We start from the raw sequence: 139,048 nt of genomic DNA on the forward strand, positions 1-139,048 counted from the left end.
ATCGTGGTAGTTCGCGAAAGATGGATTATTCATGTGCCGTGCATACGTGACTGTTGTGCAGAATCTCGTGAATGGTGAATGAATTTTCAATCGACAATACTGTTCGTTTAACAGGAAACGGAGTTGAGATAAACGAAGAACACCATTTTGCTCACTATGCTCTAATTTTTCTCTATTCTTTAGGAAGACAAATTAATTGGCGTGTCCGTATGTGATTCACCGATCTTTAAATTCACTCAAATGACAAAAGATTTATTTTTTGATGCCAAAGCTTTCAAACCTACTATAATATATAAGTAAATGAACAAAACGAATAAAGATCTTTGTGCAAATTCTCTAGAGAAAAGTTTCTCGCTATTATTATAATCCAGCAATGGATATATTTTATCCTCATACTTTGTTTCGTACTCATAAAAAACGACGGAAACATAAAAATCGTCGATACAGACGCAATATCCATAATGAAGCTATTATCCGCATTAAAGAGGCTACGATTTCACATTCTAAACAAGACCGTTCTACGTTGCCTACTAAAAATAAACCAATCAATTATCTCATACATATAGATCGCATCAAAACGTACTATAATTATTTTTAATGTAGGAAGCAACAAAAAGAATGTTCCCATTCAATTAATTTAGTGCAAGCAGGAAGCATACTGAGTTTCACAGCGAACCGCTTAATTGTAGCGTTCGCGCGAGCATACCTATACAATCAAATTTCCATGCGAACTACTCTTCCTAGAATAAATTACGCATCTCTTTTAAAGGTAACAATCGATAGGTCATTATTCTTGTAGCCATTCGTGCCCCCTGGCCGTGATATAATTCGATTCTCGATTGGTGACCCGTCAAAAAGTCGAACGAGAGAAATTACAAATCGAATTTCTTGCGCCATAAACTTGGGGGACACGATCGAAAAAGATCAGTTTCAGAGGCGAATAACGTTAATTAAATGACCTTTTGACCGATTAGATTTAATCGGGAGTCCCGTCGGAAACTGCTAACTACGCTCATTTTAAACGGAAATCGCCCTTTTTGCTGCGTCATTGATACACCGGATGCAGTAATCGTTTTTCTATCGGCGTAGCGTAATAAAATTCTTTGATGAAAGGTCCTTTCCCGAAACTGAAATGAAAGATCGATACGTAAGATATCGCCGAACTGATGATACGAAACGGAGAGATTTACGAAGAAAAGAACGTGAATCCGTGGAATGAAGTTCTTTTACCAAGATTTATCGTTTTTACTGTTCAGATTGGAAATTTATGCATCCTACGCTTGAAACATATTACTATGCATATTGCGTGCCAATTATATACAAAATTTGAAAGCTAAGTGGTTAAACCAATTATTTTCACCTCCTCTTAGCTTAGCGGCTATTATCATACATAATCGAAACCCCGTGGGGAGAGATGATGTATGACAAATTACTTGTCGCCGGATGCTCCAAATTTACATCCTCCAGGCAATACTATTAAAACACTAAGATGTGGATGATATATATGTTTGTTGGATAAGAAATATTTCTTCCGTCATTCCATATTATTTCATACTTCACTCCTTAAACAGATGGAAAAGAATACAAATGTGAGAAAGGGGAGAAAATTTAATATGAGAAAAATATCACCTTATATTTTCTAGTTATTTTTTCATATAGAATCACTTGTTCTCATATCGTGCTTTCAGTTTAGTAACATTATGCGGATCACACGTAGCACCTTTCTTTTCAATATCGTTAGCAATTAAGTTCTTCTTTTTCAGCTCTTATCGGATCGTGTATACATTAATCCACAAGGGGAAGATTTGGCAGAGGAGGAGGAAGAAGAACTGGGAGTAGAGGAAGAGGAGCAAGAGCGAGAAGAAAGGTTGGAACAAACTATGAACCTTGTTCCAGGGAATGTAAAGCTTCAAGATTTAGCGGACTCGCCGAGAAAGTACGAAGTGATTGGAACAATTTCGTCTCCAGAGGTAAACGACACTCGCAACCCCCTTTTAGCGCGATTAACGCTTGACTGCTTTCGCCCCATGCTGCGCCACCATTCACGGTTCCCAAAGACTGGGATTTTTCGGTAAATTTATTTTTCTACACCGTCGCGACAGTCGGGGAAAGTGTTTCTATCGACCCCTTATTCCGTGAAATCATTTCTCGCGGTGGGTACGAAACGATGTTAAACGACCAATTTCACGATATTCTTTTCGTTCGCTTTCTGCTCATACAAATTCAATGTTCCACTCCCTCGCCAAGTCTCTGGAAGACGCTTTTCTTATGACCCCCCCTCGGTTGGTTATTTGTCAAGTTTTCTTTCGAGTTTCCTTTCAACTCCATTCTAACACTTAAAAATGGTACAAGCAACCCTCCTGTATATTTCAATTCGTTTTTATTGCGTGAATTTCTTCCGTTTTGCCCCTTCAGCATTCTGCGCCAGAGGACGTGGTTATGATTATAAAAGACGCGAGGAACAGGGATGCGCTCCTGCAGGAGCTGATGAAGTGCGGCATCGTGATATACGATATCACTCAGGATCAGGGACAGGTCGAAGAGGCTCGATGGGCACTGAAATGTTAGTAGTCGCGAGAAGTGTCGGTTGAATTTCACGTATTAATCGTATCGAGCTCGCAAACGGCCAGCAGTGGCGCGGAAGCTCCGCCCAGATTGTAACGCGAGTCGTTATTCCGCGAGGAAATTTCAATTCGAATCTGATTTTAAATTCTGCAACGATCCTCTATTTGCCTGGATAATTATTCGTGTAACTACTGAAGGGAGAACCTTCTGTCAGGAGAGAATATATTACCTCATCCTGGAGATAAGCGAACGCTTAATACATGTAAGAGAGCAATGAAGGGAGATGAATACGTGAATTCTAATTGCTTCTAAAAACAAAGAGGAGATAAAAAGAGAACGTACGGACCTTAAAAGACCCCGCGTTAAAAGCCGTAGATATTCCACCGCGATGCGATTGCTTCGCATGACGGTCGTTTTATCCTTGAACCCGTTCCTGTTTCTCGTCACTATATCGGGGATGATGTTCGTTTTATTGAGTCTGGCGCGTGGATATGTATAGGTGCTATCATAATGCGTGGACATGATGATAATGGTAGACCCAGGACGCATAAAGTGTCATATCAATGTTATGGCGTTGAAAGGTCCGTTCTCAAAGGTCGAGCCTTCTCTGATATTGCCAAGGTAGAAGATCCAATGTTTAACAATGTTTAAGCTACAAGAGTTTCGAGTTACATAGTCTGGATTGTATGGAACTGATAAAGGTTTTTATATATATTTTTATGAAACTTAAGGCGAGTGTTCTTAATAGATTTCCTATAGATACTTCTTTTTCAATTCTTCCGACTGGTTTAAAAATAATAATTGAGGTATTAATAATAAAATATGATTTAATAATAAAATATTTAAAAATTTACGTATCAAGTAATAAGATATAATTTTCTACTGTAAAATTTCTTTAACATACCTATTTTCTTATTACTTAAAATCGATATAAATAATACACCTCAAGTACTCGCCCTTTTTACCATAACTTCGCCTCTAATATCCTGCTTACACACTTTAATAAACTTCCAAGACAAACAAAAAGTCATCAAAGTTCTCAATTTCTCATTTTATCCGCTTCTTTTAGACATCGTTCAGCAACTAGAAAAGATGGAGCAATTATCGCCAAAGGCTTTCAAACGTAACAACGAGATACGAAACTTCATCCTTATATCCACTTTGATGACTTGGGCCAATACGAAACCATTGAATCCGGATGAGCCGGACTTACCATTCACGGAAGAAGACTATAGGAAGAGGAAGCCTCATCCAAACTTCAAAGAGCACATTCAGTGTGAAAAGGAAGTTGTGATAGTAAAAAAGAAATCCAAACTTAAAGACAAGCTGAAAACATTAGTGATTTGTTGCGGAGTGACTTATGGCGACGAGCAGGGTCCTTTGCATCATTTATTCAAGATGGCTTGGCAGAACGCACCGTTTCTGCCGATCATTGGAAAAGGGAATAACAATATTCCATTACTGCATATTCGTGACCTATCCAAGTGAGCATAACGATTTGTATACATACGATTTCATGGAATGGTGTACGTTAATAGCTCGATAATTCTAATTCCAGTTAAGCTTTGAATGAAGTTCATGTTTACTAGGATTTAACAAATCGCAGGATTAACACGACACCGATATTATACATCGCTTCCGTATATAGACCTCCAATCTAATTATAATATTTCAGCCATTTTGCGCTTTTCTGCTATATTTCTTTTTAGAGAATATTAAAAAAAAAAAAAAAAAGAAAGGTATATTAAATGATACATTTTATGTTGGTATACAGTGTAGTGCTGGATGTTTTACAAAATTGGCCTCCATTACGGTATATCGTAGCTGCGGAACAGGAACCGACTTCACAGAGCACTATTGTTAAGGTATTGTGGCGAAATCTCTTTTGTCATGTGTACTCGATTTATATATTTCTCGCGCTCTGTCATCTGAACTTGCTTTCTACAAATCTTCGAAGTCCCTTGACGGTTCTCTTTTCGCCTACTTTGACATTATTTTACGCGATACTTCATTTTTCTCCTATCTCTTTTCTTGTAGGTTTGAAGTTTTCATGAGGGTTTCTCGTTTTGATACATTTTTATCATATGAACGATTACATCTTTGTTTCCTGTATAAATTCTAACTGGTTCAATGGTAGAAAATTAGAAGAGTAATTAATTAGTATTTTCAACAAATGTTCTCCGTTATCTCTTCCATTAATTTTTGATTATCGGAATTTATACTTTCGCGTTGTCCGGGAAAATTTCGATTCTTTTATCAAAATTTAAAAATAAGAAAAACGTAAGAAACAAAAAGAGGTTTGATAAATGTATGTTCAATAACCGACAGTCTGAGAAGTGTTCAAGTTTTTAGTTCGCAAGTTAATAGTCCATCACGTGATCGTATACGGTATAAAATGACGGATAGCTTGAGAGTTCAACGCGTCAACAGGTAACAGATGATCTCGGAATGGATATGTCTTGTTACAAATTAGTTCTACTTACAGTTTGAGTAGCGGCATCATTTCGAGCAATTGCAACAGAAAAGGTGTTGCGTGTTTTATGGCATGTTTGTAATGTTAGGAATAACTTGTAAATTAAAAAACTGAATAACTTCTTCAACTCCCTAACTCTCTTCCGACTTTCGTTTATTTCTTGGATCGATCCTCAATAAAAGAGGATAAAAGTCATTTTCAATTTTGTAGAAATTAAATGTTACACGTCTTTTGATCACCTTCCCGATAACAATAATAATGCGATGATTCAAAATTGTAAATCGTTCTTTCATCATGATATTCGGTATTTGCCTTATATTTCACCTAATAAAAGAGTAGAAAAAGCTCGAAGTACATTTTTACTGCAATGTATCATCGAGACATATATAAAACTGTTTCGTAGAAAATAAGCAGAGCACTAACTACCGGCAAGGTGAAAAAGATCGCGCAGGAGGAAGCTTTCTTACTGCCGGAAATCACGCAACGAACTTACGATCTGATGACGATGAATCTAATAGTCGACCCCGTATATATCACAGACAGGATATCTTGGCATCTTGATACACCGTTTTCCGATAGTATCAATGCCATTGTCAGAGAATATAAAGCAGCGCGAAATCTGAATCCCATAAAAATAATAGTTCTCGGTCCACCAGCTTCTGGAAAGTCGAAGATCGCGCGTTATCTCGCCGATCATTACGGGATTCATTACATTCATGTGAAATCATTGATCGCGGATACGATTGAAAATTTGGTTAGTACAGAGACGATTTATAAAAAAATATTACACTAATGTTGAAATTACTTTGGATGACATTCAAATTTTTCTTAGACTACTTTTAATTCTTGATTAATTTTAACTTAAAAATATCAAAAATTAAATATTCGACTTTATCGATTATAAGAAAATGATCTAACGTTCCAAACAGTCAAACGAGGTCGAGGAGGCCATGACTGCAGCACAGGACGAAGCGGAGCAGACGCTCGAAGACGCGGACGAGGAAGACGAGGACGTAGAAGAGGATAGAGCCACTAAAGTCGAAGAAATGCAGGAATTGTTGGACGAAATAGAGCGAAACATGCAAAGAACCAATGGTCGTCTCGACGAGCCCCTTTTGAACAAGTTAGTGAAATAACTAAAAAAATATTCGTTGCGAATTGTTTTGAGCGTTCTCAAACTTTCATAGACGTTTGTCATTATTTTGTGCAACAAACATATACGGATACAGGTTTGCTCGAACTTTGATGGTGTGATGTGGCCGCGAATGCAACTGATGTATGTACATCGTGTTATACGTATCGATCGTGCGCATTTGCCACCGCCTAGTGGCAAATAATACGCTAAACGAATTGGACGTTAAACCAAATACATATTCAGAAGGCCGCGTTCATTTAGTTAACTGCTTCGTCCGTCTCTTGTCGTGGTCTATGTGGCAACAATCGTTCGTCCACACGCAATTTGATTTATGGAGTTGAGATAATCGCGTCATAGATCGAACCACGAGCTTGCTTTAAAGGTTGCTTTTAATGATCGGTATTTCTGTGCAAGAAATTTAATTTCAAGAGGATCTTGTTTCTCGTAGACGAATATACAGCGTTCACCATATCATAAGTCAATGTTTTTCTATGTACGCGATGAATTTATGGGAAGAATACATATAATATTTTTAAAATTGGCAATAATTTTTTAATAAGACGATACGATCCCGAGTCTTTTACGTTACACATTGTCCAAGATCGCATGAAACAATCTCAACACTCTGTCTCATTTCGATGAGGCTAGGTATCAGTTTATATACAAGGACAATAAAAAAGTAAGAAATACTCGCTTATTATATTATTATTTCATATTTCAAAACAAAATAAAATTCTTAAAGGAGATACAACTAATCGAGATGTGTTCTAACTGTGTAATGTTATAAAAGGACAATGAAACATTTTCTTCTTTCACTTTCGTCATATTTTTACCATTTACGAGAAGAAACGTTGGATAATAATAACGTAAACATTCTGTACGTGATATCTGTGTTAACAGGATCACGCTATTGACCTATTCACCGTCCTCTTAAAGGCGTGTTTTCACCTGTATAACGCGCTCCATGGAGCAAGCGACGAAGGTACGCGACTTGTTTCGGGCCAATTTCACGTTCCTAGCGGAAAATGTGTGTTGCATGTTTCTTCGAAGGAATGTGTACTTGCATTGTGTAACACGTTATGTGCAATAATCTTTCAAACCATATGGTTTAAATTTTAGGTCAAAATTGTTAATAAACATTGCCACGTCTGCGTCAAATTGGATTAAACCGTGTTAGCATAATATATGATGGCAAGCACATTGTATATTATCGTGTTTCTATCGCAGTATAATAGAATGCAGTGATATCCAGACGAATTACGTATATTATGTACAGATTGGATCTTCCTGTTATACAATTTATAACAAGGATTATGAGACGGCATTTCTGTCCCCAAAATTCATGACTTTTCTTATTCTTCACTTTTGCTTGCATATAATAAAAAATATTATAATTCGTTACATTTTTATCTTTTTGATTGGAATAACAGAAGCTTCTCATTGTAAATTGACATTTGGACATTACTTTGATAATGTATTATTCGTTTAATAATTAACCTTTAATAGAAGCATAAATAGAACGTTACGCTTCCTGGAATTAGAGAATTCCTGAAATCAGCGATGCGTAGAATATCGCTCAAGGACAACGTTTGATGACGTCCCTTTCAAATGTAGGACATGATCGTAGACGTTTGCGTTATAATCGCATTTCTATGTGCAATGCACACCACGTTGTTTCTCTGAATGCATTCAAGCAAATACGATGGCATTTGTATGTGCTTTGTGGTGGTCCTTCAGCATTTGAATGTAACCTACTTCACTGAAAATGCCTCTTCTTTTACCACTTTACGATATCATGTTTTATGTAACATGATTTATGAGTCCATAGAACTTACTGCGTTAGAAAAAATATACGACCGTCTCGGATGCTAAACTGACAACTGCACTTCCTGTCAATCTCTCCACTTCATTTTCCTGTCTTTGCAATTAACATTCAATTTCTCGAGGAATAAATGATTCACTTTCGTAGGCTTGTTTATTGCAAGCGGATGCCATAAATAACTGAATATTTAAAAACAAATTTTTAAAGATATTTCTCTTTTAACAAATATTTATCTCTCTAAATTTATGGAATTGATCGGAGTGATTTTTGGGCAATCGTTATTGAAATTTTACTCCAGATACGGTAAAGATTGATCGATCCCTGGAGCACGCAGTATTTTATCGGAAATAATGTTCTAAAATGATTTAGGGCCGCTGTGTTATATCATTAAGTCTCGTGGAAATGCAATTTCCTAGCAAATTCAACGTCATCCTATTCACTCAACTTGCACTAGAACTGCTCCGTAGCCATCTCTAAGCAAACTGAACTTCTGAGATTAGGAAGCCCCCTAACCATTATCCTAGTACAGAAATAATATTATCGAACTGCGCTGACAGCGAATGTAATTGCTTCCCACGAGAAGTGTCGATAAGTGATTTCCCATAGCCAATAATAACATACAGTAAAAGAACATCCAGTACAACATCCTGCAACAATCTTCCGTTATGCCTGCGTTCTATATCACGCGGATGAAAACGGGTCTCAATAAACGGCTAGGCTCTACTGGGTGAGATGCAATAAGGTTCCGAAGGAGACCGTAATAATCGAAAGTAGAAAATATATTGTGTGAAATAAAAGGGTAAAAATAATAAAGAAAGAAACAGGGCCGTACGGATTAAGGAGAAGACGATGTTTATTAATTTCACGGAATCTTTGAGAATTCACGAATCATTTCGAGCTGTTTATTATATATGCGCATGTAACCGTAGGATAACCCAAAATGTTTCGCGAGCTGACGGTGTCACGCTGAAAGCGTTACGATACGATCGATGGCGGCGTAACGGGAATGGGATCCTGTCATGACTTTGTCAACATTTTCAACAAGAAAATTTTCCTCTTCTTCTGTCCATAAATTTAACTGATCTACAAATCAACGAACGTAGAAACGGTTGTCCAATCCTGGACTCGGCAAGGTTCGAGCAACACGCAAACAGTTGCAGGAACGATGCTAAAAAAGACAGACGTTTTTCATTGAGAAATCCTCTTCTTTTTTGTTGCTTTGTCTTACGGGTTTAACTAGTCTGGAAATCGAGCAACGATAGTCGCGTGTTTTTATGCTTGGCGTAGTTCGCTCGATGTATAGACAGTCGCAAAAGCGGCGTCAAAAAAGAGCGTAGTTGCTTTGAAACCGACTAAAGAACTTGAGCAGTTGAAGCGGGAACGACTGGGGGGAAAAAGATGGCTGTTCGTGATAAACGTTTGACCAGTGAATTAGATACTGACGCGAGAGCTTCCAGGAAGAGCTATTTGGGACAAAAAGGGGAGCTGTGCATGCTGGAAAACAGATTAAAAATTAAAAATAAAACGGGGACGGGTTCCGTACGCGAAAAGATTAGTCGTGTTTTATTTCCATTAAGTTGTAGGGGTCAAGTTCAAACGTTTGACTGTTCAATGTCGCATCTTCAAACGTCGAAAAGATAGAAATACTTTTTCATCTTATAATCCTATTACTCTTGTAGCTTGATCTTTTATGCCGTACTTATTTTGTTCCTTTCTTCTTTTTGTACCGTAGAGGCTTACTCCACATCGTCTGTAAGGATCAACGTCATCGACTGTGATGTATTTCTGATTTCATTTTTGTTTCCTATTTATTTATGTTTTTTTCGATGTTACGCAAGATTCCAATCTTGGCGAGAGAAAAACAAGAATATCAAAGATACTACATAATATATGTTTTTCAGAGAAAATACCTGGTAAGCTGCTTGTCATATCTGACGCAAAACAACCAAACAACAAAATAAATTAAAGTAAATCTTTCTCGATGAAATTTTCTTTAAAAGTAATCCCAACTAACAAGAATCACGTCTATCTCCTACAAACCACTGTACAATTTTTTTTAAAGGATAGTGATCCATGATTCCAAGTTAGTTTCGTGTGTACTACGAATCATCTATTTCTTTTTCGATTCACATCCACGATAATCGAGCCATGAACGATCTAAAGTTGCATTTCATTTACCGAACGACGTACTTTTTTTTAAGCTAAACGTACCTACTCATAGCAATTATTAAGAAGATTATATTATAATTGCAATCGGTTCCTTTTACGAACGTCGCATTCATCGATCGGCTCACGCAAAATTAACTGTTCCGTATTATTATCATGGAACTGCTGAATGAACCATTGAATCACGTTTAATTCTTTCGTAGATTATTCCTGAGGAAGTTACGCTCGAAGGAATGCTTGAACCAAGGCTACGTTATGGACGGCCATCCGAAGACGTTGGAACAAGCGAAAACATTGTTCGGCGGAGAAAGTTTAACTGAATTCGACGAAGAATTGGGAGAAGATGCCGAGACAGATACGATGCAGTCGATTATGCCTGAGTTGGTGGTGTCGTTGGAAGCCAGCGACGAGTTTCTGAAGGAAAGAATTATTCAACGACCCGAGAAAGAGATCCAGGGTACCCATTACACGGAGGAACATATGATGCGCCGTTTGAAGGAATACAGGTAATTGTATGCGAGTACATCGCCGAATCCGGTTCGAATTGCGTCGATAATGTATGACCACAGAACTAACAGGAGGTTAATTAAACACGAGTCCCGCGGCACAATTACCATGGTGGTTTCATAAAATTCTAAGAATTATATAGATGGAATCCAGTTAATAAAATCTTGACGGCGCAACGGCCAGATGCTTTGTAAGAATCTCGATGCTTCGTGAAATTATGTCGCGTTATTTCACCACAGTAAAGTTTTCCTGCTTATATCTGTGCTGTTTTATTTGTGTCAGATTAATTATAAGAGATTCAATATGTTGCCTGTTGTGATTGTTTAAAAGAAATTTGTTAGTATTGCCTGAGAAAAGAGAAATCTTTTTAAAAGATGGATTTCAGTGGAAAAGTAGCACATGTAGATTTTTGTCCAAAAACATAGTATAGGAAACGATATATTGAATCTGTATTTGTTCAAGTGAAAAATGGCATAAATGGTTTTTCATGAAAGAATAAAACATATTTTTGTTCCCTACTTTTTAATAGATCTGTTATTTTAACAAGAACGATGGTTGTGAAATTTTTTCAGAATAGGTTCAATAACAATTGGCAACGTTATTCGTACGGCGTCTACCAAAATACGTATTTCAAGTATTACGGCGCAGCGGAGGCAATAAAAAATATTATCGAATCAGGCGGTAACTGATGACACGGATTGTTATTAAATCAGAAAACTCGTTGCTATTCGACCAATGTTTATTACGCGAAATACCAAAATTATTACAATATCGCGTTGCAGTCCGTAATTTTCCATTTTCCCAGAGCTATCAAGACCGGATAAAGCTAAAAAAAATACTTCGTTTTCATCGCTTTTTTTCAGGAAGAGGAACACCGACGATAATACACCGTTGAATTTTTTCGATGAAATTGAAATTCATCCGCTCATCATCGACGTAGAGGACGATGTATGCCCCGATATGTTCCCCACGATTTATCAATGTCTCCAGAGAGTCGGCCCGCCGAGAAACTACGGTGAGATATGCCTTTGACATTGCCAAATTTGTCGTTTATCACTTGGTTGAGTAGACGGTTTTCCTTCGTCGTCAAGAAAAAGTATGTACATTAGGGGAACTTTTCTTACAGAATATCTACCAAGTTTTCGTAGAATTCTGACATTGGATATATTAATCTCATCGACGTTTATATGCACGAGCCGCTTATTAATTCCATTTACACAGATCACAGCAAACTGTAATTTGTGGAACTTGGAAAACAAGATCTGCATATTTTACATTTACAAATTTATGTACGTTAATTCGTTTTTTACTTCGATCGTTAAATTCCTTTCTTAAATATTCAATTCCATTTCCGTCGCGTTTCACGTAAATTTTTGACTTATTTTTCAGTAACACATTAGCATAATTTTCTGTTGCATCTTCTACTTCATTAGGATTAACCGCTGAGGAAACGAGGGATGCGCGAGAGCGCGCTGAGGCGGAAGCGCGTGCAACGGAAGCTGCTGTGAAACTACAACAAGAAAGAGAATTCTTAGAACACAAACGTCTACGCGAGGAGAAGATGGAGGAATGGGTTAGAATTTATTGTTTCGAATTGATGATGAAAATCGATTACTTAAATAGCAAGGAATTAAATCCCTCATTAATCATTCATTTTATACTCTATAGTATTATTTGTACCGAAACCTTGAATAATTAAAGTGCACTCACATTAAAGATTTCATTACGTTACGGTCTCGTCGTAACATGCTCTGTGTATTAAAAAAATAGGAAGAAAGGCAAATCGTAACAAATAACAAAATGTTTTTAAAAACGATTATTTTGAAGATCAGATCTAATATTATAATTATATTAGCTTGTATTAAGCGCACGCAAAAGGTTTAAGGCGTTTAAATTAAGAAAAAATGACACAGGGACATTTTTGTATGTCTGCAACTTTTCGAAAGCTGTCCAACGAAAGAGTAAAGAGTGTTTGACCTGAGGAAGTGATATCTGTCGCTATCAAATCTACGCTGCGTGCGGAAGAACTTCCTAAGTTAACCCTAAGTTAAGGATAATGATTGGACTCACATGCGATCGAACGACTTGTCGTCGCTCATCGTGCTCACTGTTGTTTTATGAAGTTATCGTCACCAATCGATCATGAAGTTGACATTTCACTTAGATCATTGCCAAGCCGATAATTGCACGGAAAGTCGGAAAATTATATCAGCTAAAAGTAATTATACATGGACGCTTGAGAAAAAAACTAAAGCTTTTGCATACACCTAATATATTTACGTCTTAAACGATAATTAACCTCGATTTATCGGTAGCGAAGAGATAAAGATCAATTTGGAAGTATCAGTAGAGCAAGTCTTTAGTAGATAGTCAGAAACTCAGAATCCAGTTGGCCAAGTTTCATCTGGCAACATATAACACACCTATTGAAATTTGCGGTCGATTAAAGTATCATGATTCATTTCGTTGGACGGCTTCTAGGAGGAAACAAACTCTGTTGATGAATATGCGAAGTGGTACTTTGACTTTCTTCGACGATTCCTATCTTACTCCTGTCATATCGAACGATTGTTCGACTAACTTTCATCGAATATTCATTATACGATATATCGATTTTATAAGCATCCAACCATAATAAATTTTTATCTCCTATCTTCCTAATCCTCCAATTAAACGTGTAACTTTTACCATTAGTTAAAATGGATATTTTATTTTATTTTATTTATTTTATTTATTCAAAGAGAATAGAGTAGTCGTTACAATACGTCACATATTTACACTAACAGAATAATCTTTAATCTGCGATATTAGCACAAGCTTTGCTGGACTATTCTGATGCAAATGAATTAATAAATGATTTGTCGTCAAAAGAAAAGCCATTCAAAACATTCATGTAACCAATTACATGCGACACGATTTTTCGAAACCTCCCAGCGCTTCCCTCTTTCGCTTTTGTTTCCCTATTTATAAAAGGTACATCCTTCCATTGTAGAGTTGGAAGGACACAGAGATCGTTGTGTTTCGCGAGAACAGAGGAACAATTCAATAATCTTGTATTAAAATGAATAAAAAAATGAAGAACTGGCTACAATAGATGAAATAGAATCGTGTTTATATCGATGCTTTGCCTCGTGTTGTTTTCTATTAAGCAGACGAGTTGTGGTATGTACGATATGAAATCTGATTCTAGTAGCGGTTCCTTTACAATGGTATCGTTTTAACGATCGAAATAAAGTTTTTCTTTAATTTTATTTGCTTTAAACGCCTTGGTAACAAGTTATCCCTTCTTTCATGAACGATATCTGTATTTTTTATTCATCAGCTGTTTACCCTCAAATACGTAATTTCCATTTCAGATTTAATATTGTGATAGCTAGAATGTTTATTTATAAATTCACTTGCTGTAGTTCAAACCGCGATTTCTTGCTTCACAACTGAGTCTCGGATAAAGCTATTTAAGTTTAAAATTATTATGTCACAAACTAAAGATAAATTTGAAGTCGTGTTGTAATGACAAACGAAGCGGCAGAGCCATACCCTGTTTATCTATAATTTTAAACTACCTTCTATAATATATTTTAACTTTTTTCATTATGCTCATTATGTGGTAAATATATATAGACATAATCCATGGAAATGATAAAAAATGGATTACTAATTATATACTTATTATTTCTTCTTACAAGTCGTGAGTTTTAATGATAATACACCCACATACGTATATAATATTAATGAGAATAGCAATAATGAATTTTACTTTGTCAATTTGCAGTTCCCATTTTGTCATGTATCGTATCGTATCGCGGTATTGTCGGTTGTAACCGATGGTTTTTGCTATCTTGTACGACGTATACAGATTCGCGGCATCTTTTGTGCAACAAATCAAAGGGCTTCTCGTAGGTATGTGTGTTAGTTTCAGTTTCGTGGATTTATGTTATCGTTCCGCGACTCATGAAACTTTCAGCATTCGCAAAGTTACTTTCGGCCGTGATAAAGTAGCTCGCGACAACGAATTTTGGAATCCGGTCGGAGGAACCGATAGATTCTATTTGTAATTCTAATTCGGTCTTTCTTCGTTTATGTTAAAATATGATAAATAACGTCTGTTGCGTAGAATGTGATCGAACATCTTTTTTTGTGTAGATTTTTGTATAAAATTATTCTTCATTGATGCTCGGTTAATTCGACGTCGTTGGATTTCGCGCTGACCTTTTCAGCCAAGGTTTGCCATTCCTTGGTCTGTTAAATGTTTCTCTTTCGTTTGTCATTAATAACGACACGTGATTTCATATGCGGACGAAAAGATATTATGCATGTAAAAAAAAAAAAGATTGCTTTTAAAGAGAAAAGTCGATAGCGAGATGGAATTTTCTTCGGATCATCAGTCGCGAAAATTGAGAAGTTGTTAGCAGCAACAAGAACAACGAGCAAACCTGTAATAACAGTTGGAATTCTGTCTAGAAATGGAACACGTAACCTTGTACTTTATCGTTGATATTTCCTAAAAATGTTCCATGTAAAAGAATAATAAAGAAAGAGGTTGTTCATTTCTGAGAACGATGTTCTTTCTAGTTTATTACTTTAATTACACGTTATACAATATAGTAAAGGTGATCCCCATCGCAATATCGGCACTATATTTCTTACCAGAGATGGGTGTTTAAAAATTGATATCTTCTATATTTTATCGGAATCCTTTTAGTGTCTATAATAAAATTAGCGAAATAGCACCATTACAAATCGTAAAAGATAATTTACGACCCTGTTATCGTAAAAAATAATTTTTCTTCGAATAATAAATTTTTCTGTCCATAGACGAATTTGATGGAGAAGTTGAAGGAAGAGCAAGAAGAAAGACTCTGTTTAGCTGGCTTGCCTCTACGCCACTATTTGATGAAGTACGTGTTTCCAACGTTGACGCAGGGACTCATCGAAGTTGCAAATTTACGTCCTGACGATCCTGTCGACTTTCTCGTGAGTCGAAACTTCTACCAATCGTCTTGTCACTTAAACGCGTGTTTGATGTTCTGTCGTAATTATCTGGGAAAGTTCTGTCCTTCCTGTACTCTCTTTTTGACGCAGCTCATTTTCCTCTCGGTGGTTTAAGCGATAAGAAATGAACGTTATTTGTCGAAAAAAACAGCATCGTGCTTGGTAGAACTTCAAACCGATTAATTTGAAAGCACAAATATTCAGCCGTGATGTTTAAAATTCGTGCAGTTTCAGTATGAAATTTTGTACATAATTTTAGAATACATATATTCATTAGATGTAAAATATTTATTGAGAGGAAGGATAAACTTTTTTACACACAATGTATTTTTCTTTTATTTATCAAGTTGCAAATTAATATAATTAAGCGGATTATTCGACAAATTTATTTCGGATTGTTTAACAAATTAAAGCTGTAAATTCAATTTTCTCGATACGAAAAATATGTACGTTGATTTCTATTGTGAAATTTTAGTAGAATGAAAGAAATGATATAAAAACGTACCTACAATGTATTCCATCAGTTCTTTCTCCGTTTGAATAACCTAACCAAACTTTTTCACCTCTTTTCAAGACCCCATTACGTATAAAAAATTCTCCACTCAATGTATTAATCAAAGGAGAGTGCTTTTTCACAAAGTACGTCCCCTGGTTTTCAATCAATTTCAAATATTTGTAAAAGTCACTATTCTCCCCTTATCACGTAGCTTTATTTTTTACAAATAATGAACCATCAAATAAAAGGTGATAAAAAATTAAATCTTGCATATGTAGACAAATGGCAGTCCAAACATATTATATTACATTTATTCGAACATTTCTATCATTTTTATAGTACGTCGACCAGTCGATAAAAAAATCAGAAATCGTTTATCACGATGTGTATTGAAGCAATTCCCGTTTCATCGGATTTATCGGGAATATTCAAAAATAATCATCGATCGTTGATAAGCACGAAATGAAACTAATCGTCAGGGGGGTTGGATTAAAACGGATATTTTTTAGGCAACCTATCGATCCGCGCTGGTAAACTGAGACGCTATTGCCTGTCCAGAAGGGGATATTGAATTTCAGCTGGTGGAATGGCCACTGATACCACATGGATGCCTCGCTTCAAAAACAGAATTCTCGTTGAATTTTGGTACTCCCTATCGTACTTCACACATATTGATCGATAAAGTTGCCGTTTGCTTTCATTTGATCGAAATTATCTTTCATACGATATACGTAGCTATCTTCTTTATTCCTCAATTCTGAATTTCCATAATGCACGACCAATAGTATTCTTTATCCAATATTTATCTCTCAAAAAATTTATTTCTAGTGTCAGGGTTTAAATTTAAATGTCTATGTATATAAATAAGCTTGTAAATTTTCTCTTTCTCTACAGACTAACAAATAATTAGCATGATCGATCAGATATTAATATCATTTAGTTTCCACGGTCAACAAATATCTTGCAACATCAGAAATTCATTAATTTGCTGTGAATTAACGTTCCTCTCTTTAATCTTCAGCAATATCTACTTCGCCAACCTCATTTAACATTTTCACACTAGAATGCCGCTGGAACAATAACTGGCTATCACATCTCTAACTTTGACGTATCGACATCAGCAGATCCGCCTCTCACGATCAGCCAACGATCCACGTCGAGACATCGGCGATGGGAACGAGAGCGTGACGAGGTTCGGATTAAACTAGCGGTCGACCACCCTACTATAACCCCTTTCGTCGTTAATTTTCGGTTCGAAGAACTTCGGAGCTACGACTCCGAGGTCGAAGTACGACACGCGTATCCATCAAATGTTTGCATTGAAAGACATCGTCCTATCGATCAGCTTTTTTCTTTTATATAAGGTGAATCGGGATACGTCGAGGGACGCGGTCAAAGGGAAAGGAAGAGTGAAATATCGACGAAGTAAATTCTTATTACCTTCACCGTTTTCCCGACGGGCTTCCAACGACTCGTGTCTCGCACTTTGGTTTGTGGTACGTCCTTCGACCGTCTCCTGTTTAAGGGGTTGCTCTGTGTATCGAGTCCTCGTTACGCGAACCGTTACACCCCTATACGTTCCGCGTTTTATGAGCACGTGCACTGAAACATGTCCTCGATTTCGTTGCCTGTTCGTTGCTGAGACACCAGCCTCGTTTCCAACCTTGGCGATCCTTGCCAAGGTTATTTAGTAATAACAGAATTAGGTCAGTTCTTCGTACAATTTTCGCGAAATACAATAACGTTTACGAAGCTCACGATTTAAAATTAAGCATGGACTGTCTAACATTTTGTATATATAGGGGCTTGTATTATTTACGATATTGGTTAATCTTGAAATCGAATTATTATTTTTCGTAAGTTTGTTGGGCAAAGGTGATAGGGAATTTTTATACTTTTGGTCATCATTATTTCGACGAACAGTGATAGTTGGAATTTTTGCATTTCTCAAAGGACAAAGGAAGAAAATTTAGAAACGAGGAAACATAGAATTGGCGAACGTCTTATTATTCACTTTGAAGAAAGTGAATATCCACGATTAATAGAACACAGCTCCCTTGCACAAGAATTCGTCAATTAATAATATTAGTGTATTGACAAGTTATAAATTTGAATCCATTTCATCGTATACTATCTGATATAACTATGTCCTGCCAATATTGAGTAACCAATATTGAGTTCCAACATCAGGTTCGATATTTTTTTTGAAAGCACAAGTGAGTTTCATTTCCAGCGAAACTTTTGCACTTCTGGACAGTAAAAGTCCATTGGCTTGGCTCTCTCGACCCGTCCCAGCTGTCTGTCGTTTTAGCGACAATGTTCACGCTATAGCAGATCGTCCGTTACATCATCAAACGTAAAAGCGTCAGTTGAATTGGCGAGAGAAGTTGCATGTAACGTGCGCGCGCGCGTGGTTCAATGTACTACGCTCTGCCGCGTGGAATTTTACGATATCGTCGCTCGGTAACGTGGTGAAAGTTTTCGCGGTCGTTACAACCGCATGAACGTAAATGTAATACGCCGGGCGACGAACGGTGCTTTCGCGTCCCAGGTGTTTATACCTGGTGAATAATCGACGCAATATTGCGGCGGGCGTTTATTATGATTTACCGGCAACGATGGCGAGCTTCGTTGTACGCGATTGCAAATAGTCGAACCGCTTAGTTGTGTAATTATTCGATGGATAAATGAAAACTGTGCAAAGTAAAAAGAGGAAAAGCACTTATTATACCTTTCCGTTTTACTGCTTTTCCATTTCAATTTCTATATGGCTTTAGGTTTTGTAAATTTCTTTTATTTCGTACTTGCGCTGGACAATGTACAACTTTGCTTCTTTGCGTTGTCAGATAAAAAGTTAAAAGGTTTTACTGAAAACGGAAGTCACGCGTGCTTGAAAGAGAATGTTGAAAGTGACGCCTCGTTAGAATTCGAAAGTGGATGCATTCGAATGTATTCCTTTTGAAATATTATATGTTTAGTTAAAATGTTCTTTCCCCATTAGCTAATTTCATTATTCCATTTCATGAAAATGCTGCTTCCACAGTTTTTTCGTTTCGGAACAATTTACTCGTTAGAAAATTGTCGATGTGTGAAGAAATGAAACTCTCTGGGTGCAAGATCAGGTATATAGGAAAAGTTTCATATTCTCCTCTCTGAAATTTTTAGTCTGATTATTTGTAACTTGACCTGATATTGCGTTATTCATTTCCTTTGCTCTTACTGATCGAGTCGAAAGAAGGATTTGGAACGCTTTAGATACCTCTCGCTGATCGTTGCCTATTATTTCCAGCAATATATTGTGCGATCTTATTGTCGATTATATTTTCCAGGTTTCCCCTTGGTTCATTTTCCAATGAAATATCACCAGTCTTAAGTTTCATGAACCAACCAACCAATGTCGAGCTACCTTCACATTTACAGAATCTTCTTCGAATGTTAAATTTATGTTTTCGGAAACTTCCGTGGCGTGATTCCCAAATTTAAATCTGTATAATAATATCATGCGAATATTTCGACTATTTATGACAGTTGATAATGACATTGTAATATTTTTATCGTACATTCCATTAGCTTTCGATTGATATATATCAGAATAAATTTCTTATTTCCTATTTAATGATAGCATAAAATTTGATGGGTGATACTGACTGTCCCGTTAAATTTAAGCTTGGAGAAACCGTCATTTCATATGCATTAACGTAATATGTATTTCGAGAAAAATGGGTAAGGTAAGAAGATCTAAAGAATGCATTTTTTTTTAAACTTTTATGCGAACATTTCTTTTGACGGAGTTAGCTAATATTTAAGCAGCGCGATGTTAGCATTAACGATTCCGGTAAGTTGGAATTAATTTGAGTACCAGTAAAAGCGGTGTAATATGGAATTAAAAATGTGAAAATGTAATTTGAAAATTTAACATAACGATATATTATTTATCAAGATTCATTTATAAAACGTTAAAGTAGAACAGGAGGAAATGTAAATTCTATATGTTCTAATTTTTAATTTAAGACGAGGGAGGTTCATGCAAAATTATACAATTATTAAAAATGTCATTTTTAAGGATCAAACAATATGTTATAATGATATTAATAATAATAATTTAATACTTTACAATATGGAATAACTAACCCAATATTTTGTAAATTAATCGGTCAAAAAATGTTACCACGATTAACAGGTAATATGTAACATTTTGACAACAATACACCGTGTCGCCAATTTCTAATACAAGGCGCAATCTTGTCTGAAACGCACAATAAACGACATACTTGCGAACTGACTTTACTCTACAATACGTGTCATCCTTTGTTACATCGTATGCAGGGTAACGTATAATACAAGTTGTGTCTATCTTACAAAAAGGAAAAAAAATTCGTTGATCAGATTACAGCCGAGACAAACAATAAGCCGGGACTCGACCCATATTTTTCACAGATGACTGATTTGACCAATTAATCCGTCTAGTTTGTCGACAAACTTTTCTTTTCAAAACTCACCATAAAAGCAGCTAATGCGTTCCTCTGCTCTCTGACAAATGCGGCGATTTTCAATCTCGAATTCCGTGTGAAATTGGTGTATTAGAAACGATATTAAAAGGTGTTTCAATGCGTTGCTGCAACTATTAGGGATTATTTATCACTGTTTAATTCTCACAATTTACAATGGTTCTATAGCGGAGTTTCTTACTTACCTATAGATTAATTTTCTTAATTGGTCTAACGGTGAGTTTACAAACCGATCTCGAAATGTTCACTGCAATGCAGCGATTTGTATTGTAGTTAAACTAGGAATAGTTTCGATATTGAAATTTAGGTGAAGAATTTCGTGGTTTGACTTTCTAAGACTGATAAGTAACTCGTGTATTACTTTATAGTATATCATCTTATATTCTTGAAATTTCAAACATTATCGTTATCTCTCGTTCGAATACAAATGAAATTACAGATTTTGAAATAAAATAAGTGGAAAATGGAAACAGTGAAATTCCATTTGTACGAAATATCAAGACGTCCTAATACTTGTGGCAGCAAATGAATTAACCATTAAAATCACATCTAATTAATATAAAATTCAGATTACGTATATCCTCAAGAGAGCTCCTTTGAATCATCCCAATACTTCGTCGCGAAGTTTCCAACTAGTTGAACGACATATTACGACAAGTTAAATAAATATCAGAGAAATTCCAAAGCAGCGGTAGGTATCACTACCAAGAGACAACAGCCGTATTTCGTAATAACGAGATAGTATGCACGACACTACGTCGTTGTTGCTTGGTGAGCTTTAATAAACAAACTTCTGTCATTCACCATAACCCAGACTCGAATTTACTCCCTGTAACGGGGATGGAAATTAATGACGAGCTGTGCACTGATTGCCTGGATGACACGCGACGTAAATTCAAATTACAAAACTAGACGTAACAATACAACGTGACAACCATTGAATCTCTGAATATCAATCTTCTTCTACGATCTTCTTCGAGATTGTATTAATGCGGGAACTGAACTACTTAAAAAGTATCGGCCACCCTTTCCTCGATAAAATATTACGTAAAGGTTCATCAATGTTTGTTCCGGTTCAACTGAATGTTATATCCGTCTACTTAGGTACACGCGTATGCTTTCGTTCATAAATATGCCGCACGACCGTTGACATTATACAGAACGCGATAATTGTAATTATTTTATAAGACAATCATGACGAGTTGCTAAAATATTGCGTTCATTCAAAATAACGATCATGGACATACTGCAAACATCTTCAAGAAAAGGTAAGTTTAATGTAGAAGAAGTGAGCTTGTACGAATTGCAGAAAGATTACGGATTAATAAATACTTACATATTTGCCTCCACAATTCTCTCATCTAAAAATTTCATAGGGAGAATTTGAAGTGAACTAGGAAACTTCGAAAAAATTTACGTAAAACAGTCTTCTATAAATTGTATTGTATTTAGTAGTTATGAACGGGGATGTTTGTACGTTAATGTTACGTTAATTGAATTAACTTATTTGGTTGCACCGAAATCATTTGATCGTTGTAACTGCTTCATATACTAGAACAACAGGTCGAGACTGAAACGTATCTGTGCTTTCATACGCAATCAGGCTTCCGAGGTTGGCAGACATTATAATTCGCTTGCTCGTTCAATTACGCGTACCAACGAGATTGGAGTTCGAATGAAGAGATATACTCTTTTAATGAGGAAATTGATTTATAGAACCTAGCAACGAGTCATTTGATTCTCCCGTTTGATGGTAATAGCTTCTTCGGTAAAATTTTATTGAATATCAGAGTTCGAGATACAGACTACTTTAGCAGAGAAGGAAGCGTTCCAAGTATACCATTACTCGGGACTTCGGTTAATTTATGGTAATAGCTGATAGCAGTATCACCTTATTGCGTGATCAATATATTACGAATGTAAGTTGCTCACGGTTTGTAGTTCAATAGTTAAGCAGTAATTCGTGAATCTTAATACTGAAAGCGAGGAATTTATACTTAACAATTTAGAGAAAAATGAATTATTTTTTTATTATAATATTCTCTGTCATACGCAATAAAGAATAAAATTATTATATTTTTGTCATCTATGACATTTCAATTAAATTGTATCCTGACAAGGATAAGTAAGTGTTGAGAATACGTTTCAGCGTTACACGCGCAATAATAAACTTTACGAAGTAACCTTGACTGAGCTTTAACTGTGAATCATTTTAGCGGAACATTTCCTACGTCCCTTTTAACAACCTTTAAACGTCGCCTTCGGCGAATTTCTTCTTTGAATTATCTCGACGTATTTCTGAGGAACGCAAAAAATATCTCGAAAGTAAGTCTAGCATAAAACGGTTAGGTACTAAATGAAAACTTAGAAGAAATCGCTGATGCATCTCTTTTTTATTTACGCAGTTACTTCTAAATTAGAGTTTAAAAGAATGAGGGGCTAAATTAATCTAACCGTAACCACTTTCGAAAGTTGTTTAAAAGAAGTTAACTCTTTAGGCAGACGGTTTGCAAATTTCTATGAATAAACTGCGAACACCATTTGTCGAGCATATCGATTCTTCTCTGTTCAAACAACTCTCCTATTCCCTTGCAACCTTGAATTGTTCAAAGGTCTTGACATACTGATTTATCTAATTCCCTTTCTTTTTCAATATGTTCGTGAAATATAAAAGTGCAACGACATAATCTTATCTTTGTAACTAAAAGAAGCAAAACAATGAATTTTTGATATAATCTTGAGAGCCTAAATAAAAAATATAGCAGGTTCTAAATAAAAATTGAGCAGAAAATACCACTGTATTTTTCCTTATCTCTTGTCTTCCATTAATTATTTAGTGCAGCACTTATCTCAATACGTGAATGTTCATTCATAAATAAAAATGGGCTATCTCGTATAATTTTTCGTGTAATGCGAACATAACATCGACTCGAGGAATGGACAGAACATTTCAAAGGATAGCTGTTTCCCTTTTCTTCTTTTAAGGAGAAAATTTTGTTGGTAAAATAAATGTGTACTTGCAATTTTTTAAGTTGAGCTATTTTTCTAAAAATCTAGACGATACATTTTCTTATGAAGATTGAATAAATTCTGTTTATAAGTGGTAACAACACAGATAGCAAAGCTGTGAAAGAATAAAGGCAAATGATTTAATAAATGGATGCCCATTAAATATAAAAGTAATTTTTCTCGAAAGTAATTAACGGAAATAAATGACCGAGTCGCTTAAACTCGGTTTAAATTTCATTAGATACACAAATACGCGTTACTTTGCAACCTGAACACGCGAGCCAGCCTCTCAACGATTAACAGATACTTGATTTAAAGAGTGCATCTACATTTCATATCTCAATTTTAAATCACATCACTGCGAATTATAATAGAAGGAACTATATTGTAACTCTTCTTATACCGATTTATAGAAAATCAGCATAATTTTGCTAAATAAAAATTATATCCCACAAATTTGAACGTTTATCGCCATAAAAGAACTGCTAACCGATAAAGTAGAAGATAAAAACAATCTGCCTGAGGATAAAAACAATAATCTCTCGGAATTTCAACGACCGTATCAATTTCATCGAGTCTATTCTCAGCGGAACAAATTCGAATAACTTTCGCGCTTTGCCACTGAAAGTATCGACGGTCACTTGTGCGATTCTCTATTTCCGGAACTGAGGTCGTACTTTTTATTCCTCCTTTCCCTTTTTATTCGCCTCGATCCCGACGCGGAAACGTCGAGAAACAGGAAATGTGTTGACGAGCGTCGGAAGTTGTTCGTTGAAAAATGAACACAATGTAACAAGGCCGTGGTAAGAGTGGGAGAAACGGGTCAGGGAGTTAGAAAACGGGAGGCGACCCATTTTTTAAAAGGGCCGCGTGCACGTATCATGTCAATGCATCAATGCTTCCGGAAAGAATATCGAAAGATATTCCATTATTCCGACTGCATGCGTGTTATTTTCGTTGCACGTCTCCATTTATTTCGCTAGATATAAAATGAGATACCAAGGATCGTGTTATTTATGAGGCGTTTCTGCTAGTTCTAGGGAATACATATTTACATGGTTTTATCGTGAATAGAATAGTAGAGGAAGATTTCGTGGATAAAGAAAGTCAAGCAGGATAGTATCTGTAAATTTCTGTAGTATTTTCTTCGAGGAGCTTGGGGTACCATCATCTATTTGCGGTCTTTTATTGGGCTTAATAGTCTGTAATACTTATTGCTGTTTATTTATTATTATTACTTTCAGTAATAGAAGCGATCGACACCAAGTCTTCACTACTGGCATATTAACTTTTATCGTCTCAGTTATAGTATTAAGCATCGTTGTCACGGAATCATCACAGTAAACAGTAGTTAATCATCTTCACAGACAATTCGATCCTTCATTCTACATCGAAATAATATAGTTGTTGGTCTATACGATTTCATCCACTTTCTAATCCTTTCCTAATTCAACTCTCTTTCAGGCTGAATATTTATTCAAAGAAAATCCAGAGGGGAAAATGTTCGAGCCAGAATACACAAAGGCGATGGCCTCGGTTCTGGAAATGATCGACAAGTACGGTAACTTCGTTCTTCCCGAAGAAGGAGTCAGCGACAAAATGTTTGAATTTTTAAAACGGGAGCGCAGCAAGTCGGAAGAAGTGATGGATAGTAGCGATATAGACGTGTGCACGAGTCGGAAGACCTGTATCACACCTTGTTTCACGTATGAAGACACGGACACGTACGAGGGAGAAGGAGGAATCGAACGGACAGTATCCGAGCAAATCTATGACAAGGAAGATTGACGGAGTTCGAGCGAGCCGGACAGTTCTTCCCGAAGGATCTGGACGTTAGGTCGAATCGCATGGCAATTTATTAATCTACACGTGGTACGACAATGACAATATTTGACCGCCATCGTCACCTGAAGTTCCTGTAATCTATTGAATTCTGCATACTAATACCCTACGTCTCTCTTGAATCTGTTTAAGAAGACATTTACGTAGTGTGATGGCTGGAATGTGGATATTTATGCATTCATAGGAAATTTAAATATTTAAAAATGTATAGGATACACGTGAATATACAGAATATTTAAAGCAAAGAATTTCACCACGTTCAGACGATGAAAGAAATATTTATTTTGGTTTTATTCTTATAGCTGTCTTTCTAAAGATATAAATTTGCATACATATCTGCAGTTTAGCGATACTTTGATTCGGAATATTTGTTTACGACGTATGCTAATTGCTATAAGTGAGAACAAGAATGAGTTTTATGTTGTGATCGTGTCGTGACTCAAAGTACACTTTGACATAAGTATAGAAATTGTCGATGGAGCAGATATGTAATATTTTATCAACACTCAAATTTATGTATAGCAATATAAATAAACATATTTTCCCAAGTCTGTTATATTGATTTCATTCTGACAGCAACAGATACATTTTATTAGTTTAATATTGGTATCATAAGAAAGAATTTATGAAAATGTGACTATCTCTTTTAAATCTTTTTGGCGAGCAACAGATGTCTGTTTAACAATATTGTTCAACCGATAGAAGAAACGGTGGGCTGAGTTACATCCTCCATAGATCAGGCAATTGGTTCCAATATATTTAAAAATAAAAAGTACTCTAATATTCCTCTTTCATAAATATAAGGATATTCTTGGAAAATGCAATTACTTTTATAGACTTGAATAATCCTTTTTTGGACATTACAGGTATAGTATATTGGAATAAAGCGGACATTTTGCGGGATATTTAATCCAACAAGATTATTTAAAAGATAAAGTGCCCATTTCTTAACGCGAGAGACGTAAAAGAAACGAAACAAAGTAAATTACTTAGAGCTATGTATGACTACCGTAATGGTAAAAACAATTTAACATAATATGTTCATTCCGTTCAAATTAAATGAACCCACATACTTTGCGAAGAGTGAAAAGATTTTTAAATCACTTGTTATATACCGATTGTCTACATAATTAATTATATTACACTCACGTACGACATATTTTCACGGTAAAAGTATAAAGATTCCTTTGAGCCATTTCACATATTCAACATGTAAGATTTTTTCGTTCTAATTACCTTCATATACCTAATTCTAACAGAAAAGCTTTTATATTTCAAAAGATATAAACAATACATTATTTCCAAATTCTTTGTATGCCTTTATATAAAAGCTTTTGCTAAAAGAAATATCTCCAAAAAATTGTATATTTACTGTCGAAATATTCTACGTTGTAAATGCATTAGAACTACATATTCCGAATTATCCTATCTTTCCAAACTGAAACACAGTAACCAAGATTCAGCATCCTTATGAAAAGAAAACAATCTAACTATACAAATGCTATTTAAATATTATTAATTTATTTCCCAGTAGCATCGTATGTTGCACAGCGCACGAAGTAGAATGTACCGTTCGAGTCAGACGTAGCCTGTTGAACATCTGTCACCAGAAGGATGAAGCGACAGGAACCGTTCATATATAACCACAATTTACATTTAAATTTAACAAACAGGGACAGTTCACGAGAAAATGTAAAAGTATTTGAGAAAGAATAAGTTATGCAGAAACGTAGAAATACAGAAATAAAGATATGAAATGTAAAAATATTCGAAAGTTGTACGTGTTCGTTAGAACCAAACGGACGAACCGTTGAATCGAATTTCTTTGACACTATAGAGAATAGGAAACGCGTATGTTTCGAGTTCATCAGTCAAATGTTGCAGACCTTGACCGACCCGTGGTCGCAGATCGGAGACAGAAAAATCTACCGCGAGAATAATTCGTCTGTCGCAAATTGCACGTCAAAGAGCCAATTTGACTCTTCCTCTGTGTATGCCGCTGAACGTAACAGAAAACCAATTATCGTAGAATCTTTTGCAGGATAAAAGCATTATATTATAGCCGTAGGATACAGGAAGAGCAGCAGCATATTGCTGCATAGAGGAAAAGTCAAAAAGTGCTCGTCGACTGTAGCCAATAGCGTTGTTTAGATTCATTTCGGATTCGATGAATGCGGTCCCAATGCGATTATTCGTTCGGAGCACAATTAACGTTAATCTGGTTCGAAAAGAAGATACATATAAAGTGGTTACATCGAAATGCAATAAAGGAACGAATGAAAAGTTGTCGCAATGAATCGCGAAAGCGTACGTTTGAATTATACATTTATTTTATTGTACGCGTTCGTTGATCAAATGTATTTTTACGCGAGACTCGTTATGTTGAGTGGAAAATCTTGTTGTATTAATAAAGAAGGAAAAAGTGAACAGGAATAAATGAAACAGAAAAAAATGAAAAGGAGCAAAGTAGAGAGACGATGAAACGGGAAAACACAGAAATTTCCGCAAATGCAGTAGTTAAGCGGATCAAAAATCCCTGATAATGGAGTGCGTTGATTATCAGTTGGATGACACATTAATATTTCCCTGTGAGAACGCGCCCGTGAGCTTAAAATTCGTATCTAGAAGACTGTGAGCTCTATATCGAGCCGTAAGCGGTCTCACGGGGCCAAGGACGATGCACATTGTTCCGTGTCTTTAATATGACGTAGGTTTGCTCCTTTCGCCGTGAGCGCTGGTAGTATCGCGGTTTACCTTTTTCGTGTTTCCTTTCAAAACAACTGGTAAATTATTTCACAACGTAACGGCCGAACAACGAATAGAAATACGCTTGTACTCCAACTTTCCATTTCTTTTGTTGGTGTTGTAATATACGCGTTTGGAAATGTTCCGTTAACGAACATCTATAAATATCGCGTGTATACTACGAATAATCGAGTAATTCAATAAATTACTGAATTTACGTTGTCGCTTTTATCATTCTGCTATTTTTGCAGCGTTCACCGCGCTGTTGTTTTTTCTTCCTACCTTTCCTAACTTTTTATCGGACGGTTAAGAGAAATTATTACTTTTAAACTTGACAACGAACCATTATCGATTCCCCGTAAACATAAATAGAATCAATGCGTGCCAAGATAGGAATGAACACAACGCCTACACGATCGTCCCGTATCGGCTGAAAATATGTAATGATAATAAATCACGATAGGCGAACGTTCCAAACAACGCAAAAACTTCTCATAGGCAAACGAAGTTTAACTGAACTACGGGTATATCGATGTGGCGGGAGTCTGAGCAAGTACGTAGGAGGATGTCGCACAAATTAGTTTGACGTCAAACTTTGACTAACATTCCTTAAACCGAAGCCCTATATCTCGAATTAACAAGAACATAAAAATAAAACAAGAAAATATCGATACAATCGGCTTTAACAAAATACTCGTTCCTCATTTTCACGAAGTAGTTGTAAGAATTTTCAATTACGTGCTCGAACGATCGGGAATTGAATGCTGGGAACTCTATAGTACTGTGCTTCAACAGGTAAACGTTCCAGCGACTCAGTTAGTTCCTCGGACAGCTCGGTTTGATCGGCTTTCAAATCAGAAATATCGATCGGCGATGATGATTAAAAACAAAGGAGCATCCTTTCATACAAGGAGCACTTCTTCATACAGGAGCATCCTTCGTTCGAACGTTATCGACGTCGAATAATAGGACGATGGGTCTATTTAACGCGAAGCCGCAAAGCGCTAATTGACCCTAAATCTTTGATTTCCCAGGGGAATAGAAAGCGTGCGAAGGGTTCGTAGGATCGAGAGGAATGCTGAATAATTTCGCAGGAACAAAGTCGTTCCGACGCGACAATGCCTCGTACGCCGCGAGCTACGTATATAGACGAAGCGCAGTCAGTATATCTGTATCTTCAAACACCTGTTAGCAGCTCGTGTGGGCGGCTCGCCACATCGCCTTTAAATTCTCGCCACGATTAAGCACGAAAAGCCGCTTCCTCTCGTCGTCTGTTCACGATCCAACCGAATCGTAATGTCCCGTTACGGTTTAACGTACGCATGCCGGACACGCGTTTTCCTTTCTGTCTCCAACGCGTCGTTTACACTTCACCAACCGTATATAATAGTACCACTTACGATACGAACATGAAATCGTACTATACGTAGACACACTCGCCGAAAATAGAAGAAATAAAAATTAAAATATTAATGAAATAAAATATAAAAACTTACCGGCGTGGCCTTGCACGGAATAATTCGCTTCCTCGCTAGGAACGATAGTTTCCTCGAGGACGCTCTCAGAAGCGGTCTTAACGACGCCCATATCCGGTCCTATTTCTTTGACTTTGCTGTGACGGTGCGTACAGTCAGCGTGGTACACACTCTAAGTGGATGCGACGAAGTGAGGTTGTTCGACGACGATTAACTCGGCTTGATCGTGCCGCGTTGTCTGCCGCTGCCGGAATGCGCGGCGCCGTTTCGTTAACTTATTGCGTCTGCGTCCGCGCCTGCGTCCTCCGCCTCTCCCTTGAGCCCTCTATCCTGCTCCTCTTCCCTCCTTGACCCTCACACCGGTATATCCTACCCCTCTATTCTTCCTACCTCTCCGCATCCTTGTTCCTTGGCCAGCAACACGTCACGGGACGGGGAGCAAGGCAATCCCTAGGCCAGGGTGAACACGCAGCCAAGAACGGAGGAGCGGGAAAGGGAAGAGAACGGTACGTATACGGTGGTGATGGTATACTAGCGGCGGTTTGTCGGTGGTGGTACGTTAGTGATAGTGTGCTGGACTAGGCTGCCGTGGCTTGACGCGTCCGATAGCTACGGTAGGGGGTTGCTTTGGCCGCTTCTGCCGCCGTCAACACGCTCTCGCGCGAGATCTCGCGGCAGCGGCAGGGTCGGGCGGGGTGCGCCAGTGCCATGGCACACAGGGGCAATGTCGACCAACTGGGTCTCGGTGAAGGTCTCGGCTAGCACAGCTACTCGTGTTCGATAATGCATCCTTCTACCTTGCCGTTTTTCCTCTTTCGATCTGCGTTTCAACGTTCCTTCTCGTTCTTTCTCGATCCCTCCTCTCTTTCTATGATTTCACCGTCGACGGATCGTTGTTTGCGCCTCTTGCTCCGCAGCAACGTTGGCACTTCTATGCCTTAAGACGCCACATTTTATGTTTTATATATTATCATTACCGAGCAAGTCCATCCTATGGTCCCCAGAGGGCTGAAATTACAATATCTCTCTATCTATCTATAATTAATATATATGCAGAAAGTATCTACAGATTATCGAGAGTATGCGTGGAAAATGTCTTTACCTGCGTAATCCTGCTCCAAAACATTTCATGCTTCCCTTACGAGTAGGACTATCGGATCCAACATGTTTGCAGCACGTGCACGTCCTTGAAAACGTGCGCGGCTATAGATAGACGCACGGGTGCATGAACCACGCGCACTCTCTAATCTAATTGCTGCGTTTTATTCGCACGATCCCAATCTTCGCCTCGCACGAAATTACCCTATATTGTACCTTTAAGCCCTATATCGACGTTCATCGACAAACTATCTTCCCTTCTAGCACGTGTTGCGTGATTGCGAATCAAGCTTTATATAACGTAGTTCCTATTGGAAGTAGATAGATCAACGTAAGCCTGTGTTCCCTAAGAATTTACGAGCCTCCTAATCCTCGCAGCGATTAATGGAATCCCAACAGGAGCTTCCAGCATTTTCCTCGGTGCTCCATAAAGAATAACCATGAAGAATTTATAAGCATCATCAAGTAGTCTACCAAGGATCGTGTAAATAGCAGTCCAAGGATAAAAAGGCGGATAGATTTATTAATCGAGACATTTCTCACGAGACCCACCCCTTCCCCTTCTTTTTTTCTCTAAAGCCCTCGATATCCTGCGTCGATCCCGACATTTCATCCTCATTATCTACGCTATCTCATTGAATTTCGTCCCTGCCATATGGACGTCACGTGGCGCGAGGTCATGTGCTCCCTCGTTTAATCCTGCCGCGAGACTTGTTGCACGCAACCAACCCAGCCAGCTGAGCAAACGAGCGAAGAAGTCAGGCGAGCAAACGTAAACTTAGCCTTTTCATGGGGGAAAAAACCTCTATCTCACTTATTTCGCGTCCAATCCCTCTAATTGATGTCTAATCGACGTCGGCACGTGGGCTTGATATCCAATACGGATGCAAGGATTTCAAGGACCTCTTCGATCGCGGTTCATCCAAGGTCAACGCGTTCCTTTGCCTAGGCCTGGTTGGCTGCTTTTATTTGTCACGAACACGGGAGAGAGAGAGAGAGAGACAGACAGACAGACGGAAAGAGAGAGAGAAAATGCCCCTCTGATTTTCGACACCGCCACCACCATCGCTACCCCTTCGCTCCACTTTCTCTGTTCCACAGCTTTCCCTAACATTGTCCTCCATCCCCTAGCATCACCGTTTGCCGTTCTCTGGCTGCCACCGGTTACCATCGATCGAGCGATCCCGCTGTAGCGCCCGGATTTGTGCGTGGTTTGCATCGCTCTACCCGTGTGTGTTTCTGTGTGTATATGTTGCCGTACACATACCATGAGACGCGTGCATCGGCGCAACTGGTGTAGTAACGATCGATTTGAGTTCATTGTATGCCGTGGCGTTGCATCCGCGACTTTTTCCCCTGGGTTGTCTGGGACAACGCGAATATACATATATGTGCACGCGCTTCTGCGTCTTCAGGCACGTGTCCTAGGGCCCGTTGCGCAGCCTGGAAAACGTCGTGCCGTGACAAAAGTCAAGGTGACGACGCTAATGCAAAATTCGTGGCAGGGTTAGACTATTTCGCTGAATTTTGAATTTCGGGATAATTATTATCCCGAGGACTACGTACGTTCTCGAACCATTTTGGAGGTTAAATTATGATAATCAATGGCTAGACGCCTGCCCTTGTTTCAAATTTAGTCACTCTTAAATATGCAGTTAAGTCTCATCGATACTTGAGTCTGGCTTCGCGATATGTTTCTTGGTGCTGGTTTTTGTTCTTTGAGTAAGAGGATTGTGTATTCTAATTATGTACTTGGCTGCCTAGATAATGCTGAGATTATGGTAGTTAGATATTTTAGAATGTGAAAATTGGAATGAGACGTTTTTTTACTTTCGAAATTCAGAAATGAACGATCTTCTTCAGAAATTGCTCCTCTCTTTTCTGATATCTAATGAAATTCACCGAACCGTATTTTCTTTACTAATGGACTTAGGTATTAAAACAGAAGCCTTTTAAAGTTCTGTATCATTGCTTTTTCCTTTTAAACATCAAATATGAGTTGTATTTAAAGATTTCATATTTGCACACTGTTTCATATCTTCAAATACAATACCGCTTGATAACCGCGCGTTTATGCTAAGACATATAGTAGAATATTGCCCTGCCAGTAAACGACAAAGGATTGAACTGCATAGAAACAGCTTTAAAAATTCAAAAGACTGTGCAGGAATGCAATAACTGCTTTTTCGATATAAGTTTATATCAACAATATGTTTGTCTTAGTATTATATCCTTTTGAAAGCGAACGCTTTCACTTAACTCATTTAAAGGGCTTAAATGCCAAATAAATAAGGAAAAAACGCGCAAAGTTCTTGACAGCTTGTAGCACGTAATTGGCCGAAAGATATGAAATTCATTTTCGCAGTTTGATTATTAAAATCCCGTGTTTTCATAAAATAGTAGAAATTTACATTCACTCTTGGCTTATCGCTATATCTAAACTGGGTACAAGCGAATAAACCGCTAGAAATTAATGCGTTCATTATTACAGAATATGCGAAATGTTGAGGGTGTGTATGTATGTAAAGATCGTGCGGAATCGCTATTTTCTGTTCTACGATAAATTACAAAATAGCTGATGAACAATTACCTTGGACTAAATAATATTCCCAAGAAAATTTTAGTGTCACGCTATGCAATCGTTTACCCAGAATGGCGAGTGCATTCGTACTGTCCAATCTAGGGGGTTACGACATTCTTGTCACTTAATAGACGGTTTCAGGGAAATGCTGTAAATGTCGTGGTAAATTGTCGATAATAGGGTGTCATGGAAATAGATGAAAGTTTTTAATAGAATCAGGGAAAGGCCAGCACTCGCCTAATAGTTCTAGCTTGTCACGTGGATGAGAGTGACTAAAATTGTTTAATGGTCAGGAATATCAATCGATATCTACAACATGAACATGAATTGAAAGCAAATTACTGTTACGTCAGATTTTAAAGCCATCCTCGTCAAGTCGAACATTAATATTAATTTTGTAACGATGTATAAAGTGTTACTAAAATAATGATACGCTTAATTCGACAAAGAATTATACTATGTTAACGAGTATATTGAAAATGTTAAGTAATATTTCGCCATATGAAACTTGATTCGAAAGTTTACCTAGCTTATATTTAGATATAATTCGTTATATTGCTATACTACTATTGTTTCTCGGGCGAAAGAATGAATATCACGTTCCTAAACCTATTTATTCAAAACTTCGGTGATACCGTGTTCACCATGACGAAAATTTCTTTCTTTCAACTCAATAATAAATCTGTATTATCGTTCATTAGATTGGATAGTAAAAAGTGACTAGCAGAAGAACAGAAATCTTCTGCTCAAAAATTATCTTGTATTAAAATAAAAATGACTGAAAACGATTCTCATCTTTCAGCTAATCTATCCCAATCAATCGCGCCACGCTTTAATGATCGATATACATATTATATTTGACAAAATTCCGTCAGCTATTCATTCAAATATGAAATTTCTCGCGAATAAATATTTCTCTTTATTTTCTATTTTTTTCGCCGTAATATCGTCATTCAGTGAGTTATACCACTGGTTCGGTAATATTATATAGAATTATGGAATTTTGACCGTTCGATGATCCATTTTCGATGCCAAGAGTGGCTGTCGCGGACAGAGATATTGCACGTTTTAAAAATATAATTGTCGTTTATTTTTACGCCTCTGTCACGGATATACACCGGTCGGTCTGGATTAAAAGTTCATAGGGTGTTGTTCGCTCGATGCATGCAACGCTGTACGTGACGTTCTATTGACAACGAGAATGTGTGCCAACATAACGAAGCCAGCCTTTAATCTGGCACTGTTAATACACAGAATTTAAATAGAACAGTTGATCCGTCACTAACGAACTTGCACAACTGACACCACTTCCAATGGATCATGTTCGATCATCGAACGACGATTTTTGTTCTCCAAATGCGTTTGTTTATACTTTATGGGGCCAGTCGTATGTAAGTGTACACCGCTTAACTCTGAAGAGCATACGGTGAAAGTACATCTTACATTTTCATTTCCATTTTAAATTCAACCATCCGTTTATGGCAAAATAATTATAGGAGAAATTCTAAAACAGTTTTAGAATCTTGCAAAGAAATATTTCGTTTTTTCTCAGACGTTTGGAAAAGTAAAAGGAGATCCCGATGTTTTAGGAAATAAAGTGTCTACAAATGTTTGAAGGTTACAGGCAGGTTTTATGGCGGTTTCCAGCAGACATGTACAAGATTGAGGATTTTCTAGGTCGAATGAAGAGCTTTAGTGGAATTTAAAAGAGAATTTAGAAGGATGGTTTGACAAGGGTTGAATATATCCAACGCTAATAAATTTATATTATACTGGTGCATATTATTAAATTTAAATCACGTTTCATTTCCGTTCACAGTTCAAAGGCGATTTACGTAATTTCTATTATAAAATATTCTTTTATTTTTACGCGTAAATGTGATGAACGTCTACCGCGAAGCTTGAGGTTTATGTTACGTTTATTTTTGTTATTACAATATCAACAAGGGCGAATCAATATTCTATGAACGCGTGTACCAGACAGCAGGGTAAACAAATGCTCAATTAACATAGATTTTGAAACAAACTCTGTCGAAGTAAATCGCAATTGTTTCGATATTGCGACTGACTAGCCAGTTTCCATGCGGAATACGTCGCGCGCGAATAAAAGGGATCAGAGACAATTTGTTATTTTCCACGTTGCTCTTCTCTGTGATAACAAAGGCTGTACATACAAGACAATAATGCGATAAACACAAATCTGGCTTCTGGATGATTTTTGATACGAAACCGTTTCAGTTAGCGGATTTAATAAACCCGCAGTTATTGCGAGATCAGAATAGAGGATTGCAATTTACTCCAAAGGGTTCGTAGATTTTATGTTAATCAAGCGTTTGTTTCACTTCCTGCCGCTAAATACTCCTGCATGTTCGTGCATCACGTGAAACGCTTCAAAGCGTTTAACGAATACCGGTTCTAGATCGTTTTGAAACTAAACCAAATTTCGCTAATGTAAGACGGATAAGTACTTCTTGTGTATTTTCCATAACAATAGTTTTAATAGGTTCCAAGTTAAATTTCGAATAAATTATAATAATCCCTAAACGTATTAAAATGTTGAAATTAAAACGAACGAAGCACGATATATAATTTAATAAATCATTCTTTTAAAGTGACTTACTCTATTCAATTTTTTCGAGGCACATGAAGAAGTATATTAGCGTTTACAAATAAAATGAAACGGAACGATATGAAATATTTGTCGTATCGGTACGATCGATCGTTAAATTAGGCAAATCGAATTTCGTTACTATAGAAATACACGGTTCATTGGGAGGGCTCGTGTATTGCAGTCCGATACTTAGCACTCTGTCGTAAATCACTATTGTCGCAACAGTAATAGTAGTTAATTGTTGCCCATGCATAGTAAATGCACTTTTTGGCCCGCACAGAACGCTGGATATCGACGTGACTTGTTGCGTATGCAATCAATAGCGCCTCCATCGCGGTGACACGCGACCGCGTTAAACGTTAAAACGATTACCAGTTTCTGCCACGATGATTAAACCTTCGTTATCATGTACAATAATAGAAAAATAATCGTATGAAAATATTCATTAGCGTTTTATTCAACCGTTTTATCTCTTTTGCGATTGGAAATGTAAATGTGATACACGTAAGATTGTGCGTCCGCCTAATGTAGACCTATTCTACTAGCAAAACTAGGAGGCTTACCACAGTATAGGGTAGTAGCTCTGGTGATTACAAAAGTGGCATAAATTTGTTATCTTTTGCTTGGAGGTAACCGCGTTTGTGCAACTTTGTATTTATGCATGAAAAATGCTTTTCCGATGTCATTTGCGGCTGAACTTTCGAGTACTTCTTAAAAATAATTTTACGTTATATCGTAATGTTGATACAAGATTCTTTTCATCTTTTTGTGTATTAAAAAAGCATTAAAAAAACTGGCTTTCAATGTCGTTATGTATTGTAGTTCGTAATTTCAAGTATTTTCTTAAATATCTAAATAAATACGTATTACTAGTTTCTGAAAATTGGGACCTTCAATCTTAAAATATAGAACCTATCAATCTAAGCTTTCTGCATGAAGAGAAACATTAATAACCTGGAATAAAATATAATCTGGAAAAATGGACCTCGCCAAACACGATTGGCCATTCGTAAAAATACGGACTGATCCTCGGATTTTCCAATATATCTCGTAGAATGTTTGTCGGGACGAGCCAAACAAACCCTTCTCCGGCATTTCGTCGTATAAATACGTGAAAATATCCATTGGAAGAAGACTCGACTCCCACGCTACGCGTATCCCGCGTGTACACGATAAGCTTCACACGCGTGAGAGAATCGTGAATATCTAACACGCCATTATGTCGCGGGTTCCGCAATTAGAAGCGGCAAGTCAACGAACAGGAAGTACGTCTTTCCTGGATGTTAGCGGCGACAGTCCTTCATAGAACGTTCTGTGTCCTATATTTTTTTTTTTTTTTCAGGACGCTCTGACAAAACCTACTTTATGCCTCGCGATTCAGTCTTCGCAATTAAATGCGGCCGAGTATGAAACCATTGTTCCGTTGTTGTATCATACTTTTTATTTTTTCTCCTTTTTTTTCCTGTAGGGATAACCTTCGAAACCTTCTTTTCTTTGAGAAACGAGACTGGATAATCGTGAACCAGTTCTCTCGCAGGCTGTTGCTCTAAAAAATACTCGGTCATCGGAGATCACTCGAAAACAAAGCGATTTACTTCAGAAACAAGGTCATAAAAACGTTTTGTACATCAATTTTCTTCGATGGTTTATTTATGGAAATATTCTCCTTGGAACTTGTTTTTTTACTGTGTCGTTTTTAATGTTCGATTTTCATTTAACAGCCGGCGTAAATATTTTTTAGACGAAGGACAGCGCGGTCGTGCATTAACAGGTGCTTTTACAGAAATTCTAGAAAGTACGCTGACCAAGATGTTAGTATTTCAAGAAATTCTCAAATACTGAAGTTATCTTTGACTGTTTGCATTGCCACTTTGTCGGGATCTCATTAGAGAAACTAATAAAAATTTCTTATACCTGTTTAAAGTTGCTCAACTTCCTTAATTAGTTTTAGATCTTGATAAAGAACAAGTTTTAATCATCGCTAATTGTATGAGTAACTGTATCTATCAAATATAAAGATATGCAAGTTACGTTTTTCCTGAATGCAGGTATAATTAAAATGATATGGTGCATAAAATGATAATATAAGATGGCGAGAACAGACGTTTAATTAAACTGAAATTTTCTATCTGATATTGTTTTTCCCTTAATAACCAAGTAAGATACGAGATCAATTAATGCATTACACACGTACTTAATCTACTTACTGTACGATACTTAATCTACGATATTCAATATACTTTAATTTTGCTTCTCTGTTTCTCAAATATCGAAACAAATATTAAATGCGATATTAAAAGCATATATTAAAGGACAAATTATACTTAAAAGGTATTAGTTTTCCGGAACAAATTTTGATCAGAAATCGATACTTGGGATATAAATATTTCAGAAATCAATAGAAACAAATACTTGTATTTTACAATTTATTATCATATAAAATTATCACATGACATTGAAAATACATTCTATCTTTAGTGTATTAAAACAGTGGTACAAAATTAAACCAGGTAGCCGATGCTGCGTGAACAGAATATCAATGGAAATGGAAGCTGTATCGATTCAGTAACTGCGACACTGACTTGTGGGTGACACAAAGTTTACCTCGACACCGCGGATTAAGCGAGTTTGTAACACACTGAACTTAGGGCGACCAGTTTAAGGGGTAGCTCGTTAAAGGAAGCTCCAACGTGAATTCCGGTGCTACAGAATCAGTCCCGCAGTTATCGTTTCCGTCGTTAATTACGTTGACCGGCTTTAATGCGCCCCTTTTTCTTTAAAATACCTTGTCTGTACGTTACGAAGTAATCCGTATTTATAGTTTCAGCGCTTGTCAATAAATTGCATATGAGTAATTATACAAGATGATTTATCTAATTTGATAACTTCGTGGCATGAATTGTTCATGCCTGAATGAAGAAATTCCTGGTACGAAGTTTATGCAATTTTCAAAGGAAAATATTTGCAATTAAACGTCTAACATTGTTTATATAATTATTGTACCATATTTTCAATGTTACATTTTAATTTCAAATTACGCGAACCATCCTGTATATTATTTCGAATTTGCATCGATTCACTTAATTTAATTTTGATATTAAACATACAAATTATTGTATTTATGTTTTTAGCCGAGATCCATTAATTGAAATTGGAAATTGGAAATACGGTAGCTACAGTGTTAAAGGAATTCGCGAATTTATTATCGAGGGAATTCAGGATTCGTGGAAAAGTCATCTCGTAATAAGTCATTGAATCTCGAGGAGCGTACAAGAAAGATTCGAATCTCGATCTGTAACGAATTATACATGGATCGTCTAGTATTAATTGCGTAGCTTCTTTGCGTGATAATCAGATCATGTATGAAACGAAAGTGTGCTAATTATTCTGCGTGACTCCTGTGTTCCTATTACCGTTATACAAATAATCGAAGAAACCGATCAACGTGAATGTCTCTGATTTTTCATGGAATTTAAATTTGTTTCGATGGAAAATAAACACCTGATATGTTCCAGAAATGAGTAGTTCAAATTGTTAGATACATATGAAAATGCATTTATAGTGATGGAGCGTCGGTCCTTAGCTGAATGCTAACCTAACACTATACTCAATGTGTTAATGGCGAGACGTACAAATTTGAGAGAGTATGTACTCGTTTATTACGAGTATTATTTCATTTTATTATTCAGTATTATTTCAAATTGCGCTTGTGAACAGAGCTTAAATATGCTTGAAACAGCTGGAATTTGAAATGGGGGAGGAAGTGGTCAAGGATATTTGATGGTGTAACATGGGCGCCGTTTAACATAAAATATCAGTTTTAGACGAGACGGAGAGAAGTAAATGATAATTCCAAGGTATTGGAAAATAAATATTTCGTAGAGAAATATGTTGAATAAAAATATACAACTCGAGTCGCAAAATTCGCAGGGGAAGGGAAAGAAACGGGACTGCAATAAAATACGAAGAGACAAATACACGAGTTGCATGTTACAAAACATTAGATAAGCTTTATTAGTCGATATTTTACAGTTCACGTGCACGGTCTCGCGATCAGCGTCTGCGAATCGTGCTCGGTGTTCAAGATCGAGCGTGCCGCCGCCGTTTTATCTCGAATTTCCATGAGTGCTTCCCATAAATCATATCTAATGCCACGAAGCTCTTCGTGTGAATGGAACGGAAGTGAATGAAAAAATTCAAGTCGAGACAGCGCTTGCACGGCGATCGTTTGATATGCGACTGATCGTACAATAGATCTGTTCGTTGTTCGCGACACGACAGCAAGAACTTCTTCATAACGTGTTTAACATGCAATATACTTCTTGTAGCACCTTAGTCTTAGATAGGGGGACGTGTAACGCTAGCGATTCGATGCCAGTATCGGGGATACGATGTCGTTTCGAGCACGTGCTCGCCGTTTTCTTCTTCCGTTTTGATGCCTCAGCAATGGGGACAGCGAATCAGACCGTTCACATCGCATTTCGCGCACTTCAGGGCGACGAATTCCGCGGTGAAGTCGTTGCGATGAACAGACCTCTTGCTGCCATTGCAAACCGGGCACAGCTGCCACTGGTAACCGCCGCAGAATAGGCACACTGTGCACGCGTCTTCGCTCTGAAATAAAAGTCAACGGTGTACAGATGAGTAACCATTTCTTTTCCTTTCCTACCTCTTTCTTCTGTGGATAGTGGTATAAATGAACTTTTGCATTTGGGAAGCCTTTGATTGAAGTTATGACTGGGTATATGAGATGAAATGTTTGTATGTTTAATTACACGATGCGTTAATGGCGGCTAAAAACGAAGAAGCTGGTTGAAGGAAATATAATACATATAGTAAATTTTACGATAGCATTTCCTCGTCTGTTAGTATTCCAATATAGTACTCATCTTCTCATATCCTATTATACTATTCTTGTTTAATCGTTGTTAGAGGGAAAGAGCTATTCTAGACTCGTAATAACGATGTCTAAACAATTAGAAAGAAGTCAATAGCCCTATTGAAAAATATAATCGTCGTGAATAGTCTGAGTATTTCCGGTAGTAAAACAATGGTAGACTAACAATAGCTGTGTAATTATGGGAGGAAAGTATTTTGAATGTAACCATATTACAGTAGCTGGAAATTATCTTTCATAAACACCCAGATCACACCTCCTATGAGGGGATTTGATGATTAATTGCATCACGCCGTTCGGATTGAAACGTGTGTCTGAATGAATTCTAAATGCAGAGCGTGTACGTGAGACAAGTTCAAGAATGTGTTTAAAGCGAAGAAAGAATTTTAATGAAGCTTTGATCTAAGTAGAAAACTCGCACAGTGGAAAAATACTCGGCAGATTTAGAATTAGAATTAAAAAGTGGAGAGTTGCGCAATCAAGCATATTTTAACATTAATATCTTCGTATCAAATATATATCTGGCTTAATGTCCAGAATTATCGATCGTGTTTCTGATTTGATCATCCGTAGCAATTCCATTCACATTATATATACATTTCATCTACGTAATGCGCTGAACCTAATGCTCGAATAATTGCTGGACTCTATCATTCAACGATTATAAAAGAAGCGTGACGATTCTTATTTCTGCATTAGTTTTCAGCGCACGCGGTGTGTTCGGCGATGTTGCCCAACATCGCTTTCACTTTTACTCATTTTCAATTGCATTCTTCGCAAAAACGACGAATATACATCAACCTGAGAGTGGACGATGTGAGAAACGAAATTGTTTGTTTAACTTCCTTGACTTCAACGCTCTCGATTTCGAAACACGTCGGAATTTCAATGTTTTTACTTTAATCCTCTTTGTCGTGTGTTTGACACGCGCTTTGATGACGAATTAAAATGTTCCTACCTTTTCACGATATTATATAATGTATCACAATTGAATAATTAGACATATAATATATTAAAAGATGGAAGGGAAGTCAGTGTCCAACTTCTGCGGCTATACTTTTCGAATTCAATAAAATGTCGTCTAACAATGGGTAGGACTTCGGTACAATATCGATGTAACACGGTAGCGTTGTAGATGACAAGACGTGGTTGATATTCAACGTGTTAATGAAATAAATCTTATATACACGTTACACGTATAAGCTACATGTTTATCGTACGAAGGAAGATTAGAATAACGATGATACATTATGCAAGTATTGCGTAAAGAGACAGGGGGAAAAAGGTACATCGTGGGCGTCGTTTAATTACGCGTCTTTCTGACACACCACATGAGTCGGTAATTAACTTTCATTCAAAGAAATATATACGATATTATTGTTTTTCTCACAACTCACTCTCTTAATTTCTCGGGGGCAATCCGCTATGTTTTCTTGAAATTGTAATTGTTATATAAAGTTTATTCAATCATTGGTGACTTGATTTAACATCAACGTGATAACGATCGTATTTCTAATTAGACGAAGTTATATATATTATCCAACATTTTAAATCTTTTCTTTAGAAGACTAATAATTTCATCTCAATAATCTATTAATATAGAATATATCATTAATATTAACACTTAACTAACATTTTGAAACGTATAGATTTTTATACGCAATTTTTAGATTAATTACTTGATTTATGCGTTAACATGATCGCACACAGAATTACGTAAAGCGCATCCTTCATCCACCATTTCTTCCAATTAAACCAGCCCCTTATTCCATCCAGTTACATAATAGCTACTCACCTCTTCAATCTCATTCTTATTGCAAGATAATCAGAAACACATTTACCTTACGCGAAACGTAGACACTAATCGTGTCTCGATTTTTATACTAAAGTGTATTTTATTATCTGCGGAAAACTTCTTTCAGTGCAGACATATAGCCTTACGAACAACAAGCAACCGCAAACTACCGCAAACGTTTGAGAATGTTTGAAGTCACGACAGTAAATCAGAGAAAATTCGCTGTTACATTTCTATGGATCGACGAACGTACGCGAAAATACGTTTTAATTTGGTTTCGACGCAAACTTTTGCAAATAATTACAAGCATTTGCCAACCTTCGATAGGGTTTTATGGATACTGAACGATATAATCGAATGTAACGATCAAGTAGCAATTCTTAAATACGTCAAGGTATTAATTTTCGAAGAATTCGTTGAAAAATTTATAGACCTTGCACGGAGTGGCAAAATGTCCTTGTGCTGGCATGACTCCAAAGGACGACCACAAGATTTAAGGGCCAACAGCACGGAAAGAATATCAGGAAAGTGATAGTGGCAGCGACAGTGTAAACGACCTTTATTCGCTGCAAGGTAAACTTCAATTGCACGACATCGAAATTTATGATCGCGATGGAAAAGGAAGGTGGAGGCAGATATCGCCGGATAAAAGTGAAAGGATTGTACAACCTTGTATTCGCGACGGATTACGCGCGCGCACGATCGTCCGCCAACACGCAGTTATGTGTATAATGCCTGGCACAGCTGTTCCATTCTACTACACGGCATAAATATTCCACAGACGTGGAACATAGTTACGTAGCGAATTCTCGGAACCGTCACGGAATTCCTAAAGGGTCAAATAATTCTCCGGCGTGAGGAACATTGGCAGAATTCTCTGTAATTCTTCCTTAGAATTACACGGTGACAAAAGATCGTGGTAAAATCCGCGTGTTCAGCATTCGATACGCCGAGGGAACTGAATTCTTTGGCGAATTGAATCGAATTGTAAGAATATCAAATTCGCGATACGTATTTAGTTTGATAATAGAGGAATTACGTGGAGGAATAATATGATGTCATTAGATGCTGATACGATTTATTATTATTAACTGTGATATTGGAATTTGTAATTCTGTTACAATATTGGATCCGAACGAAGTTACGAAGTTGCGAACTGCACACTACATTAGCCGTATACCTTACGTATGAGAGATGATCAATTACTTTCCACCAATCTTTAGAAAATCTTTTTCTCAACTACATTGTTTTGTCACAATTTTCTCAGTTTTATTAAAAGCAGATTTTTTTTAAGTAAAAGCTGAGTTTAAATTATAAAAATAGTTTTAACACCAAGGTCAATCGACCAGCTATTTTTATAAAACTAATTATAACATTGAAATTTTCTTTGCGCAAAAGTTTATAATAAGATAAACAAGAAATCTTTAATCAACATTATTTTAGGCTAGCAGCAACTTTCATATATTTATAGTAACGTATATAAAAGAATCAATCACGTGGCGAGATGCTCTTTAAGTCCTTGCAAATCGATACTGATTTTACAAAAATTGATCACTGCCCGTCAAACATTTTAAAGGGAAGGAAATACGTAACCACCGATAGTTGTCAATTAATTACTCAAATAGCCACCGATAAAAAGTATCTGTTGCAAGTGTTGAAATGAAAATGCTGATTTATAAAATGGAACTTTTAATTACCTGGTAAGGCTTAAGCATTTCTCTCAGCTCTCCAGACTCGTTGAGTCTCTCTACGGTGTCGAATCCCTGTAAGAAGAAGAAACTTTTAGTGACACGAATATCGTCCACGACTTCGTATTAATGAAACTTAATAAACAAAGCTAACAAGAACACGCAGAATTTCTGGGCATTTCCTCTTTGTTTTTCGTAGGATTCTGTTTCACTCGCAAAGGGCGCGGTCGGACAAGTCGATTTTAATTACAAATATGCGATAATCGCTGACGATTTACAAAGCGTTTCATTGCACAGAGACGCTGGAAGGTCGCGTAAGCTTATATACGAAGAGATGCGTATTAAAATATTTATGACCAAGTAAAAGCCGCTATAATCGCTTTGGTTTTGCTGTCAAGCGTTTTCTCCATTTTCACGGTATTTTATCACCGATCGTTTAGCGGTACCGTGTTATCACACACACGTGACAACAGCTGTTGGTAACGAACATTTTATGAAACTTCGCTGTTTAAACAGTTACGTACTCCGATGATTTTTAATAGTGCCTGTTTATCCATTACCTCGCATGTCTTTTATTACTTTCCAGTGTTTCTTTTATTTTTATGGAACAGGATAGCGGTTTGGTTTCCAGTGAAAGGAATTGGCAAATAAAGTATAGGTGATCTGTAAAAACGTGTCTCAATTTTTAACTCGGTCCGTGGAAATGTTTCGACATTAAAACGTGAGACACAAACCGGTATTAAATGGAAACTACTGTTGAAGCTTTTCACTACGACTCGCTATTGATAACAGTTTTGCTCAAATTTGGAATTGTAAAGTGACTAGTCATTTTAGCAATTCAAATTCCATATATTCGTGTAAATATTCGTAAATATTCGTATTGTCATCTCACGCTAATAGATAAAACCGCGTCTCTTACCATTACCAAATCTCCTCAACCGAACAATGAATCAATTTCCATCAATAATACATACAATTAATTCATTCGTTCAAATCCTAAACCCAACCCACTCCTTTTTCAAATCCCAAACCTGGAACGTGCTTCAAGGGAACATCCAACGATATTATTCTACTTTCGATATCCACGCACGTCTGTCGTAACCTATTACGAAAAAACGAACGATCGATGCCTTTCACCAATTCCAATTCGTCACCCATGTTGCGACAAGGCGAATTCACAAAAACAGTCTCAAACGAAGAATCATGCAAACGATACGAATGCCATATTGGCCATCTATTTCGTAGATTTTTCGAAGCTAGTAGTGGATCCGTACACTATCACGTGGCGCGGTCGATGAGGAATGCGGTTGGAACGCGGTGTGTTTCGTTTACACACGCTCGCCAGAGACCACAGGGGACCGCGGTGCCTTATACACAATCCACTTCACCTTTCGTTCTCTCTTTCGCGTTTTTTCTCTGTTCTTCTCTCTTTCTCTCTCGATAGACCTTGGATCGAGCGGTTTGACATTTCGCGTTTATCCGCTCGACGATTATCGCGAGTGACCAAAGCGACGATGCAACCGCGCTTCAATCGACAAGATCTCTGATATCCAGCGCCGCGACGCGACTAGACACTCGGTGAAATTGGGCAATTGCGATGGCGTTGATGGGAGATACGCTCCCTCGATACGTGTTCAGAAAACCAAATGATATTATATATTCGCTGTTTGTTCCGAAGAGCTGGAATTGATTGCGAACGCGACAGAATTCGGCTGAAATTGTGAAATCGAAGCTTTCGTGTTTTGTGTGTTGATGTCTTGTGATTGATAGATTCTTGGTGGAGAAATATATTGTTTGGTGTGTTCGAGAAGAATAGTTGCTTAGTGATTTTTTAGTAGGTTATTAAAAATTAGATTGAACTATTTTCATCTCATAATATTATATCATTCTTTTATTTTAAAAATATCTCAACCTTTTTCCTTTATATTTTTCTAGCGTATATAATATTCCTTTGACATATTTCCAATCACGTAACAGCAGAAAACGGAAAAGGATCACAAGAATAAGAAATATAGGAATTAAATTTGAAAGTTGATAAAAGAGTGCGAGAAAGCGAAGGGAAAACATTAAGAATTGTTTCTAAGGAAAGCTATTCGCATTAATGGAAAGCCTTAACGATGATTACGTTTAATAACTTCTTTCTATTTCTAACTATAGCACGGTGAAATGATACAAAATGTGAAATAAGTAGCAAAATGTCACAGTGTTGAAAAGGTGAGGGTCAACTTAGCTGTTATTAAACCCGAAGTAATTTCGTTTTATGATTCCTAAACTGCATTCCATTTTCGCTTTCACTTTCTTCGCTTTCTTAAGAAATAACTGAAAAAATGCTACTTATGTGGATATTGTAAATAGATGAGCAGAAGAGCATTTATAATATATGAGTTATTAATAACATATAAACTAGAAATCTTAATATGTATTTACATCCAAAAAATTATTTATAACTTCATGTTACCCTACACTGTATACATATATTTATATTACGCACATATTAAAATTAATTTAGAATATGGGAAAAACCACATGATTCTCAGCGGTGATGGCAAACAATAATGAGAAGAGACTCGTGAGAAGGTGTCCTTAAATCTTTATTAAAACGAGCAGTCTTATAAACAAAAAGATATTTCGTAATATATTTATATGCACTTCCCTATCAGAAAAATCTTTCACATTAATAAAACTGTTAACTTCCGGAAACACGTAATTATATCATTAAACCTTTTTCCTTCCTCTCTCAATCGCTTAACGTTTACTACTCAAACATGGTTTGTACAAGGAGTTTGTACTTCGAACTTCGGGAATTTCATCGCTAGAAACGCTCGAAAGTGAGATATACAACTCGAAAGTGGATTTTTAGCGGTAACGAGAAGAGAATGTCTTGAAGAGCGAAAAAAATCCGCCATTTTTACAACAATGCCGCGAATCTATTATCGTAAAATATTTGCTGCGAATGCATACATACCTCGCGTCGATCTGGGAAATCTCTAACGCTCAATTTTCCCAGAAATTGCGTAATTTTTCGGCCGCAGATCGTTGTTCGTTCACGAGCGATCGGAATTTCTCCAGCCTCCCAATGATGCAATTTATTAGTCGGCGTGTTGCGACGTAATTGCGCGCCGCGCTACTATCGAAGCGTGCGTCTAATTGCACGGCATGTAATTGCACGTTTGTTTGTTCCATTTCGACTGGCATTAAGCGCTACGAGAACTTGTTTCACGACACCAGCACAAAATGTGCTTTTGTTTTATCAGTTTAAGTAAGAGGAAATTGGTGAAGTTAGGAAACAAGGTCACGATGTTTCGTTATCATAATTTCTACTTCTACTCCTTAATTTTCGCCAACTAGGTTGTACTTGACGGTCAGTGCGTTTAACACAGACGTGATTCCTAATATCTCTGTCTTCCTGGAAGTTTTTTCATCCTATCTTAAACGATAATTTTTTAAGCAATAATAAATATACTTGTTATTATTAGTAGGTAAGCGAGAGACTGTAGGTTACATAATTTTACTGCATGGACAGATTTTACATCTAATAATGTTGTGATAAGTAGGACAATCGGTTGGCTCGAAATTTGCAAAATTCATTTGTAGTTGTTGCTCGGTCCAAGTTAATTACCGAGATGTACGTGTGATTCGAAAGTGTACTAAAACTTCTACGAATCAGATACGATGATCGTAATGGGATGACTCAACTATATATTAAAGAATATTTCTTAATAACGTTATGGTAATCATACTGTAACCTGAGATAATAATGGTTTTTGTTTAGAGTTATTTAAATCGATTTTATCTTAAGTCCAACACAGCATGTGAATGTAAAATTCAATTCCTTTGTCTTCCTTGACAAGGTTTATTCTATCCATGAGATACTGAACGATGAATACTTATTATTTTTGCAAAAATGACGATCCTTCAGATTCCAGTATTACATGATTGACGTTATAAGGCGTCTACTTACATGTATCCATACAGAAATCTTCAAGAATATCTCTGTACATTGGTATAGCACTTTTTAGTTTTAATCCCCTACATATAGAAGTACAACCTCACAAGAAACATAAAAATGTCATATATAGTAGAAGACCTTTAATTAAAGCTCCAAATTTTTCCTCCCTAGCTTCTTATTTGATACTCAGTGAACCAAAACTTTAAACGTTCCTCTCTCAGATCATAAAATCCGAATAAATTCAAAGAACTAGATTCCCTTTCACCGATCCTACCTTTTTTTATGATTGTTTCTCAATTTAGTAAAGGATGCCGGTGCGACGGGCAGATTTGATTTTGAAGTCGAAAAACAATATCAGAAGCATCATTTTCTGCACGAACAATCAAAGCGTAAATAGAGGCAGAACCTGACACCATACGAAACTTTCTTCGTGCATTCGACTGGTAAAACGAGTAAAAGTATCGCCGTAAACGTAGCAGAAAAGCAGTGTGCAACGCGTGTAATAACCGAGAGTCGCGAGAAACACGATCATCATAAACGCACTGCAAGAAAAATAACGAACACAAAATCATCTGTTCCGCTGGACGCAACACCGAAACCGAAAACCTACTCCCGTGATATTCGCGTCATTCAGAAATTCCATTACGGTTTTATTTTTGTTTTCACACGTCAACGCTGAATCGCGAAACTACACCGTGTGCTTCCACTGGGAAATAACGATCTTTAAGCCCTATAAGTGAAAATTGCATTTTTATCTTCAACCTTTGTTTTTAGCTATTTGAACAGGCTACGGTCCCTTCCTTGCAATTTATTGGAGGAAGTAAACACAGAGGTGAAACAAAGTTCCATTAAATATTTCTAATGAGGTAGAATGTTTGAAATTATATGAAAATACATAAGGAATATAAAAAATTGTAGATGAATATTGTGAAAAGATTTAGTAGTTATAACGTAATTGGATTGTTATGTAATATAGAATTATTTCGTATATTTGTATATGTCATTGGTAAATTTTTAGTTTCAATTTCTTTGGAATATTGCAATACAGCAGTTGCCACGAAATATTCTCGAAGTTTCGATGAATCGCGAAAACCATGGAACACAACGCGCTACTGCGGAACAATTTCTGACGCAGCAAGAAAGAAACCACTAATGTGGAACCGTTGCAAATCGGCGCGGCGCGATTGTAAAGCAATGTCCGCATAACTAATTCAAAACTTCTTGAAATCTTATGATCGATGAACGACCGTTCAAACGTGTGCAGATGCGGCGTACAAAGGACTTTCTCGTGTATCAATTGCGTAACAGTGCGTCGCGTCGACCGCAGATTTCCGGTTTGCAAGCCTATTCAAAGCGACGGCGCTCGTCTGTCATCTTTGACATTTTCAGTTGGTTTCTCCTGGTCGCGTCCTCTCAGCTTTCTCAAACGTGCGGACACTAGTTGTGCAATACGACATCGGCCTTGCGAGAAATTCACGCGAAAACCAACGAGGCCAGAAATATATGCTGTTGCATATTATTATTATCGACCAATCGTCGACTTGATCGGCGAGAGATTACAAATTATTAGGTGATCAAAATTGATGATTAAATTTGACGATTCAAAAATTATTAGTACCGAAGGTACCGTAAATTTATTGGCTGATCGAATTTCGTATCGTGTAATGCATCGCGAAACCCAATGCAGACGGGGGATTCAATATCGCAATAATTTCGTAGCGGTAACGCTGTGCAATTCGGCGAATTTACACTTTTAATGATGCAACGCACACGGCCATGGGTTCCCGCTATTGAATGTACATTAAGGCTCAATGCACACTATCGATGCTATGTAATTTGCTAGATTTATATTTTTAACAGTGATGTATCGAGCTTTAGATTTCTAACGGCTTTGCACTAACAAAATGTTTTATATTTCTAATAACACTGCGTCGTTCTTCATATTTCCAATAACGCTACATTGAGCTTTATATCTATTCCCAACAGCAGAATCACACGCTCATAAACCTATCGAATCGCTCGACGTTACCACAGCGTTACCAGATTCCAGCGACATTGCGCTACTCATTTTCAGTAAAATGTGTCCTTAAGTAGAATGTGTCCATGCGATACAGACCAAATCTACTTGCTCGCGCGTCTCTCACGCGTCATCCATATAGCTGTGATTGGCGCGCCATACTGGTTCCAACTGCGCACATAGAAGCTCGTATCTTCTCTTAAACTTAATGCAAATGTATTCGCCGAGGACCAACTCTTGAGTGAGTAACGACACTTATGGGAGAAAGGGATATCGTGTGCTTGGAAAGAAACGATTACAGTTTCCCGTAGGCGAGAAAATCGATGACGACGAAGAGACCTGTTTGACGAGCGTCGAACACAGTTTGTCGGAACGTTCACCAACAGATGCTCACGTTTCATTATTCAACATCGTTCTCGTTGATAATTGTGGAATGTACACCCTAGTGCGAACAGGTGGAACACGTGCCGGCGAAGATTTCCCTCTAACGCTTGTTCAAGTTTTATGCTAAGAAATACACCGATATATTAGTTGCGCGTTCTAATAATGACCTCGATAAGCAGCGATAATTATCTACCACGATATTAACAGGAGTAATCAGTAAATTGATTTAACCTTGCTGCTGTGTTAGCATACGATCACTCGGCTAGAAACTATCTGCTTGTGTATAATTTGCAGAAATTAGGTTTGCGCGGAAAATTGTACAGAATTTTTAACATTTTCAGAAGATTCGTTTTTATCGAGAATGTGGACTTGAGATTTTATGGGTTTGTATTAGTAGAAGATATGTAAAATGGAAAGATAAGCTTTCGTAATCATTTGACATGCATCGTTACAAAATTTATTACCCACTTGAAATTGAAATTTCTTATTATATTATTATATTATATTATATTCAATAATATATTATTGGAATTTATTAGTTTAATCTACGATATATCATAAAATATTAGTGTAACAGCGAAAACAAACTTCACCGTATCTAATACGTTTAACCTAATCATTTTACATCGATCATTCGTGTTTTTATGAAAGATATTGGCAAAAAGTTACTAAGAAACTTCACTCTATTTTTTAATGACATTTGTAATGGTAGCAATAACATTTTTCATCACACAAAAATTTTCTATTTGCACGAGAGTACAAAAATTCGCTATCATTACAATATGAAAGTAAAACTAATCAACCAAGATCAAATCTCAAGTTTCAGATCTTCTTCTGTTTTTTAAACAATGTCCTCGTGAATAATCACGAATTAATAATTACTTGTTCCAGCAAGAAGAACTAATTTATATGTATACTATGAATCTACATACCCCGATGTGTTGTCCATCAATGAAAAGCTGCGGCAACTGTATCACCGTAGAGCCCAAACGATCTCTCAATTCGGTCTGCAACTCTGCGTCGCCAAACAGGTCCAACTCGTCGTATTTGACCATATGCGTCCTCAGAATTTGCTTCACCTTCTTGCAGTTGTAGAACGTTTTCCTCACGATACCGGAGGTCGTTGTGTACACCACCACTTTACCCAGTTCCTTCTTTATATACGCCTGTAAATAGACATAACGTCTCTTATTAAAAATCATGACGTCGTCAAACGTATATTTCGTGATCAATACCTTCCTATATCGTGTACGCGTTTAAACATTAGCTGCGACTTGTCGCGATTCGACCGTCGTCCTCGACATTTCGCTGTGATTATGATCTATTCCGCGCGTGGAAACTCTTATAGTTTAATATCGAGTTACAGTTGCACTCGGCACGTTCTGCTTTTGACTGAATCATATTGCCTCGAAGTACGGCGCATTACAATACGGTTTCGATGACTTTATGCTCCACGCAGGTATAGAAAATGACATATGAAATTACGATTAAAATCCTTCGTACGATGGAGACTGTTACGACCGTTCGCGGAGAGACGCGATCGCGAGGAAAGCGCGTCAGCGGGAGGCGTAAATTCTCGCTACGATTCAGAAAATCGACGCCGCGAATTAGTCGTTCCTCTGTGTCCGTTAAGATGACAACGGTGGTTAATTGAGATTAACACTGAATTAACAGAGTTAACAAAAAATGATATATTTGACAATATATATATAAACAACAGTATAATGAAGCGCCACAAATTATTTGAAAGATGATGCAATTAGTTTGAGATAATGATTCGACTCGACTTTACAATGTGTTTTGTATTTGATAGGTTAGACGATTTGTAATTCGTTGGAGACTTTTAGTGCATTTCGTTTGGATTCTCAATCGATACTGATTGCCCTTCGATGGGCCCTTTGTGTTCCATGGGAGACGATCCCCACCATGCTCGGGTCGCGCCACCAATCACGCCACTGATCACGCCATGATCACGTGTGTCACCTTATGAGTGTGTTTAAAATAACGAAACGTATCGACGTTCCTAGAACTCGCTCTGTTTGGTGTTGGCCACTACATTGTGTATGTTGGGCTACTTGAGACGGTTCGCTCGCGATACTGCGATGCCACGAACGACGGTTAGGAATAACGGCCTATGGAAAGCCACGTGGCGTAACAGAGACATAGATGATTTGTCTCTGCGATGAATTGGATGGGAGCATTCAGAGGTGGATTTTATTTTTTTGAATTTATCTCTTGTCTTTGTCCCGCAATTATTTCAACTTTGATTTCATCTAAGAAGTTTCTTTTCTTTTTTACTTTATTGTAGAACGAGAATATTAATTTGTGTTGCATTATGTTTGAATACCAGGAAGATATAGAATGAATCAGGACCTAGAGTTGCAACCAGTTTTATGTTGATAAAAATTACAGGATACTCTTTTCTTTTTCCTGAACAATTTTTATATTTCTTGGTTTCATGATTTTCTGCTGTTCGTTCGTGCAACGAAGATACAGATCAATTTCTAAAGATTCCTATGTTTAAAACAAGTAACAGGGCGGATCGAACATCAAGCGAAGAGATAAACGATAATGCAACGAAGTAACTAAACCTAATAACATGGCAGAGTTTATTCCTTACGGTTTCCTGCGCTAACCCTCACTTTAAACCAGCTTCGTTGTACGTATATGCCTGCTGCAACTTCTTGCATCGTAAATATCAAGTGTCACTCGGTGCAGTATATTTTTATAAATTTTCAAGCTAATTTAACGCTGCCTCGATTTATTTTTAATTTGTATAAATTGCCAAATTCATTTTCATAAATATACAAGCAAATAAATACGTGCGTAAATATGTAATTCACATTTCACGAAAACGTTCCAATGATGCCTACACGATGTATACACATGAGAGAAAACTTTTAACGACGAAACGCGCCTGTATTATAATTCAAATTTTCGCCCACGCACCGATTCACATCTCACATGCGTTTACCGATTACTAACGATCTTAAGGACGATCGCGGTTGCGTAGGTGGTCTATTGCACCGTAAAATTCATCTCATTAACCCGTAAACGCTAACAGTTTGCGCGTTCCGTTCTACAACCTTGTCGGCAATCGTGTAGCTACTCTATTTACATATACTGCATTCACAATACTTGATCGGGTGAAGGTAATAGACTTCACGTAGGTATACAGTGGGAAACGTGGGTGTTACGAGATAATGACACTCAACACGATATATGTATGTACAGAATCAGAAAGGGGATTGAAATATGTATGCGAACACGCGCGGACATAACTGGCATATTATGTAAGGGGAATAAAAGACCTTCTTTAACGAGCGGACAGGTGGCCGATTTATGGAAAATCCTGCAAAAATATAGGATTCTTAGAAATTGTTATATGTCAGATAATTTTGTTACGCTCTTTTAATGGTGAAAATAATGAGAATGGCATCAATATTATTTCTTGTAGACATAATAAAACCCGATGCTCTTTAAGAAAGTTTTTTCAAGAAACAGTGATAAAATTGAATCCTGTCTACGTTTTAGTTAATAGTTACGTTATCGGATTTTTCTTAGTTTTTGAAAAATGAAGATAAAAATGATATGGAAGGATAAATGTTTAGCGAAGTAAAAATGTAATGGTAAAAAAACTAACAAAATTCAATGACCATAAATAGCAAAGACTGGAGTATCAGTAGCTAATAAACGTATTTATTCGCAACGAAGATTAAAGACGTAGCAAGAACTCGCAAATGTTTTGATGAACGAACACGATAACCATTTATCAGCATCCATTTTTTATTCATATTTAAATCGAAACTGTCTTTCCAGTACCCAGGAATAAAAACTCGAATCATAGACATCAGTATCCAGATATGTGTAGTTAGAATTTATGCATTCCGCGATTCCAACATTATTTACGTACAAATAAAATCGAGATAAATAAAGAAACGAAAGATACTAAAATTACTCCTTTTTTAAAGTATTTCTTCAAATTTGTTACTGCCCGCACTTATTGAAAGGTTTGCCGAAACTTTCATTTCTATTATTTTTTCACGTTACTTTAACTCGCTAATGACGATGAACGAAAGAAGAGGTCGGCAACGTTTTGAGGAGAGAAAAACACGAGGCCCGTGATATTGTTAAATTACCTTTCACTCGGCAAAACGACGAGAAAATTGGTCGTGGCACGTAATGCGTATAATTCAACCGTATGTGTGATGTTATTTGCGATTCCAAAGTACACTTCGAGAAACAATTTCCAACGTCCTTCGAAGTTACATACAACATCAGAGCACAAGTGGAATCATGTTGAGCATCCTTGACGCGAAGTGTAAAACGTTTATGTACTAATCGTAATATTTTCTAATCATATAATATCGTAAACATCAGTATAACGACATTCTTATAATTTTATTAGGAAGTGACTGATTTTTATAAAATCGCATATAAAACAAATTTTAAATTTCAAATATTTCCTAAGCACGTTTGTACTGCTGAAATTCTTAACTCTGTTTTGATTATTTTTAGAAATATGGTAATAATACTGTATTATTATAAGAAAGAAAAGATTATATGTATCTGTATTCAACAATATTCCACCAACGTATAGGATATTCATTGGATGTTCTTGTTAAAAAATAATTAAGATAATGACGATTGACAAAATCATATTACTAAATTACCACAGATCACTCTATATCAATTTCCTTTCTATTATTTCAATTTTCCCTGAATCCATTTTCTAGGAAACTTCAGAAATCGATTTACCTAACAAACAAGTAATTGCAATACGAAACCGGTTGGCCGTACCATAATTCGTAATACAGTTACTATCCTGTTCCATTGCAAGATAAACCAATCCAAGAATTTGCCATGTAGATATTTTGAATATCGTCCCGTGAAAATATGTCAGTTTTACATAAAGCATAGCGGGACATCGAGATTGCAGTTACGTGCGCCAGTTTACACGCGTAGAACGATCAGGTAGTTTGCATTCGCGGACCATTTTTCGTGAAATTTTCGATTCGTTACTGAAAAATTGCTTCAAACGGATTCACGAATCCACTCGCGGGTCGCTCAAAGCAATCATTGTAGTCAGGAACTTTATTTCCTTTTGCTAGGGAAACAAATAGTTATTCATCCTGGTTTAAAAATATGGGGAAATATTGGGTTATAAAATTAGTTGCACTGGTTTAAAAAAAAATCCATCGTATTAATATAGTTTCCTCTAAACTGTATTAAATAGTAATATTATAATCGGAAGGCCACGAAGATGAAGCTGTCGTATTTTTCCATAAGTCTTTAATCAAAAACAAATATTGCTACTATTTCTACACAACAACAGATAAATAAAATAAAACATAATGCCGATATATCGAAATCCATGTAACGTTGAAGTGACATGGCGTTATGGAGAATTAATTATTAACAATCACGAGAATTTGTAATCGAATGCTATCACAACCTTCGGCCGTTTCATTGGAAAATAACGAAATAATTCAATCGGAATTCTCGCGATTTGCGCGGGTACACGTTCACCTGTGTGTACGTTCCTCATATTATCACCGGCTATTCCCAACACAAGCAAGTCGATCATGTCCGTGGAATATTATAGATCCTCGTGTAGCCACTTTCAACGGGATCGCTAATGAACACGCATTACGCATTCGTTGCTCGGTGTAAAACCGGATCCCTCGATCCAGGTGTATGATCAACACGATAAAAGGAAACTATAATTGCATAGGAATGCTCGGAGTACGATCCTGCCATCGAAGCTCGTTTTTTTTTTTCTACGATCACCGGCTATAACCCACGATTGCGCCACGACATTTGAATCGCGAGCCTCTCTAATTATATGATTTAGTGTCGACGAATCGTTAGGACGCGTTAAGACAGCAAATAACATTTGTATAATTCCAACGTGTGTGATGATGCACTGAAGCACTCATGATGTTCGGAGATTTATAACTTGGGCAATGCACGGTAAACAACGAAAGAAAGTTGAGAGGAAAGAGGCGGATTTATATTATGACATTATTAGTTTGTGTTGTGAAGAATTTAATAACGAAGGGAAAGCTTTAAGAATAAGAAAGTCTTCGTAATTGATTTTGTGGTATATCTAAAGGAGAAATAATTCGATTTTGAGAACAGGGAGGTCTTTGTGGTTGATTTATAGTATATGGCAAAAGGATTAACTATACTGTATGATAGTCAATGATGTTAGTAAAAAATGTCATCAGAAATATTCCAAACATATATTACATAATTGAGATGAAAATGTTAATTGAACCACGATAATTAGCAGGCAATATTTCAAGAGCGACAAGTTATTTAGTCAAATAATAAATACACGGCAGTATGAAGCAGCATGAATATTTTTAGTCGTAACGCAAACAGAAATCACGAAGAGCGTGTGATTATATGGGCGTGTTGTTTCTCGTCGATGTTTGTCTTTTTAATTGTTTACAATCGAGCGTTATATAAATGAAATAAATATACGGCTATGACGATTATAAAAATAAAAATGTACGGCTAATAAATTAACGGCTAAAAGTTTCGTGGTGAGAGAACCGACCAGAGTGAAAATTTGTTAGACAACTTGGTAGTCGAACAGGTTATCGATATCCACTTCCACCTGTTTGAAATTCGCGCGGGTTCGCTCGAAGAAAGCGGCTGAAACGTAGCCGTGTCCATGCTGAATATAGAATTATAAAAGACGTAGAATGGCAATCGCGGCAACCTTCGAGGCAACCTCTCTACTCTCCCACTATTAATGTCGATGAACCGCATCCACTGGAATGCGCGAAAATATCCGCAAAGATATCTTTGTCTTTTCTGTCCGATTTCCGACCGATTCATCAACTATCATTAATAGAAGTTCGTGTAGTTCTACAAAAACAGAACTCGAAGTTTATTTTTAAAGTAACATGGAAGAAATTTCAAAATCTAGACCGCAGGAAAATCTCAAACACGATTATGAATTATGGAATATGTAGCCATGGCGTATCGAGGTTTTTTGTCCAATGACATTGATAGGATACTGTAAGCTGATCGAATAAATTAATTTTCCAAGCTCCCTTCTGGTTTTTCTTTCGCGTGATTTACGATGAAATAACAAAAAAACGAGCCTCGTCTCGAGGCTAGTTGGTAAATTGAACGCGAGCTGCGTAATTTGGCCATTATTCTTCCGCCGTTCTTCTTTTTCTCTGAAGAGTGAAGTGGCCACGTGATTCTTGTACTCTTTATAGGGATTACATCTCTTTATACGAGTATAAGAATAATAGCGTAGGAGTGGTATTATGTATTTAACCTTCTATAACCGGATCTTTTTACGATTAATTACAGATACTTAGTTCGGCATGGGACAAACAGGAATTAATAACTGTTACAATTACTCTATTTGGTGGTAGTACAATGACACAATGCAACGATATAAGGTAATATATAAATAGAAAAAATAAGTTTTGAAAGGTATAGATACACGGTTATGTAACTTTGAAGTTACATTGTCTATTGAAGAGTTAAACCATCTATTTGTATCCTCATTTATCTGAATGCAGATCCTGTCTATTCATACAGTCGGAATCAAAAGTGTATCCGCAATTAAATATAAAGTTTGTGTCACGAGTTTTGCAATGAATCACCGAGACGAAGAAACTAACATATTTCAATAATATAAATATAATTCGACGAATGTTTAGAATAATTTGAATAATTTAGCATTCGGTATGGGTAAAGGACCGACAATTTTGTATTGTAAATGAAATATTGCACATTTTTTTGTACGTTCATAATTTTGTAAAATTTTCAAAAATATACCAAGTTTAGAATTATGTGCGGATTAAAATCCACATTTATACAATATAAATGCACTTTTGACTTCGAGTGTACACGCAAGTGTCTACGAAGAATTAAATGGATACGAATCTACCGCATCTTTGACTTCGCCGCGATAAATCGAACGAACGAATAAAAGCAGCTACGTCTTCTTGTTCTCGTGAGAATAATACGGCGGTCGTACAAAGCCAGTTTCTACCACGGAACGGAACGAAGATCGCAGGATCGGCAATTAATTATGCGGCGAACGATTGCCGATGCTTCAACGGCGGACAAATGACATCAGCGACGATTTCTCCTCAAGTGGGATATAAACGCTTATTCGCCGAGATCGAGCGGTAACGGGAATTTTCTATGAAGAAGCCACGACGATTGCGATTCGCGCACAGGTTTAATGGATCGAGCTTCGACTATCGCCATGCACAGCACGCGGTCTCGGCCGTTTTCATATTTTAGAAAGGGGAAAAAATACGCTTCGTAGATGGCGGGGAATCGACGTCGATCGTGGCTGAATGGTAACAATCGTACAATCGCATGGCCGACGTTCCCTCGCTTCAATTATGTATGACGACATCGTTTGGTCGACTTTAATTGAAAATCGAATGAAATTTATATCGGGTTTGTTTTGTGAAAAACGATGAATTGAAATTCTTCGATCATGTCAACCACGAGAATGTAATTTAAAAAGACCGGAGTGCAAAAATGCATCGATCTTTTAGGTTTATTTCTTTTACGGAATTTATTGGTCTAGAATTTTAATCTCGATTCTTGTAATACCATCTACCACAATAAATTAGAAAAGAGATGTTTATTCGAGTATCGCGTTAACCTCACACGCGTCAGGCAAATATTAGATTAATTATCTCACAAAAAGTGTAATTAATTTACATAACATCAAGTACAAAAGACATTCTAGTAAACAGAACAGCTAAAAGTACCGGTTTTCTCTGCTTCCAACTGGCGTTTCTTTTTTCCAGCTGACAGAACCGTGCGACACAGTCCGTTGGACGGAAACGCACATCAGGATCTCATAATTTAATGCGGTGCAGCCAGCGTGCATCGCGCTCGGGGAATACTGTCATTTCTCTAATAACAATTTAACGTTGCACGACTTTCGCCTGGCGTAAAGTGAAAAGTTCTTGTTCGCGAAAGAGCAACACCGTTGTTCCAAAAATGAGCGTGCACGAGCCGCGGAGCATTCGGGCTAGAACCTCGATCCATTAAACAATTTGAAAATGTTCCATGGAGCGCTCGTTGACAAACTGACAGCGTTCCTGGTATTTGGTGACAGGAATATTCTTTCGCAAAAGAGAAAGCATTACCGTTTCGCCAAACGACTGGTGATAGATAAAAATTCATTCGGATTAGTCAAATTAATTGAATCTAAATCGTTTGAATTTAAGTAGCATGAAATATTGAATTATATTTTTAAATCGAGAAATATATCAAAGAATCTGTATTTTATCTAAAATTTGCAACGATATTTTTAAGCGAATAACAGTTTCATATTGGAAAAGAAGTTTCGAGTTGCTTAAATTCAAGTCACTTAACTGTAGTAACCTGAACGAGGCTTCCCGAGAGAGGAGGAAAACAGTGTTTCAACTATAAAATGACAGGAGATTTTGTTAGTGCGAAACCACTGGAGGGAGAAATACGAGGAAATAAAGTGCAGAAACGCTGCTAAAAATTGGAAAATCGTGATAGCGACGACAGGGATTTCAGGTAAACCGAGTCCAAAACTTTTATTCTCGTCGTTGAACTAGTAGCGGATGGCCGAGAGCTTTCCCCATATAAGCACGAATGTTTTTATAGAGTGAACGCGAATTTTAGTACCTATCAGATATCTTATCGTTGAGATGGCTAATAAAATTTTGGTGACAAGAAATAAAAAAATAAGTGTAACTCGATAATTAATATCATATTCGATTCAGTAGAAGAGGAAAATCAAATTGATTCATAAGGTATTCAAGTATCTATTGAAATAATTTCGAATAAATGTCATATTTCTCTTTGACAAATAATTATCATCGTTAGCTCAATAACGAATTTGAAATTCAAAGGATTGAATTAATACGTAACATACTGAAACAGTAAATGCGTAGCGTAAATTTTCTCTTGAATTTTATAAAATCTACCAAACCACAGCGTATAAGATTTTTCGCAAATACAAATATCTGCGTAATATACATTTCACTCGTTTTAATGTCTAAATTTAATTTATAGAATATTGCTATACATTACAGGAAATTCTACATAAATAAGCGATTTCATTTAGATTAACAATATACGTTTATGTGCATAGATATTTATTAGAGTTGCTACAAATTAGTTGCGTGATAAACGTTACACCATGTGCGTTTAGCGCAATAGACGGCAATAATTAAAACTGAAACCAACAGGAAATATATTCTCTTATTTTCACCGATAAATTCACATTTCCGTTGCCCTGAATATTCGAAACGCGCGAGCGCTTAATCAATTATATCCCTCGATTCAACATTTCATTTCAATTATCATCCTTTTCATATTGATCGACTACTGTCAATACGTTGTGACGTTCGTATATATAATATCTACTAAATTCAAAAAATTCGATTAGCGATTATCGATAAATTTTACAATTAACCTAACTATATGTTCCAGTTTTACAGACCTTCTTTGTGAATTCACGGATAGAATACGAGTGCCGACTAATCGTGGGACCACGCTGAGAAAAAAATGGAACGGAATAGTTGAAAAGAAACTCGAATAACATCTCACCATTTGCCGGCTTAATTTCTTAGCTGCGACACACAGGGTTAGGCGTACGCTCAATGAAGATTAGTTTTTTCGCGTCTCCTGAGAAAGGACTTGTTCCCATCTTTACCCAGCGCCGTTAGAAAGTTTCCAGACGTCGCAATAACGTGCATTCCTTTACGATTCATAAAGTGTCGTTATTTCTATTCGCGGACGGGGAATTTTACATTTCGCGTGATCAGCGACGTCACTAACTCCACATCTATGTTCGCTTGTTGTCATCAAATGGATTTCAGAATTAAATTGAAATCTGCCAGGAATTACGTCATGTAATCCGATGGTTTTGGCAGTTTTGAAAAAAGAAAATATGAAGCTGAAAGGCTTAGCAGCTTATTTGTGAAGATACTTCAAATAAATATACGATGTATGATGTGGTTTAACGGTACGTTTGAGTTAGGCTATTTGAGATACGACGTAATATATGAACGTGCAAATGTCGTTTTTAATGATCGTTTGCTGATTTAAGAATGAAATGTAATTATAATTGTAATTGTTGTTTATAATTGTTGATTATTGTGATGTAATTAGTTATTTAATGATATATACAATTAATGCAAGGAATATATAGAACGCTTACTAGAATGAAACTTATAAATATGTGGATTGGAATTTTTATACATTTAAAGGAATTTCGAAAGTGCAAAACTGCATAGAATGCGCGTAATATGAAAAAATATATAAAACATTCAAAGCATAGTGCGTTTTACAATACTTGCAAGGTAAAGTCATTTTCTATCAAAGCTCTACGCCTTTAATTATATTCTCAAAAATATAAATTTGCATAAAAATCGGCAGTATCATATCTTACATCTTATGAAATGATATACTGTCCTCTTAAGTCATCTTTCGCTTAAATAAGGTCATTGCTGCCAGGTAGCATAAAAATAATTTATTCATATGTATATTAAACAACAAAGTCGAATCTGCATCGAAATTGAAAACATAACGGTTCATATTTCAAATGTATGTGAAATCGATGTCTGGTTCTTTAACCACGTTTTGACCAGACACGCCTATTAATTTGAATAATTAACAAATCAGTATACGTGTATACAGGAAACACAATATCTATATTGGTTTCAACCAATTCAGCAAATTCGTTGATTCGGAAAACTTCCGTTCTTATCGAAACAAAATTTTATGTTAAATGATACACAGTGCCGGAAGCTCCGGTTGATTTATAGTACCAGTACGTGAACTATACTCAAGCAAATACAAACCAATGATCAATGAATAACTGCAGACGATATTTACTACTTTATGAAATTAGCAAACAGAACATTGTAATTGAATTGTACTTCGTCCAGAAAAAGCAAATATCCAAATCGATAAATTATTCTAAATAAATTATCATGCGACTTAAAGCACAGTTCCATTGAACTTTGCAAGTGTCGCTCGATTAACGATTCCGTCGCTGCTACGACTCGATACCTATTTCACTTACATCGAATTAATATACATGAAGCCGATCTTTCCGAGGCGTTTCGCTTAACGAAGCCTGCCTTGTTTTGATAAATTTCCAACGACAGGCTTTCACTGCTCATTATTCTCGTCGTAGATGGCCACGCAGTCGCCGTGCTAATTCCCGAATCGGTCAGAAACATCGATTTCTCAGATCGTGCGCCTATTCGATGCTCGACCAGCGTAAAGTTCATTGACGTTGAACCGTGATTCCATACGCGAAAGCTAACGAACCGGTGTAATTAAAAACATTGCGTTTTCTGCTTCAAGTAATTGAAGAAAATCAGCCAAATATAACTCTCGTTGCGAATTATGTATTCGCATAATATTCTAGAAAGTGCTTGTACGATGTCCGTAAGCGTATTTGTTGGAGATACTACTTCGTCCTACGACTTTATTCTAAAAAAGGTGATGTAATTCAGACAGTTGAAGATAATAGGAGTAAGAATTGCGGCAGATTCTTGGAATTCGCAGCCAGAGTTGTTATTTCTCTTTTTATGAAGATATTACTTGGAAGTATTTTTATATTATTGAGAAAATTGATTGATGGGATCGAAGAGTCATAGAAATGTAATAAGAAAGTACGATAAATCGAAATATTAACATTTAATTTCAATAGGAAAAAATGAGAGATTGAATTAGAGATTTTAGATAGAGGAAGTATCATTGGCTGGTCTGTATGGAAAAAATCTTATGTCGATAATGAAAAGAGTATTTGATATTTCCAGTTAAACTGTATTGGAAGTTCTAGAATTAGCTTTCATAGAATTCATAAATATATATATAAAATAGAAAAATATATTATAACTAATTGGAAAGTGAATATCAAATGATAATAGTCGCAGAGCCAATAACAATACTTTGTTCATCTACTGTACGAGTAAAAGTAAATTAAAGTATTTTATGTAATTAAATACAGTAATCTGTTAATTGATACTTCAATGAAACCCACATTCATACCGCAATAGGAGAAAGTCAATTATATGAGTATTGCAATAAATTGCGAAAATCACGCCATAACGAAATATATTATAGAATTTCTATTTCTTCTTTGAATTTTTTCAAAAAGAAATCTATCGGCGAAAATAAAATTGAGCTAACATACATATCATATACCAGTAAATCACGGCCTCCCGTGATCGGCGTTAATTGGATGCGTTGTCATCGGAATGCCGAATTCCAAGAAGAAAGTACGCTTTCATGGATGCGGTTAATTATCCATGCTCGATCGGTGACAACGAATAGCGTGCCGCAGAAATGTCAACGACGAATGTCGCGAATGGAAAGTACCAACATAGTCTATTGTCGACGCACAACGCAGTACGGCGATATATTGTTTCTCACGAGCCTCACGAACTACGTCGCTTCTTCCATGCGAGCGTTCGCGAACATAGGTCGTTGTAGACAAAGGAGGTGAATTTTTATAGTACTACCAACTCGCCACATTTAAATACACTAATTATCATTTTGATAATTACGATTAAAATGATAATTACGGTAGGACGAAAATAAAAGTACAGGCTTTTTGGTTTTTCTAGTTTTCTAATAAAAGTTTTTTAAAGCAAAGCGTAAGAATAAGATATCAGACCGCGTCGTATTTAGCTCTAAAGTCTTATAAGGAAAGTGCACAAATTCTATATCGATCGACGTTCTTGCTTTAATGCATCATATGGAAAAAAATCAGGATATTCGGTTTCCTTCTTTCTATCCTAAATATGGTACCCAGACTTTTTCTTTCTTTCGTGAAATTTCCAGTCGCAATTGACCGAGCAACGACCACAGGCGGCTGCCTACCGCGGGAATTCTAATTAATCGTCGAACGGATTTGCATTCGCACTAAAGTCACGGTCTCGTGGGAAACGGCTGCGGTGCGCACTATAGTTCTTAGAAATGACGTAAGGATAATGATGTAGCGCGCTCGCGTCTGAAGAAGTGCATCGTTAGCCGCGCGTTAAAGGAACCGAGAAGTCGCGAGGCCTTTCTCAAAACATCGACCGATCCACTAGAAGGATTAACGACGTGGTTGATCTTGAGTAGGTTTTGTCGACAAACAGAAAGATTCTAGATAAGTTTCATCGAGGAGAGTTTCCTAGGTATCCATGATGATCGACAAAGACCCTTTCTGTGTGTGAAATATCTTGGGAATAAGCGATATTGAGAAACGTGTGACGCCATACGATGAATATGCAGATATTGATGACACAGAAGATACTATTGTTCGGTTTACTGCTTCTGAGAAATTTTAAGCAACTGAGAATGTCTTCGGTAGCAATAACAAATTTTCGACAGATGTATGAACGCCTCTCTATCGCTCAGGAATGATTCATTTTTCTCGAATAGGCGGCTTACACACACTGAATATTATATTCGTGTATCGTGTACCGTGTACATATATCGTGTGTCGTATACATGATGTCCTGTATGTCTAAACTTTACAGAATATTCATGTCTTACAAACTATCTGTCGACACAAACAAGCCATCCATACAGGTACACGTCTCTATACAATATCTCTAAGTAGGTCTCACACGCCTTAAGGGCAGATTGTAGATGAAACGACTTTTGAACATATATATACCGTACATATTATGTATACATAGTCTCTGCATAATTGCGGTCTTTCAACGATATTATAATTAATTTCGTCATAGATTAAATATGTGACTGAATTCGATTCATTAAGTGCCCTCACATTCATGGATTTTACGGTTTCCACATAACTGCTAATATATACGATCTTTTGTAATTAATAAAAAAACCTACAAGTAATCCGAGTGAAATACAACAACAATTAATAAAGAAACAATTCTTAAATATTTACAATGTAAAAATGATTTAAAGTAAACACTGGTCACTTCGATAATACCCAATTCATGTTTTCATCGTAACTGTAACGTCATAAATATTATTAATAGCTAACCTAGACTACAGGGCCATGAAAGGCTCGTTCGTAACGCAGCATCCAAGCAAGATATTATATTTAGAATTTCTTCTGTCTTAAACGTACAGTCAGATTTATAGCCGTTTACTTTTAAAAGCGAATACAGGCACGTGTGCGTATGCAACGGAGTGCCTGAAGGAAAAGCGTGCGCCTTGAAGACGGAATCTCGCGAGCCGCGAGTCGCGAGAGAGTGAAAAACGAGCGTCGACCATCTAGATACGGTCTAGAAATTTACTACTTTTTTTTCTCTTATTTCCCACTTCTCCATTGCAGTGTTTGAATATTATATATACACCATTTAACCTTCCATTATTTCACAATTCTTTCACGTATCCTTTATCACACGCAACGTGCACCACTCGCATCTGCTACTTTATTCCCTCGGTATGCAAACAGCTATAAACAGCTATAAAATCTGCTTTATCTTTTCTTCTGCTTTCGAACGATCGTTGTTCGAACGCTTCTATAACTCGCGTAAAACGAGCGCGACCCATATACCTCTGCTCGACGCGAGATTTATACGAACGTTCGCGGGAAGATTTCGCGCGACCTGAGCTCGTAGCCGTGGATAACTTACGAATTACAGGTTTACGAGCTCGGTACTCTTGTATTTCCTCGAGCAAGTCACTCAGTCGAGTTTACTCGCCTCTCGGATGATCGTCTCGGTGTTCCCGTTACGACTTTTCGAATCTCCGACGTTTCCGTTATAGATTTGATAAACCGGTTCCTCGTGACTCCAGCCAAATTCCCGAAATTTTGGGTTACCAGTGCGACGCACACACACGTTATGTAAAGTTCGTCATTGGTTAACGGTATATGGGAACGAATCGCGGCTTACTTTCACGTGGACCCCGTCTCTTATCGAAGATAAACGCTATCGAAGCTGATTTTATGCACGCTACATCATCTGGCATTCGCTGGATAGAAGCTAAAGAATCATGTACCGAATCACTGAGATCAATATCGCGTCAACAACGTTCAAATTGGACATAGATGAGCGATATGATATTGTTGCAATTTTGTCACCGATATGATATTCTCCAATAGCAAGGTATGCGCTATTGTGCACAGGAGTGCGTTGCGTCGTTAGAAATATGAAGAAATTGAAGAATCCCATGACGCTACGATTGTGAGATTTCAGCAACGTCACACGACACAGTTTTACTGAACTTAGATTATCCGAAAATTGTTAATACGGTATTGCTATATTATATATATAATATACCTATATTATAGACAAAAAGTTCTATAAGTCGATCTTTGGAGAACATTTCTCTATGCTATGTTACAACATTATAAATTTCCAAACCTTCATGAACATATACACCTTACAACATATATTCTCTAGTGATGATACATTTTAACGTTCAGAGATTTCTCTAACAGAATTTACCTTGTCCGCTCGTACCATCCCTCTCCTGAATTCTCCATTAAAAATCCATAAATAATACGTCGACGTTGGTCCTCGGTATGAGCGAACACCTTAACGCGACAGGTGATAATCGAAATCGCGATTACGCCTCCATCGCGCGTTCTTCCGCCTCTCTACATGGATCCCTGGGTTACCGTTACGCTCAGAGACTTCGAAACGAAGCGCTTTTTGCTTGGCGCGGTTATGGCGCTTGATGCACTGCTGGGTACTTTTACGCCAGCTGTTCTGCGAACGGTTCTGCCGCACCATCGCGAAGACAGCGAACGAGGTTTTCGAAGCGCACAGTTTGGATCTTGCAGACAAATGGATGGACGTTAGCGCACGTGATAGGTAAGAATGTGATCGATATCGATCGGTTCGAGGTGTGGTATCGATGAATGGTTTTGTTTTCGATCGAGAATGTGGTTTAAGACAGTTATTGTATTACCAAGCATTTCTAACTGATTGTTTTTCATAATCTTCTGTTTCTATTATATATTACCTTTCTAATTTAGTTTAGTTATATATAGTATCAAATGTATAAAACGTTTCTAATGTGTATAATAAATGCATCAGTGTGCAAGATCGTTAGTACATGACCCGAGTGGAAAGTTAGGCGAAAACGGCACGGAACGTGTTAAACTGATATTATTCTGACAGCTCGTTATATGATTTATTGGAACATGCGTAATGTATAATGCACTACATTTTGATGTGAATGTATGAGGGAAATTTCGAGAAGTCTATGTATCGAAATTTTTTAATAGCGATACCTGACTATATTGCGGATAGATAGTAACTTTAGCGCGAAAGAAACTATGCTCGTGGATTTTCTATCGGACATTTAAGGTTTGTAAACCTACCCATTTTCACTTATACAATTTCTAATCTAGTTTCTCAAATTTATCATGGTATATAATGTGTTTTAAAGTGACAAACACGTAGTGAATTAGTCCGTGGAGTTTACAATGGAACAAAGGCATCTTAATGAACCCACATTCGTTCCGGAGATATAAAGATTTCTTTTGCACGAAAAGATGTTTTTAACTATGCACATGTTATTCTAATGCGCTCCTGCGTTCAAAGATCTCTGGAAGTTTTCATCTTACCCGGTATTCATCAGCTCATTTAAGTTCTTCCATATCCACAGAGAGAAGTCTGAATAGGAATTCACGCCTCGTTCTACAAGAATACTCATTTTCAAATAATGCTATTGCTAGCAAGAACACGTTTAAAACGGTTTGATGTAAATGACCTTGCGACACGAATCGTTATACGTTCTTCAAGTTCGATATTTCTACAATCGCTACAAAAAGTATTAGAGTTTTAATATCATTTTTGTAATATCAAATTTTCATATTCGTACGAAAGTATTACTAAAAATTAATTCGTACGTAAATGCTATAATAAATGCCACGGTGTGCAAATACTCTTTATAATCATAATACTTCCAACTCTCATAAACTCTCCCATACTTTTCGCATTTTTATCCTTTCTTTTTACCATTTAACCGACTATCTAAATTTATACTCACAATTTTAAAATATCTTTCGCGGTCAGAACTTGCATTCGAATTTTCCAAGAAACTCTTCTATAAGTTCAACATGGCGCGACGATGTTCAACGATGGCAAACTTACGGAGGACTTCGATGACTCTCGATGTACTAGAAGGGACATCGAAACTCGGTGAACGAAACAAGAGGAAATAAGGAGACCGGAGAGAAGGTTGAACGGATCGAAGAGGAGGTTAAACCTGGTGGTCGCCGTTGCTGTCGCCATGGTGGCCTCTTTGACCCGCTTTCTCTTTTCCCACCCGATTTGTCTCGTGGACATGCCTGCCGCGTTTTCTTTAACCGGGAAATTCACGATGCCGGCCTCGCCACCTGCCGTGCCATGCTCGACCGTGCTAACGTCCTCCACCGGAGAAGCCGCGCAAGAACGAAAAACCGGAAGTCGAGAACCGGCCAGTCCAAGTGGGTCGAACAAGTGGGCACACGCTCGCGCGAATTCCGATTATCAGCTAGGCTTGCGCGAACGGTTCGTTCAACCTTTACGCATTACATCGCGCTGAGCACTTTCGAAAATCGCTCGACAAGTGGACGCGATCGATTCTGCAATATTGTGGCGTGATGGGTAAAGAGAAGGGGACATTCCGCGTACAAGAGTTCGATTGAAATTTAAGAATCGGATAAGTGTGTCGTTTAGGGATTGATAGTCGTGGTGAGTAAGTTATGTGATTCCTCTTGTGATCTAACGATCGATTGTTTCGTCAGGAACGTAGATATTCGAGAAGTTGGAGACAGAGGAATTATAGTACTTATGTTTCGAAAGTTGAAGAACTGAAATTGTTGGAATGTATTTCTTTGTTGTGACTACATGTATCATGTAATCATTCATTTTTAGTAGAAATCTGGGTTCTGAAAAATGTAGAGGTTCGATAAAGATCACTGTATCTAATTGAAGCTTTCGAATCTTAAAATTAATGTGTGAACGATAAAAAACGATGTTTTATTTTCACGATATGAATGACCCTGACAATTTTTTTAAAAAGAAGTAATTAGAAATCGTCTAACTATCGTCAGAAAACACGGTGTTTTGTAAGACACGAAGTTATCTTGAGAAATCTACCTTGGGTAAACTGTTTTGACCGTGACTTATTTGGAGAATATGTTTCTACTTGTGATTTCTTCTTCTTAAAAATATGTTTCGCTTAAACATAAATTAAATGTAAAGAATTAGAAATTTCAAATTTTCAGATAAATTTTACGATAAAATATTCACCAATTACACGATACTTTTTACTTCAATAAATTTTATCGTAATAGTATGAATCATGATGTCTCACAATTTATCTAATCCGTTATATATGGACGTTCTTACAAATGGCACTAATTTTTGTTTGGAAATATTTCCTGATTTTGATTTATTTTCCCATTACGCGTATAAATTACTTCAACGAATAATACATATTTAAAAACAACATTAAAAATGTAGCTGTCGAGAAGATTAATAATATTGTATGGAATATTTTCTAGTTCTGACCTACTTTTAACCTACAATCAACATAAAGAACTATCTATTCTATCTATATTCCAGGATAGACGTCATTTACATGTTATATCATTCACTTTAAACGCTAACGAGGTAGATCGCTTAAAATAGAACTTAATTATACATTACTCTTTAAAGTAAAGATTCGTTTCTTTCTCTCCAAAAAAAAAAAGAGATTTATTATCTCATGGTATAGGTAAAAGTAATCAGCAATCAATAATTCATGTATCATTTAAATGAAATCATAAGTTCCAAGACAGCCGAGATTAAATCGCATCTGAAATCCTCGCATCATCAATTTGATATCTCACGATATCTATTTGTGTAAAACAGCTGATATTGCTGAAGAATAATTCGAAAACAACCTAAAGGAATTGAAATTATGCCGGCTGTAGTTCAATTACGATTTTCATCGACCTGATTTCTTGAATTACCAATAGAGTCAATGCTGGCCGCGAAGATCATTTGAATGTTTATTTGCGTGCAGGCCAAATAAGCATCGCGAATAAATAGAACATGAAGCGTGACATGCCGCCTGACCATAAGTGTCGATTTCGAGCAGCACGAAGCCGGCGAACAGATCGGAAAGAAAGTCGGCGACGCTGAACGATGAAGTGGGACGTACTTCTGCCGCGTTTATCATCGATCATTTCACCTTCTTCGTCAGGAGGTCTTCAGGATCGGCGAAGTGGGTTGTCCGGCTCTTCTCATACTCGTGCGAATTAGTTTCACGAAAATTTATGTCGCGTGCATGAAACGTGTTGTCGATTAAAATCGACGCTCCGACGTGCGATGTTCAACGTGCATCTTTTGTACTCAATAACTTTCATCGTGGAAGAAACGTACATTGAAGAGAAAATCTCTTTATTTCTATGAAATCGTGATATTAAAAGAATTAAAAAAAATTTGCTATGGCGTGCACCCACATATAGTGTTCTATCCTATTTACCTTTCATAATTATGATTCTGTACTTTCCAATATCAGTCTATGAATTCATATAAGTTTTAATATTTACCATTTGCCAGCAAGTACACTTAATGATCTTATACTTCCTCAGTTATCATGGAAGAATTCAGTATTAATATTCCTTAAACGCTTGCTCGGCTTCTTTATCGGATCAGCTTTGTATCGGATTTTATCATTCTACTTATGGATTTTTCAATTTTCTGACATATTTATTATAACAGATAAGTAAATAAATGAAATATACACTCGATATACCGTTTTTACCGATTCAGCTCAACTACGTAAATCACTTGATCCGTTTTTGCAGGTTTTCTATAGATCGCGAAAATGATATCGCGCGGCTCGGCATTCTGTACACCGATCGAAACGCAAGATTTAATCGATAATTAATCGCGAAACGCGCACGCCGATTCAGGGGACTGTTGCAGCTTCTACTGTCAATTACGTTGCGTTACAAATTACGTTTAATTGGCGTGCGTTCACGATACAGTTCGATACGATCGAATAGGACATTTTTTCTTCCATCGACAGTAGCATTTCTGTCGCTAAAACGAGCTGACGCGTGTTCGCGTTTCGTGTACCGCAAATTGGAATTAATCTAATTAATTTAGTGGACGCATTCCGAAACTGAATTATTTGTTGGACAAAATTCTGAAGTTTTAATTGCTTCTCTAGTCCGGTTGTCCGGTTGAAAAATACGATACAGCCACGTGAGTGTTTCGAGATATTAGATTGCGTTTACGTTTCATCGTGTCCACCTGCTGCTACATATTTCTTGTTGAACCTTCGACGTGGAACGTGAACCATATCGGGTGACATAACTAAGCCAGAGTAACGTTAACTTGGATTGAAAAAACAGTGCAATTTATATTTTTGTGTAGAGTGCCAGTTGAAAAGCTGCTTAAATGGTATTGGCACATATATTTGGATTACACAGGATGTTAAAAGGAGAGAAACATAGGGATTAGGTGACATGTTTGCGTTTGGTAAGTAAAATATGGTATGTAAATTCCAGATATTTACTTTCGACTCGATTCGATGAAAAAACAAGGAAATCCGTAAGTTCGTAAGTTCCTGCCACTTCTCCGTAGTTTATCCATGTTTTAGACCAATTACTTGTGTAATATTAATATCAACTAAAATCCACGAACCGTATAAAAATATTTATTGCGCTAAATGCAACAGCGGCTTTTTATCCTTACGCAATAACCATGAAGCCAATTATTCAATTATCAACCATCTAACAACTGTAACTAAATTAACTGTAATTAAATAAATCATGAAAATAAGATGTTAGTATAAATGATAAGCACGATTAGTAAATCGTTTTGAAAGAGCGCAAACGACCTGAAAAAAGCAATTTCGCTGCAGCCTACTGGTCTTGAATAACCTCGACGACTTTCTAGACTCAATAAGATCGCGTGAAGCTCGCCATAAAGGCGAGAATTACGCGAGAATCATAATGAATGCAGCATCGACATTACGTGAACGATAATACACCGATAACGTTTGATACGAGGCAGCGAGGAATTGAAAAGAATCCCTTTTCATCAATGCATCTTGATGCACAACACCGCTTCGTATATACCAGGAAATTACAACAGCGCTTTCCGTTCGTTTGTGTTCTGTTATGTCAGCGGCGCTGTGCGATATCTAACGTTAGTTTCATATTGTTAACTATGCGGAAGTAGCCACGTGACTTCCTATTCTGCGTTTTCTCATCGCGCGTCGCGGCACTCCGAGCAACAAGCGGAATCTCCGTGTTCTTGAAATTCATTAAGATCGAGAATTGTATGAACAAATCAACAAGTATATAAGAATTGCATAGACAAGTCATCGAAGTTTGGGATTTCTTACTAGTAATTTCTTACATTTGTGTAATATATAAATTTGCATAAAAATTCAAACAAACGTATGTGTACACACTTTTTGGTTAGGCACAGTGTTCACAGATACAGATTTCCTATTAGTACGTGATGCATATATTACAACAGATTTAAGAAGCGTACTTGGAACTTTGTATTCGAGTTAGCTGCACGCGTCTAACGTAAAGCAAATGAACCTTCCGTTATAAAAGTAGGAGACAATATATACGGTACGTATGCAGCGAGATAAAATTGGTATTTTCTTGTACATTTTTTTTTCATCAAAGAAGGTAATAAATGTTTATACATATTCCCCAAGATCTCAATAAGGACATTTTCAATTTTGAAAATTTTAGATCTATTATTTTGCTCGCGAGGTATACACTTTTTTTTTATAAAGCAATCTTTGCCTCACCGTACATCACGCCTCGCTGTGATCTACTCTCTCTTACTCGTACCACTTCACTTATAAAAACTAGAGAAACAAGAAACAGGCTAATGAAATCCCTGCTTCAAATTATATCTAAACGTTGCAATCAAAGAAGACCAGACACACTAGACACATAAATCAAAGTGGAACATTCGATAATAGAGACATTTAACACCAAGACTTTGGTATTGTTAGGATCGCCAATTACTCACATAATTAATATACCGTCTACACGTGATTCATTCTTAATAGGATCATAACAGAGCAAATCAACCTGTATGGTTGGTTTTCAAGCTAACCGTGACATGTTTTCGTGTGCCAACTGATGAAATGAGTTGCATACCCGTCGATCTTATTTCTCTACAGCGAGAAAAACAGTACACAGTTACGACAGAGCCAGCCGCAGATTACCTCCCAACGAATGTTCTCTCTAATCTTTGCTTCACGAGAGATTCAGTCTCCGGACGGTCGTTATGTCAGAACATTGACCGTAACGCGGTGTTCCCTTTTTTTTTTCTCCTCTGCTTCTAATGAAACACGTTAAGAAACCAAGGAAAATTGTCACTAAGTAAATGACTCCCGTAAATGTACCTGTTGCAAAGAGGCTTTAAGAAACGCGTTGCGAAACGCGGCCATTACATTGCTTTACTGGCAAATATTGTACGAGGCGTTCTCTCTTGCATCAAAGGTTCAACCATTTCCACAATACGCGCCATGGTATATGTAAACTTCAGCGAATAATCAAATTAATTAAAGTTACGACGGTGGAATCAGTAATGTTGAATTTTAAACTTTTCCTTTATGGCTATACATATATGAGCATCTCGTTAAATTAAACGATCATTTTAAGGTTTCTAGATGTTTCTTTTTAGTTTAGAGCTGAACAAAAGTATCTATAAACTTGGATTATTACCATTATTATTGTTTTGTTACGTAAGATAGTGGTATAGTACGAAACTATTAAGAACAAAGCAAAAGTAGCACGCAAAAAGAAGGTTCCTATGATTTCTAACGTTTCCCGTAGAAGGACGATGAATGAACTAGGGAAAGTAGCACGGTGCAGTATACAGTAACGTTGATAATAATAATTAATAACGGAACGAAATGGAAAAATTAATTCTATTTCAATTCATGTTGCCAATTAAATCGCCACTGTTGTACATTTTACGTTTATTCAAAATAGGATAAAAGTTAAAATTAGTTCATCTGATGTTGTAAATAAACTCTCGCAGCGGAAAGAAAGTAGAACATCGAGTCTTGCATTGAATATTCCCAACCGACTTTATGTTCGATTGTTTCCATTCCGGTGGTATCGAACGATGTGGAATCGATTCGATAAATATCATACTTGTGCGTAATCCTTGTACGATCAGCAAGATCCGCGTATAATTTCCATGAAACCTGCGTGGTATAGAGAGATCGCAAAGCAGAGACATCGATTTCGAACAAACCATTTGAAACAAATTCAACGCGAAAATCAAGTCCCACATCGAAATCTTTCCGCAAATATGTATTGTTTGCAAAAGATATACGATATCGAATTTTTATAAAACGAAAGCCCGTGCTTGTTATTCGAAACATGAAACTCAGTCTTGCGTTTTACATTCTATAAACAGAGTAGAGTGTGAAGCGTTTGCACGATTTACTAACGTAGAAATTAAAATAAAAATTTCTCACTATATTACACAGAATTGTCAAAATCCGATTCCAAATAAACCCCTTCACGAGTGACCATACATAATACACTCGTTTTTATCGGATCAATACAAAGAATCCTCGATAACAGTTTTTCGACTCGCCCTGTGATCGAGCTACAAGCCACGAACGAGCCAGGCACGTTCACGTGAAACGCGTTGATGGAAGCAATATGCGAAATCCCTAGGGACAGCGAGCTGTAGTGAATGCATGATTACTCGGCAGCCTGTTGCAAGAAGAGGCGCGTGTAATTCGGTCTCTTCTCTGTAATTTCGCGAAATAGACCGCGCGGCCACACGCGCATCGATAAGGGCGCGCAGCACGCGGTCGCACATATCGACGTAGGCGCACGTGTACGGTAAAGCAGAAAACTCGATGCAAACGGAGAGGACACGTAACGAGGACACTGTCTAGGGTGGTTGTCGAAGAGGAAGAAAAAGATAGTGGCAAACAGTGGAGGAAGACCGGTTTTCAAATAGGGACAACTAGGGAGCGTGATCCCCTACGCGTTGTCGTAAGATCGTTTTATCGGATCTACCGTTATGTCGATTCGTTCTGCATCGACGCCGTGAACGATTCTCTTCTCTGTTCGACGCCGACGTCTTATGCACGATACTCGCATGGCAACACCGGAAACCTTGCAGTAGGACCACATGGGACGCCGTCTACGTCATCGATCGATGCCAGTCAACTGGTCGATCCAAACTGGTCAGCCAGAGAGAGGTGATCTAACTGTAAATCTAACGCTTTTCGCTCGACAACCCGTCGCTGGCCGGTAGCCGTCGTCGTCGTCGACGCGAATCAAGTGTATCACGCGAGTGGCGTAAATAGATAGCTACCGTGGCCGACAACGGCTCGAACTTGCCATTCGATACCGTTCGATTGGACCGTGTCGAAACGTTCGTGTCGAGCGATCGCGGTGTCAGCGACTGATTTGCATAACAAATCGACGCGACGTTTACGAGGACTGCTAGGCAATGCAGGTTATAGGGAGTCGATATTTAAAGCACGTCAACGGGTTACATACGGGACAATAAATGACATCGTTTCACGTTTCATTTTGATACCTTTGATGAGATTTTTACTCATGAACGCGTCGATGACAGCGAAAGCCAGCTATTCGCGCGCGAATGCGGTCACAGAAGTCATCGTTCTACGTGTCGCGGTATTTGGTGAAATCAAGACCAACGATTCGCAAATTTTTTCGGCATCCTGTCCCTCTGACCTTTGAACACTCCTTTCAGCTTTTACGGTCGAGAAGTATATCGAGTGATTTCACGAAGTCAAAAAGTAACCATCATTTCCTATCGGATCCTTTGAACTTTACCGGAAGCTATGTACTTTTATTTCTCGTACTTTGTGGAGAAACACGTTTTCTTTTTCGCGCTTGCTACGTGGATAACGTTCCGCAAACATCGCCGCCTCTGGCGCCGATAAACATCGCTTAATTTAAACTTTTCATTCGTTTCCCTGGGCACCTGTTTAACATTCCTTTTACTAACTAGGATCGGCCGTTAATTGGCACGCAACAGAAATTCCTTCGAGCTCTGAGGAACATACTGCACGTAATATATACTTAGATAGAATAGGAAATTTAATGGTACGAACCTGAGAGGATGGTTTTTGAAGGAATGTCGCGATTCCTGCGCGCACCCTATTTTTGACACCGCGGACAGTTCCCTTGGCACTGCGTATGGCTTCCTTCTCGAGGATCTTGTAACCAGCGAAACATTCATCGGTGTCCTTATCGCCTAACACCACTCCCCTGCTAGTGTCTTTATTGTTGCCCTTCAATTCGTTCACGTGAAACTTATAGAACCTGTCGTACTCGTACACGTACTTCTTCCCAGTCAGAGGATTGATGCTGGTGTCGATGTCGCCGGCAACCGACTCCTGCTCTAACCTCTCCTGTTCCTGCTTCCTTTCCTCGTAAGTGCATTCTTTCACCACTGGCGACGATAACCTGCCATTTTGTTCTATGTTCGGATCAGGGCTCCTGATCCTTGGAGTGGAAGAGGCTTTTGATAAAGAGGAAGTACCAGAAGGTGAAGGAGAGACGCTAGGAGAAGCTCTGGACGAGCAAGAATTCGAGTGGACTTCCGGAGTCGATGCAGTTGGCGTGGATTCTTCGTTCGTTCGTTCTTCCTGGCCGTTCGACAGGTCTAGTCTGTTTAGACTCACGATAGTGTCGTTCGCGTCTCTATATTTTTGACGATCCACTCCGTTCTTCAAACGATCATTCTCCGAGTGTTCTTGGAATTCTAAGGATGCTCGATCAGCCTCGACACCATTTCCATTGATACCACCATCGATTATTCTGTCGCTCAACTCGCCACCGTTTAAAGAATCGCAGCTGATGCTGCTCTCGTTGTCGTCACTGTCAACTTCTGCTCCACTGCTGGTCAGACTACCCGTACGATTGTGTTGATCACTCGCCAGGATAACCGTGCTGGCGTTCTTTTTCTTAGGAAGAGGCGGCGGTGTGCCATCCAGGTCGCTGCAGGTCCCGCTGTCCAAGGTGTCACTCGGTGAACACTGTCCACTGGACATCACCATCCCGTTCAACTGGCTGGGATACGAATTATAGTAAAAGCAAGAGCCCGAACGATTGTTCGGAGAGGACGTATTCAAAGGCTCCGATGTTTCACGATGAACCATCTCTTTCTCCGAGCTGTCGTCGTTCCAATTACGCTTATCCTTGTTGTTATTGTTGCGTTCGAAGGCGTTCGAGCCAACACTGATCCTCACACAGCCGTCACCGGCACCGACACTTCCACAACGCCGCTCGTTCACCAGATTCGTCGCACTCACGACCACACCACCGTCACGCTTGCTCGAACGTTCGCACGCGATCCCGTTCTCCTGCTCGGCTTCGTGGGTGATGTTCTCGTCCAGCGTCAATCTTACGGTCGATATCACCCTTCCGTTCTTATCACCATCCGGGTTGATCTTGATCTTCACCACATGAGCCGCCTGCTGCTGTTGATGGTATTGCTGTTGCCCGTGGTGCAGTTGTTGCTGGTTCTGCGTGCTCTGAACGGACTTCACGCTGCTCTGCTTACCGTAGCCGTTCGCGGCTTGCACTTCCGGGATTCTTCTCCTACAGGCTGCCGCGGAATCGACGTCAGGAGCGGCCAGTCCGACAAATACCGTTGCTCCGGCCCCTGTGCTCAAAGGAGCTGTGGGGGGACTGGAAACAGTCCGGATTGACACAGTCTGTCGGGCAACTTGACTCGCGTCCCGGGGCTGAGTCTTCGCCGGCAGTGTCGGTGGAACGGTCATCGTGGCGATCTCGTCCATATACACATTCGAAGGCACTGTCACTTCGTCGACGAGGTACACCTGGTCATCAACCGAACGATCCTTTGCTTTCTCTTCTCTCTGTTTTCGCTTGTTCCTCTCTTTCGCTCCCTTTCTTCGGGGAAAATTACTATTTTCTAATTTCTTTACAGAAATAGGAGTTTGTGTTAGGGTTCTTTTGTGATTAGGTTTCTTTAATGATGAGTGGTTTTTGATTGTTTGTAGGGAAGTGTCTGGAACGTGCAATAATTTGGTTCGAATTTTCAGTCGGTATTTTATGTACACGCGCAACAAGTTGTTGCCACGGATAGGTAATTGGAATTAGTAAAATGAAATAACTTTCATTGGACTTAATACGCGATGAATCTGTTTTATGAATGACGTTACGTTCAGTGTCACTGATCGGAATTTCACATCGGGCAACTCAACATATGGCGCGACATATTGCAAGCTCCGGTAGTACTGTAAACGAAATCTTTGAGAAGTCTCAATTTGTCTATTCTAAGCTCTATAGTAAAATCTTACTTTAACCTGAGTAGAATTTAATTCACCACGTTGTTTCACCAAATTGTTGCACAAAATGAGTCAGACATAACTCTCAACCGATACTCCTGGTCGTTAGTTGATCGAAAGTCGTGACAATCGATGACACTGCATTTCGTCCAAGATCGTTATCGCGTCGTTGTATGATCGATTGACCGCGACTACGACACTCGAGAGACTTCTTTAAATATAACTCTTTGCGCAAAATACAAAACAGCCGGGAACATTCGGCGCCACGGTGACGTCGCAGAAAATCTGTCTGCCTGGGAAGCAGTTTGAACAACGAAGACAGAGGAGAACAAGTCTAGTGGAACGAAAGCGTGGATCGTGAGGAGGCAAAGAAACAGAAAGAAAGAGAGAGAGAGAGAGAGAGACAGAGAGAGTAGTAGCCGCCACTTACTAACCGCATACGTTTATCAAGAGCAGCGCATGGTAGAATCCGACTCTGTTCGACGACGACACGACGACACGGTGACAACGGTCGACGACGGCGATCGTTCACGGTACGGGCCGTCAGTAACTGTACTGAGTGCCTCTGACACTTACTCATGCAGTTTCGTTCGCTAGGTGGGGACCAAGTTGGGCCTCGCGACGGGGCACGGCGAGACACCCGGAGTGGGAACATCGACTGGTTCTTCGGGGAGTGGGGAGAGGGCTTGGGCCAGACTTGAGCGTGTGCACGCATACACAAACCTACATACTAGCGCACATACATAAAGCAACGTAAAGAGGAGGTGAGAAAGAAGGATCGAGAACGAGTAAAGCGTAATAACCGAGGGAGATGACGAACGCGCCACATGAAGGGAGCCTCAAGCACAAGTGAATGAGCGAGCGAGTGAAAGACGAATATTCGAGTGTGTGGATAGATAAATAAGCAGGCAGGTGGGACGCGCGAGTGAACAAGCGAACGCGTTAGCGAACGATCGAGCGAGCGAGCGAAAGGACGAGCGTATGTGTCGATGAATAAGCGAGAAAGAGAGTTGTTCGGGTTAGGAGGGAGGAGAAGGGTCTTGGAAGTCGTCTGGCACGTAAGCACTTGCTCGAGAAGGACGTGGCGTCCTCTACCGAGCCAGGTAGAATCGACTATCCGGTTTTTCATTTAAATACCTGTTCTTTACCGTTCACCGGCTTTCTCGTGTATGTATGCTTGTGTTTATACGAGCTTCGTGTAAGAATGTGCGTGAATGTGCCTGATCGAATGAATACACCTGCCAAAATTTCGTCGATACCGTAGAATGTTCTCTAGAATGTAATGGTAAATCATTCAGTGAATCTATTTCGCGAAGGTTACGTCACGGAAGGATCGTATGAATGGAAAGTGACAATAAAAACGATGAGGATGGCGATCAGTAAATTCTCTCGTTGCACACGTGAAGATCTCGTAACGATATAATGTATCGAACATATTGGATAATTATTCGCTTCTTTTATTTCAGCTTCTGTTTCGGTTATATTGACCGTAAGCAAGCGGCCATGTAATTACTTTTGCACGAAAGCAGAACGACTGTAATTCTTTTAATAACTCGCGTTTCGTTGAGAGCAATGAATGGATCTGTCAGGATGGGTGGCGGCGGCGTTTTATCAACCAAATTGTCGGACTATGTGGAGACGATCGATTCTTTTTATCTGCGCTGTAACACGAGATCGATCTCTTATCGTGCCTGGGATATTTATCTGTGTAGCCACGATAACACCGTGGCATTAATAAGGATAATTACATTCATCCGATTATCGATGTTCACTCGTTAGTTTACGATATGAGTGATATCGTTGACATGGATTGTGATTCAGACATAATACAATTATGCAACACGATATCGTGGGAACACAATGTTTTCTAAAAAAAAAAGGGTGTTGAATTAAATAATGTTATCTTGTATGTATTCTAATATGTATTTATAGCTCGTAACAGCTAAATGTTACAAATCTTTATAATACTTACTGAATAACATAGAATCAAAAGTCAATTTCTTTCCTCAGTTCGCAAGAACTATTTGATGTGTCATCCTTCCATTGGAATGCAGCAATTCATGTGCGAATGGCAAATTATGAAACACTGTATGTAATATATTCAAATATTCTTGCCTTGTTCTACATTGTCTGTTATGTATGCGCTTTCCACTTACACTATAATTCAAGATAAATTAAGCTCGTTAATCGTTCTCGGAAGATACGAAAATACATTTCACACCGAGAACTCTGAAATTACTGATCAAATTCTGGCGAATACTATATGCCCTTAAAATCTCGGATATCTTATTCTCAATATACTGTAATACTTTTCTTCTTAATTAAATCCATGTCCTATAAAAATCAGAATAAATTTCAAGGATAATATGTTGAATTTTAACAGATAGAAATAATATCGTGGATAGATTCGCGGTACATTTCAGAAATATTTGCTTCGTCTGAAGCTTTGTTTCACTTTGTTCTCTTTTAGCACTTGAACAGGTGGCTGCTTGAGAGCTCTAAACTGCTGGCAACCACGTCGACAGTGTTCTCGAGTCGGGATGAAAAAGGAACAGGTTAATAAGGAGTTCGGTCTGCTACGGCGAAACAACCTGCTCGCGGAGCCAGAAGGCTCGGTTTAAAGTACAAACAGGAGGGAAAAAATTTAAATAAGAAAGATGGCGTGTACGTCTACGGATATAATTAATGCATAATCAGAAGATGCTATTTAACAAGATTCTCTTATTAGCTTCGTTAAATAACTAGTTACACATTAACGTATTCCAGGTTGCTCATCTTATTTCAGATTTCTTGCAAATCGTTCTTCCGTTACACGCGCATTTGCGTCAGATTTTTTATATTTGGATCTTTTTATAGGAAACTTGTTTTACAAACACATGTGTCTCTGTTACTTTTAGTTTACGTACTGCAGAAGTTTATTACGAAGAAGAATACCTGTACACGTTGTTGGATGTTTATGCATAGTGTTGGATAATTATTTATCGAAGTGGTTGCAAATTATTAATATTGCTTTATTGCGTTTAAGTGTATTTTCTATTATTTTAAGTTTATCACAAAACTTTCTCACAAACAGGAACGGTTATCTACATCGTTAAATGATCAGCCAACCGAACTGTTTGGCAATTGGTACTGTTGTTTTATTACGGTTAAGCTAATTTATTAGAACTTTTGAGCGCTTGGTACAGGCGACATGATCACCCATCATTTTCAACTTTATTGCAGTGCCATTTAGCGAGACCTACGAGTACCTTGTGGGAAGAGATTGTTAGGAGGTTCAACACATTTAATCTCATTTACGGAGACCTGCCTAGCATAATGAATGAGGATCCTGGTTATTAACATTTAATCTCATTTATTACGAATTTTGTTAGACTAAAGCATCGGTTTGTTTCCACGAAAGTTCGTTTACCCGAGTAAATTGATCGATATTTCCTACTCATCGAACAAACTTACGTGTTACATAACTGATATTTCGTACGCTTACTTATCTTTTAACTACTAAATTCTTATCTGGCCGGCTTTATGTGCACTTTATATTAAAATTTAGTACAACTTGTTATACACGTTCTGAATATGTTCCTGTTATAAAAATGATAAAATGTCGAAATGCTACACCTTTCACTACCCACATTTTATAGTAAATAATTTATTGCAATAAAATATTTTATCGTAGTCGAAAGGAAGATGAAGCAGCATTTAGCTTCACGATTAAGCATTTCATTGACCACCATTCAATACACATATTCTCTGACTTTCACAAACTAAATTTTGTATTAATAAAATTACGAAGTCAAAATTCTGCATATCTGATATTTTAGAAAGTGTTAAAACTTTCGCATGTAAGATCATTGATAAATGAATACGCGAACATTGAACAGTTAGAGTATGGTAATTTTTCACCAGAAAAATCAATCGAAGAGTGTCTATTAAAATAATGATTACTGTAAAAAAAGAAGGAGAGATGTCAGCATTTGTTAACAAATTTAATATCGCAACCCACACCTACCCTGACACCGTTATTATTATCTAGGTTAATTTCATACATTATTATGTTCTCGATCTCTCTTTCTCTCTTATTTAACTCCAATTCGTTCTCTCATATCCTTAGAGGGTATCATTCCACAATTTATCTGTCTCTCCACCCGTTTCACCCGATAAGTAATAGTTAACCTGAAAGCAAAGTAATGTCACGCTAATTCACCTCGCGTGCCTATAAGCGAACACGGATATTTTTATTCAAATAAGTAGAAATCGATCGGGGAACTGTCGCTTTTCGAGGAAGGAAGAGTATCTTCTTCGGATAGATACGGAATTCGAATATCGCAACTCTAAAAGGATACACACGTACATTCGAAATCACAGGCGATAGTAGAAGAGTACCGTGCTCCAAATATCCATATCACGGTTACATATCGACTGTCGATATTTAACCCTTAAAAGTTATCATGGGTGAAAGTTTACTGGAGCACAGTTAATTTCAATTAAAGAGTTGATAAAGTTAATCAAACGGAATTAAATGTTTATCCGATGCCAAATGAAGTGCAGGAAAATTATCGTTTGTAGTATTTCGGTAAATGTACCAAATAATTATGGTGGTACAATAAAATTCACACGCAATGTAATTTCATTCGTGATAGGTTCTAAGAATTAAAATTTCTGTTACACGAAAATTCAGCCGAATTTACTATTAACGCGTACAGTTTAACGTTTTTACAATGGCGTGGAAAATTTATGACAGCTGTACGTTCACCGGAATGACAGAAGAAAAAGGGAACGGCTGATTTGTGGTTTAGAAAATTCCCAGTACCGTAAATTTCAATGTCCTTTTTTCACTTAAATCACGATTTCGTGCGAATGCCGGCTATTGGTATCGATCGGTTAGTCCCATAGCGTCAGATGTTTCTTTTATTCTTTATTATTTGGCCTTATTTTCCACATACCTCACCCGGTAAACCAGTTGAGTCGCGTTCGCCTTTCTTTCCGCGCTATGAAACCTGTATTCTGCATACCACTTATCGCGGTATGCGATTGACTAAGCAACTTTATAAACAGTTAAAACAACATGCAACCAGCGTGTCTAGGAAAGCATAATACGCTCTAGAATTCTCCATTTTACTCTTTAATCTTATTTTATCTTACTCCTTGATCCCTGTCTGATTGTGAGTTTGCACGAAGGTCCGCAACGTGCGGATATCTTACGAACGTGGTTTAGTACGAAACGAATTTTACGTGTGAACTTTAATATGTATTTGCAAATTTAAGTTGGTTTCTGGGATAGAAATTAGAAATCTTCAAAATTGAGACAAACTACTTTCTGTCGTGTATAGTAGATATCCTATATGCTTAGTTTAATGTTATTGGTACCATTTTTGAAACCATTAAACAAAATTTCTCTACAAATAGTTTGCTTAACACAAGAAAGAAAGATTATCGTATTTAATAATTTAATTTTCTTTCTGGCTCGTATAATAGATAATGCTTGTTACGTACTTACCCTACCACTTGTACGAAGCAGCATTAATCAAGCTGAGTAAAACATATTGCCCAATAAATATCAAGTTTAGTTGTAGTTACGTGTTTACAAGTTATTATTAGAACGTAATAATCATAATGTAACCAGTTATTTTACAGAAATATCTTTATGATAATAAGTACGTACAGGCATTCTTAACTTCACAGAGTTGTACCATAATTATTATCACTTATCACATAAATAATGTAACGCAATTTACAAACCTTATTAAATGGACGTTGAAACATAAATATCGAGTTTAAACCGACTAAGTTCCGTGTACATACAGGACCGACTCGAATTTTCAATAACACGATAAATATAATAATTACGCACGTAATTTCGAACCGGGTTTACACACGCGTAACTAATAAACAACAAATCACAGAATTAATTAAATATATTGCGATCCATTGGTTTAATTGCAATTTATTTGAAAGTTGTAGAAAATCACGTTCTCCAGCGAACTACATGCAACGAAACCACCAACTTGAGAAATGTCAGTCGTCGAAAAGTATGAAATAGAATAAAATACCTGGTATACGCGTGCACATGATGTAAAAGATACAAAAGAACCAGGACAGTCGGTTAATTCTTAACAAGCGTGGCATATTACTTTCGCAAGATGAAGCGTTCTATTGAGATATTCTTTGTAGGAAAGAGGGAAAAATGATCGTTGGAATCTGTGCCGCATCGGCGACGATCGTGTTGTGCACGAGGTTTCGATGTATTGACCTTGCGACGTGCGTGGGACGTGTTGGGGAGTAGAACAGGTTCCGTTACACCTTCCACGTTCGAAGCATTCCATCGAAGCAAGAGGCTGTCTCTCTACTCGTTTCTCTTTTTTCTTTTTTTTTTTTCGTTTAAGGGTGAGGTCATTTTACGCTGGCGACCTCTGACGTGGCTCCTCGACGATCGGCCAACCTGTATGGCGTGAAACGGGAAAAGAAATTTCGCATACCATCGATGGACACGCTATCCAATATCGGTGACATTTATATTTGATTGCCTCTTACATTTACAAGTAGTAAACACTGGTCATTAAGTTGGCAAATGCACGTAGAGATTCGAGATCGCCGTATGGACGTTGATATATATTAACAAGGAAATATTTTTAGTACGATCTAAGCCTAGGAGGACTTCTGAATATAATAGGTTGTCCTATTGTGCTTGTAACTTGATAACTTGAGAATTGTTTTTGCGACGTGGTACTATTAACTTGATGAATATTCCATATACTAACGAAGTTGACAAATGCAAATAATAAATTTTCTAACCGAAGAATCAAGCATTACCTAACGAAGTGACATTCGCTGGTAGAAAACGTTCACCGTTTGATTTTATTGCTTTAGGAGGCATATCTCACGGAAATTTCCATCTTCTTCTCGCAATATTCGCTAAGGCGTACCATTACTTTTATCGTATGGTTTACACATGTATCGTGACGGTCTCTGCGGTCCGTCAACTGTAACTCGCGATTGGTACACGCGTCATAAAGGGATTTCTCTTCTGCAATTTCAAATCGATACATTGGCTAAACTCGATAATTCAAACTTACCTATTGAAAATGAAATTATCGAGGGACTTGATTAAGCGTTGAATCTAACGGAAGTCATCCTAGAATTAAATATCGTACCGTACAAAGAGATTTTCTACAGCTTGTGTTTTGTGTGATAGTCGAAGAACGCTCGTTTATAGAGTATTAGAACCGTAAAAATCGTATTTTTCTATATAATGCGCTAAATGAATTGAGAGCTCGAGCTGAGTAGTAAAAATATTGCTACAATGGCGGTCGCCACAGCGGTTGCAAATTTACGCGGGTAGCTCCCTTTCTCTGGACAGGAACCACACGTTCATGGGTTCCGACTTGCCCTTCATAGACACAGGCCCCCTGTACTCCAGCAAAAATTGGGGATCCTGATTCTCTGGCATGCACAGATATCTGCAATGATAATAAAATAGTTCGTCTTCAAAACAACATCAAAATATTCATCTTAAGTCTACATTTCTAAAGAAAGTATGTTGCGTATGACAGTTTTTAGAAACGTCATCTAATCAATTATATTGTCAAATTATAAACTCACTTGATATCAAAAATCTTTAATTACCAGAATTATGCTCAGGCATAATTACATACGCCCCCACATCGTCAAACAAGGTTGAAATCTTTATCCTACGAACCTACTCGTTGTCCCCTTCGTAGTTGGACAGGGGAAGCCCTTGAAATATACTTATTTAACGTCTAATCGAATTATCCCTCTCTCGTTTCCACGGTTGTTCCTTGTATCAGCCATTATTCAGAGGTGAACAATGGTGGTGATAGTTTGCTAGCACGTTTTAAATCGTTCTTGTTGACACGGGATCAGTGCGTGTCGTCCTTCAAGCTTTTCCATCGGGCATAGAAAAAAAAATGGAGGTACTGATCGACTGTTACTTCGACAAGCTGTTTGCTGAAATGGAACGCAGTTGCTTGGCCTCCCGATACAAACGTCGCGAGATGGTTGGCTATTTTTCAGATGTGATAAATAGCTGTTCGGCAGGTACATACTGAACATTCCTCGTTGTTTTCAAAGCGATCGAGACGAGTTAGAAAATCATTGGTCGTTTTAATAGGATTTCGACTGACGATTTACCGTAATGCCTAACGGGGGTTTAAAAAGAATCGATTCAAATCGGTCGCGGAGCGTGTCAACGCACTTCGATGAACGTTTCCGATTCACTGATCGCAAGATTCGTCCAGCAACCTGCTAGAAACTATATTGTGTGACCATGAAAGTGGCTCGATCGACGATACCGGAAAGAAAGTGGTCCTACGTAATGTTATATGCGGGAGAAACTTTTGCATCGTTCGTTTCCATATGATTTTACTTTCCTCGAAAAATTATGCAAACCGACCACCCGAAGCGACGCGAATGGAATTACTTATCCGTGAAAAGAGAGTTTCGCAAGTTGTGTTGTTCGATCATTCGCACGGTGAATTGGAAGAACCACGTATATCGGTTGGAGAAATACAGAGAATGAAATTTGGTTAATACAGAAATAGCAAGAATTATCTTTGATGAAAAGTACTATTAATTGTTGCGATATACTTATCTTAATTAGATATGAGTTTGAAGTATTTCAAGTATAGAAGAAGATTTTTAGAGGACTAAGTATATTTCTTGAAGTATTGATCGTACGTCGTCTTTATCTAGAGATTAATAGTTTAGAACATGTTCTAAAAAGATCTTACATTTCTAAGGAAGCGAAACATTGCGCAGTCATCGTGAAATATTGTGAAACAATAACATTACTATTAAGTTCCTGCTTTCACCCCGATAACCGTCATACGTAACCATCCTCGTAGCAATCGTTAATTAACAGAAACAATGAACATAAATATCTTTCGAACGACTCTCCGGTTACCGTTAGATTCTATCATATTATACACGAACCTAGCCTAAGTCCCACTAAGCACAGCCTCCTGTTGAATACAGAATTCCTTCCCGCAACAAAAATCACGGTTCTCGATCCTCGATAATCAATGAACTACAGTATCTCTGATTAAAATTCTAACAAAACTTTCCTCGCCAGAAGAGAATCTAATTATTCCTTAAACTTGCAGCAGAGAACCTAGATAAACAAGATGTCTGCGAGAGGATAGTAATGTCGGCCCTTCGCTATCACAACATCGCAATGATGGAAAACGGCTATGTGTGCCTTCTCGGCAAGTTCCACAACGTGCTCTATGTGGCAGCGAAACTGTGTTTCGACTGGAACCTGAACAACAACGAGATCGTCTCCAGACTACTCAATGACATATTCTACTGCGAGAAAACGTTCGAGCGTATTTTGGTGGGGGCCATATTCGGTACACGAGTGACTCACTTCCTGTCCGGTTGGAAAAGCGACTTCGAGGATCGCGAAGAGAATCTTCGAGCTCTAATGTATTTCTTGCATCACGCTACAGTCGGAAGACTCGAGTATCGTTGCGCGTCTTCGCTCGATAAACGACGATTCATTGACGTTCCTATGGAGTCTTATGGGCAGGCATTGCCCTTGAGAGTGGCCATTCAACACGGCTCTCCGGATATTCTTTTGATCATGCTCCGTTACGGGGCCTCGGTCGAGTCTGACAAATTGGCTCCCTCTCCGCTCGAGATGCTCCTGAACAAGCTGAGCGAGTACGACGCTCAACCCGGCCAAGATCAGATCGTGTTCCCAGAACAGTTGCTACTTTGCTTGAAACTCGTGCTGAGAACCGTGACGACTGCCTTCGTGAAGACGCCTGGACACATAGCCGAACAGAGCGGCATTTTCAGCGTTTCCATTTACGAACAGTACCCAACTCTGGTCGAGCAGAAGTTGGTGCCGCCGGAGAGAAGTGGCATGAGTCCGCCGGAACTGAGGCATCTTTGTCGTTGTCGCATCCGAGAGACTTTGTTCGAGAACTGGGCGTTGCCGCATGGGATTCAGAAGCTTCAGATCCCGGAGTCGCTGAGGAATTACTTGGACCTTCTCGGTGATTGAGGATACTGTGCAGAGGTGGTTACCTCTTATGGCTGAATGGGTCTAGAGACTTTAATCAATGGATTTCCGAAGCTTTGGAAAGAAGGTCTCGTATATCGAAAGATAAGCTTTTTGGGAATTGATCTGTTTCGTGTGAAAATGGATTTAGTAAGTTTCAGCGAACTCCTACGATCGGGGCCTTATAATATGCGTATAATGATCGTTTTTTTAACTTTAGCTTCTCTACTTACTCAAAGTGTATTTGAACCTTTCCGAATTATCTGTGTACATGCTGTATGTGTTGTGTGTGTTGCATAGATATAAGTTAGGACATTTTTAGCTGCGTATAAAGTGACCTTAAGATATTTGGAAATCCAAGTATTACGTGTATTCTATGCGATAATGTGTTTGTATGGAATAAAATAAATTCAAAAATTTATGAAATATAGTTTAAGATACCAAAGTTTAAATTTCATGTGTACAAATTACAGAATTCGTAATATTTTCCTTCGAGGATTTTTCTCTTTTCCTTCCATCTATAAAAATATAATATTTTTCGTCTATTCATATTCTCTGGTCACCTTGGAAAGAAAGATATAAGAAATAAACGCATTTACAGAACAAAATAGGTCACTCGATACACGATTGTGAGACTCGCAGTTAGACAGTTTCTATGAACGCGTCTGAAGTTGTTCGAGCAGGATGAAATCGAACTGGTACACGATTTAACAGAAGTGTGTTTCGAAGAGTTTGATTCGTAAAATGCATACGTTGCCTGTTCGCTAAAATGCTTTAAACCTGTTCGTAACTTTCGATGCAATTTCTTTCGAACGGTGCCTGGACCGTTGTATACCTATATCGAACTTCCTGATCGAACTGCCGTCATATAATAACAGGTTGACCGTATAAATTTCGATTCTGGTGGATCGACTTTTCCATTTTGTACGAGATATTTTACCTTAAACTCGCGATATGATAAAATACATACACAGCAGTGACACGGTGTTTCTCATTCAAACGATCAAACTCTATCAATATGGAAGAGAAAAGTGTGACAGATACATAACTTGCAAAATGCTTCCACTGAACATGATTAAAGGTTCAGAAAAACGGTGTTCTATGCATTTTTTATTTATTACTTTTTATTTCAGAGTAAACTTGGTTTGAGAAATAAAATTTAATAACTTATGAATTTTTCGAAACTGCCCGGTATTAACTACTTAACGATTATAGATATTCGATTATTGGAAAAGTTTGTAACGCTTCTTACAAACGATATTAAGATAGTTAAGATAAATACTTGGCTCAAGTGGAAGGAAATTATTTATTACGAACTTCTGCCGAATAATAAAATGCTGACTTTGAAAAAGTACTGTTCCAACTTGGACGTCTAATGCGGCAATTAAGGAGAAAAGTCTAGGATCAGCCGATAAAAAGCATGTCATTCTTCGGCGACACGATATTTGCCTTCGTGGATCGATGAAAAGTAGACAAAAAGACGTTGGACAACCAAAAATGTTCAATCTGATCTCTGCTTTGTTCATTGAATATCGCATAGTCGCACCATAATTTATTCTTGTTTTTTCTAAAACTTTCTTCAATGGCAATAAATGTGCTTGCAAAGATTATATCAAAGAAAATGCGATAAGTTTTTTGGAATAACAACGATAAAGAAATGTTTACCAAAGAATAGTGGAACACAACGAGTGAAATTCAGAACGTTAAATTCCAACTATTCCAAGTAAACGGATCGAAACAATTTCAATGTCGATCGAAGCAAGGTTTTCACTCAGATGTGATAGACAGAAGACAAGTCGTGGCGGGTTAAGGGAAAGTTAGGTTCAATAGGTCTACGATAATTATACACGATAATATCCTGAGGTTAATGACTGCTAAGAATAAGAGAAATTATATACCAACTACGATCACTCGAGACATCGTTCGTTTTCATAAAATGTTTTCCCCTTTTTGCGAAACGCTTGGCACGAAAGAAAACTCAATTTATAAATTCCGCACTTTGATGCAACCACAAATATGTACGCTATGTTGCGACTGAAAGTCGAGTTTGCCAGTGGATTACATTTTTCGTAAAACTCTTACCTATTGTTGGTATTGCGCCATCAGAGTTTACGATCATTATGAAATATTGCGACGAAGTCGGGCGCACTGTGTTAACCAAAATAGATTAAAGCGTTTTAACGAAGAACAAACTACGAATAAATTATCTCTGTGTAAATTTCGATACAAGAGTGAGAAAATTGTTGCTGTATAATTTATACAAATCGCTGTTTTCATGACGTTAACGCGTCCATCAAGTATGGTTAATGTCTCGGCGAACAACAGTGATATTGAAATTTAAAATACCCTGGAGATCAGTTGACAGACGTGTAACTGTTTCACTGGCGTTTTGCATTAAATTTTATCCCTCTGCGTCCAATGTATTTCCCACGGGGATGATAGCTCAACAATCCTCCTAGATTTTCCCGAATTCGTATAATTGAATTACCTCCTCCCTAAACAATTCGTTCGAGCATAATGTTGCTGGACACGGTTAACTGTCGTTTACCAATTATTCGAGTTCTGATAATTCGAGATAACGTAAGAGAGTATCGTACAAAAATTCCAAAGTTTTTACCGTAATAAATTCTATGAAGCTGTGATATAAGTATTTAACTAAAAGTGTTATAACGCACTGTATAATGTTTGAGTTGTTACCATAACGCGAACTGGAGCACCAGCAACAAAGTGATTAACTTCCAAAACAATTTTAGTATAATGTGCGAAGTTATTGTTTACGTATTTAATAAATGAACAAATTGGCGTCTCATGGTGGTGATATATTGTTAATAATAGACATAGTTCAAAAGGCACACAACAATTCACTGTTGTTCGTTTGAGGCAACATATTACTTTGAGCATTGATTAATATAAATAACAAGTTTAAACATTATCGTAATATTGCTTCGAGGGATTGTTTCAGGTCGATTCAATACATTTGAATATTTCCTACAAGATGCTATAGCAAACACTATATAGTTACTTTTATACAAAACAGAACAATGATCATACAAAATTCGAAAGAAGATGGCCATCATATCATATATAATAAGACGACTATAAAGAAATCTCTTTTGTAAAATCATTTGAATTCGATCTCAAACATTGTCTATACTATTGGAGATAAAAGAGATATTTTAATTATTCATTAGAACGGAAAACCTCATATAAATTTTCAATCAGATATGTTCCATATTCTGTGAAATTGTAAAACCTTTTAATCAAATTACGAATAACTGCAATTCTACTATTTCAAACGCATTACGATTGAAAATATTTCGTCATCGCTTTAATCTGTAAAGAGCAACTCTGAAACAAATAAAATTGCTAGTACTTTGCAAATTACTCTAACAAGCCTCTTAACTTTCCTTCCTTCTTTAATAAAAGGCCGAATTCCCAAGCGAAATCCCAACGGTAAAAGCTTCAAAAATAAACCGCTTACGATTCGAAAGGAAACATTCCGGTTGCGCGTTTCACGAATTCGGCCAAATTCAGCACCGACTTTTTCCAATGCCAGCAAGCCTCGAAAATAGCCTGTAATTACCATAAATCCGTAAATTTAATATGATTTCGTACCTGTACGCGTCCTCGGAGACGTTTATTTTGCCCGGTTCCCCGGTGGTCTCAGTTCGACTGGTGAGGTTCACCGTATTTCCAAACAGGCAGTAACGAGGCATACGGTGTCCAATTACCCCGGTCACAACCTCTCCGCTGTGAATGCCGATGGTGATTTTCTGCGAAACATTTCGCACGTTTATTAAACGGGTCTTCTTTATATACAACGATGTGAATTCGCATCACGTCGATAACGTAAACGTTACCGGCGGAAGCTTTCGCGTAGGAACAGGAAGAGCACATTCAGGAAGGAGAACAAGAGTCTTTCTACGGATAATCGAATGCAAGAGATCTCTCGCGTACCTGTCTCCGTACTGCGTTCCACGAAACGCAATTGAAAAGTCAAGTCGGGGAACGCTTAACTCGTTTAGAAGTATTTTCTGTTATTTCGTTGTTTTTCTGACAGGAATACATTACAGAAATACATTAGCCAAGTATTTAGAGACAAAGTGAATTCCGATTGATAAATCGGATATGATTCTGCGATGCGTTTACCGCGAGGAATTTAAATTGAAAAAATGGAAAGAATTATTTGAAAAATTGAAATATCAATTGTAGCGGCAATCGATCAAATTCCAAACATATTGCCTGTAAATGAATGAAAAAGTGTTCGAGCGAAGAAGTTACAATAGAATGTTCATAGATCGGATAAATTTTAAATTCGTTAACTAAGAATTGAAGAAACGGTATTTCATCTATCACAATTGTTTCCAAGTTCAAAGACTCGCGTTTAATAATATAATTTCGTCATCGAGAATTCTTCCCGTATTATTATACGAAACGATATTTACGAGCTATTGGAGAAAGAAAATTAATCATTGGACTTTCGAATTCAGAAATATTTCGGTGATATCGTTGATGGTAAAGTGGTAACAGAGAGATGATAAATGTTTCCCGGAGGATCGATGTTATCATTCGAAGAGGTCCTACCCGCAAACATAAAAATTGAAGGCCGCAAAACGAACGCATAAAAAAATATGGGGGCTTACCACAGGCTCGCCATCGATCTGCACTTCGTCCGCGGCTAGATCCATCATATCCAATGCGAGACGAGCGATGCACCGTGCATGGCAACGACATGGTTCCGGTAATCCGCTCACGGCCATGTATTTGTCACCAACAGTTTCGACCTAGTCCGACCAAAGTGGATCAGTGCTAACAAGCCTTCTCGTAAATTCAAATATATTCGTTGTCAGCTGTATAATGGTTATACGGGAATCCTCGTTTTAGCTTTCTAACGATGTTCTCGTCGAAAGTAAAATCCATAGCAATGTGTATTTTTTCCTTTCGAAAAGCAAAGAAGAAGATATATATTGATGGCCGTATTTTATCTTAGATGGACCTACAGATACTGATAATTATTTATAATTAATTAAAAGATGGATTAAAATTATGTGATAATAAATAAATTTAAGAAGTATTTAGAAAATATTGTTACGATGATCCGTAGTTAATAATCGTTCTTTTAACCGCGTTATGTTTCTTTAAATTTGTTGCTATAATTGTAAGTATAAACGTTGCAATATAGGAAACTATTTTGAAAGGGTATTCGTAGCTAGTTTTATAGAAGAAAGAAAAAAGGGAGATTATATCTAGTACTTATTCTACGTATAAAGCATCATCTGCATATTACAATGGACTTTATACAAGTTGCAAACCCGACTATGGCATTTCACATGAAAGGAAGTCCTAGGGGACAAAAAAGTTTCTCCTAGTCGGTATTATTATTTAAAATAGCTGGTATTGCTAACGGCTGTCGTTCATGTTTCCTACGGAGTCGCTCACAACCGTCCATTAATGCATTTTAAACGGCACGGGTTACGAGAAAACTTTCTTTCCAACGCGAAAGTGCCTTTCAAAAATATATGTTGCGACGCCATGAACGCTTTATGTTACACCATGCAAGCGGCGCACTTTCCATATTACTACCATTCGCGATCTAAGTTACGTTCCAAGTTCCATTCCGATGGAACTACAAACGTTCAATTTTTTTTTTCATTTGCATTTGAACCCTTTAATTATTCTTCAAGCGTATCACTCACTTTCGAATCTTCAAATTATACATTATCTTGCGTAATCGAATACACGTCCTGTTGCAATCTTTTCTGTTATTCCTTATAACACCTTCAATGTTTTTTTTTATCAGACTTAACATCTATTTTATTCGTTTGGTATTAAATATTAAAATATTCTATAATAAATATCCAAATATCTGGTAAATATTCTACAACAAATATCTCGATATTTAAATATCTAAATGAATTACCAATTGCGTGAATATTGGATAGAACATAAAGTCATTTCAAGCCTATTTTATCAAATACATCTTGCAATATAAAAATTTCTTAAATCGTTGAAAATACAAAGGAAAAGAAAAAAAAACACTAAAAAGTACTACTTTTACTTAGCCTCAGCACGGAATTATCCAGAAAACCTAGTTCGATTCGACACAGATTCTCAACGAAGTAAACGCTTACCTTGTACACATTTGGGTTCTTCTTCGGATCGGTGAGCACGTCGAACGCTGTGTACAGCTGATTGAGCATGTTGACGATTTTCATCGCACCACTGGAGTCCGTGTGAGCGGCGCAGTAAGCTCCGAAACCAACGATCCCGGAGAACAATAAGGTCACGCAGTCATACTTCTTCGCAGGAACCGGCCTCGAGTGCCTCAGTTCGTTCGCCACGGAAATGGGCAGCACAGAGTACAACAACCTACGGAACACGTACAACTTTTAATGCAGCTCCCTTCAACCACAACCCACCGTGCCACGAATTGCTAATTTCATTGGCATCTTTTAAATCGTGAAAATAGGAACTGTAAATCGAACAAGCCTCCGCATTTTCCTCCCTTTTCTATAATAAGATGGAAGTGATTTTTACGAAGTTTTGATTCCGATCTCGCTGTATGTCGAACGAGATTAAATTAGCTTAAAAATGCGAAAGTCAAAAGGAAATGTAAAGACTGTTATTTTATTTCATTGGAATTTTGATAAATTTTTCATGCTGAATTAATGTATTGGAAGCCATTGTCTGCGACAATATATGCTGGAATTAATGTTTCCGTATCTCTGGAATAAATTAGAGTAATATAATTTATTAGCTATGTGGAATCAACATTTTATATCTCGCGCTTAATAGTTGTTTATTAATATTAAATGGAAAGAATGTTACACATAAATTTATAAACTGCCAAAAATTGTTGAAATTTCTTTTTTATATCACCCGAAAGGCAATTTCTCTGACAGTTTTGAAAATTGTTATCCAATTACATAGCTAATTTATCCCGTCCCGATACAAAAGATTCTTTGTCCGATACGACCTAGCTTCATGTATGTAATGCATATGAGGGCAACAGGTGGAAAAATGTAGCTGTAATTCTCATAAAAAATAAATATTAATATCTTTTATGAAAGTATTTATAAAACTTTTTTAATATGTCCTTTCGGACTGGAACGCAAATATACTCAATATCGAACGTATTACTACAATGACGATGAAAATCCGCGTCATACCGAATATAATGTCTTCTCTACATGTGTTTATAAATACACTGCTAAAATATTTAATCTCTTTATTGAAACAAGTCTATTTCGATTACGACATCTGAACGTGTTCAGTGTAATGAAAATTGAAATATTCCATTGAAACTAAAGTCGATAGCCGTTTCACTTAGTACTTTCACGAATTTAATCATTCTTTAAATTCATTTCAAACTAAACTCATTCATTCAAACTAAATTTATTTCAAGGCGCTTCGTTGTCACGATCATGTCGTTGATGTTTTAGAACGACGTAGTAGACGTAGTTTAAAAAATACCTCCCGATGAAGGTGAGAAAAAAATCACGATCCAATTTCCGGTAGGAGAGAGTATTCTGTCAAGAAAGAAACTGTAACGACGCTGGAGAGAAGTCGATTCCGGCAGAATTGCGTCAGGATAAATGGCAAACGAGGCCAATGGGGATTTCCTTAATCAGAAAATTACGCGGACGGAAATCCTTACCTGTCGGTTTTCTGCTTCTCGCCGTCGAGCTCACGATACGTCTGTTGCAATTTATCGGTAAGCAATTCCAAGTTTCTCGTTAATTTGTAATCAGCCTCGAATTGCTCTGACATCAGCACGAGATCTCTGGTGGCGTCGTGAAGGGGGATGTCGCTCAGATACAAACCTCGCCTGACAATCAAAAATACATGAACGTAAACAATAGAACTCTCGATCCCATTAACGTACGTATCTGTAAGGAGAAACGAGTGTCGAGACGAGATACGTGACGATGATTACAAGATTGCAAAGTAATTTCAATTTTTCGAAATTTTCGAACGACGGTGAGTTATATACAACTCTTCGATTCAATGCTGTTCAACTATGTTTACAATTTATTGTTCATTCAAGGATAACAAGAAGTCTCAAACATCTCGATGCAAATGGAGATACCTGGAAACTTTAATAATTTAAAAAGTAATAACCGATACGACAATAAACGATGCATTATTCCGTATACGTCGCGTAAAACGATATTTATGACTTTCCGTGGAAACCGCGGCTTCAAATCCGCTGCAATTTATCTCCGACACTTCTAATCGTTCTCATTTGAGATTCAGCATTCAATCATATCCGATGTATAATTCATCTCTCTGCTCTCGCTTGCTGACGGTAAAGACTACCCAACGACGCGGCGCAAAAATGCACCCTTGAGGTTCGTTAAAATGGAGGACCATCCTTACTCGCGACACTCAAACAACTTCGTCATTTCTCCCAAAGAAAATTTATTCCCCTAGACGAACCGTAATTTTTTTCCATACTGAAACGAGGTAATCTATCCGGTGAGCGTAATTCTCGCCTAATCTAATGCTCCAAGAGTTATCGCTACTCGGTTCTCGTTACAAAAGGAAGTTAACGCGGTAAACAGGCGGAGTAATGGGCGACAACTCGATTAAGCTTTAAATTTATCTGCTAACTACCTTGACGCTTCTGCTCGACTAAATCCTAGTCAACTCAAACTATTGGAGGAATTATCTTGACGTTAATCGTCGAGAGATTCATGAGAATCGAGAGAACGGCGTGTATATAATTTCGCACGAGGCGCACGAAAATGGTCTATATATCGTGTAAAAGTGTGTTTTCACTGATGCGTTCTCAACAGTCCGTCGTTTATTTGTCATTTTTTCATTTGCATCTTGTTCATAAATATGTTCGCGAAACATAATCCTCCGAAGCATCTGAAGCAAATAGAACAATTTTGAGAAAATATTTTGTAAAGTGGTCAAGAAACATTAGCGAACATTTTGCAAGCACCGTGTATGAACATGTTTTGCTGGTATGTACGTGCCTTGACGTGTCGATTACGCGACTGAATTTTCTCCGTGAGACATTCGATTTCCGGAGAACTCGGTCAGAAAATAGATCGGAAGGGATCCAGGTCAGAATGTATGATAGAATGCGGATAAACGCAATGTTTCGTGCATTTTTCCCTGTTACTGGAGCACAAAATAAAAGAAATGAGAAGCAGAAGTTGACATGGACGAAGAAAAAAAGGGTCGACCGTAAGGGAGAAGGAAAATTACAAGAATAACAAGGGCGAAGATCATTCGAACGGGGGCAATTCGGTAGCGGCTTGACGGAAATTTATGTTCGTAGTGGAGCACGGACAGACACTCGAATAGCCGTAATTATACAAGCCATCGCTTCAGTATTTATTGAATGGCCAGTGTACCCGTTATTTTAGTCGGAGACAAATGTTTTCCGCGCAAAGACAGAGTAATGGGCTACGATGAATTAATAGGGAAAGTCCACTAGAGGGCCATCGAACACGTTGCGTCTATTTACGATAACGACCTAAATACCGTTGTGTCCGATGGCTGTAAGATCGGCTGACTTAAGCTTTGTATACGGATTTTTTGCTACTTGAAAGAAGATACTTCTATTGTCTTCTTCTTACTGTATAATAAGAGCTTCTTTGTACATACTCATATTTCTCCACGAGATTTTCCTTCGGTTCGATCCTGTACTTTATATCGACATTGTATGTCAATCCTTTACTGAGAAATTAAAGTACATGCGTAGCTTTGGCTGCATGAAAATTGGTAAATGGTTCGTGATCATCAAACTTTACGATGATCAAATTTTACTGATTTTTCTGGGATGAATATTCCAGACTTTTTCTTATAAAAGACAAAGAAATAGTTGATCTAATTAATTAAAATCTTTGATAATCTGGCGTTTGTGAAAAGAGAAACTTGGACAAGGTACGGTCGTTTACGACAAGGTGAAAAATCTTGATTGAGTTGTGACGAAGCAGATTTAGCATCTGGTAATGAGCAAGTAGAGTATAAAGATGCTACGTTAACCAGGCTCTTTCCATTTTTCGAATGCTTCGTTTCTTCCCATTTTTCTCCTATTTTCTTCGAATGCTCATTTTTTTCTTCCCTTAGTGTTTCCCTTCTTATTCCTTTTTTCTCCCATTCTTTCCCCTCCGCCTCTTTCACAACTTCCTTCTTCTTGCTTCGGAGAACAGTTACTTATATAATATTTATGATATATGATAGGATTTTAATACACGATATAGCCATAAACGTCGAAACCGAAACAGCGGTTTTTGTGCACCGAAGTGGAAAATCGCTTTCCCAGCGGAAAATCACATTGCATTTTTCTTGACAGCCATTTATTTCGTCGCTACTTATGCACGCAGACGTCGTAGTCATTTTTATAGAATTCAGAACGTTTGTCACCGAACCTAACGACGACGAATGCGTTCTCGTCCCGTTATTGATCATAGTCGTACGGCCGCGCTATTTGGTTTGATTGAAATTCAATTTAGGAACTATTCGATAATTGCGCCGCGGTATGGATCAACGTAGACACACGAATAACGATATCAGTCGACGTGATATAATTACCGTAACGATAGAGACGGCAAATTTTCGAATCATGGGATGTGAACGATCGCGTCTCTTCGATTTCTAGCAAATCGAGGTCGCACTGACATGCTCAGGAGAAACGTGAGTCGTTAATCAACGCGACTTTGATACGTTAAACGGATGAAATCAAGTCGTGAATAGTGGTATTTTGACGTTTGAATTCGGAATTTGATTGAATTTGGATTAACCTTTGATCGCTTATCCAATTTATCTCGTCTAATTTCCTTGTTAATCCTTGTTATGTGTTCATTTTCAACCAACCAGAATGTAATTTCTCTTCGTCATAGAGCGATTCAGTGTGAATTAATGATTACACTTCATGTAAATTCTTACCTGGTTAAATCATCCAAGTTGATAACGCTAGGATAACAGAGAAAGGTGACGAGGTCTGACTCGGGTATGTACAACATTTGCCCCTGGAAAAGTAATAATCTTGCACGTGACAAGGAAATACGTTCATTTTCTTTCACTTACGATTTAAATATTACTTACTAATTGCAAGGAATATAATGGTAAGTATTATAAATATAAATATTCAATCATTCATAAGCATTGATAATATTCTTTAAACCTTACTAAAAAAAACAATTTGATCGATTTTATTGTATTATAAAAATCCTAGAACCAACGAATGATCTTAAATAATTCTAATATTCTAAAAAATATACTAACTTTCAAACGTAGATACGAATATTCTTCCGAAGAATCCACTTGCATCACACCCTTTTTCGTTCGTAACACGTAAACCGTGTTGATGTGTGACAATATGTTCTCGAATGTTAACTCTAAATGTGGTCTCACCTACGACAACAAAGCTAGGGATTTATTTCGCAACATCAAGGGCATATAAAATACATTTAAGATTATACCGTGATCAGAAAACGTACATACATAGTTATTCTCAATCTTTATCGAATTGTACTCCCTGATACTTTATTGCAATCCGTAGCATGTCATAAATTCGTAAGATTGTATGACATTACGTTTATCGTTGTGAATGTGTATAAATATGTATCTAGATCAACGACAAGAATTTTGATTAATTATCGATTGACTTTATTCTATACATCTATGCACGTGCAACGGGATTCTGTTTCGATTTCTGAAGGCAGCAGCGTCATGAAATATCAACGACGATCGAGGGCTAATAATGAATGGATAATGGATCACAGACGTGTATGTAGGTGCGAGCACGGATGCAAATGAAGTTAAACGGTACTGTTCCAATGGCTCGTGTCATGTCGCTTGAAACAAACCGTATTTGAAAGATATACGATTATGCGTGCATGAATCCATGCGAGTTATCATTGGTGGCCAATGCGCGGCTCACAGTAACGCAATTTCGTGGTCCGCGCTAACTAATGTGCTGTTTCCGGAATAAAACATTTTTCGCTAACGCCTTGTGCATCGATCATTGCAGAATTCCGATTGAATACTCTGTACCGCGTTTTACAAACTATGAATAGCTTCATAAAATGAATGAAGTAATTTTGGAGGAAACTGGATATGCTAATGTCACGATGGAATTGAAGAAGTAACTTTATATCGTAAAAAACATACATCTGTAAAAGGAAGAAAAATAATTTTGAATCTTTTCTTCTAATAACTATAATATTTTTCATATGAAGCCAATGATACTTATTTCAGAAGATGTGTTTCGAATTATCTTTGATATCTTTGAGGTACATGTGTTTCCAGATTGAAGAAACAAACACAATTACATCGATATTACATTGTGAATCGATTCTGTTTTCTATTATTGACATTGTACGAAAAATAGTAAAAAGAAGAGGAAGCTTACCTACAAATCTGATAGCCCAAGACGTGGTTCTTTCTATTACGTCAGATTTCTTTTAGATTTATTACTCTAGATTAGTCTAGATGGAAGAAATTGATATTGATCAATTGCAGAATCTGTAATGTCTGTCTTTCTTCGTGTGTTTTTATTAAATCGCGATTCTAGATCGCGCTTCACATGACACATTTCTTTTCTCGAGTTTATATCGCTCCTCCATGAATAACATCTGGATATTTATGAAATGAGATACGTAGACTATAAAGCAAGGCTCCGCAAAATAATTTATGGCTTTGTCATGGTTACAAGAGTTATATCGTTTGAAGTAAATAACATATTTTCAGACAAAATAAGTTCCAAATTTTCACGATGGCATTCTTTCATTTTTTTTTTTTTTAATAAAATACTTTATAGTTAATAATTGATAGTAAGATAGTTATTGCTTGCCACTAAAATCAGCAGAATGATAGTGTTCATTAAAACGCAGACAAAATGTTATGATAAATGTTCAACACGCTCCCCATCAGTATTCAAATATTTATGTGTTATAGCTTACACAGATTGTTAAACCAAAGTTAACGTCAACCTTGAAATTTGTGTTTATGGATGTTATCCTACAGAATGATTATAAACATCGCAGTTTATGCAAGATTTGCAAAATGTACGTGGCTGGAATAGCATGGATATCGATAGTACTTCATGCATCGACCATATAAGTTATAATTGTGGGAACTTACAGTCAGAAGGATGTCGTTCAACTTGCAATTACCAGAGCACACTTGAGGGATAACTCGAGTTATAGTGCATCCAGTCTGAACTATGGTAAGGTCCCGATTGAACATCAGATGGAATGGAAAAACTCGGCAAAAGGTCATAGGGCTCACTTTTGGTTCTACGGCATATATTTCATAACATTTTTAGTGAATCTGTCCTTATCGCTTTCAGTGCTTTGCTGGTTTTAGAGATATCTAATCTTAATAAAAAAGAGCACATAAAATATGCTAACATCTGCTTTATTCTCAATATTATCAGACATTAAATCAAGTATGTCTATATGGAATTGATCTTTTACTCTACTAAAAAATTATTCTTTTCCAGATATATCATTGACTTTATGGAACAACGACACAGCAAAAACTAGGATTAACATGCCAATAAATACTTTAGTAAAAGGTTTTAACATAAATACAAAAGGCAAAGTTAAATCCTGTACCCATGCTTTCGTATCAAAGAGTTTCATATACCTATCCTCAGGAACTTGAATTTATTGCAGACTAAACTTCGTTGTATGCAATATTGATTCTCTCAATTAATTTCATATCGCAAACTTCTCTTTTTAAAGCTCCGTCGTGTAAGCTGAAAAAAATTACTTAAGGGACCAAGAGATCTCCCTCGACTAACTCACTGGTTGGAGCTAGCGTTCTCTAAGCTAATTTTTTACTTTTCATGCATAACGGGTTGGATAAAACCAAGAAGAACAGAATTATCGTAGCCACCAAGTTTTATATTCTTATGACAACCTTTTAATAAAGCGTTTATGGACTTTGTGTTACCTGACACTCTAGTAACATAACAAAATTCCTATTTAATCTTAATTTTAGACGTTTTAATCTCTGAAATATCCTATGCTCGCAGCAAGATATGTCTTTGTGATATATAAAGTAGAATATCGTCTATTTTTATAAATAGAAGATTGACATATGAAAAGTATTACTCACCGACAGATAAGGTTTCAAGTTCCGCGATCATGGGATTTGAAACGACCCCAGGACCGGACGTGTTCGTGATCAAAAACTGCACGTGGTCGCATTCGTTTTTCGTCTTCAATATCCGCATTTCTACATCCGTGCCGTGAAGCTTCTTCGCCACAGTCTAAGATCGATAATATTTATAACCGATTTAATAACCGTTTGCTTTTATCCGAATGAATTTTAGGGTGGAAATTAAATATTGCGGTCCGGTTAATTGACACAGTCGTTTTCTCTAAAATACGCGCAATTCAAAATTCAGAATCTTATGGCGGAAAATTAGATTTGGATAAATAGAGCACGAGATCTTCGTGCTGTGGAAGTTACTGCCACTCTCTTCTATTTCCCATCTCTATAATCGCTGTTTGTACTCGTATTTAATATCATTAAAGAAATAGGATATGTATCGAGATTTCTTTCATCCTCTAAATATATTAATTATATTTCCTTCCTACAGTCTTGCACGTTATACGCATTCCGTCCATTTTTGCACATCTGAATTTTCTATGAACGCATAAACATTCTCTAACAATAAACTACCCCTTAATTTGAAAACTTCAAATTGCAAAAATGTAAGACTGTAAAGAAAGAGCATTGCTTTTTCAAGTATTAATAAACTTCGATGCTCAATTTTCACCCGATATATCTTTGAACGATAAAAATACCTTGACGATGCCAATCACAATGTGTTCCAAACCGGGTCGATCGGAGTAATAATGTAATATGAGCGCTCCATCCCCTGGTCTCTCGGTGCACCGAAAAGAGGGCGCCCTCATTCCCGGATACAAAGTGCCTAAATGATCGTGAAGGGCGTCCAAGTTCTGTAATTAAAGGTTACACGGCCCCCTGTCAATCTATCTGTGCTCTCGCCATTATCGAACATTGCGTTCCGCCTAACTAAAACATTCCTATGCCCCTAATTTATTTTCGATTGCCACTTTGCGTTTCAACCAGCCATGATGATCAATGCACGCCATTTCATCGTGCAATACTCGTTACGCGTTTCCAATTCAATTTCTGCCATTAATTTCGATCGTGCCTATATTCGTGGAATCCAAGCGACGATGAAATATAAGAAACGCGAAATTTTCCAAGTTCGTACAACGGAACGAGAACTAACTGTTCGTACGTGACGGTCTCGAGCCGAGAAATAACCGGAAATGGAACCTCGCGATGGAAAAACGATAATAATCCTGATCCGCGGTCACATTACTCACATTCCACTTGCTAATCGCGTCGCGCGCGTTCATCGTGAACGAAATTTCTTACTGTACGTAGCGCAAATGGGCTTATTCGAAATATAGTATGGTAAGAATCGCGACAGAATCATATATAGGGCGGTTGTTAATTTTGATTCAACAAATATTACTATAAGTTCATCTCCGTGTGAAATTTGAATTTTGAAATCTCATTTCATTATAGTAATCTAGCGGGGAATTTTGAAACATTTCAGCATTTGAATTGGAAAAATTTTAATAAACGAATATATCTCGTTATATAAATTTGAACCTTTTTAATCGCCGTAACACGAGAATTTAATGAATGAAACGAATAACCTAAGGAACTACATATCTGTGGTAATGACAGAAATACGTCTAGAATTAAATACTACAATCGCAGAACTGTCTTCCAACAAGATTTCATTTTGAAACACGTTTGCTCTGAAGACAAGATATGCACACGATTATATTTAGACTTTGTATCTTTCGTCTGTAACTACGTAATGTATGCCTTTGGTAATTATACGAAAACAAAATCGTATGTTCAACGTGCCGGAGGTACTGGTTTGGATGTGAATGACTAAACACCGCGGAGATATTAAACAGAATTCATGAATCTATAATTAATTCAAACACCACAGCCGTGCGTAATATTTCCTCTCTGAATGAATAAATATTAAACATATAAATAATAACTATCGTGTTTTCTTTCATACATTTTATACATTGACGCTATTCCAGTAATATCGTTAAATTATGAAGCAACCTAGATTCTATATTTTGTCAAATATACGCTCAATGATCTCTTAGAATTCATTATCTAAAGAGACAATGTTCTATGTAAAAAAAAAAAAAAAGAAAAACAAAATAAAGAATAAACGAATTAATTAAGTAAAATCTTTTACTTTTTTTCGCTTTTACTCAAAGAATCCATTTCCATTCACAGCGTTACTATCATCACTGCCCTGTTCCATATACTTAACTTCGCTGAATTCTATCTGGCATATTTCGAAGAGAAACAAGCCAATGATTCAGTTGTTGGAACGCCGTAAAGAAATCACAATAATGCATCGGCTAGGCGCGACAAAAACATTTTCCAGTGAGCGTCGCAATAATCCTGCGTTCGTATTCTAACCATGTGAACGGGTTTACGCGCTTTTTGTTTGATTATTCAGCCGTAGGTTGCCGCAATTGCTGGACTGGCGCGACGCATTTTTCTCGAACGAATCGTGCGTCGAGTTCCGAACAACGGGCATATACGTTGTAAACGCTACGTGCCTGATACAAAGATCGAAATTGTCGGATACGCGCATGAACAATAACGAGGACAGAAATAAACAAGCAGAGACGATGTTCTCTTGAACCAGCTATAGATAGCTATAGATCGTAGGAAATATGAAAATTGTATATCGATCTGATAACTTGTGAAAAAATACGGTTAATTTATTGGCTTAAAATATTTCTTAGCTATAGACAAGGTTCTGATCTCTATGCTTTTGATAACATTCACCGAGTGCATTCTAAATTGCAACAAAATACCATAGATTAAGTGTTATTCACCATCAAATAATATTTTGTCTCTTTTATTTTCAAAATGATAACACCGTGTAGATATACTTTCTCATTTCGTTACCGTACCTATTCGAGGCCTTGTATCGTTAAGTTAATCGTCTGGCCTAAATGTTTCCATCTTTCTGAAACCTTTAAAAACGAAAGAATCGAAAGAAGAAATTACGATGAACCTAGTTGAATCGTACACGAGCATTCGATACGTTTCTCTTTGTCCCCACATTTCTATCCAATTTTTTGCACAATCCTATCGCATTACGTAACGGAACATCTATGGCCTTCGTACATAACACTAAGTGAAATGACGATCTACCTACGTGTCATCTTTTCAGGAAACTTTCACCGCGATCCGCATGGAATCGCGAGAATCCCGGGCACGGTCTACCGGTGTAATCTTATTCCGCAGGAAAGTGAATGGCGGCAAACGAGCGTGTCGAAGCGCTATTTACCTGCAAAAAGTCCCTGGGCGTAGCCCCAAGCACCTGGAGAATCTTGTCGTAGCCGGAATCCTGGCAGAACTCGAAGAACATCCTGCCGAACAGCTCGAGGATCTCGTCCGCTGGAATGTCTGCAAGATTTCCCGTAATATCCTCGATACCATCGATGTTCCATGGAATTTGATTTTCCGAGTTTAACGCTGTTTAACGTATTAAACGGGAACCACCGATACCGACGTCGACGTCGTTCGGCCGTCGATCAAGGATAATATTACAATGTTCCAGAAACACCTTGCGCTATATATTCGAGCAAGAATGACGATATTCTTGTACAGAAAAGAGATTAGCTGCGACTTCGATATCTCGCGACAAATTGCTCGTCGAGGGAGATTATAGAGGTGAAGGTTCCAGGGGATTGGTTCTTTCTTTTTTCTCGTTTCTGCCGAGGATTTATGGTTCAATGTGGGGAATGTAATACTATCGTTATCACTAGTATTTCGTTTTCAATTGAGAAGGGAAGTAAAATTCTTCATTGGAGTTTAAATTGATTAGAATAAGAATGTAATTTTGGATAAGTATGTATGTTCAACGAAGCGTATAATAATATTATAGTTGTGTTGCAAATAAAAAGATAGTTTTACGTGATAAAAGGTGTTAAAGAAATATTTTGCTTTAGTTTACTATTCAAGAATCATGTGCCAAAGGAAACGTAATTATCCTTGTGAAAAGGATAATGAACGCGAATGTTAGAGCGATTCAAGAACCTTGATCAAGTTACACGTTGCACGAAAATTTAAATAACAGTGATCAAGTAAAAACGTTTGGAAATCCCTGAACATCTTGGTAGGATTAAATATTGTTGAAAATTTAATTGAGGAAGCAGAATTATTGAAACCGAGGGATAAAAGCAATTATTTGAATGCGAGTCAAGAATCTTAATAGGATTAGACGCTAAAGAGATCTCTGTTAAAAGATCCAGTATCGTATGAGAGATTGTTATTACATCAAGCCTTCGTCTTTCTTTTACATAATCGAATTATTTAACTTTCCCTAATGGTACCTTTTGTAACGATACTATGAAACTTTCATCCAGAATATGCTCTTTTAGCGAAACAATAATGTAATTAAAGATTCACAATTGAATGAAGAATACGTACTGAGCCGATTGACAGCTGCCGATATGATGTTATATGTAATTTCATCATCGTATATCTGACGAACCAGGAACTGTCCTTCCATGTTAACCGCGGCATCTTTCCTGCGTGAACAAGGTAACAAAAAAATAAACATTAATCTTCATATAATAATTACATTATAATTATCACAATACTAATACGATTTTTAAGGATGCATGCATGATAACGGGTTAAAATTTATAGTAATTATGTAAGTCAGTCGGAGAAGTTGGATACTTCAACTCTGGAAAGCATCATCCCACAACATTGAAAGTTACATAATTAATTAAGTTACCTATATCTGTATTATCTGCCCTGGTACGTTTTCAGGATTTAAGAAAATGTAACAGATTTTTTTGAAAACCGACAGTGTATTGACCTGCACCAAAATGATTCTCATTGATATCTCTATAAACTCTTCTAAATTTCTAACTCTTATTCCATTATTATAAATATTCTATTATATCAAATTGTTATAAAGATAAACAGTATAATGAGAATTTTCGTTCCCTCGATAAATTTACATGCAGAGATACTTTTCCTGTTACATATATTAAAAACTTGGCAATGTAATGCAATACTAATTGCCTGTTCCGAGCTAAAACACCGTAGCGACCCAGCATCGATTTTATTAAAGTTTCGAAAGGACGGCTAACAAGTCGTTTTATTTTCTATCGACAGAGGATAGAAATCTGAGAAAATTGAAAGTGTCGTTGTATAATCTGGCAAAGGTTCGTCTCTTTCTTTTTCACGTCGTGTCGCATCATGATGGTTCGACTTGGCGGTAGACGATGTAAGAGGAAATTAATTAGTTTCGCGCATCGGATAAAGTAAATACTTCTTAGTAGCTAAAAGCCAAGCATTTTAACAGGTTACCAGATGCTCGGTTTCCATTAAATTTACAAAGTGCAGTCTAAAGGCACTTCACCGTTTGACATGGATATGAGCTGTCACTCCAAGCTCGCCGCAGCATTTTCGCATAACTTCCCGAAGGCTCTTAGCGATCGACAAAAGACCATAATACAATCTTAAATGAACCGCAAAAATAATATTGGCGTTCCCATTCACCAAGATTATTTCGCTTTGACGCCTGTGGAGTGTACTATAACAGGCTTGAGGACTTTAAGGTGTTTCGATATACATAAAGTTAAAATCTTTGAAGGGTATTTTATGTGTATTTATAATAAATTTTCAGGTCACAGAGAATTGGAAATATCAAGTAATATTTCATTGCTTCAGATTATTACATAAGGAAAAATAAAATATTTGGTAATTACGGAAAATCTAAATATATTAAAAAAAGTGAACAACGTACTGTATGTCTTTAAATAGATATAATACATTTCATATATTCTACATCTAATTATCATTCATTTATTTTAATATAGTAATATTCTGTGACAATAAAAGACATACAAACATATATAGAATATAGAAACAAAAAAAAGATATTGCAATATCTGTAGAGATCATCTTTCAGATTTAATTTAATCCTCTACAAAGCACAAGAGAATCTTTGTTTCAAATCCACGTTCAAATATATTGCATTAATTACAAAATGGGTTTTAACGATCGCTACCAGCACAGGATTACTTCACAGCTCCTACCCGCAGCTACAACCGAACTACAATGTCGATAATTATGTCAAAAAGAGATAAAAGATAACTTTCAAAGACCTGTGTATCTTTTCGTAGCAAAAAATCTTTCCAACTCTCATCGAATGCATTCTTTGATGTCACTGATAAGTGCACCTATGCCTGTGTAAGGATTTACGAAAATAGGACACTCCGCAAGCGACAAGCACCGTCATATTTTCTACACGAAGCGAGCCGCGTCAGTAAGATCTCGGAAATTACATCACGCAGTTTACAAACACGACGGTGACGATGAGATGTGATTTAGGACGGTTAAAGTGACCCTTTTTCCCGGATCTTTCAAGAGTCATTGTGGTATCTTACACCGAGGGTAACCCACATTTTCGTACCTCCCACTCATATATTTCCAACAAACAACATTGCTCTCCTGAGACTTTGTCACAACCACTTCTTTCATTTAAGAGAAAAGTTAGTATTGATTCTACCCGCATTACCTACATCGTATGATTTGTATCAAAATCACTGACATCACATCGAAATAAGAGGTGTGTCTGTTATCGTCTTAAATTACCATACATATATTTATATTTACCAAAATTAATTTTCTATCTTTAATCCTCCATTAGCTTTAATTTATCGAGATTACATTTAACGATATCTTTGGTTGTGTTAATGTGCAACGTGCATTCATTATGTGATTAATAACGCATGACTATTATAATAATGTATTAATATTGTTAAATTCGTTGTTGTGTTTATTGTTAAATAACAAAAACAACATTATTTCCCCGATCACTCGGAATTAAGCAAGAACAGATAAATTATTAAACATACTTATTTAAACATCTACTTAAATGAGTTTTATTCGCTCATCGTCATCCTCGATCATAAATACCGATAAAATGAGATAAATTCGAAATGAGATTTTAAACAAAAATGCACAAAAGCAACGAATGCTAACAAACAAGCCACACACAGCAATTTCCGCTAATAATAATTATCCTGGCAACAGCTTATGTCTCACTAATAAACAGGTTCATTCCCATGAAAGCACCGGAAATCAGACTTTCATAAAACGTTGCATAATCAACCAATAATCTTGGCCAAACCGGCTCTACGATAAATTCTTGTACATTAAGTTGCCGGCCAGTTTCAATTAAATCTCAGCGATTCGCGAAACGCATAGTTGACCGACCGTGCCGCATTGGCCGAGCAATAACTCTTCGTGTATTCAAAGAAACGCAAACCGTGAAGCAACACGAGTATTACGCAGTCAAGGCCATACGAAATTTTTAATTCTGCTAGATTAACTTAAATGGAATGGTTCTCAGGAGTTTAAAGATGAGAGCATGCGTGTATGAAAATGACAATAAATTTTACAACAGAGATATTGGAATTCTGTTATCAGTCGCTATGATAATTAATATTAAATTCTCGATCTTGCATTCACGAATATTCACTATTTCGAACTCTTACAAAACTTCTAAATATCGTAAATAAGTATCTTCGAAGTTAGATGGTTGAAAAGTAACATTTAAAGGATTTCTGAACTGCAGAAGACTGTGTCCTGTAAATCTAAAATAATGAAAGAGATATATGAGATATCATGTAGAAATTATTTAAACATAAAGTTGCTGCACGAACTTTTATCCGAAGAAACGACATGTCACATGTACCAACGTAATAACTACGTGAACTTTTTAAAACTTCGAAAGACGCGCGGTCCTCGTTGTCACCTTTGAAGACCGCAAAAGAAGGTTACATTTCCGGAACGCTTGGGAATTTCGCGCGTGACTTTGTCGAGTCACGTTCGCATATTCGCGCATAAAACCGTCTTAGCATCCTCTTCCTCTCTTTCGGTCCTTTCCTTACTTTTCTCACCACATAAATTTCTCCAGGCAACCCGCAGGAACGTTCTTTTACGAGATGATAAAAAAGAGGGCCTGGTAAGAAGACCAGTTTTTCGTTTAAGAATACGATCAGGAAAAGGAATCCCACAGCTGTGAACGTAAAAAGTTTTCCTCTGCGCGAATTACACGATTCTTTTTATATTCTAACACGGTCGACAAACTTTCGGCAAGCTGTACTTGTTGGTTCGAAAGAAAGGAGCGTCGTTTAATCCTGGTAAATAAGTAGGCGCATCAAACGATTCCTAGAGGACCGTTTGATCGGTAAATAGCGAAACATTCATGCGGTGTGTTCGATCAAGCATTTAAGGATTCGCCTGTGGTCCGCGGCAACCGCCCGGTAAACAGCAAAACGCGTGCCAATATTTCGTGGGCTGTATCGTTGAATCAATAGACCCTGAGCATTGGGTAAACAAAAGTTTATTACACGAACTTGTTGATCCACTGAAAAGGATGGAAGAAGTCACCCAGACTCGACGTCTTTTTCCGTTTCACAGTTAGACGAACTGAATATATGAATGTGTCCATATATGTGCGTTTTGTATTATACTTCGCTTTTTGCGGAAGAGGGTGGAATTCTTTAGGGTATAATATATAAGATTTAGTTTTAGAGGTGGGGTTTATTCTGAGAGTGAATAGGGTGTTTAAGGGCAATAAAAGGAGTTTATGTAAGTACAGGTGCGAATGTTGCTTGTGGGTGTGATTGATACACTCGAAGAGTAAAAATGGTGGCGTTGAGTGCATTTGAATGGACGAAAGAGAGATGGGGTAGAATGTAGGGTGACATTCGAGTGTTCTTAATGGCGGTTAGAGCGTGGCGATGGTACAATATGTCAAAGAATAGCAAAATCGTTTGTGGGTGGAACAAAAGCGTTAGTAGCTGTATAAATATATCGGATTTCATGGTTTTAGACGCTTTTGTGTTCGGTCAGCTTCAGTTTCTTTATGTTCGTGACAGGTATTCGAAAAGTCCATTGTGTATTTAAACGGAAATTCATAAACGATTATATTAATTTGAGATACAAAATGTGTACTTTTCTGTATATAATTTGTATAAATATGCGATGCAATTTTTGTAAGGATATCAATAAAGGGATGCAGAAAGTATCTACTATTTCAAAATACAAGCATCAATTTTCATATATTCAAGCAAAACATAAGGAATAAAAGTGCGGTTTATTATATTCGCGTTTCCATAAGAAATCCAAGGAAAAGATGAGAAAGAGTGACGTTCAAACCGGCACAAAGAAATTCATTTTCGTCGCGTTTATTCTTCAAGTCGAATTGGAAGTTCAATCATTTCACCGATTTGTATGGAATCATATTGGCCAGAAGATTCAATATAAATTCCGGCTAGTACCGCAATGGGCGAGGAGAAAGAAATATCTTCTTGAGGCAGCGAATTTCCAATTAAAGAATGCGAGGGATTCGGGTCACGGATGCACCGAACCCCGCTACAGATACATCTATATACATCGGAACGCTAGAGCAAAATAAAGCTGGGCAAGCATGGAGTCCATACCACGTGGCCTGGCAAAGCGTCTTCTCGCCATCAACTTGTAGCCTTCTCGGCAGATGTCGACTAACATCCGTGAAATTGAACGGACAACACCGCGAATATTTAAGACTGTACACGAATAGGAAGAAAAATGTGAACGATGGATCATGCAAGCGCAGTGTACACAGCAAATGAGACACCAAAGACAGCGATAGAGGGGCAAAGAGAAAGAAAGAGAATGAGAGCGAGTCGGGCGCCCACGTTTTACCTACTTTATCGCCTCCCACGTCTCGCTGTCAAAGGTCTTCACAACCAGCAGCTCGAGGGCGTAATTCACAAATCCGTACTGCACATAAGACAGAAAGAAGAAGAACCGATAGTTTAGCGCGTGATCGTGTGAACGAACATTGGTAAACGTCAACTATTAACATGACTGTGTATGATTTACGAGCGAACGGATCGGTTTAGTCACTGGTGCACGCGATTATAATTGACATCCATCGACTGTCAACATGTCCTATCGGTCGTCTGCCAGTCACAGTCCGTTCAGCCGTCGATTTTCCGTCCCAGATAGTCTTTCCGGTTTCTCTTTTACCGCAACGTACCATGATGATCAGAGAGAAACGGTCTAGTTAAGGCTTTTCCACGTATCATTCCATTCTAATTGCCATGGGAGCCATGTTTACCTCGTGCACACGAGCCGCGTACTGGAAAGTCGGCCTGCTGTTCGTCGGAGACGATAAGTATCGATTTTCTGCTCTCGCAGCTGCGCCATCTAGATACAACCCTGTTACCCGTCTTCAGCTCGCTCTCCACGCGCCTCCTACACCCTTCCGCTGCCAATCCGCTTTGTCCCTATCGTCGGTTTGCCATCAACGTTATTATTCGTTGGATGAATACTTAGAAGACGTGGAAGACGCGCGGAGACTAACGCGGGGAAAGCTCGTGTTTCTTCTTGGAACTAAACATCCACATTTTTTACTTTCTTCTTATGTTCGATTCTATATGCTGCATGTCTATTTTGAAATTGAAGTAAGAGGTCATCCGTTGGTTATTGCATGCTCAATTCTGTAAGGTATCAAGGATATGGAGAAACGCTATTTTAGAAAGTAGAATGGACGACGAGTAATATTCTTTCGTAGCTTTCGTTATTTTATATTTGCTTTCTTCGTAGCCTGAAGATGTAGGTTGCTATAAAAAGCAGAAAGATTGATGCATTCGGATATATTTGCAATTTATAATGGATATTATAATTTATAATAAGAGACAACAGGATGTGTAATAAATTTTCGTTTTTGGAGCTAAAAAGATCTAGACCCCCTAACTTTTTGCAGCCATATAAAGTTTCCATCCGTCATCATTTCCTAAACACTATCTATTTCCATCAATCTTAGTCGTCATCTGGGGGCCATCATTTCGAACGATCAAGTGAAAATCGACCGAATCGAGCGAACTAACAAACGAGTGAAGGATATGCCTGATCCATCTCCACTTACAATTTGTTTCCCGACTATTCACACAAAGAATAGTCGATCGAGGAATAATCGTACGCATTAAACGAGAAAGGTCACCACCTACTGATTTCAATTTTTGGCTAAATTCGAAGATTTTCAGAACTATTAGAATTTCCTGGACAAAGCTTCTTCTTCGCCAGAAACTTTCTTTAGCTAACTCATTAACGTGCTTTCCGGAAACAGTGTATCAGGCGTTTCCAGGGATTTCAGACGAAACATCTGACGTCAGGAATACATTAAACGACTAGTACGCCAGGCTACGTTCCATCGTAAAAAAAAAAAAAATAACAGCAGACATTTAAAGACGACAGCAGTCGGGGCAACAGGTTCAAACGGACTAAGTTCGTATTAACGTAGGGCGCAGGAAATTGGAGTACGATATAATATTCTGGTCGGACGATCCGCGCTGAGAAACGGCGACTTTGGGACGACGCGACGGCGGGGAATAAGCTCACGGCTTAAATCGTAATTAGAAACGAAGGCAGGAATTCGTAGCGCTTCAGTTACTTCCAGCGCAGAGCTTCCGTTAAAACGTCTCAAACGGATGAATTTTACTTTCACGACGTGCGACTACACCGACGTCGGATCCGAAGAAACCGGAAATTACCGGTGCCTCGCCTAGGTGCAGTACGGCTTCGTTAGGGCAATCACCGGTGCTATCGCGGATCGTGCTCTCGAGATATAAAAGGGCACTAATCTCCGAGATGAATGTGATTCTTTCACTTGGCTTGGATTAGATGCTGATTGGGTTAGGATCAAGTTAATTTCTAGAATTTCTAAGAAAACGTTTCAGAAACGTATTTTATGAGATAGAACGCGATAAAAGAATACAAAATGTTCGTATATTAATTTTGAAACATCTCTCATTGCAAATATGCTTTAGAGTATTTTATATCGTTTGTAGTTTTTCAGTAAGTAATAATTTGAATTGATAAATTGGACAGTGTATTCTGTGATATTGAATGTTGATTTTAAAGTTACATTTATCACAAAGTCTTCGTTTCGCATTATAACTGCCCTATATTCGTTTGAAAAAATTTCTGTTGTAACTTGTCTACCGATACCAGGAACGATTCATAAATACCCAGCTCAATTATGTAATTTTTCCGTCAAGTTTATCTTGCAGTGGTCGCAAGGGATTAAGGCAGTATACATTATATTTCCCTTTCTCGTACATTCAGAACGCCCTGGAACATCCGCGGAATCCCCCACAAATTATACTCGTACAATTATACGTACAAAGGATCGTAAAAGTAGCTTAATTGGAGTTCAAGCACTAACATACGTGTGCACGATAACTACATAATCTATCTAATACTATCGAGTAATCTAAAATCATTTTACATATTGCTTTTATAACCATATTTAATTCGCCATTCGATCTTCCAGAAAATTTGTCCAATCAAATCAAGACACACGACTCGATTCTTCTTATAGTTACAGAAACAGAATTTGCGTTGTCGTGAACTAGAAGTAACCAGACTGATCATAAAGACAAAGGATCACGCGATACGAACATTCATCCAAAATTCCCTTGGCTTCCATGAAACAAGCGTTTTTAATTAATTTACGCGTTGTTCGCCCTCCATCGACTCGCATGTAATCCCTAGGAGAACGCGAGCAATTTTGAGCTGAAAGACGACAAAGAGTATACTTCCGGCGTTGGGAATCAATTGCAGAAAGATCATTAAGGCAAATGAAAGTTTAACGGGGCGCTTCGTACGAATTCCTTTTCTCGGAAACGAAGGAGAACTTGAAAATTTCAGCGCGACTGAGAATACCGGCAGCGCATAAATATTTAAGATCCTGTGGAGATCTAGTCAAAGTTGGCCAAGAATTTGATGGCCCGAATCGGGCGTCGACTGTTTAACGTTGACCTCTTTTCCATAGTCTTCTGAAACTTCTCGGCGTGTTCGATGGAGGAGAAGCGTCCAATAACAATTTTCAACGTTCCTCGAGTAGAAACGCTGACCTCGAGTTTGGTTGCCGGTGATGTTACGCGTCGGTTCTTCTTATAATCTTGCCGCTAAATTTTCCATCGTTTTTCCTTCGATCATTGTTTTCGAGCAATTGGTCTGATATTGACGCAACATCGACACACTTTTAAGCCAAAACTGCCAAATATTTACTCTCGCAGCTGTCGCGCGACTTCAAAGATGAACACGCTATATGGAACTCGCAATATCGGTATATAGGGCAGCCGAGGGAATCGCGAAGACCTCGTCCCCATTGTGAAAGGCCAAAAGGACATGGTGCAGCTTCGACTCCGTGTGATTTCCAAATTAAAGCTTTTTTCAATTGTTGCTCGTACTCTAGCACGTGAAAATCATCCACACGATTCAGAGATAGTAATCATTTTTCAGCGAAAAGATATAATAAACTCGAATTTTAGGAGAAATTGATGTCGTTATTGTACAGTTGCAATGATGATTGGAGATGTTTTTTAATTGCTCTTTGAGGATACAGAGAATTATCGCGGAGAGGCTGGGTTTTGAGAAGTTAGGGTGGCAAATGGAGGAAATTGTATCCCACCTTTTGCGCTTCATACGAGATCAACATTTATCGTACAGACTTGTGTTACTCCCAAGGGGTAACATGAGATAAGGGAAATATTTCTTGACCCGATAAAGAAAGTTAACACATTTACAACCCTTGGTATAAAGTGATGTTTCCGATATTTGCGAAACATTTCTATCGTGTATGCGTTTAGAGTATACAACGATTATTTATTCGAATATTCTATAAAGTCCTCTCTATCTGAAATATCAGATATCAGAACCTTAACTTGGAGAAACAAAAATGATAAATGATGACAAAGAAGAAGATTCTTGAAAAGTGAAAAATAATGCTATATTGATTTTAATTATAGTAACATTGTTGATAATTCTTTTACCACAGTATAATAATACTCCTCAAATTTATTGAATCTAGAAATAAGGAGATCGAGGAATATATTAAGGATTACATCTGAATCGTCTAGACTAATGAAACTTCATGAACCACCAATATTCCAAATGCTGGTCTCTATGGACTATAACATGATGTCTGCCGCGATCTTTCCCATCGAATAGAAACACGTTGGCATGTTGAACGGTCGAGACGTACTCGGAATCGATGCAACCGGCAAGATTTACGATGTTCGCGACCGGATGGGTTATGAGCTAAGATGTAGTCCTATCGGTGCCAGTGTTCGCTCGTAAATGCATGAAAATAATGGTCGTTATATAATTGTTGGAACATTTACGAGCGGCAAAAGTTTACGAGCTATATATGTCACTGTGAGCAGAAGCAATCGTATCGGCTGTCAAACGAAATGCATGGGCATCGACCGTCAGGGATTAAATGGCTCCGAGTGATTCAGGACAGTGGTAGAGGGCGATAATCAACGTCGACGACAACCAAGGGCTTTCCACCTCCTCCACTTGTGCACAATGAAGAATTACCCTCCGATTTCGAGTGTTTGAGATCGTAGAAAAAGATCCCCCTTGTAGACTGTAATATGTCACGATATCGTGGAAAGAAGATAGGTTTGATCGTCGCAAAAACGCAGCCAGGACGAATCTTCGATCTGTCGTAGCATCGTCGAACGTCTCGTTAGCAACGTTCGCCGAAACTTGGAAAAGATGCGCGGCCTTGCATCGTCATTGCTGGAAGTGGATTTTTGACGATGAAATGTCGTGATAAAAAATAAATGAGAAGGAATTCTGACTGGATTTTTATGTAGATCTTGGATTAAACAGACGATTTTGATGTGTTGGTGATATATATGAATTTTCATAAATTTACTGTATCAATATCGCACCAACCTTCTGAAACAATTTGTATACGTCAGGTTAAAAGAAATTCTTGATAACAATTGGAAACGGACTATAGAAATCCTTCGTTAAACCGCCCTATACAATGTTAGAAGAATGTCTCACAGAAATTATATTTACGACAATCTCAAATTTGATAGATCTCAAACCAACTCAAGTGACGATAATTAATCAATCTCGCGAGTCTTCTTAAGTTTATGTGTACGCCAACAAATACTCCGAATCGGATCGATTTCCCAATTAACTCACCCTGACTTCATTAATTATTCTTAACTAATTATTGTAGTTTCCTGCGACCGCACTACAAATTATTCAGATGCAAAATCCACGAACGTGGTCAATAGCGATCTCGCGTTAGACTTAAGTTAGCGGACGATGGATGTGAAATCAAACACGATACGAGTGGATAAGCAGTTTCGCAGCATTATCCCCTTCATAAAGCATCGATGTGCAAATATTGGACAAACTATTGCAACCAGTTACAAGGATCCCCCACGCGGCTCTATCACTCTGTCATGCTACGGGGTGATTTATTTACGAAAGAGTTTCGTCCCTGTCGTAAAAGCATCGCTCCACGTTTTAGAATCGAACGTTTCTTCCGGCTCCATGCAAATTTACCTGCCACTTAGTGCACGCACTTGCTACGGGCAATGGTTATATGTGATACACCGGCTCCTTTCAGAATCCCCGTATGGAAATTTAATATTTTTAGGCTGTTATGAGTGACGTTCGCACGAGGTAACTAGAATGTGTGGGAAAATATAAACGGCACCACGCACGGAATTTGGAGGAAACCAGTTTTATTATATCCTGTATGAAGGTTTATGGGTTTCAGTAGAATAGGGCTGATCCTAGTCAGACTATACGCGTACACAATTTTCAAAGGTTTCCGCTTCACTTAAATTGAAATTTATGTTTTCTGTACTTTTTAGATGGAATCTGCTTTGTTTTTCACAGAAATTTCTGTTTTCAAGTTAATTGCATTATTTCGATAACTGTACTGGAAACCATGACGAAACAAAAGAAGAATATAAATGGTGAACATGGAAAACAAGTTCTATAAATATATAAATTTTAGAAAATAATGACGAAAGACGATAGTGTGGAAACATTCGTCGGAAGCAATTTAAAAGACTTGTAAACAGGGGCCTGCAGATTTTACTGCTGTTCAAATGTGAGTAAAATTTCCAATACGCTACGTCAAACGATAAAACATGATTGTTCATTGTATTTTCTACTTTTACGTGTCTCTTCTAAAAGCTTCTTTACTACCGTAATATTATCTACCTTTTCGTACTTTAAATATCAGAGAAAATTGCTTCATCTTTACTATACATACATAGCTTCATATCACATGTTATAATAATCGATTGAACTAAAGATAATCTGTACAATAAACTGTTTTTTTCCATTTCAAAATGACTTATAGCGTATTTTTGATAATAATTCGATGGATTTATTATATTATATTCACCATACACTTTCCTACATTTCAATTACAGTTCAATATTTGCTTTGGAAATACTTTTTACTCCTAAGAAGTTGATTCAAGAATCTACACTGATTGCATTTCGTTCGTACACCTCATCAAACTCTGTAAACGAATTCTCCAACTTATTTTCAACACTCTTCACGCCTACACACACCATTTTTCCAATCAAATCCAAATCACCCATTTCATTCGACTCGCGCAACTACGTCGTCGCGTATTTCCACGCAAACACCTGAAGCGTCTTGGTAACAAGATAATCAATAAAAGCAAGGTACTCGTTAAGTGGACATTACAGTCGGGAAGTTGGAAGGATGGTCGAGAGTGGATGATAACAAATGGGGGCGACTGCTTTATATTGTGAATCTGACGGAAAACTTGAAATTGAAAAGCCGTGGCGCAGCGTGCTTTCATTAATCGATTCGTTTCAAGTACGAAACAAAATTATCCGCCTCCTTTGCACTCTCCCCCTTGAAAATTAATTAGTCAAGGACGTCCTCGTAATTTTGATCCTCCCGCCCTCTTCGGAGGCGATGATGAATAGCGTTCCGAAGTTAATTAAAAATACCATCACGCATCGAATATCGATGATTCCGTGGACGTGCCCGTCCCGTTGTCCGTCTCCGTACGCTTTCGTTTCGTTTGAACGCTACCATAGAGACCTGGCCTGCACACGGGCCGGAACGTTCGCGATAATAACGCAGAAATGACCGACGTCATTCGATGTGATGCATACCAATGTATCATAGTCTACCTACCAAAGGATAGTCTGATCAGGCAGTGAATTTAGGTTGGAAGAACATTGTTTTGAAGGAAATTGAAATATATTTTTCTTCAATACAGTAATCGAATAAGAATGTAAAAATATTTCTACGTGGAGATAACTAAAACTCAATAACGAACGCATTGAGGAAATATATAAGAAGGATATAAAATGTAGATTTTATTTTATAAAATTCAGAATACTAATATGAGATTGTGCTTTATTATTACAGTAGAATAACTGATATTCCATTTTGTTGATTTCAATTCATTTCGTTTTTTATTAAAGAATTATAGATAGTTGCCGTTATAGATTCTACTTCTCAACGGATCAATATTGATAATAGTACGAATAAGCTGCTTAAAGACTTACGTTTAACTCTGCCCTTTAGTACTATAGGATTTTCATTATTTTTAGCATGTGGTAAAGATAATTGTGGCGTTCAAAGGTCACAGGAAATGTAGAGAAGAGTGATGATATTACGAACACGATTTTAAATTTACCTTAGGATCGTGTTGCGCTGAACGAACTTAGGGAAGTAAGTTATTGGTTTCTTGAAAATTGAACTTTAATCGTGCGCTTGTGTAATGAAATTGGGAAATTCACAAAAAATGGAGTCGATCGCTTCAGTTTCCGAGAGACTCAATTGCAATAATCATTTATATAAAATCTAATGAAGTGAATTGTTTGATCTTGGAAAGCTTAAACGAGATGCCTATAAATATTGATTTTATATAAAGAGGAGGCTAGATTCCGACTAGTCCCTTGTCAATTTTTATAATGAAACGACGTCACTCCATCGGTGGAACGTGATCATGTTAGGCTATCCCACGACGACCATCAATTTTCCTCTTCTATGATCTCGTTCGACGGTGAAGATTAATGTCGACTTTCGCGGCTTTTTCGATCCTTTCTGACCAGCCGAGCGTTCCCATTACGTTTCCCGATCTACTGCTTTGCCTGAGACGATTAGACTCGCAATTCGATTGAAGTTCGATGTAAGTGGATCGATCGACATCGGTTTAACGCTGTTGTTTGGCAGGCTCGTTTCACCGCAGTCGAACGTTTTATTTCCGCTCGATCGAAAACCGAGTTCCCAGGATCAACGAAAGAATTCATGGCTCTTACTGCGGTATCTCTTCGTAAATAGAAAATTAATTCGTTCCACTATCTTTGAAACTTTTACGTGAATTTATAAAATATTCGCATACGAGGAAAGTTATTAACGGATAGCAAACATTGGCTGTCAATCGATATCGTATATTATTGGCATTTACTGGAATTTTTCGTCTTTTATCTAAAATCAAGGAGGTATTAACTAATACTCCGCTACAAAACGCGTAAATATAAATATCTCATAAATCACGATATTCAATGGAAATGGCAATTAAGCGAGATTTCCCGATAATCGCAGAAAACTCTCGACATCGCTGCATCGCGAGTTAATATTCGCTACTTTCAACGTTTCCGCATAAAGTTGCGATATATTATGATACAATCGAGCAATAACGTCTAAATAAAATGATACATAGAATGATTCGGAAAATTTATCCCGTCGCCTGCCGTTGATTCCAGTGGAAATGTTTAGGGATTGTCTATCACGAGAAATACTTTTCATGGATCGAGACGTACATATTTATTTCGTGAAACCGACCATATCGAAGCTTTTATTTCCACTCGATAGGAATCGAACGACGAAAATTTCGAATCGTAGAATCCTATCTCGGTTGCAGCAGTTTCATCCGAATGATCGCGACTGGCTTTCCTCGAATATCGTCCGCTCGTAGGGAAAACCAGATTCTGCGAATCTAATAATTGTCCTGCTGCAGGAAATGTGAACACGTATCCAGGTCGATACTTCAATAGAAATGAAAGGGTGGTTGGTTGGGGTGTATCGTGTGCTAACTCGCGGTTAATTAATAAGAAAACGAGACGCTAATTATCGAGGGGGTGCAGCTATGAGCCACTTCTTCCGTTTACGCCTCGTTGGGTGCAGCGTCCTCGATTGGAATTGCAAGTGAATAAGCTTAGGAATATTTTAATATATTCCATTAATGGAATGAAACGAAAAAGAGTAGAGAGAAATACTACGTGTACATGGAACGCGTACAGTGTCGAGGAAAGTGTGTCGAGGTGAGAAATACTTTTTTTCATTCCTGCATGCTTTTAAAACTATGTTGAGTTTAGTAATGCAGTAATAAAACATATTACTGAAAGCGCAGGCATCGCATAATTGCAACGTATAAAACTGGAAAATAAAAAACACGAACATCGAAGCGATAAGACCCCAACATGCTTTATAAAAGTTCCATGTAGCGAGTGTTTTTATCAAAAAGATCCATTCCCCCGTTGTTATGCATTCACAACACGTATCTTCGAAATATAATTTACGACCCCGTAACCCTTCCTTTTTTAATGTCATAGATCGTAGTGGAACGACCGACTGAAACACCACCAATATCAACTTATCATAGCGCCAGGACGCGAATCATATTTTCGCGATACGTTGTCGTTGGGTAAGCGAATCACGCGATTTCCGTGATCGATATCCGCCGCCAAGCAGAAGCGGCGGGATAAGAATGCGAAACACCGTGCCATTTGCACGCGACGAAATTGTTTCGTGAAATATGAAAGTCTGATGCGGAGAAAAATTGCAGACAGTTGTTTCGTGTAATGTTATATGAACGTTTTCTACTTTGTAATATTTTCTGTGTTACAAAAGGACGGAATGTAATACGTTACACGGTACTACATGATCTCGCGCATGAAATCTGCTGGCAAAGCTGGCGGAAAGTGAACTGCATTGTGTACTAGTTTTTAATACGTGTTTTGTCTTTTTATGTCGAGGCAGGAGAAAATAAAGTGCAACTCCGCTGACGTATAAGTTTTTAACGCGAGAAATAGCATTTACCGGCTTTCTTTTCTCTCTTGCCATTGAAGAGGAAGATATACGCGTGTATTTATGCACGTAAAATCCATAAGATGTACGATGAAGATGTGCAAGATGTTTACGAAACTATAGGAATTGAAATTTTACTGTGATCATAATAGGAAGAAGAGAAAGTGCCGAAGGATAATAATTTATCATGACGTGTAAATATATTCATAATTTTTATTACATACATTCATAATTTTAGTTATACCTGATGCTTTCCACTATATTAAACAAAATTTAAAATTATTTAAAATTGTATACCATTAAAAGTAGAATCTCTATCGCTTTATAAACATGGTATCATGATTTTGATCGTGGTGTTTTGAGTTTTGTTTCACGCTTAGTATATCATGTTCTATTTTGTACTAAACACTTACACGATTCCGGATTTATAAATGAGTCGGATGAATATGTCATGTATTTTCTACCGTGCACCAATTTTTCGCAAGTATGCTTTAATCGCAATATTTTATCGCCTTGACACTGGTATTTTCGATAAAACGGTCAGAGGAATTTTACTATACACACCTTTTTCACCAGCAACCGACAATTACCGAACATAAATTTAGAATTTAGTAAAATATAACGTAATTAAGATTATTATAAAATGGCTTGGCCAACGCTTCGTTGAATATCTTTCAACGCGAACACTCCGAGTATGAGTTCGTGTCGTTTATTTATTTGCGTTATGGTAAAGCCGATACAGCTTTTGATAATGTCAAGGAGCTCAAGAAGTTGATGGTAGCAGGAAATAAACGCTGCGGCGACTTTTGCTAAACCTCTGTTATCCAATGGGAAATCTTGCACGTTCTACTATAACTCTTTCTCACTCCTCCATAGGGAAACATCTTTCAATACTGTCTCCCGTGGATGCTTGTGCGATTCTTTGGCCTGGAAGAAACGTTCGACAAAATATCCCTTGTACTTCTGCCTTTTCCAATCGTGCTGTGTATTGGCAATATCGTCAATACATAGCTGCCATTTAAACGATTGGCGTGAGATTTTGTTAGACACGCAGTTACCAGTGAAACTTTGTTAAGAAAAGGATAGTTCTGGATTTATAAATTTGTAACGTGCAATGAATTTGTCAGAGTAAAATGCTCCTATAGAAATTCTATGAATGTCAAAAACTTCATTTATATAAGAAATTATAAAATTGAACAAATTTTAGATCGTAACACGAAGTTAGAGTATTGTACAATACTATATCCTACATTATTAGATGATTGATTGGATGATTGAGAACCATTACAAAATAGTGAACAATATTAAGAAATAAATTCTCCGTAACCAGACGATAAACAGAGGCATAACATCTAAAATATTCATTATTTAAAACAATAACTATTTAGCATATTGCTTATTGATCTCGTAATCGCAGAATTTCCGAGTCGAGGTTACCGTGGCCGGGAGTGGTTCTGTAAGCACAGTATCTATCATAAACCGCTGTATAACCACGGAACTCACTTTGGATCATCCCGTAGGGGTGATGCTCTTTTCGAAACTATGTAACCAACCTTGAACTACCCGTAGCTTTCGAAATCGATTCTGGAAAATCCATCCTGCGTCTTGGTAGAAATAGTTATTTCCTGCTACAAAGAATTGTGCTCATTCTTTTCATTTATTTCAGTCTTTGAATGAGAGATATACACAAGTAGCACCGAATTTATCAACAAAGGATTGCATAACAAACACAATTCTAGAATGTCTTTGCCTAACTATCTGATTTATACAAATACATAATTTGACGTAGCTTTCGCTGGCCTGGCATTTCATTTACTGATCTCTTGGTGGAAAGCTTTCGCTTCTCCCTATAATTGTGCATATCACACAAATCTGAATTTCTCGCTTATTGTCGAATGTCACTAGCGTCCTCACTCGTAACTTGGTTTCCAAACTCGGCTGTCTCTGTGGTTGCTGCGGTTCGTTTCGCTATCCATCGAAATGCACGTGGCTGTTCCCACACAAGGCGAAGACACTTCCGGTTTAACATCGTTTATGAACTTCATGTGGCGAATTCGTGTCCGGAGATACTCATCGTGATAAGCGTAGGAGTTAGAGATTACATTAATGCGGGATTAAAAGCTTCGATATGCGCAAAGATTACTACCAAATCCCTTGGATTCAACATGCATCGGAGAATTACAGACAGAGCAGCTTTTTCCAACAAATTAGCTCGGAAAACGGAAAGCTAAATATGGAGAGGGATAAATTCAAAATAAAATACAAGGAAGATTTAATAGTTCAAACGATCAATCCATTGCTACTAAAATATGGTTACTTCTCCACTGGAGTTCTATACCTTTTTAGTCAGACATATTCTTAATTTAACTAACAATGTCTACGCCAACCTCGTTGCTTACAGTTCTGTTCATTTGTTCATCTCTAGAACATAGCAATTAAGAGGACATAATTAAGCGAAAGCAATAGTATGTCAGTTACGAGTATGTTAATCGATCGATAAGAAGGTACTCTTCGATCAAATACGTTTAATGTTGCATTTCGCAGATGCATGCATTTCTATATCCGAAACAGAGTTCCGCGCAATTGAAGTATTTCACGTCACTAATGTACATTCAGTTGCCTGCCTAACGCCCTCTGAATCTACTGCAGCTGTCACTGAAGTCACGAGGTAGATGGAAGCAATCTTAACATATTGAAACTCATTTCAAGTCCTATTCTTTGACATTCATGGTGAAACGATTGCAATATCCATTACAGTATAAAACATTTATTTTATTCGTATTCGAAGACTCGTAATAACTCGCGTCGATTCCATTTCAACTGAGATTAGTCTGTTCCGAACTATTCTCTGTCAGTGTTCAATTGTTCGAATCGTACTCGTCGTGGTCCCTGGACACGGTTCGTTGTAAAAAGTTCGAATTGTTCTCGTTGCAGCAACGTTGACTCGTTCTCAAACTTCTTTGCGAATGATAGTCTTGCATAATTAGATTTATGCTTGAAAAAGGTGAATTTTTTGCAATTACGACATTCTACGGTCATTCTTTTCGTCCGTATAAAATTTTATTAATTCGCATAACTTCGCGAATAAGAGCATGTAAACTGCTGAGATATGTCGAACTTTGTGATTGGATTTCGTGGCACGCCGACAGCGATTAAATTTTCCTCTGCTTTGACTAGGTTTGAGTAAGGTTGCTCAATTTATTGTATGTGGTTCTCTTGCACTAATTACAAACAATTCAGGAACTTTCTGTACGAAGGACTCGTAAGATAAAATTCTGAATTGCAGTTCGCGCGTATATGTGTAAATAGAAAATTACAACGGCTTTTGAAGAATATACTTATAAAACTGATAAAAGTTTGATAGTAATTCAGCTACTTGAAAAAAATATGCGCGCGTAGTCGGTACAACTTTGGCAGAAAGAAGCGGACGATTTAAAATTTAAGAGGAAGTCAAACGAATTAAAGGGATCCGAATAAGACGAACGAAACAGAAGGCACGTTTGTTTGAGTCAGGAAAGATCTATGTAAGTCAAGCTAAGCTTGGAGTGGCTCGGATAAAGCAGGTGTCTGAACAGGGTCGAGCAAATCAGATTAATTCAGAGAAGTTCTGTGAAAAAAAAAAAGAATGAACGAAGCTAGAATGTAACGGAAGGTCCAAGATAGGAGTGAAGACGAATTAAATGGTATCGGGAAAAGTTCGAAGAAGTCAGTAGACTGGACTATGTGAAAGCACGTCGAATAACATCTAAGTGAATGAGAAGAAAGTGGAAAAACTTTGCCAGTACCAGTGTGTGTGTGTGTGTGTGTATTTATTTCTAAAGGAACAAATAAATTTCCTTTGCTCAGTGATTTATTAATGGTATTTTACCCTCGTCATTCATAGATACATGTCTATTGTACTTTCTCTAATTAAATTTATATAAAAAAAATATTGTTTAACTACTTTGAATTGCTCAAATTGATGTTTGGAAGCAACTTTTCCGTGCGATATAACGAGAGTTTTATAAAGTATCGATGAATCGATTTATGAATTTCTTAGATTTGTTTTATTCTGGGGGACTTCTTACGCCTAAAAGAGGCACGTAAAGATAGTACGATAAAATAATACTTACAACTATCTACATGAAAGTGATTATTAAGTTCCTTTGGACGTCATCTGTAGCTTTCAAGTCTCTCGAAACTCGTTTGTAGACATTTCTCAAAGCGATAATTACAACCCTTAGAGTTATGAACGAAATGAAGGAAATTTGTGAAACGTGACTATTGTAACAAAGGGCGTAGAGACTGCCAGTTATTTGGCACGATGAAAAACGAATATTTGATGAAAAATAGATATTATTTTTACATAAAATGCAAGATCAGAAAAATATATATATCAACTATTAAACATGTATAAAATAAAAATAATTGACGCAAGAATCTAACTCTTTCACGATATTACATTCTAGCCCGTAAAAAAGTATTCGTATGCGCATACACTGACGACAAAATCGAAACGAACGAAAATTAAACATCATCCAATATTTTTTCTCGCTGTATCCAATTACGTCCGCTGTTTTGGCACTTCAATTAAAGTAAACCGCAACAAATACAAGCCTGCAAATATAAACTCGGAGAAAATTCGAGAAACTAGTTCAACGGCCGCAAATGGTGAATAATTCGAGTTGATACAAGCGTTAAAGCGTTCCGATAATTTGTCTCTTCGGCCAAAGTCCTGATAAAGCGAAAAAGTGAAAGAGAGAGACAAAGAGAGACAGAGACAGAGACAGAGACAAAGAGAGACAGAGACAGAGATTCGAACTTGGTCCAGATTTATCAGGGATCGGTTCCACAAGGTCGAAGCCAATCAGTGCAGGTCTCGAAAGTACATAGGTAGAGGTTAGACCAGTAGAAAGTTGCCGGAATCGTTCCAAATGAATCAGGGTGAACCGAAATAGCTCGAGGTGTGTCTAGCCGAGTCAACGAGGGTCTACGTTGATCGGAGGAATTCAGATAAGTCGCACCCAGTCGTTCTACTTGATAAATAAACATGCGTGGCAAGATAAGACTATTTGTTAAACGAAAGGGCGCAATCACTTAAATTGAAAAGCTCGTGTCCTTCTTGCGTGGGATTTCCTAGGTGTTAGCTACTCAACTGTAAAACATTGAAGTTAAAAGTTTCTATTTTTATAAAGCAAGGTTAAAATCTTAAATAGAATAGGATGCTGAGAGGATTTCTTCGAAATCAAAAGCTTCCAGGGGATGTTACGAAGGTCCTATAGTTTCGCAAGTGTTCCTCTTTAAGATATTGAGATAGGTATTAGGAAGATGTTACTTGAACTAATCATAAGGTAAAGATCGTTCGGAAATTATTTTTAAGTCACCAGAGATTATCTGAAGCACATTTGGAGATCGTCCAAAATGTCGTTAAAATCATTATATTATATTATAAGGTAATGTTACGGGCATTAAAGGGGAGTTGAATGTTGTCAAAACTGTGCCTCGGCTATCGTAACGCTGTTGAAACTTATTTGAAGGATACTCCAGATTGTTTCAAAGGCACGTGAAGTTCTCCCGAAACCTTGTCATCTGTCAGTCACTTATGGTTGTCCTAATATCGTGAAAAATGCTTTCTTCCTTGAGATTTCTACATTTTCATCACAGCCAGACACGTTTGGGGATCATTTTTCTCGAAACTCAATCGATTGTAGAAAAATATTATTTTTACCTTCATCGGTATTATCACAATTACTAATAACTGTATACATTTCACAGTCCAGCTTCAAAATGTAAGAGAGAATAGAAGTCAATGAACGTCTTTTTATTTAAACTGCTCCACTTGACGTCCATTAATTCTTCCAAAACGTTTTCATGCCACAACCTGTCCATATTCGACCAAAATGCACAGCCTCTATTAAATATTTCACACTTGCTTCACATACACTTACATCCACTTCTGTACCCTTAAAAGCTCGTGTATATAAATGTAATACACGGGTATAAATGAAAGAGGAAAAGATAAATCACGGTTGAGATTGAAAAGTGTTCAAGCTTGTGATACAGTCAAAACATTTGCCCAACGTTACTTATGCTAGAAAAACGAACTATTAAGCAGAGGAATATAAAATTGTATTCATTTGATTTAAACCCTTTTCACCGGCACAATACCTAGCCTCGCCAATTGTTCCATTGTATACCGGAATTGTTTAATTCGGACGAATAATCCTCGACTCTCCAGTTATTAAACGTTCGATAGGAATCGAAGGAGCCGAAAATCGAACATTCCTCGTCCCCTCCTTTGGAGCATCGCCAACTATTGTCCATGATTTAAGTTTCTCGCTAGCCTTAGGCGAGGTTTGATTCATTGTCGGATGAAACTGTCGTCGAAGTTCCATACGAGTGTACGCGTGCAATCGAAACGCAACGATTCCATTGTCGAGTGTCATGGGCAGGACTCGAGCAGAGTTTCGTCGGCTTTTGCAGCCCAATCAAATTCAAAGTTCCGACGCGTTACGACCGTTCGAACGAAGTATAGTCAAAAGTTTCTCTCTCTCTCTCTCTCTCTTTCTCTATCTATCTATCTATCTGCATCTTTGTGTGTATGTGTCCGTGTATCTGTCACGAAGCATCCGAAATGTGAAGGCGTTCGTATATAAACGCTCCAAGACCATCGTTCTACTTGAAAGAAACAACCTGACTACCGGAAATGGAGCTCTTACGGCACGTGCCTGTTCGGAATGTAGCCGATTGCAGTTTCTAGCTTTCCTCGTGTAACGCAACGAGTTAATTTCCAGGGTAGGAACGGGGCATGGAATAGCTGCAATTTCTTGCACCAGCTGAATATTCCGGAGCTTTCGAATCCGACTGAAACGAAGCGGGACCCTTTCAACCTATACTCGCTCGTCAATATCACTCGATAATTCTCACGCATTGTTTCGGCATAGAGTTTCGTTTTGTCTGTGTGAAACCAGTGAAATACACTATGTTACAGTGATCTACATTACTTCCCATAAATTTAATGGTATCTGCGAAAATTGTAATGCAATGTGAAGTTTCGAACTGAATTATACATTCAAATAAGTATCGTTACCGAGGAATTTGCCAGAATTAACAAGAGTATAGAAAATTTCAGAGAATCAAGGAGATACGTAGTATAAATTATAATATCGCGTGACACAATAATTTAGTTTGGGCTACGTTAAAAGTCATATAGTTGGATTTAGAGGGCAGTTCGACTTAACTCGAGATGAAAATTAAAACGCATAGTGCGTTCCATTTGACGAGGTGTAATTGCCGGTGTGGAATGTGTATACGTACATGTATCAGAATCGATATTTCTTCGTGACAGCCGTTATTGCGACAAGTTCCTGTTGCAAATTTCATTAACCGTTGTATCTGACACGGGATATACCTACAACGCGACGGTGAAAAGCTACACCGATTTCCCACGTAATTTCTATCATTTGTACCCATTACAATTTGGAAATTTGCTGTTACACGCACAAAGACTGCGCGTCGCTGCTTGACACCTTTACGCATGAACTACCGATTTAAATGTTTATTTTTTATCGCGCTGGGCGTTGAAGAGTTAGAGCCTCGATTTATTACTCCGCTAGAAATGTCAGGACCGTCTGACATAGAACAGAGTCCTTTCTCTGTTTTACATTCCTATAACCTATTTTTATTTATGGAAATTATCCGCCTTCGTCCAACGAAATGAATATTTTTATGAAAAATGTGCTTATTTAAATGTAGAATTAAAACAATCAAAGAATAGAAGATACATAGCTAAAATGCTGCTCAATTTCCTAAATAAATGTTTCTTTAGGTAAATCGATATGTCTACTATTATCCTTGTGTTTGTTTTCAACCAACTTTAATATCATTTTCCTAAAAGAGAATAGTTTCCTGAATAATAAATATGATACCTGGAGTTTGTTAAGTTTACTGTGAAATCTTTAACGATATACTGTCAAAAATTGATTTGCCAAATCTCCATTATCTCATTTATTATTATAATTGTCTATACGATACGGACTAACAATAAAACTATTATATGTTTCGTTCTTTAACTCATTATCCATAATATCTCTAAACATGCAAGAACATTACGTTCTTTCAGTTCAAATTTATTTAAAATTTATTCGTTTACGTGCCGCCAGTTCGCATGTATCACCTCAATTTTCAAATCAGTTATCGAATCATACCTTGCCCCGTATTTACCAAATGCAAAGTAAATAGGCAAGCAGACGAATCACGTACTGCCATTTTGATAACAGCGTTTGGGAGCGAACTTACGAGGACCTCGTGCACGCTGTTCAAACGTTCCCAGGACATTTGCTTCCTGTATTCCCATTTCTCTGCGTCACGTAGTGGTCGAGTTTGAGGATCCGTGCAATGGCTAATAATTCTCTTGGGTAATGTTCCCCTGTACGTTTCGCCACGTCTCCCTCCGACTTCCAAGAACGATTTTTGAACACGAATCCCACGAGGACTACATATTTTATAATTCCTGCCCTCGTTGATCTTCACGAACAAGATAAAGTTCCGAAACTTTCTATAAGATATTTTATCGATTCCTGTAGAGACTTATACAAAGTGTCGTCCAATAACGGGAAAAAGCAGAGAAAACAGTTTATATAAATAAGTACACATGTGTCGCATTTCCGAATTATGAACTATGACTTCCGTACTGTAAACTGCTATAACTGATTTCACTAACAAAATTCATTGCATGTGCGTTTTATGCCGTTGCTATATTATGTTAAATAAATACCGTAGAATTTCCTAAATACACAGGAGGACAAGCATTAACAATAGAAATTCTGCAATTTCCTCCTTTACCTGTAATTCTCGAATAAATATGCAGATAGTTAGGATCCACATTCGGATAATTGGATTGGAATTTAGTTTGCCTCATCTACTGTTACAATTGCAAGCGTTCGTGTAATTAAAATAACAATCGTCATCGTCTAATTTAGATAAAAATTCCACACGAGAGTTTAAGAAATTCGGCATTGCGTAAAATCTCCTTTCAACAAATCGATTCGTATTTCTGACCTTTGAAAAATTGGACCGCTCTGTGACACAAACACCGCAGTCTTGAGTTCATGTTAAAGATAACGATCGTTTTCGTCTGTTATCTACAAAGCAAGCAGCTGCAACTTATAGGAGCAGAAAAACAATTTTACTTTGAGAACACAGTCGAGTACGATATTTTCGTGTGAAACAGTTATATGTGAAATGTTTGCATTGCTTTTGCATTGGTCGATCGTCGCTGAAGTACCCTGCATGCGCGATTTCAAGAGTAAAACGAGAAACCCTGTTTGAAGCACGAGCCAGTTTATAGAGTTCGTGGAAAGGATTTCTATTACAGACACGAGGGCTATGCAATTAAATCTTCGAGCTCGTATGTCGCCATTTAGTAGGCCGCAAATTTCTGCATTTACCTTCTGCCTGCCATGCTCCTACTATTCCATTCTGCTGAGAGATTATTGCGCCGGTTTGTATCTGCTGCCTGCATTACGCTTCGCGCTTTCCATTCGCGTATCTCGTAAAATATTAACTTCTTAATGAAAGTAATAGCAACTTCATCCTGCATGCAACGCAGCCGTCCATTGTACTTGGAAAAAATTAAGCATCACTAACCTAGCTTTGCACGAGAGCGCTGAATTAATTCCACCACTGCACCATCCTGACCCTTCTGACGCGATTGAAGGAATTGAAACGTGAGTCCTGGAAAAAAGATGATATTTTTGATAATTACTATTTTCAACGTCTCCTCGATCTATTTTTAATGACAAATGAAATAATAGAACTTTAGCATTCGAATTAATACAAGAACGTAACCGTTTCATTGAAGAATCATTGAACAGCGGAGCATCTGCCTTTTCTTGTATTTTAAACTATTTTACATTCTAGAAAAAGTAATATTACTTAAATGTAATATTATTCCTAAGTGGTACTAACTTTTTATATGAGCCGTTTAATGCAAAAGTGGTGTAAGTCAAAAAAGTTGATTACTGTATAATGAGGGATAAAGGAGAACTTCTGTAAAGGGTCGAGTGGGCGATTCTCACTTATTCTGCTATCCACCGAGAAACTAATGAAGATATACTTGCACCGCGTTTGCACAAAACAAAATGAAGGTTACGCTTCCGAGATGTGGTGTTAAATCAAATAGGCAAAAAATCGAGTCACCCCACTTTTCCATTAAATGGTTCATATATCCCATTTCGTTTAATATTTTTAAATCAAGTTAACTTGTACTGGAATTTGGTTTAAACGTGTACTTAAAATAATTTTAAATACAAGATGACGGAAAAATTATGTTTTGAATCGAGCATCGGATTCCGAATTGAAAATTTAATTCCGAAATAATTCGATTCGACCCATCCTGATCGCTACCTGACCCAACTCGGACCTCTGGCATCCGTCATTTCGGGTACCCGCACATTCCTTGTATTCGCATAACGGAAATTCTACTATAGGTGTTTATTACCTTCATGTAAATATGACCTACAAACATTATTTGTATTATAAACTATATATGCACTTCCTAATTGCTATTATCAGGTTCACCGAAGAGTCATTATTGTGAATTGGTTTATTTGTCAAATATATTTAAACTAGATCAGGATTAGTATTGGTAGATGTGTAGTACTTAATGACAGTGTTTCGTAATTTATAAATTGCTAAATGAAACGGTTGCAATAAATTACAACATAAATACGTGTTTTAATTGCGATGGTTTGGTGTAATATAAACTACATTGGGTTTAATCATGTGGTCTGCTAAAATTTATTCTAATCAACTTAGTAATCAATTGTTATAACCATCAATATTAAGGGATATAATTTCTTTTATCTAACGTTTACGTAAATTAACTGTTTACGTTATAACAAAAATTATATTACACCGCTTTTTTAATATTTTATTCGAGATGACGTCGATAAACACATTTTGTTCAAAAGTAACAAGTATTTCTATTGACATAAGAGTAGCAGAGTATACTCGACGGAAATATATATCTGAAACTTCCAGTATTGTTTTCTCTACCTAAAGTTTCAGGCATTTCTGTCGTTGTTTACGTATCCCGTGTGGCAGAAGTCGCTCACATTAATTTAACGTCTCGCCACAACATTGTAACAATTCAGAAAAAGTATCTTCTGTTACTTTTAATCTCCCCGAGACTTTACGATTCTCTGACACTCTTTTCCATATTAATCGCGTGGAGACACTATTATCCTCGATGTTAAGGATAACGTAATAATTTTTCAACAATTGCACTACGCCGATGTATTTCCCTTATTTTCTGTTTTAGCCAGTTTCTTTATTGATAGGAATGGCTCCCAGAAAAAGATAAATCCAAGGATTCGACAGTTTCGAAAAGTTCACGTGATCATTATACATTCAAAGAATCAAAGGTCTCCTTTGTAGACTGAAACGTAAATTTTCGTAACACAGAAAAAGTAACTGTGCACGCGAGTTGCGCCAATTTCGATTTTGATCACAAATGTAGTAATAAAATTTCCATACAGCACGATGCATACATAACTATAACAAATTCGTATTAAACTTCGAACGCCATTCAAAATTCCATTAACATCGACGTACGGTCAACCCTGTGGAATAAACTCGCTGACATTAATCTAATATCGCAGCGAAACCACGAACGACGAGCTATAAAAACTTTAGCCTTTGTTGTCACGCTGTCATTCGATTCTTCCATCTCTCGACTACGCTTCTTCTTTCCATTATACATCGAGACACAAGGTTTCCTTCTTCACCACGATATACCAACTAATCACATTAGTGAATTGACAAATTACAAGTTGTACATTAAGAACTTCTATAATACACACACACACACACACACACACACACACACACAGTTAACCAATTTTACTGCTGACTTATAATTGACAAATTTATTTATGTAGAACTTTATCATCAAACTTTTCACTTTATGAGAGAATGAAAAATATGATAAAAGCTAGAACTACTTACACTAAAACACTAAAACTATGATATGAAATTTGTAAGAAGGAAAGCAAAATGAGAATTACGGGGAAAAAGCACTTACTATTAGAAAGGACAAGCAAGCATTATCCATATAATTTACAGAATTCATTCAAATTCGCTAAAATGTAGAAAATTTATTAAATTTCAATAAAAAGATATGTATTAATTAGTTCGACCACTCTGGTAATTTTAACTATTAATTACGCTTATTTCACGAATAATATCAATTTAATCATGCAAGAGGATAGAAATTGCACAGTATCTTACCTACTCGAAGTTAGAGAGAGGAAGAGAGAAATAGTGAGACAAAAAAAAAAAAAATTAGTGACCGCTAATTAGGCTACATCGATCTGGCTGTGCGGGGTCTCAAGTAGTGCAAGCGTTCGTATATAGCGACATACGTGACACAGAAACACGGTAAAGATGTCACGCTGTGTTGCCAGAGAATTGTCGTAGCGATTTTAAAAGTTTGTTTGTTTCGATCGTAACAAACCTCGTTGTTTCCAAGCACGTGCGTCGTTTACGGAGTTTCAGAAATTACTCCCTTCTGATAAGACAATGAATCCGATCTGAATCTATTTGTAGCTACAAAGGAGACCCGCCACGTTTGTCTTTCTTGTACTCTGTTTCGTGTTTCTTCGGATTTCGCTGTTTACTATCTGTAACAATACATTCTATGCATAGGAAATTTCCAGTCGAGTTTGTCTAAGAGCTGCTACTTCTAGAAAACGCGTTTATTTATCCCTACTTTTCTTATTTTCGAAAAAGAGTTTGTCTACGTGTTGCGAATTGTTTAGTCCGCTACCCGGTAGGTTTATAGAAAGGAAATGTTTTGTTCTTTAATGGCCGCTAATGAAGTTGAAAAAGTTAAAGTGATCTTGAAAGTTATTTTTCGATTTTTTTGTAAACCAAAATTGTTTTATCATAATCGCATTAATAATTCCTCGATGTAGTTCTCTACGAACGCAAGGTTGAAATATTCTTACAAGTAGTAATCTGCATGATTCAAGTCGGACATGCGTATATTTTTCAAATACAATTTATATTTACAAAATATTTCTGACTAATTGAAGAATTTTAAATATGTAGTTCTAATTATTTTGATATCTGAAAAGAGATCTCGTTCAAATTTGTTGAATACCGCTACTACTTCATATACTGCCGTCCGAAAATCACACGGTAAATTTAGTTCCGTACGAACGATATACTCGCAAATAGGAGAATATTACGAAAAATTTACGGAACTTCTCAAACAGTCTTGTCATGCAATTTCCGTAATGAATAGTAGCAAATTAAATACTGTAGAGAGTGTGACGTGTACGCTGGCTACGTTTCGCTGCGTGTTATTGAATATTGTTTGACCATCAGAGAATTCCATTAGAGGTACTGAAGCATTAGATACACCTATTTTGCAAGGTATTTTATTCTCTCATTCTCGCCAACAGGATTCTTCTGACAATATTCAGAAACGTTGGTCTCAATTACACACGTTCAGGCGTTTTCCCCGTGAAATTACCTTGGAAGTACGGACCTCCACTACTAATCAAACGGAATGAGAACAATGATGATAGAACTTTTTCGGTGGAATATAAAGAAAAGTTAGGAGAAAAGAGATAGCGAAATGCAAAGCACATATTTGGCAACGACAGAGTTGAATTCATGCTGTGAGCGATATTTTTGTGATTTAAAGAAACGTACATAAAGTTTGAAAATGTCCTCTATCTTGCATGAAAGTGTCATTACAGTATCACAATGTCCTTTTTGAATTTCTCTAGTATACTGGCACAAAGATTAAAATATTTCATCGATAGTTTGATCCTTTGACGATTAATATTCTTGGAAACTTTCAAAGCTTTGCAACTGATCATCGTTAAAACAATGATATCAAGGTTTGTAATATCATAATGAGCGAACTAATGCAAAATATAGAGTGCTTTATTTGAAAGGAATGACGATATTAATTTACGAATTACTCGTCGATTATTCAATTGGACTTAACCACATGTTCGCATTTAATCACATGTACGAATTTAATCACAATTCCGCATTTACCTATCGCAAGGTAGAGTTTTTCTCTGTTAATAAATATCACTGAATAGAAGCTGGAAAGTTTGTATAAAGCGACGAGAATGTTTATCGTACGCTGAAATGTCAAATAACTATTACTTCTACTACGTAGTGAGAGTTACGAACTAATTAGGCTCTGACAATAAACTTTTGATTATTACACCCGTAACAACCGAGTTCGGTTCGTAGTACGTTTAATCTTTGACTTTTCCTGAAATCAGTTAGCTAATTTACACTGTAACAGAATTATGTTGCAAAGTTCGCCGCAAATCAGCCAGTCAAGTTGCTCTGTAACAAATGCGTTTATTTTTATTCGGAGAAACGCGTTTATTTTACTTCTATCTCGCTACGTCTTTCCCGAGACTTAATGTTAAGAGTCTCGAACACAAAGACGGTGAAGCGCTTCTCCTTCGGATAAAGGTTCGTCCCGCCTGCAGGCAGAACAGAGTTATTAGAGTTACAAAAGAATCTGTCGTTTTAAGACATTGCTTTCAAGCAAAATGAACTAACCGCTCGCGAATTCGCTTCGTCATTAAGTGTACAATGCAAAGAAAGTACGTGTACTTGAAGATGCTAAGAAAGGCTCTCGAAACAGGGAAAACCATCGAGGTCCGAAAAGATTGAGGAGCAGAGGATGGAAGTTATTACTTTTGGTTTGTTTTCTGGCTTTCGACTTATTCTTTCATAACAACTTTCCAGCCATTTGACAAGAACTTCGGTAATCAATGGCTACTCGAGAGATTATTTCTGAACAAAGGAAAGTGGTTAATTCGTACCGAGACCGATTCGGTAATTGCTACTGCTAATAATTTCCTTGGAAGCGTAGTAGTTAACAACGAAGTAGTTGAAGCTAGTTCTATCATGTTAAAAGTAAAATAATTCTTCTAATGTATTTCCAATTTGTACTATGTATTGCTACCATTAGACGATGATATCCGAGTTTTGCTTACTTCTGTTTTCTCTTCCATCTTTTGATTTGTGATATGATATGTCAGCGGAACATTTTTGATATACAGACATAATTTTCTAGTGAAATTTTATAAATATATTCTCATCTGTTAAGAGTAACATCTCAAACACGACACTATCGAGGGGATATTTTTAAAATATCTGATAATCATCGAGGCAGAAATTATCAGCCTTAATCTGTGGTAACCCTTATCCCAGTCTCTTCGTCAATGTTATTATAAGTTTTACTACCGCTAAAAGGAAGTCGACAGGAGGAAATTTTAAGGAATGACTCGAATATGGTCGCTAACCTCGGTGTCCGTGTAACTCTATAACGCACCAGAATATTAAAACTTATGGAAGCGCAGTGACCTACATTTCCAAGAACAGTCACTACTTTCACATATATTATATTCTCTAAGATTCCTCATAGAGAGTGAAAAGTCTTAAAAGAAGATGAAAGAGAGGAGGACGGTAAAAGAGAAAGGTCGCTGGGCGTGTGTATTTCTCTTCTATTCAACGACCCCTCAACGTTTGTTAAATAAACCTCCCACTGACGTTCTCGCTACGTGAAATATAGGAAAGCTGGAAGCAAATATACATCTGCGAATTCTTCCCTCTTTCGCCCTACATGCACGACCGTAGCTCGCGGGTCAATTTTCTCAAGTCCTTTGTTATATGCCTCGCACCCGACCAACTCGGTCCCCTCTTGCATATTCCTATTCGTCTCTCAAAGTACACACACATATACACCGTGTGTCTTTGTACATAGCTAGAAAATAATTAGGGTCTGCCATTTTTAGATAATACTGAAATAGAATATCAAATATTATAGTCGATACAGAAAAGTTTTGCATTCTTATGGTAAGTGTCGTTGAATTAAATATTTGTTCTAGAAAGAGTAGAGAGAGACTTAAAAAAAATGCATAGAAGGTTATTGCATGATATAAATAATCTGAAATAAATATCGTACTCTGAATTTTATTCCCGATATAGGCTTTATG

The 139,048-nt window shown here is 37.4% G+C and overlaps 5 protein-coding genes and 3 long non-coding RNA genes across 16 annotated transcripts in view; 5 read left to right on the forward strand and 3 right to left on the reverse strand.

The window, feature by feature from the left end:
* The window catches only part of LOC122568295 (synaptotagmin-10-like), a 53,770-nt gene extending 23,467 nt beyond the window's left edge, over window positions 1-30,303 (reverse strand). The window contains exon 1 of the mRNA XM_043727896.1: window positions 29,757-30,303. Within this exon, the coding sequence (XP_043583831.1) occupies window positions 29,757-29,847 (91 nt within the window). The 5' untranslated portion in view covers window positions 29,848-30,303. The remainder of the gene's footprint in view (window positions 1-29,756) is intronic.
* On the forward strand, window positions 2,474-25,998 carry LOC122568294 (adenylate kinase 7-like). The gene is made up of 9 exons (XM_043727895.1): window positions 2,474-2,563; window positions 3,635-4,049; window positions 4,340-4,430; window positions 5,968-6,161; window positions 10,365-10,667; window positions 11,532-11,683; window positions 12,102-12,241; window positions 15,484-15,642; window positions 25,138-25,998. The coding sequence occupies exons 1-9, from the start codon at window positions 2,488-2,490 to the stop codon at window positions 25,459-25,461; spliced, it is 1,854 nt and encodes a 617-aa protein (XP_043583830.1). The 5' UTR covers window positions 2,474-2,487; the 3' UTR covers window positions 25,462-25,998.
* A 9,705-nt stretch (window positions 30,304-40,008) lies between the features above and the next one.
* Window positions 40,009-79,607, reverse strand: LOC122568787. 8 transcript variants are annotated; one of them, XM_043728951.1, is made up of 5 exons: window positions 79,447-79,607; window positions 76,808-78,614; window positions 51,688-51,921; window positions 44,415-44,480; window positions 40,009-40,639 (listed from the first exon to the last, which is right to left on the reverse strand). In XM_043728951.1, the coding sequence occupies exons 1-5, from the start codon at window positions 79,590-79,592 to the stop codon at window positions 40,466-40,468; spliced, it is 2,427 nt and encodes an 808-aa protein (XP_043584886.1). In that variant the 5' UTR covers window positions 79,593-79,607; the 3' UTR covers window positions 40,009-40,465. The 8 variants fall into 8 exon arrangements, with proteins under 8 accessions (XP_043584886.1, XP_043584887.1, XP_043584885.1 ...); XM_043728952.1 differs by having other exon boundaries at window positions 76,808-78,541; window positions 79,443-79,607; XM_043728950.1 differs by having other exon boundaries at window positions 76,808-78,643; window positions 79,443-79,607.
* LOC122568789 lies at window positions 44,487-47,107 on the forward strand. The gene is made up of 2 exons (XR_006317199.1): window positions 44,487-46,239; window positions 46,341-47,107. It is a non-coding gene; the product is annotated as an uncharacterized LOC122568789 (long non-coding RNA).
* On the forward strand, window positions 59,548-61,293 carry LOC122568788. Its single transcript, XR_006317198.1, has 2 exons — window positions 59,548-60,304; window positions 61,226-61,293. It is a non-coding gene; the product is annotated as an uncharacterized LOC122568788 (long non-coding RNA).
* A 70-nt stretch (window positions 79,608-79,677) lies between the features above and the next one.
* LOC122568790 lies at window positions 79,678-81,377 on the forward strand. 2 transcript variants are annotated; one of them, XR_006317201.1, is made up of 2 exons: window positions 79,678-79,776; window positions 80,479-81,377. It is a non-coding gene; the product is annotated as an uncharacterized LOC122568790 (long non-coding RNA). The 2 variants fall into 2 exon arrangements; XR_006317200.1 differs by having other exon boundaries at window positions 79,753-80,115.
* A 3,194-nt stretch (window positions 81,378-84,571) lies between these two features.
* LOC122568791 (guanylate cyclase soluble subunit beta-1) lies at window positions 84,572-113,246 on the reverse strand. Its single transcript, XM_043728959.1, has 14 exons — window positions 113,152-113,246; window positions 112,819-112,892; window positions 107,529-107,629; window positions 106,384-106,502; window positions 103,811-103,966; window positions 103,116-103,269; window positions 102,135-102,289; window positions 100,275-100,403; window positions 99,936-100,018; window positions 96,688-96,858; window positions 95,162-95,399; window positions 93,674-93,814; window positions 92,646-92,803; window positions 84,572-86,466 (listed from the first exon to the last, which is right to left on the reverse strand). The coding sequence occupies exons 1-14, from the start codon at window positions 113,152-113,154 to the stop codon at window positions 86,337-86,339; spliced, it is 1,812 nt and encodes a 603-aa protein (XP_043584894.1). The 5' UTR covers window positions 113,155-113,246; the 3' UTR covers window positions 84,572-86,336.
* LOC122568793 lies at window positions 86,556-92,602 on the forward strand. The gene is made up of 2 exons (XM_043728960.1): window positions 86,556-87,064; window positions 88,129-92,602. Exons 1-2 carry the CDS (start codon window positions 86,935-86,937, stop codon window positions 89,031-89,033), a joined length of 1,035 nt encoding a protein of 344 aa, XP_043584895.1. The 5' UTR covers window positions 86,556-86,934; the 3' UTR covers window positions 89,034-92,602.
* Window positions 113,247-139,048: the final 25,802 nt, after the last annotated feature.

This window comes from Bombus pyrosoma, linkage group LG6 (assembly GCF_014825855.1).
Source record: "Bombus pyrosoma isolate SC7728 linkage group LG6, ASM1482585v1, whole genome shotgun sequence".
Classification (NCBI taxonomy): Eukaryota; Metazoa; Arthropoda; class Insecta; order Hymenoptera; family Apidae; genus Bombus; species Bombus pyrosoma.

Bases quoted from the DNA above. Each gene is read 5' to 3' on its own strand.
- LOC122568294 (XM_043727895.1), top strand. From the start codon at position 2,488: ATGAAGTGCGGCATCGTGATATACGATATCACTCAGGATCAGGGACAG. The intron at 10,668-11,531 runs GTAATTGTATGC...GCTTTTTTTCAG, and splicing joins CGCCGTTTGAAGGAATACAG to GAAGAGGAACACCGACGATA. The intron at 15,643-25,137 runs GTGAGTCGAAAC...ACTCTCTTTCAG, and splicing joins ACGATCCTGTCGACTTTCTC to GCTGAATATTTATTCAAAGA.
- LOC122568787 (XM_043728950.1), bottom strand. From the start codon at position 79,592: ATGAGTAAGTGTCAGAGGCACTCAGTACAGTTACTGACGGCCCGTACC. The intron at 78,644-79,442 runs GTAAGTGGCGGC...ATTTCTGTAAAG, and splicing joins TTGATAAACGTATGCGGTTA to AAATTAGAAAATAGTAATTT. The intron at 40,640-44,414 runs GTAATTAAAAGT...CTTTTATTTCAG, and splicing joins AAATGCTTAAGCCTTACCAG to AGCGAAGACGCGTGCACAGT.
- LOC122568793 (XM_043728960.1), top strand. From the start codon at position 86,935: ATGGAGGTACTGATCGACTGTTACTTCGACAAGCTGTTTGCTGAAATG. The intron at 87,065-88,128 runs GTACATACTGAA...TTAAACTTGCAG, and splicing joins GATAAATAGCTGTTCGGCAG to CAGAGAACCTAGATAAACAA.
- LOC122568791 (XM_043728959.1), bottom strand. The intron at 103,967-106,383 runs GTAAATAGCGCT...CTTTAATTACAG, and splicing joins CGCCCAGGGACTTTTTGCAG to AACTTGGACGCCCTTCACGA. The intron at 103,270-103,810 runs GTATTTTTATCG...TATCGATCTTAG, and splicing joins TTGTGATTGGCATCGTCAAG to ACTGTGGCGAAGAAGCTTCA.